Raw genomic sequence first — 133,080 nt, forward strand, 5'->3', positions numbered from 1 at the left:
CAGGTTCTCAAATGAATCTTCTCTGGCACAATTTGCAGATTTCTGGGACTTTTTGGTAGCTACGGTTAACACTTGTCCCTCAGCGGTAACCCTTCCCCGTTTAAAGGGGCCTCTTTTGATGGTCTGACTCCCTGGATTTTACATCCAGCTTGAGAATGTTCTCCACTCCCACATCGGAAGCAGTGTGTGCAGTGTGCATCTGTTCTGGCCTGCTGGCAGACAAAACACCTCCTTGGAGCTTGAGCAGAGCGGTTGGTATACAGGTTAGGTGCATATTGATACTGCGCAGGGTCAGGTGCTTGGGGCTGACTGTAGTTGCTGTAATACTGCTGCTGGGAAACAGGTGGCTGGGGGTCCCTATCTGGCCTCCTAACTGGAGGTGGGGCATGGGCATAAGGCGATGACTGAAACATAGGCTGCTGTAATGTCTCCTTAATCTGAGCAATCTCTGCACTGAGACCTTTTAGGGAAGCTACACCCGTCTTTAAGTTCAGCTAACTCTGTTAACAGTTCTGCGGGTATCTTAGCTTTGGCTTCCTTCACAGGACACTTTGCAGATGGCGTATCTTCTAACTGGACTACACTTACGGTTGTAGCAGGCTGTGGGGCATTAAAACGCTTTTTGTTTCGTCTTTCTATCTCATTAGCACAAGCAATGTTAAGCTTCTCTAGCAAAACCTCATCTGATGTTTCGCTATCAAGCAGGAGAGGCTGCATGTCTATCCTGATACTGTCACTCTGGAGACCTGTAAGGACTGTGTGTAAACACATGCGCTGGACTAGAGCAGGGTCATACTTAAGCCCTGATTCTGACTCCTGGGACGCAAATAGTACTTTCTGCCTCAAATCTAAGACGCGCATCAGGAAGCTTTGAGGGGTCTCCTTGCTATGCTGTGCTTCTGAAGCTAGCTGTTTGTAAAGCTCTGTTGCACTCTTCTCTTGGAAGTGGGAACGCAGGATGCATCTAAGTGTGGGAAGAGTTAGCTGGGGTTTACCTTCCAAGTAGCTGCGTAGCTGTGAGCCTGGAGAAATAGCCCTGATTACTGCGTCTACTATTTCTACCTCAGGATAGCCTCTGTTAAGTCCATTCTCAATCTGATGGGCAAGGCTGGAAAAAGTCAGTTTATCTTTCTGGCCCGGTTCACCTATCTGACCAGAAATTGTTTACTCTTTGCACCAGTATGAGCCGGGCTGTGCACTGGGTGAGAGCTGCATGCTCCTCTGAAGATGGGCAGGGGGTTGGGGCTGGCGCAGAGAATCACTGGCTTTGTCTGCAGTACTCTGCTCAGTTCCCACCCCTTGTTGTGGGGTTACAGTTCTCAGTCCCTCTATTCTGTGATGTGTTCTGGCTGTTTCAATATCATGGTCAGTTTGCCCTGTCTTGCTATCTATGCCACTGATCATCTCTGTCATTTTGTCTTTAAGTAACAATAATTCCGACATGCCGCCATCTTCTAACTCTGCAACTTCCTCTCTTTCAAGGAACATCATAATGTGAGTCATCAGTGATATGCGGGATTTGTCTTGAACATCTCTTCTCTGTTCGCCTGATATGTCAAGGAAATCACATACGTCTAGTAACTTGTCTTTAGTCAGGGTGTGCAATTCTCCTACTACCTCTTCCTGTAGTTCTTCCAAGGCGGTTGTCATGTTGACAGGACAGGAGGAACCTTTACTGTGCAGGAGTTGACTCTGAATTAGATGGTCCTTACTGTCTCTGATGGTCTCTCAACGGCCTCAGTTGACACGTACTTAACCCCCAACTTCCAGCTCCCCTCGAACAGCAACACTTTCCTCACTGCAGCCTGCCTGGGTTGTTATGTAGGGATTTAGCTGGCTCGGAATTCAGCGACCAGGATGTGGAAGCCGGACATCTGAGCAGCAATCTCAGCGGAGCCTCCAAAATGTTACGCCCCTGAAAAAGGGGAGAAATAATCACGAGAGTGACGCAGTTATGTTTCCTCACTGAAAACTTTAGTATAATGAGAAAAAAGACCGCGATTTCCCCAGAAAGTTGGGTGGAGACCAGAGCAATCGATCTCAGGCTCATAGATTAAGAGCATTTAGTAGATCACAGATTAACACTTTTACCCTTAAATTAGGCACCACAAAATAAAGTAGTCAATATAACGCTTACACATTCCTCTTACAATATTTACCCTTTTACACTTGACTGATTTTAACACATTTATGAATTTTATCAATCTCTATGAACTAGTACTGGATGCATGATCTTTTTAACCTTAGATATTTTAAGATCCTTACATACCATGAACTTACTAATACTTTTTAGTATATAACAGACTATGAATATGTCCTTTAACCTGTCACACACGCTCAAGTTTTGTTTCACAAGAAAAAATATTTTGCATCTTCAAAGTGGTAGGCATGTTGTGTACATCAAATGATACAACCCCCCCCAAAAATCCATTTTAATTCCAGGTTGTAAGGCAACAAAATAGAAAAAATGCCAAGGGGGGCGAATACTTTCGCAAGCCACTGTATGTTCCCAAAACACCAAAACTGTCCAGTTGTGCAGATGATTCTCTAAGTTTTTTTAGGGTGCAAAAAACTATTTTTTTTATGGGGGGGTGGGGGGGGGGGGGGTAGAAGGATTACATTTATACTATTCCAGGTATTCCTTAAAGAGGTAGGTGTAGTTTCAAGTGTCTCCGGAAGGTGGTCAGTGACTCCGCTGTCCTGGCGTCGTGGGGGAGCTTTGGGGTGCCAGAGCAGCGAATAGCTTTGACTGGGCTGAGCTGGGACTGTGCTTCCATAGAGGTAGGGGGGCTAGCAGGCCAGAGGTGGATGAATGTAGTGCCCTCGTTTGGGTGTAGGGTCTGATCAGAGCCTGAAGGTAAGAAGGTGACGTTCCCCTCACAGCTCCGTAGGCAAGCACCATGGTCTTGTAGTAGATGCGAGCCTCAACTGGAAGCCAGTGGAGTGTGCGGAGGAGCGGGGTGACATGAGAGAACTTGTGAAGGTTGAACACCAGACGGGCTGCAGTGTTCTGGATAGGTTGTAGGGGTTTAATGGCACAGGCAGGGAGCCCAGCCAACAGCGAGTTGCAGTAATCCAGACGGGAGATGACAAGTGCCTGGATTAGGACCTGTGCCGCTTTCTGTGTAAGGTAGGGTCGGACTCTGCGAATGTTGTAGAGCATGAACCTGCAGGATCGGGTCACCGCTTTGATGTTAGCGGAGAACGACAGGGTGTTGTCCAGGGTCACGCCAAGGTTCTTTGCACTCTGGGAGGACACAATGGAGTTGTCAACCGTGATGGCGAGATCATGGAGCGGCCAGTCCTTCCCCGGGAGGAAGAGCAGCTCCGTCTTGCCGAGGTTCAGCTTGAGGTGGTGATCCGACATCCACACTGATATGTCTGCCAGACATGCAGAGATGTGATTCACCACCTAGTTATCATAAACGGGAAAGGAGAAAATTAATTGTGTGTCGTCTGCGTAGCAATGATAGGAGAGACCATGTGAGGATATGACAGAGCCAAGTGACTTGGTGTATAGAGAGAATAGGAGAGGGCCTAGAACTGAGCCCTGTGGGACACCAGTGGTGAGAGCATGTGGTGCGGAGACAGATTCTCGCCACGCCACCTGGTAGGAGCGACCTGTCAGGTAGGACGCAATCCAAGAGTGAGCAGCGATATGACAAGAGATTCCCAAAACACAAACTTTCCAGTTGTGCTGACATTCAGATAATGTTTGTATCAGCTCATACAGGATAACTTATACATCCTAGCATCACTTTGTCGGGCAAAGACGCAACATCAAAACTCAAAAGAACAGACAACGACTCTTCTGTTTCACCACTCACGCCACCCTGTCTGCGTCGCACCAAACGATGAGCATCACAAACACCGGCAAACTTCCCTTCAGTTGGTCAGCTTTCGCATTTACAGCTACCCTAGTAATCACTCCTTTCAATGACGCCCTTTTCTTGAGAGCAAAACAATTCACATCTATTTCCCCCATTCGTTTAACACGGAGCGCCTGCTCCCTCTGACTAGCAGAAACACCAAAAGTTATCACCAGACCACTTCTGGTTACCCTCACCGATTCCACAGCACCCAACTCTGTTTTCACCCACCCTGAAACCACAAGTGGATCAGCCAAAAGGCTAGGGTCCTCTTTTTCCAAAAACTTCACTCCAACTGTCACAGAATCATCTTTATCCTGACCCTCTGTGCTAGCCTCTGGCTCCGAGTACTTCACCACACCTTCCACCCCCGATACTTCACCCTCATTCACTTCCATTTCTCCTCCTGTCTTCAACTCATTCTGCTTACACTTTCTACTAAATCTTCTTGAACAAACCATCTCCCTTTTCCCGCCATTTTTAACCAACTCAAGCTCACCCTCTTCCTCCCTCTCTCTCTTCTTTTCCCCTCCATTCCTCCTCCGTATTCCAAGTATACGTCTCCTTGTGATAATCCTGACATACATCTTGTCAAGCGCATGCCAAGTAATTCGAATCTTCTATGTTGGGGGGTATTTTTCTCGTGTCTATATTCGTTGAATGTGCATGTGGCATTATGTCCTGATTTGTTGAAGTAATGGCCATTAATATTGAAACTAGTGAAATGTAGGCTATTGATTATTGAGTGAGATATTATTGTTAGTCTAATTGATGAAATACCTGTTTAGCATTTTGATGTTCCGGGCTCACTGCATTGTCTCACAATGCATGAATAGGTATTTTATCATCAGCAAACCACATCATATGATATAGCAATCTGATTGGATCCAGCTGTCATTCACCTGATCGGTCACACAAGCTTCACCTTACTCATAGTGAAGACAAGCGTGTCAACTGTAGCCCCTGGATTTAATCAAAGAAAAGAGCTGTTTTTCCCGTCCTGTTAGTTCACTGCTTATACAACACTGCCCCCTGCGGGTGGTTTTATATAATGCGCCTCTCTGTGGAGGCCCCAGCAGGACCTCAGAGGACAATGGTGCAACACAAAAGAGTGCAGTAATTTACCACCACCTGCCCGGGGAAAAAGAGACAGACCATGCCATGTGGCTTCTCAGTCATGTTGAGACTGGTCTACTACTTTAATGTATTGTTATTCTCATTAATATTGTTGTTGTAGTTGCTGTTACAGTTTTTGCCCATTGCTTACACACTAAAACCGAATGCTTAGACCAAAGCCTCAATACCTAAACGTCTTGTAGCATACCTTAAACACAGTGTAACCATAGCTTAAACACAATGTCAACTTTGCACTTTGTTTGCAATTCTGTAACACACTTATTGCGAAACACTACACACGTTTTCTTACATTAGACACTTTGTTCAAAAACGAAATCACCTGTTATCATTGGGAAAACACTCTGTTCAAAATGCATAACTCATCTGGCAATTGTATGCACTTACATACACACCTGAAAACACTTGCACAGAAAACAGAACACCAGCCAGTCTGAGCCTTAGCATTACAAATAGGCCTCAGGTAAGCCATTTTTAGAACTTTGCAAGCATGGAGGCAATGAGAGTCAGAGTAAGAGGAGGACGAAGAGAGAGAGGAGTCGGATGAGGAAGAGTACGTGGAAGAGGACGAGGACCAGTGCGGAGACGTATATCAGATGACATCAGGGCTACTCTGGTGGACCATGTGATAAATCATGGCCTGTCCATGAGGGAGGCTGGGCAAAGAGTCCACCCTAACCTCAGTCGCTACACAGTAGCATCGATAATAAGGACATTCCGACTGGAGAACAGGTATATCTTCAAGTTTCTACTCCAGACTGTACCTACTGTATGTGTCACATGATTCTGTATCATATTACAGTATTACTGTACTAACTATACTATACAAAAATGGGTAGTGCTGTGAAGTACTGTATATGTAAAGGAATACCATTGTGATGTTGCAGTACTGTGTACAGTTTGAAAGTACAGTATGTGAAAAATAACCTAACCAATGACATCTTGTGGTGGCATTTTCTACAGAATGGTTGGACGACCTCCTCAAGGTGGAAGGGAAACGGCTCTTCACTCAACAACAAGAGCTTGCCATCATTGAAATGGTGTGAGAAAATAATGCAATCCAACTTTGACAGTGTCAGGGTCAAGGATCTGCGCCATGATTATGTGCAGGTATGTGTCACTTTACTTTACAAACTATATATTGTGATGTGGGTTTATGCTGCCACCTGCCCTGCCTGTAGCTTGTAGTTTTTGTCTATACTCACCCAACCCAGCCCCTACTTGTGTGAAAATATAGACATTGTAGTTACTGTATGTGTTTTCAGTAACACTATTCAATATTTTCTGTTACAGACAGTTCTGGAGTTTGATGCCGCCGAACTGCCGCATGAGTTCATCTACGTGGATGAGGCAGGCTTCAATCTGGCCAAAACCAGGCGTCGGGCCGTAACGTATTTGGACAAAGGGCTGTTGTAAATGTCCCTGGGCAGCGTGGGGGAAATATCACCTTGTGTGCTGCAATTAGTGTCCAAGGAGTCCTGCATCATCATGCCACTCTAGGTCCCTACAATACAGGACAGATCATTGCATTTTTCCCCCAATAGCAATTTAACCAGTAATTGTTTAGTTTTTTTACTTGTTTTGTTGCTAAATTTGATGTTAAGAATTTCTGTAAGAACGTTTGTTTTTTTGTAAAAACTTTTTTGTAAATACTGTTTGATTACTGCAGAAATTCTACTTTTGAGTTTTACAGAAGACAATGACAATAAAATGACAATAAAAATAGAAACACAAATACTGCAGTGTTTTATATAAAGCCCATCAGTGTGTTGCTGCTGATATGAAAGAGTCATTCAAATGTTGCTTGTGTGTATGGTTTTGTTGCAAGAATTTCATTTTTAGAAAGGAGTGTTAAGTTTTGATTGCAGTATTTCATTTTGGCATATATCTGAGTTGTTAATCTCCAAGTGCTATGTCTGATTGGCTTGTGTGTTGAGTTTTGACATAATGAGCCAAATTCTGCAAAAAGTGTGTAAGCAATAGGCAAAAACTGTAATGGTAATCCCATTTCCACTACTACTATTATTATTGATGCCTTATTGATGTTGGTCCCACCATTTTTTGTTATATGTATACTTTGACAATGTAAGTCATTTAACTTACCATGTCAATAAAGTCTACTGAATTGAATTGAAATTGCGAGAGAGAGAGAGAGAGAGAGACTAACTATTGCACATCATTACAACACTGTATATAGCCATAATATGCCATTTGAAATATCTCTATTCCTTTGGAACTTTTGTGAGTGTAATGTTTACTGTTGATTTTGTATTGTTTATTTCACTCTTGTTTATTATCTATTTCACTTGCTTTGGCAATTTACATTTACATTTTTTTTTTTACATTTACGTCATTTAGCAGACGCTCTTATCCAGAGCGACTTACAGTTAGTGAGTGCATACATAATATATATATTTTTTTTCATACTGGACCCCCGTGGGAATCGAACCCACAACCCTGGCGTTGCAAACGCCATGCTCTACCAACTGAGCTACATTCCTGCCAGCCATTCCCTCCCCTACCCTGGACCAATTGTGCGCCGCCCCATGGGTCTCCCGGTCACGGCCGGCTACGACAGAGCCTGGATTCAAACCAGGATCTCTAGTGGCACAGCTAGCACTGCGATGCAGTGCCTTAGACCACTGCACCACTCAGGAGGTTGTAAACATATGTTTCCCATGCCAATAAAGCTCTTTGAATTGAATTGAGAGAGAGAGAGGTGGATGTTGAATTATATTTGTGAATTTTTTTCATAATTAAATATTCATGAAAACAGTGTGTGGACATCTTTATCAAATTATTTCAGAAGAACATTCCACTGATATCATTTCTGACAAATGTATTGCGCAATCATTTCATTAGTGTCGTATTTGCGCCCCCTAGCGTCCATGGGAAACTGTGGTATTACATTTGTCATCTCTCGCCTTCCGTATTTCTCCGACGACATATTGTTTGTGAGGAGCAAATTCTGAAAAGCAAACCGAGAAAGAGGATTACAATTGATTTATCTCTAAGCACAAGAAGTATCTGTCATTTAAGACAAAATGGGTGAGTTATGATGCTGTGTTTCTAGGCCGTATGGTTCATACACGGGACGAGAGAATACTGACCGTTCGAATACATGCTTGTCAAATCCCCCAATAGCTAACTTTAGCTCCCTAACTAGCTAGCAAGCTAATATTGTTATTGTGTACATCTACAAATGGCAACCTTTCCTGGTACAGTATTAGCTAGGTTGTTTAGACGACGTTTCCTTCAAGAAAGTATAGAAATGACAAAGTGGCAAATACATGCGTCGCCTGTTAACGTTAGGTACTTAGCTTTTTGCTCTCTTACGTGGTACGTTAACGTTAGCATGGAAGCCAGTGGTACGCAGGTTGTTAGATAACATGTTTTGCTAGTTAACGCCGGTCAAATGTAACTTGTTAGTTACTGAGGTGAGCAACCAGTCATATCCCTGTTACTTTAATATTGACACTTAAGGCCAGACAAAATTGATTCACTGTTTAACGGATTTCCCCCCCCCCAGAAAAGTGAGGCGAGCGAGCGAGCAAAATAATAAAACATTAAGTGGATAAGGAACAACTGTACTTTACCACATTGTCCTAGGCACTTCTGTAGGCTCTAGGCCTAATGTGAGCTTCAATAGTTTTATTATTCCATGCGGAAACCTACGCTATTTTTCTTTAAAAGACTGCAGATGTTGCAATGTTGTTATAACCATGAGAAATGAAACACAATGGGAAGTATAACTTCACCGTTTATTTATTCATGATATTTAAAAAAAAATATCTGATAAAAATCAAGAACAGCTTCACAAGACACCATAAACTAAAGTTCGCCTTCTGGGTGTCAACAAACAATGGCGATTCAACATGTAGAATCGTCTGGAAATGAAAATGACAGCCAATGTTCTGTGGTCGGAGGCAATAGCACAATCACCTGCTGCTTTTTACTGTTAACAGCACGGTCTGTTTTGTCCATTATTTGTTGTTTATTCTGGTCTCTAGGGTGTTGATTTAATTTTTAAGATTTATAGGAGCTTTTGTAATGAACTGCTTTCCTCCTTGCTTACACACTGGGCACATTGGCCTGACATGTTGGAATTGTTGTTTGAGCCGCACCACCTCTTCCCCCTCAAGAACATCTGGACATCCACAATGGACACACACATCTGGGAATGACACTGTAATTGCTGAGTAATGCTGCGTCTCCACTTGCATTCCACAGGTTGGCCCCTTGAAAGCAACTATCTGCTCATGATACGGATTGTCTTCTTGGAAAAGCTCTGGACCACATGCAAACAGTTTCTCATCCTGAATGCGTAGGACTGCTTTCTGTTCTTCTTTAGACAGCTTGCTTTTGGCATACAAGCACCTTGGTTTCTCACATTCAACACAGTTGATGGTCGCTCTCACCTTTGCACTGACCATTGCAGCACTCTTTACATTTTCTATATTTGGTGTCAGAGAAGGCCTATCCTTGTCATCAAATTTCTGGTACTCACATCTGTCTGCTGTCAATATTGGATCAGGCACAAACCTTAATTTCTTAAAATTGTTCTTCTGGCAAGCGTGGAGGATTCATTAAGCAGTACCAGCATGGATCTTCTCGCATTTCTTGATCTGCACCATGTATTGTGACATCTTGAAATGTCTGTCCTGGAATTGCTTGTACTGTTCCTTGTCAAGGCATTTTCTGCTGAGGTCATACATCATGTCAACTTCTGTATGTACTTCTACGTGTGTTCCTTTCCACTTCAGGCGCTCAAACGGGCCACTCAGCTGCCACAGGATGCATTCTCTTTCAAAAGCCTCTTTCAGGTCTGGTTGTTTGGTGGCTGTTTCCCGTAGGCTTGTCATTGTGCTACACGTCTTCACACGCTTCTCATTTGATTCTTCCATCTTCTCCCTAGCCAGGGCTGTTCCCTGAAGCCCCGAGTTTAGAAGGGAATTAACTCTCTCGGTCAGGGTTGGCCCAGCTGTCACCTGGTGCTGTTCTACAGGCGATAAGCATGTCAAGATCCAGTTGAACAAACAGGAGTGTGGTTCTGTGGTCTGGCCCACCATCAGATTGAATGATCAAGATTGACTTGTTGAGAGAGACATCGTCTTCACTGTAGTTCTTTCCTCTGAGGATGCTGAGATTTTCAACTGTGTGTCGAAGGGGGCCGGATGGCTCGAAAACCTTGTCCTTGTCCTTGACAGTGACATGAACTTTCCCCATCATAGAATGAACTAGATGGCGATGCTGGGATGCCTGGGATCAACATGACAGATGGTACAGGTCCACGGATGTGGTAATCATGGCAGGCAGCTGCTAGAACTGGCCCAATCACAGGGAGCAATGCTTGGATGTCTGCCTCTGTTACAGGCCCCCTGTAGGCTGGCCAGGTTCTCCCGACAGGGATGATTGCCTTATCATCCATACATAACGTTTCACAGTCCTTCTGCCACATGCAGGCAAACCGTTTAATATAGTTCCACTGTACTGCAACAAACTTTTGAGTCTTGATGTCCCTTATCAGCGGAGACATGGACCATGAACTTGAGGTCAAACCTTCCTGTGTACTGGAGAGCAGACATGGACCGTGGATTCTTGGGTGTAAACTGCAGTCTTAGCCACTGTATTGATGGGATTTTAGTTTCTGGTGGAAGCTGCTTTTCCACTGTGTCGCGCAAGTCCTCAACTGATATAGCAAAAGGTAAATACAAGTACTCCTCATGTCTGTGATCGTTGACCTGATCTGTGTATTCGTTAAAATACTTCTGTACTTCATCCCAAAAGGGGCTGGAATGAGGATTGTGGTTTGCCATTCAGCTTCCTTAAATCCATGATCAGGTCTGGGTCGTCACCATCAAGGATACTCTCTCATCAAGTAGGCCCCGTTCATCATCGTTTGATGAACTCTTGTCATCTGTCAGAAACCGATAACAACATTTCTCTCAGGAAGTAGCTGTTCACTTTGGCAGCGTGTGCATATTTGTTCAGTAATGCTTTTTGCATTGCTCTAGTGTGATATGTTGGTATTTCTATTCTCAGTGTGGAGATGACAGAAGCTTGCCTGGTCTTCATGAACGCCACTGCTGTGTGAGGATACCTTCCATATGAATGTCAGAGTGCCTAGGTAGTTACCACAGGCATATTTGTACAAAATGAAAGTCAATGGAAGTTTTCAAGTTGTCAATCCATTTCCTTCTCTGGAATCTATCTTCAGGAGCAAAGCCCAGTAGAAAGAGGGGGTAGTATTGGGACACTTTCTCCATAGCTTGTAACAGAGTGCTGTACTGGGGGGTTGACTGGTCCGCATGATGCTCTCACAGTGTAGCATAAAACATCAGACTATGGTGTACGTACGGGGAGTGGGCTGTTGGTGACGTCTGGTCTTTTCTTGATTCACCTTCTCCAAGTGGGATGCATAAGCTGCTCTGTTAGATGGCAAAACATTATTCTCTGAGATCGAATGTGAACAAGGAATACCGGGCAGTTTTAGTTGAGAGATTTAAAACATAAAGCTTACACTTACTTTTTGAAAATAAACGTTTTATATTTCCTGAATAAATGGTGACATTTTTACGATATCAGACACAGTATGTTTGACATGAATCTACAAGGACTAGCAGTGAGCCACAAACTTTATTGATATAGAAACACGACACAATACATTCATTTAAAAATACCTGTGAAGTGATTCCGGCGTGCCCAGGGCTGGGATATTGAGATAGAGAGCTGACTGCAAGGATCCCGGAGCTGATCTTGACATAGTTTTGGTGCCTTGTGTCGTGTTTCCTGGTATCTGTTGTGGGATCAGAGGCCTGTCTGATATGGCTAAGCGTCTCTCTTTTAACTTCTCTAGATGGGGGTCCGTACATCAGAGTGCTTTTGATAATCGGGGTAATGAATGCCCAGGCTATATGGACGTGAGAAATAGGAGAAATATTACATTTCAGCCTGATTATCAGATTATTATTATTATTAATACACTAACATTAATGAACATTATTCACATAGGATGTATAATAGAATGCGATATTCTATCACATTCAAAAATTATTGGTGGGAAAAAAAAGTAATGTATGAATGTATTATCAGTTAATTAATCTACTTAATTATATAGCCTAACAAGGGTTTAACAAATTAAGACAACACAAATATAAAGGCCTATCATAGACTACCCTTTCTAGGAAAAATCTGCTATTGTTATTAAAGGGCAGTCATTCGAATTAGGTCAAATGAATGTAACATTGGAAAAAGTGCAATCCAATCTCGTAATTTAATAGAGTAGACTAAAAAAAAATTCAAATTCAAGAATGATTGACAATAAATAATTGTAATTAAAATGTTGATGTATAATAATGAGTTCATTACCCGAAATGCATCTCTATAGGCGTTAACAAAATATTCATACAAATATGATTAGGCCTCTTTATAGATGGGCCTTGTAGAAAGAGGGTCAATCAAGTTAGGTCTGCCAAATGAATGTAGCATTGGAAGAAAAAAAATACATAAATCCAGCCATGGAGTATAGCCTATCATAAACATTTTAAAAAAAGTATTTATAACATGAAGTAGTCCCGTGTAGCTCAGTTGGTAGAGCATGGTGTTTGCAACGCCAGGGTTGTGGGTTAGTTTCCCACGGGGGGCCAGTATGAAAAAAAGAAAAAGAAATGTATGCTCTGGATAAGAGCGTCTGCTAAATGACTCAAATGTAAGATGTATCAATCTATACAGAGCAAGTTTTACTAAATTCGAGCCCAGTAACTTTGCTCACCTCCTTCAATTGTCTCGTCTGGCTGCCACGAAAATCCTCCACCTTGGAGACAGTCGATCACAGCATTGTGGATTCGCTGATCTGCACGAAGTGTGTGCGTGCCACTGGCGATGTACTTTGCTGGACATGCTAGCTATTTTCGGCGGCGCGTCATCACTTCAAACACATTCCGTCTTGGTGTTATCGGTTGGCCTTCTACTTCTGGTAGTACTGGTAAAATGTAAGTAATTAATCACAAATCACCATACAGCTGACACTTCGATTTCGTCAATCATTTTGAGTTCAATTTGGTTGTCCAAAATGTTCAATTTGGATGTTGATGAATGCCCTGATCTCTGGCCAGTCAATTGCTTCAATGACATTGTTGTTTCGTCTATTAATCGCTTCTAATAGATCTGAAAATGATGCATTAACCATATATTTAACCGACTGTTTGTTTATAATGAGGGACATCCCACGTTTAACCTGGACACATAAATAGTAGGGATTTGCGCTTGCTTTAGCCATGACAGCATGAGAGAGAAATGAAACATCTGCACATCGCCTGCAGGTGCGAGCGTGTGTGTTTCACTGTCCAATCCGAGGCTCGGACATGATCTGAGGTTGTTTGGTATCTTGCGGACAGTGCATGTGGAGAAAGGTAAGGCGGGGCATCCGTTAAACAGTAATTCAACTTTGTCCGGCCTTACTGAGAGTTAACTAGAGCGGGTCACACAAACAGTATTTTGTTGACAAGTTAGCTAGCTAGCGTAACGCTAACCAGTTGGCTAGTTAGCTATCTAAGCCTTGCTACAACTTGAGGTTCATAACTGAACTAACTTAGCTAGTTAGCGAAAGCTATTGTACTCTGTTGCATTTCCGAGTGTATTACCGCCTACCAGCAATGCACATCAAGCATTGGAGGCTCCTCAGAGGAGGAAGGGGAGGACCATACTCAGTGATTTTCATAAAAATAGTGAAACATTAAAGTTAAACATTTTAGATAAAACTATACTAAATATATTCACATCACCAAATAATTCATTAAAACACACTGTTATGCAATTAAAGGCTACAGTAGCCTCAACAGCACTCTGTAGGGTAGCACCATGGTGTAGCCGGAGGACAGCTAGTTTCCGTCCTCCTCTTGGTACATTGACTTCAATACAAAACCTAGGAAGCTCATGGTTCTCACCCCCTTCCACACAGTAATTATGACAACTTCCGGAGGATGTCCTCCAACCTATCAGAGCTCTTACAGCATCCACTGACATGTTGTCCACCCAATCAAAGGATCAGATAATGTATCTAGTACTGAAAGCATAAGCTACAGCTAACTAGCACTGCAGTGCATAACATTTGGTGAGTAGTTGACTCAAAGAGAGAGAAAGACAATGGTTGAACAATTTTGAACAAATTAATTTCTTCAAAAATGAAGGGGAAGCAAGAGAGAGCTAGCTAATGCAGCAAGTTAGTTTAGCCTACTCAGAGAGGGATGCTATGTTAGCTAGCTGGTTATGGCTATCTAACACTGGAACTCTTCCAAGTCAAAGTAAGCTTTTGGTTTTATTAATTTATTGCCACCGGGGCCCGCCGGTGTAACTGCTAAACTGCTTGCTGACTGTACACTGTACTACATGATTGTAGCGGGTTTACTAACGTGTTATTTCTATTAGCTGATTATGACGTTAGCTAATATGTTGACAACGATGTAGGCTGTGTGTAGCGGTTAGCGGTCATGATATGAAGGTTTGGCTTGGAAAGGTTTTCTTCGCCAGGTCACAGACAGCTGATGTGTTGAGCACTGAAGTCCACAAGCGAAGGGAAAAGGTGAGAGGAGGAGAGCGGGTAGATCTGAAAAGGAATTCTACAACGAGCAACATGATCATGCTCTTTGTATGTGGCTGCTATGAAAGTGAACTGTGTTTGTGTGTGATCAGGGGTGTATTCATTCTGATGATTCTGTTGAAAAACGTCTCTTAAAAGGAAGCAAACGGAATGAAACGGGGATAAGCATACCTGAATTTGTCCAATAGAAACTCTAGTTTGCAACTGTTGGACTAATGATTACACCCTAGGTCAGCTATATGCAGGCAAGAGTGCAAGGCGGTATTGAACGTGTCACTGTCTATCACCTTGATGACTCAAATGTTTCTCTCGACCTGTGCACCTAAGTTGTAAACTTTCACTCATAGGCTAGGTTGTAGCAACCTCATGATGGGTATAGGGAACATATGAGTATCATCCAATATGCTGTAATAGAAATAAGGCCATGCTCATTTAAACACATAATATTGTCCTCCCTCATCTTAAATGGCACCGACCGCCACTGACATCAAGCCTAGACGATAGTGCATGGGCACATCACTGTTTCAGGCTTTCTTTGTCCTCAACATATCTGACTCCCACTGACCCCTCCCCTTTGGCAGTGATTACAGCATCGAGTCTTCTTGGGTATGACGCTACAAGCTTGGCACACCTGTATTTGGGGAGTTTCTCCCATTCTTCTCTGCAGATCCTCTCAAGCTCTGTCAGGTTGGATGGGGAGCGTTGCTGCACTGCCATTTTCAGGTCTCTCCAGAGATGTTAGATAGGGCTTGAGTCCGGACTCTGGCTGGGCCACTCAAGGCCATTCAGCGACTTGTCCCGAAGCCACTCCTGCATTGTCTTGGCTGTGTGCTTAGGGGTCGTTGTCCTGTTGGAAGGTGAACCTTTGCCCCAGTCTGAGGTCCTGAGCGCTCTGGAGCAGGTTTTCATCAAGGATCTCTCTGTAATTTGCTCTGTTCATCTTTACCTCGATCCTGACTAGTCTCCCAGTCCCTGCCGCTGAAAAACATCCCCACAGCATGATGCTGTCTCCACCATGCTTCACCGTAGGGATGGTGCCAGGTTTCCTCCAGACGTGACGCTTGGCATTCAGGCCAAAGAGTTCAGTCTTGGTTTCATCAGACCAGAGAATCTTGTTTCTCATGGTCGGAGTCCTTTAGGTGCCTTTTGGCAAACTCCAAGCGGGCTGTCATGTGCCTTTTACTGAGGAGTGGCTTCCATCTGGCCACTCTACCATACAGGCCTGATTGGTGGAGTGCTGCAGAGATGGTTGTCCTTCTGGAAGGTTCTCCCTTCTCCACAGAGGAACTCTAGAGCTCTGTCAGAGTGACCATCAGGTTCTTGGTCACCTCCCTGACCAAGGCCCTTCTCCCCCGATTGCTCAGTTTGGCCAGGCGACCAGCTCTAGAAAGAGTCTTGGTGGTTCCAAACGTCTTCCGTTTAAGAATTATGGAGGCCACTGTGTTGTTGGGGACCTTCAATGCTTCAGAAATATTTTTGGTACCCTTCCACAGATCTGTGCCTCAACACAATCCTGTCTAGGAGCTCTACGGACTATTCCTTCGACCTTACGGCTTGGTTTTTGCTCTGACATGCACTGTCAACTGTGGGACCTTATATAGACAGATGTGTGCCTTTCCAAATCATGTCCAATCAATTGAATTTACCACAGGTGGACTCCAATCAAGTTGTAGAAACATCTCAAGGATGATCAATGGAAACAGGATGCACCTGAGCTCAATTTCGAGTCTCATGGCAAAGGGTTTGAATACTTATGTAAATACGTTTTTTTATTTATAATACTTTTCTAAAAACCTGTTTTCGCTATGTCATTATGGGGTATTGTGTGTAGATTTTTTTATTTTTAAATCGATTTTAGAATAAGGCTATAACGTAAAAAAAAATGTGGAAAAAGTTAAGTGGTCTGAATACTTTCCGAATGTACTGTATATGCAAAGTATGTGGACACCTCTTCAATTTAGTGGATTAATCTATTTCAGCCACATCCAATGCTGACAGGTGTATAAAATCGAGCACACAGCCATGCAATCTCCATAGACAAACATTATCAGTAGAATGGCCTAACTTTAGAGCTGTGACTTTCAACGTGGCACCGTCACAGGACGCCACCTTTCCAACAAGTCAGTTTCGTCAAATTTCTGCCCTGCTAGAGCTGCCCCCGGTCAACTGTAAGTGCTGTTATTGTGAAGTGGAAACATCTAGGAGCAACAACGGCTCAGCTGTGACGTGGTAGGCCACACAAGCCACCGAACCGAACCGCCGAGTGCTGAAGCGCGCAGCGCATAGAAATTGTCTGTCCTCAGTTGCAACACTCACTACCGAGTACCAAACTGCCTCTGGAAGCAACGTCAGCGCAATAACTGTTTGTTTCCATGGCCGAGCAGCCGCACACAAGCCTAACATCACCATGTGTGGTGTGTGGGGTAAAGCTCGCCACCATTGGACTCTGGAGCAGTGGAAACAAGTTGTATCGAGTGATGAATCACGCTTCACCATCTGGCAGTCCGACGGACAAATATGGGTTTGGCGGATGCCAGGAGAACGCTACCTGCCCCAATGCATAGTGCCAACTGTAACGTTTGGTGGAGGAGGAATAATGGTCTGTGGCTGTTTTTCATGGTTTGGGCTAGGCCCCTTAGTTCCAGTGAAGGGAAATCTTAAAGCTACAGCATACAATGACATTCTAGACCATTCTGTGCTTCCAACTTTGGCAACAGTTTGGGGAAAGCCCTTTCCTGTTTCAGCACGAGAATGCCCCCGTGCACAAAGCGAGGTCCATACAGAAATGGTTTGTCGAGATCAGTGTGGAAGAACTTCACTGGCCTGCACAGAGCACTGACCTCAACCCCATCGAACACCTTTGGGATCAATTGGAACGCCGACTGCGAGCCAGGCCTAATCGCCCAACATCAGTGCCCGACCTCACTAATGCTCTTGTGGCTAAATGGAAAGCAAGTCCCCACAGCAATGTTCCAACATCTAGTGGAAAGCCTTCCCAGAAGAGTGGAGGCTGTTATAGCAGCAAAGGGGGGGACCAACTTCATATTAATGCCCATTATTTTGGAATGAGATGTTCAGCAGGTGTCCACATACTTTTGGTCATGTAGTGTACCGAACTCTCACTCGCTCCTTTCTCTCACGCTCTCTCCACTTGTAAGAGTGATTTTGATTCGCCCATGCGTGAGATATCATGTCATTATCAGACCGTTGCCCTTGTGTTGAGTGGCTCACCTCTGGCCAAACTAGTTTGTGCTCGCTAAGCAACATTAACATGCTTATTCACCTTCTGTGTGTGTGTTTCATGTTCTGTTAGTCGTATGTACAGGGTACACATGGTATACACTGTCCAGTGAAATGCTTACTTGCAGGTTCCTTCTCCACAATGCAACAACAATAAGAAATTATAAAATATAAGAATACGAACATAAAGTAAATGGCTCAGTGGAATTGAATAAACATTTTAGCATCAGTATAATACAGGAAGGCACAATTTACAGTCCAATATGTATCAGGGAAGAGGGGATTTGCGTGGCAAGTGTTTAAATTGTGCAGTATTAGCAAAAGTAAATAAGTCTGGTTGCAGCAGTTGTGATGTGGGCGTGTGTGCTAAGGTGTGGAGAGTTAATGCAGGTGGTCAGTCCAGTTCAAGTGTTCAGCAGTCTGATGGCTTGTAGATATAAACAGGCTCAGAGACAGTTTCTATCAGACCTCATGCTCCGACCACAGTCTGCCTGACGATAAGGGAGAGAACAGCTCATTGGCTGGGGTGTGTGGTTCTTGATGCTGCGGTACTTACTCAGGCACCGTTTCGAGTAGATGTACTGGATGGGTGGGAGCACGGTCCCAGTGGTGTACTGGGCTGTCTAAACCACCCGCTGGAGGGCCCTGTGGTCGTGGACCAGGCCGTGATGCAACCGGTCAGGATGTTCTCGAAGGTGCAGCAGTAATATTTGAAGAGAACCCGGGGTGGAATGCCGAATTTCTTCAGCCGCCTTAGGAAGTAGAGACGCTGTTGCGCCCTCCTGACGCGTGGTGGTGTTGGTGGTCCATGAGAAGTCCTCAGTGATGTGGACGCTGAGGAACTTAACTGCTAACTCTCTCTACTGCAGTCCTGTTTTTATATGGATCGGAGCGTGTTCCCGCCTGCATCCTGAAGTCAACGATCAACTCCTTTGTTTTGCTGACGTTGAGGCAGAGGTTGTTGTCCTGGCACCACCAATGCCAGTTCACTGACCTCCCTATAGGCTGACTCATTGTTGTTGGTTATCAGGTCTACAATGTGGCGTCATCAGTAAACTTGATGATGGAGTTGGTGTCGTGCAAAGCCACACAGTCGTGGGTGAACAGGGACTACAGCAGAGGACTGAGGACACACCCCTGGGGGGCCCCTGAGTTAAGAGTCAGTGTGGAGGAGGTGTTGTTTCCCCATCCTCACAGCAAATGGTCTGCCCGTCAGGAAGTCCAGGATCCAGTTGCAGAGGGTGGTGTCCAGACCCAGGGCTCTGAGCTTGGTGTCGAGCTTGAAGGGAACAATAGTGTTGGAACGCTGAACTGTAGTCAATGAAGAGCATTCTCACATAGGTGTTCCTCTTGTCCAGATGTGTTGGGGACGTGTGAATGGAGATGGAAATGGCATCATCTGTGGATCTGTTTGTGAGGAAGGCACATTGGAGCGGGTCCAGTGAGCCTGTCATGATGGCCTTGATGTGGGCCTTGATCCTCTCCAAGCACTTCATGGTGTGTGTGTGTGTGTATGTATGTTCTGGGTAAGTCAGACTGCATTACTGACAGTTCTTCAAATTCGCAGCCCTCTCACTCCTCAGTCTTTCTGAATCTGCTAGCTCCAGGTAGAAATTCCCCCATAGGCACAGATCTAGGATCAGCTTAATTCCCTCCAACTAACCTTAACCATTTGGAGTGAACGCTGATTTAAGCGCCGAAATGACCATAGATCAGTGTCTAGGGGCATCATCATCCTACTTTGTTCCATAGGAGGGTTGCCCATTCTGTCTGTCTGTGAGGGCCATTGCCAAAACAGGAGCATTCACATCAGGACTCGCCCAACATAACTGTGGTTAGGTTGCCTAAATGCTTACAATGCCCCTGGCCCAAACCAAATTGGTGTCCCGAAGTTTCTAGGCTAGTGTGGACTCGGCTACAATCCTCTGCTGTTTTATTGGGAGAAAGTGTTTCCTTATTTGGTTTATAATGATCTCTAAAGCCTCACTGCTGTATCAGATAGAGGGCCCAGGAAAATCAGGGCTTCCATCCACAACCTGTGGCGTTACAGTCTGGACACCTCACGATCACACACACACACCATGTCTGGCTGGTTCTGGTGACTCGGGTCTGCTGCCCAGCCTGGCTGGTTCTGGTGACTCTGGTCTGCTGTCCAGTTTGGCTGGTTCTGGTGACTCGGGTCTGCTGCCCAGTCTGGCTGGTTCTGGTGACTCGGGTCTGCTGCCCAGTCTGGCTGGTTCTGGTGACTCGGGTCTGCTGCCCAGCCTGGCTGGTTCTGGTGACTCGGGTCTGCTGCCCAGTCTGGCTGGTTCTGGTGACTCGGGTCTGCTGCCCAGCCTGGCTGGTTCTGGTGACTCGGGTCTGCTGCCCAGTCTGGCTGGTTCTGGTGACTCGGGTCTGCTGCCCAGTCTGGCTGGTTCTGGTGACTCGGGTCTGCTGCCCAGCCTGGCTGGTTCTGGTGACTCGGGTCTGCTGCCCAGTCTGGCTGGTTCTGGTGACTCGGGTCTGCTGCCCAGCCTGGCTGGTTCTGGTGACTCGGGTCTGCTGCCCAGTCTGGCTGGTTCTGGTGACTCGGGTCTGCTGCCCAGTCTGGCTGGTTCTGGTGACTCGGGTCTGCTGCCCAGCCTGGCTGGTTCTGGTGACTCGGGTCTGCTGCCCAGTCTGGCTGGTTCTGGTGACTCGGGTCTGCTGCCCAGTCTGGCTGGTTCTGGTGACTCGGGTCTGCTGCCCAGCCTGGCTGGTTCTGGTGACTCGGGTCTGCTGCCCAGTCTGGCTGGTTCTGGTGACTCGGGTCTGCTGTCCAGTCTGGCTGGTTCTGGTGACTCGGGTCAGGTGGCCAGTCTGGCTGGTTCTGGTGACTCGGGTCTGGTGCCCAGTTTGGCTGGTTCTGGTGACTCGGGTCAGGTGCCCAGCCTGGCTGGTTCTGGTGCCATGACTGTACAGATGCTGAGTTGGGGCAGTTTGGCCGGCGGTCAGGCGGCTGGCAGTTCAGGCGCTTCCTGCTAACTCTGCAATTAACTCCCCTGAATAAATATGTTTGTTCTGTCTGACAGCTGACTGCTGGAGAATAGAGCTTTGTCTGTGATCTGCGTGCGTGTGTGTGTGTGTGTGTGCGTGTATTTGTCTGTGTGCGTGTGTTTTTGCTGTGTGTTTGCATATCTCGTGTGTGTGTGTGTGTGTGTGTGTGTGTGTGCGTTTGTCTGTGTGCGTGTGTTTTTGCTGTGTGTTTGTTAGGTTTGTGAGTGGATAGTCAGAGAGACAGTAACTCGGGCTACATGTAAGCCTGTGTGTTTGCATATCTCGTGTGTGTGTGTGTGTGTGTGTGTGTACGTGTGTGTGTGTGTGTGTACAGCACAGCATATGCTCCAGTGTATTTTTAACCATGTGTCCGGGAGCTTGTTTATACTGGGCTCATGTACCCCTGTGTCATCACCAAGCTCTATTGCTCCCTGGGATCTGACACACACACACACACACACACACACGCATTGACTTCCCTGGAAGAGTCTGGTTCCTTGGAAAATGTGTTCCTTCTCTTGGCAGTGATTTTCCTGGCGGCTGTTGCTAGACTTCATTTTGTTAAAAGGAAGAACCGTTCTATGACAAACTTAGTAAAAAAAGTACTGTGTGAGGTTGGATTAGTAGAAATGGTTGCAATAAAGATGGTCTAACGTGTCTTGTTTCAGAGCCGTCAGCCAGTCCAGCGAAGGATAACCACAGGATGAACAGCTACAAGAACAAAGCCCTGAATGTGGAGGAGATGAGGCGCAGGAGAGAGGAGGAAGGAATCCAGCTTAGGAAGCAGAAACGAGAGCAACAGGTACAGAGCATAACCCACCTGTATAGCACCTAGCACGGCTAGCCCCACTGCTGGTATCTAAACAGGAGAGAGGAGGTACGGAACATAACCCACCTGTATAGCACCTAGCACGGCTAGCCTCACTGCTGGTATCTAAACAGGAGAGAGGAGATACAGAGCATAACCCACCTGTATAGCACCTAGCACGGCTAGCCCCACTGCTGGTGTCTAAACAGGAGAGAGGAGGTACAGAGCATAACCCACCTGTATAGCACCTAGCACGGCTAGCCCCACTGCTGGTGTCTAAACAGGAGGTAGAAGGGCACCTAGCTCAGGAAGCCGAAACTAGAGCAACATTAATGTAGCACCTATAAAACACACACACACACACACACACACACACACACACACACACACACACTGCTGTGCTGTTTCTCTCCTGTACTTGGCAGCTCTTCAAGAGGAGAAACGTTGACATGTTGAACGAGGAGGGAGTCATGTTTGAGAGTCCACTGGTCGACTCGTACGTCACCTCCACAGCCACAGAGGAAGGAGTCCTAACTAAAGACCTTGTGGAGATGCTCTTCTCAGAGGACCCAGAGCTCCAACTCACCACAACACAGACGTTCAGGAAACTACTGTCCAAAGGTACCAGGCTGTTCAGTGAATATCATCAGGTTATTCTGTAGCCTGTCTGTGTATAGCCGTGCTCTTCACTCACTGTTGTCCCGCCTGGTCCTGGGGACCCTCAGGGTGTTGCTGGTCCTGGGGACCCTCAGGGTGTTGCTGGTCCTGGGGACCCTCAGGGTGTTGCTGGTCCTGGGGACCCTCAGGGTGTTGCTGGTCCTGGGGGTGTTGCTGGTCCTGGGGACCCTCAGGGTGTTGTCACGCCTGGTCCTGGGAACCCTCAGGGTGTTGTCCCTCCTGGTCCTGGGGACCCTCAGGGTGTTGTCATGCCTGGTCCTGGGGACCCTCAGGGTGTTGTCACGCCTGGTCCTGGGGACCCTCAGGGTGTTGCTGGTCCTGGGGACCCTCAGGGTGTTGTCTCTCCTGTTCCTGGGAACCCTCAGGGTGTTGTCCCTCCTGGTCCTGGGGACCCTCAGGGTGTTGCTGGTCCTGGGGACCCTCAGGGTGTTGTCTCTCCTGGTCCTGGGGACCCTCAGGGTGTTGTCCCTCCTGGTCCTGGGGACCCTCAGGGTGTTGCTGGTCCTGGGGACCCTCAGGGTGTTGTCCCTCCTGGTCCTGGGGACCCTCAGGGTGTTGTCCCTCCTGGTCCTGGGGACCCTCAGGGTGTTGTCCCTCCTGGTCCTGGGGACCCTCAGGGTGTTTCTGGTCCTGGGGACCCTCAGGGTGTTTCTGGTCCTGGGGACCCTCAGGGTGTTTCTGGTCCTGGGGACCCTCAGGGTGTTTCTGGTCCTGGGGACCCTCAGGGTGTTTCTGGTCCTGGGGACCCTCAGGGTGTTGCTGGTCCTGGGGACCCTCAGGGTGTTGTCCCTCCTGGTCCTGGGGACCCTCAGGGTGTTGCTAGGTCCTGGGGACCCTCAGGGTGTTGCTGGTCCTGGGGACCCTCAGGGTGTTGTCTCTCCTGGTCCTGGGGACCCTCAGGGTGTTGTCCCTCCTGGTCCTGGGGACCCTCAGGGTGTTGCTGGTCCTGGGGACCCTCAGGGTGTTGTCTCTCCTGGTCCTGGGGACCCTCAGGGTGTTGTCCCTCCTGGTCCTGGGGACCCTCAGGGTGTTGCTGGTCCTGGGGACCCTCAGGGTGTTGTCTCTCCTGGTCCTGGGGACCCTCAGGGTGTTGCTGGTCCTGGGGACCCTCAGGGTGTTGCTGGTCCTGGGGACCCTCAGGGTGTTGTCTCTCCTGGTCCTGGGGACCCTCAGGGTGTTGTCTCTCCTGGTCCTGGGGACCCTCAGGGTGTTGTCCCTCCTGGTCCTGGGGACCCTCAGGGTGTTGTCCCTCCTGGTCCTGGGGACCCTCAGGGTGTTGTCCCTCCTGGTCCTGGGGACCCTCAGGGTGTTGTCCCTCCTGGTCCTGGGGACCCTCAGGGTGTTGCTGGTCCTGGGGACCCTCAGGGTGTTGCTGGTCCTGGGGACCCTCAGGGTGTTGTCCCTCCTGGTCCTGGGGACCCTCAGGGTGTTGTCCCTCCTGGTCCTGGGGACCCTCAGGGTGTACAGGCTGTTGCTCCAAGCCCAGCCCGGCACTAACACAGCTGATTCAGCTACCCCCCTCTAGGGTGGTGAAGGTTGTGAGTCCATGGTGCTAATTGTTAGACACTTTCTCATATATTCTGTGTCTGATCTTGTTCCAGAACCCAATCCACCTATTGACGAGGTCATCAACACCCCAGGCATTGTAGAGAGGTTGGTAGAGTTCCTGAAGAGGAGCGTCAACTGCACATTACAGGTGAGACCTTAATATAAAAGTTAACCCAGACTGGAAAACTGGATGATGTTCAGTCTTGAATAGCTAGTAATTCATTGTGGATATCTTTGGCAATTATTGCAGTCACAATAACATTTCTGTCATTGTATGTTTTTGTATAATCGAGTTTTATTATCAATATCAGTGTGTCATTAATAAAGTCTCTGTCTGTGTAGTTTGAGGCGGCGTGGGCGCTGACCAACATAGCGTCAGGTACGTCCATGCAGACTAACATAGTAATCGAGGCGGGAGCAGTACCCATCTTCATAGAACTACTCAACTCTGACTTTGAAGATGTTCAGGAACAGGTAAGGCCAACACTACATCTAAACAGGCATGGAAAAATTGATTACAAGACTGTCTTTCATTTCTACCTAGTTTTGCGCTCTCTCTCTCCCCTCTCTTCTCTCTCTCTCTCTCTCTCTCTCTCTCCTCTCTCACCCCTGTCCCTCTCTCTCTCTCTCTCTCTCTCTCTCTCTCTCTCTCTCTCTCTCTCTCTCTCTCTCTCTCCTCTCTCCTTTCTTTCTCTCCCTCTCTCTTCTCTCCTTTCTTTTTCCCTCTCCTTTCTCTCTCTCTCTCTCTCCTCCTCTCTCAGGCGGTGTGGGCTTTGGGTAACATAGCAGGGGACAGTCCAGTGTGCAGAGACTACGTACTCAACTGTAATATCCTACCACCACTATTAATGTGAGTACACAATCACAAACTACTGTTTTTGTTGGAAGTATCAGTGAAAGCAGAGTTGAAAGTCTTGTGTCCTCTGATATCTACTACTCCACATAAGACGTTCACTCATGGCTCCTCTCCCCTGTTCCTCTCTCCAGGCTTCTGACCAAATCCACCAGACTGACCATGACTAGGAATGCAGTGTGGGCTCTGTCCAACCTGTGCAGGGGGAAGAGCCCCCCACCTGTATTTGAGAAGGTAAGACCCAACCCCATATTCATTTAGCATGTGCTGATCTAAGATCAGTGTTGCCATTTAGATCGTAATGAATCAGATTACACGGACAGGGGAGACCTGATCCCACATCAGCTCTCCTACTATGAGACGCTGTATGAATATGGCTCCAGATCTCTTGAGACGCTGTATGAATATGGCCCCAGATCTCTGAGACGCTGTATGAATATGGCTCCAGATCTCTGAGACGCTGTATGAATATGGCTCCAGATCTCTGAGACGCTGTATGAATATGGCTCCAGAATATGGCTCCAGATCTGTGAGACTCTGTATGAATATGGCTCCAGATCTCTGAGACGCTGTATGAATATGGCTCCAGATCTCTGAGCCGCTGTATGAATATGGCTCCAGATCTCTGAGACGCTGTATGAATATGGCTCCAGAATATGGCTCCAGATCTGTGAGACTCTGTATGAATATGGCTCCAGATCTCTGAGACGCTGTATGAATATGGCCCCAGATCTCTGAGACGCTGTATGAATATGGCTCCAGATCTCTGAGACGCTGTATGAATATGGCTCCAGAATATGGCTCCAGATCTGTGAGACTCTGTATGAATATGGCTCCAGATCTCTGAGATGCTGTATGAATATGGCTCCAGATCTCTGAGACGCTGTATGAATATGGCTCCAGAATATGGCTCCAGATCTCTGAGATGCTGTATGAATATGGCTCCAGAATATGGCTCCAGATCTCTGAGATGCTGTATGAATATGGCTCCAGATCTCTGAGACACTGTATGAATATGGCTCCAGATCTCTGAGACGCTGTATGAATATGGCTCCAGATCTCTGAGATGCTGTATGAATATGGCTCCAGATCTATGAGACGCTGTATGAATATGGCTCCAGATCTCTGAGACGCTGTATGAATATGGCTCCAGAATATGGCTCCAGATCTCTGAGATGCTGTATGAATATGGCTCCAGAATATGGCTCCAGATCTCTGAGACGCTGTATGAATATGGCTCCAGAATATGGCTCCAGATCTCTGAGACGCTGTATGAATATGGCTCCAGAATATGGCTCCAGATCTCTGAGATGCTGTATGAATATGGCTCCAGAATATGGCTCCAGATCTCTGAGACGCTGTATGAATATGGCTCCAGATCTCTGAGACGCTGTATGAATATGGCCCCAGATCTCTGAGACGCTGTATGAATATGGCTCCAGAATATGGCTCCAGATCTCTGAGCCGCTGTATGAATATGGCTCCAGATCTCTGAGATGCTGTATGAATATGGCTCCAGATCTCTGAGATGCTGTATGAATATGGCTCCAGATCTCTGAGATGCTGTATGAATATGGCTCCAGATCTCTGAGCCGCTGTATGAATATGGCTCCAGAATATGGCTCCAGATCTCTGAGATGCTGTATGAATATGGCTCCAGATCTCTGAGATGCTGTATGAATATGGCTCCAGATCTCTGAGATGCTGTATGAATATGGCTCCAGATCTATGAGACGCTGTATGAATATGGCCCCAGATCTCTGAGACGCTGTATGAATATGGCTCCAGATCTCTGAGACGCTGTATGAATATGGCTCCAGATCTCTGAGACTCTGTATGAATATGGCTCCAGAATATGGCTCCAGAATATGGCTCCAGATCTCTGAGACTCTGTATGAATATGGCTCCAGAATATGGCTCCAGATCTCTGAGATGCTGTCCGAATCGCTACAAACGAATGTAGAAAGATGAGACTCTCACGAACACAATTGTGTTTTCCGTTCTGCTCTACGACCCCCACAAGTGTAACGGGACTCGTCTGAAGGTAACCGGTACGGTTAAAAAAATGAATGGAATTATGGAGTAGTTTTGTGCCTCTACCCAAAAAAAAGGGGTTAAATATGTGTAAAAAAAATTGAATATTTCCTGATCCTTCTTATGTCTCCTAGATAAAGGACAGAGACTTCAAAACCTTATTCCTTATTATTTAATTTTGGCCGTTTTTTTTTTTTTGGGCCGTTTTTTTTTTACATCTAAAGGGGTCCTAAAATTCTATATAAAATAGCTAAATGATCCATGGTATGACCATCTTAAAACAATTCCATATGTCAGCTTAGTAATATGAATACCTCTGTTTGGTGTGTGCTCCCATAACCACAACCACTCTCCTTTCTCCTGTTTAGTGTGTATGCTGCTACATTCACAGCTCCTTGAATGTAAACCGTAACCGCTAGCTCAAATAAATAAGGAGGTTCACAACTTCGGAGTTGAAAGCAGTCGCTCATTGAGTTCTGAATCTAAACCATAACCGCTAGCTAGATGAAGTCAGGATTTTGGCATCCAGACGCCTATGGGGCCCTGATCACAGCTAGTGCACTATGTAGGGAATGAGGTGCCATTTGACTCAATTTGGGTGCCGTGTTATGCCCGGCTGTTAGCTAGCTAGCCGATGGTTTAATCTGCTAGTGACTCTGGCCAGCCAGAACATAAAAAGCCCCAGTGACTCAGAGACTGAGCATGTGACCAGGGGATGGTATGTGACGAGGCAGGAGTTTCTCTCACCCTGTAAATCTCTCAATAGTCTAAAGTGTTATCCCTCTCTTCAGCTCTGTTTCTCTACTGTCATTAATGTTACAGGGACAGGAAGGCATTTTTTTTACTATTTCAGATTCACTCAGGGTGAGAATACACTTAGATGGTTCCCTTGCCTGTCACCTTTCCCTTACGGTAACAGTAATGGGACGTTATAGGGTCAGAGAGGGCATGGCATTCGGCCCTATCAGTAGTGCTAAAGGAGAGATGTTCGAGTGTCGCTTTCCTCGTATCGAAATCATTGACTTAGCACAGAATGCATTCTACAAAGAGAACATCAAACAAGAGTTCACAGCGTGATGTCAGAAACGTCATATGAGAATGTCAGAGTTCACAGCGTGATGTCAGAAACGTCATATCAGAATGAGAATGTCAGAGTTCACAGCGTGATGTCAGAAACGTCATATCAGAATGAGAATGTCAGAGTTCAGAGCGTGATGTCAGATACGTCATATCAGAATGAGAATGTCAGAGTTCAGAGCGTGAGGGGAGGTCACATTTCTGTTTGTACACTTGTTTAAATGGATATGCTTCTTAATAAAGCCCATTTGAAACATGCCATTTACACTTTGTTATTATCATGGCATTTCATTATTATTCAGGGTTATTACTTGGAAGTATTAATCAACAAATGAAGAAATGCAAAGTTGGAAAGGATCTGTCGCATTTACACAACATTAATGGAGTCAGAATAAAGATATGTCTACCTTGTCCTTGGTTGGCTTTTCTGCATATATATATTTTTTATACAGATCCTATTTAGATACACAAAATAATTTAAATGAAGTATGATGGGTTTTCTCCCACTTTTCCCAAAATATTCACATAACGTCACAAACCCTGCTGCTGCGGTCATTCGATTGCAGTGGCATTGACCTATGATCTTCAAAGAGAGGACACTGTAATTTAGAGAGATAATGTAGCCTAAGCTACTGAAAATAGGCCTTTTTACAAGATTCAATCATGACAGGAGCGTTTGATTTTATTAAAGAGAGAGAATCCAGAGAGAGGCTACAGGGAACCTTCTGAACGGACATATAGGCCTATAGAGGGAATCAGCGAACTCACGCACACCCCTGTAAAAGCACCCGTCAATCAAAGCCACCAGCGTATATGTCAGACGCAAGCAAATATTTATCCTTTCCTTAAAAACATTTTTTTTAAACCTTTTGTCTTTTGAAAGTAGGCTAGAAGATGATGAATTGACAAGGAAAGTTATGAAGTGGACAGCTACGCCGTAGTATGACGATGAAATGTGACAATTATTATTAAATGGAAACAAATACAAATGGCAACATGTCCATAGCCTATTTATCAGCCACGCTGATTATCGAGGAGGAGGATGTTGGAAAGATTTTTAAAATACTGTGAGGAACTACTATAATTTCAATGGATGTAAAAAAATAAAATAAAATAAAAATAAATGTTTTGTGTGTAGCCCAAAATGTTCAGATCCTACAGACAGAAGTTGGCAGATCGGCTGTACCGACTCACTCACTCACTCACGTCATTTAGCTCTTATCCAGAGTGACTTACAGGAGCAATTAAGGTTAAGTGCCTTGCTCAAGGGCACATCGACAGATTTTTCACCTAGTCGGCTCGGGGATTAGAACCAGCGACCTTTCGGTTACTGGCACAACGCTCTTACCCACTAAGCTACCTGCCGCCCCCTGCCGACTTCAGACGAGTCCCAAGACGCTCGTGGGGGTCGTAGAGCAACATGGAGAACACCATCATAATACACTGAATAAAAACATAAACGCAACATGTCAAGTTTTGGTCCCATGTTGAAATGAGCTGAAATAAAAAAAAAATGCACATTTTCCATATGCACAAAAAGCTTATTTCGCTCATTTTGTGCACACATTTGTTTACATCTTTGTTAGTGAGCATTTCTCCTTTGCCAAGATAATCCATCCACCTGACAGGTGTGGCATATCAAGAAGCTGATTAAACAGCATGATCATTACACAGGTGCACCCTTGTGCTAGGGACAATAAAAGGCCAATCTTAAAATGTGCAGTTTTGTCACACAACACAATGCTACAGATGTCTCAAGTTTTTGAGGGAGCGTGCAATTGGCATGCTGACTGCAGGAATGTCCACCAGAGTTTTTGCCCGAGAATTGAATGTTCATTTCTCTACCATAAGCCGCCTCCAATGTTGTTTTAGAGAGTTTGGCAGTGCTTCCAACCGGCCTCACAACCTTTGGCCACGTGTAACCACGCCAGCCCAGGACCTCCACATCCGGCTTCTTCACCTGCGGTATCGTCTGAGACTAGCCACCCGGACAGCTGATGAAACAGGAGTGTTTCTGTCTGTAATAAAGCCCTTTTGTGGGGAAAAACTCATTCAGATTGGCTGGGCTTGACTCCCCAGTGGCTGAACCCCTGCCCAGTTATGTGAAATCCATACATTAGGGCCTAATTCATTTATTTCAATTGATTTATTTACTTATATGAACTGTAACTCAGTAAAAACTTTCATTGTTGCATTTATATTTTTGTTCAGTATAGTTTCTAGGCCAAACCGTTCGGACGCTACAGACGATTTTGTGAGAAGACCGATTTTATTTATTTACTAGCAAGCAATGAAAACGTGCATTGTATAAAAGAAAGTCAACAACTTTTAAAAAACCTTTTTTTTTACTGAAGTGCCATAGCATTTTACACCCCCAGCGCAACTAGCAGGTTCCTCGAGCTTCAAAGGACAGTTGGAAAGAGGAGATGTAGAAAGTTTAATATACAGACAAAGTTAGCAAAACAATTCCTTATAATCATTAGTAAACACTCCTGCTGTTACAGTGCATTTGGAAATATTTTTGTTCAGTATAGTTTCTAGGCCAAACCGTTCGGACGCTACAGACGATTTTGTGAGTAGACCGATTTTCTGGATGTCTCATGGTCTGACAAACACCGCTCTAGCTCTGTCACGTTTCACCGCAGATGCGAAAGTGCAACATCAGCGGATGCGGTGGATTGAGACGCATCCATTGCAAAAAAAAAACATATCTCTAGCTTAAACTGACAGATCTTTATGGATATTTATGCTAATTCGATTTCTGCGGGGGCGCTGACATCGATTCTAGGGGGGTTAACAGAAATTAATGTAACCAAATGACAGGGATTAACGGTAAATTGCCTGTTTTGCGAACGGTAGGCTACCACATGGGCATTCATTAAAAGTGCATTGTGGGTCGACACTGTATGGCTACCATTCTCCTTTACAGGGATAGGAGGGTGGCCATTTTTTTTGGGGGGGGGGGTCTCTCCAAGGGCGGCATATCGGCCAGGACCGGGGCTGATCAGCGTTGATTAGTCTATAAATTAACAAAATATTCCGTATAAAATTATACCATGCCAGGTTGAAGAGGATTGGCCCATTGTCCATCTGACACAACATTATCCCATTATAGTCCTCAGAGCCAGAACAACCTTGTCCACTGCTGTTGAAGAGTCAGACACATCCAACCTTTTTTTAAAAGAAGACCGATTTTATTTATTTACTAGCAAGCAATGAAAAACGTGCATTTTATAAAAGAAAGTCCACAACTTTTAAAAAACATTTTTTTTTTTTTTACTGAAGTGCCATTAGCGTTTTACACCCCCAGCGCATCTAGCAGGTTAGCTCCTCAAGCTTCAAAGGACAGTTGGAAAGAGGAGATGTAGAAAGTTTAATGTACAGACAAAGTTAGCAAAACAATTCCTTATAATCATTAGTAAACACTCCTGCTGTTACAGTGCATTTGGGAAGTATTCAGACCCCTTCCCTTTTTCCGCATTTTGTTATGTTACAGCCTTCTTCTAAAATTGATATCATATATTATGGGGTATTGTGTGTAGATTTGAGATTTTTTTCAATCATAAATCTACACACAATACCCCATAATGACAAAGCAAAAACAGGTTTTTAGAAATGTTAGCAAATTTATTACAAATAAAAAAACAAATACCTTATTTACATAAGTATTCAGACCCTTTGCTATGAGACTCGAAATTGAGCTCAGGTGCATCCTGTTTCCATTGATCATCCTTGATGTTTCTAGAACTTGATTGGAGTCCACCTGTGCTAAATTCTATTGATCGGACTTGATTTGGAAAGGCACACACCTGTCTATATAAGGTCCCACAGTTGACAGTGCATGTCAGAGCAAAAACCAAGCAATGAGGTCGAAGGAATTGTCCGTAGAGCTCCGAGACAGGATTGTGTCGAGGCACAGATCTGGGGAAGGGTACAAAAAAAATCTGCAGCATTGAAGGTCCCCAAGAACACAGTGGCCTCCATCATTCTTGAATGGAAGAAGTTTGGAACCACCAAGACTTTCTAGAGCTGGCCGCCCGGCCAATCTGAGCAATCGGGGGAGAAGGGCCTTGGTCAGAGAGGTGACCAAGAACCCGATGGTCACTCTGACAGTGCTCCAGAGTTCCTCTGTGGTGATGGGAGAACCTTCCAGAAGGACAACCATCTCTGCAGCACTCCACCAATCAGGCCTGTATGGTAGAGTGGCCAGACGGAAGCCACTCCTCAGTAAAAGGCACATGACAGCCCGCTTGGAGTTTGCCAAAAGGCACCTAAAGGACTCAGACCATGAGAAACAAGATTCTCGGGTCTGATGAAACCAAGATTGAACTCTTTGGCCTGAATGCCAAGCGTCATGTCTGGAGGAAACCTAGCACCATCCCTACGGTGAAGCATGGTGGTGGCAACATTATGCTGTGGGGATGTTTTTCGACGGCAGGGACTGGGAGACTAGTCAGGATCGAGGGAAAGTTGAACGGAGCAAAGTACAGAGAGATCCTTGATGAAAAACTGCTCCAGAGCGATCAGGACCTCAGACTTGGGCAAAGGTTCACCTTCCAACAGGACAACGACACTTAGCACACAGCCAAGACAACGCAGGAGTGGCTTTGGGACAAGTCTCTGAATGTCCTGGAGTGGCCCAGCCAGAGCCCGGACTTGAACCCGATCTCTGGAGAGACCTGAAAATAGCTGTGCAGCAACGCTCCCCATCCAACCTGACAGAGCATGAGAGGATCTGCAGAGAAGAATGGGAGAAACTCCCCAAATACAGGTGTGTCAAGCTTTTAGCGTCATACCGAAGAAGACTCAAGGCTGTAATCGCTGCCAAAGGTGCTTCAACAAAGTACTGAGTAAAGGGTCTGAAATACTTATGTAAATGTGTTATTTCAGTTTATTTTTTTACGGCCAAGACTTGTCTAAACTGTTTTTGCTTCGTCATTATGGGGTGTTTGTGTGTAGATTGAGGATGTTTTCTTTTTTAAATCCATTTTACAATAAGGCTGTAACGTAACAATGTGGAAATATTCAAGGGGTCTGAATACTTTCCGAAGGCACTGTCGGTAAAGTGAATGTATTTAAACGGTTTAGACCGTAATTTGATTTTTCATCACGGTCTTCATCCAATAACCGTTAGTTACACGGTTATTCAATCACCGTCACCGTCTCTAGCCCACACCGTGGCCCATATTACTGAAGCAACCCTTTCCCCATTCTACCGTCCATTCACCCGCATATTAAATGGTGTCATAAACCACTTTTTTTTAAACTACTAGCAGGACGCTTGTTTTTGGTTTGATAACAAATGACCTTGTTTAGTCTTAACTGTCCCCCTGTCTGTCCTCTGTCCCCCCAGGTGTCTCCCTGTCTGCAGGTCCTCTCTAGACTGTTGTTCAGCAGTGATCCAGACCTGTTAGCGGACGCCTGCTGGGCCCTGTCCTACCTCTCCGATGGACCCAACGAGAAGATCCAGGCTGTCATCGACTCCGGCGTCTGCAGGCGCCTCGTAGAACTGCTCATGTCAGTGTGTGTGTGTGTGACTGCAGCCACCTCCACTTCAGGGGGCTCAGCGGTAGTAACTTTGAATGTTTTTTTCCTCTGTCAGGCACACAGACTACAAGGTGGCGTCTCCCGCTCTGAGAGCAGTGGGGAACATCGTTACTGGTGACGACATCCAGACACAGGTGGTGTTGAACTGTTCAGCCCTTCCCTGTCTGCTCCACCTCCTGAGTAGTGCTAAAGAGTCCATCCGTAAAGAAGCCTGCTGGACCGTCTCCAACATCACAGCTGGCAACAGGGCTCAGATACAGGTGAGGTCCAGACATTACTCAGGCATACAGACACTACAGGTACCATACAGATACACAGAGATGTTCATGATATGTGGACACCCCTTCAAATTAGTGGATTCGTCTATTTCAGACACACCCGTTGCTGACAGGTGTATAAAATCGAGCACACAGCCATGCAATCTCCAAAGACAAACATTGACAGTAGAATGGCCTTGCTGAAGAGCTCAGTGACTTTCAAAGTGGCACCGTCATAGGATGCCACCTTTCCAACAAGTCATTTCGTAACATTTCTCCTCTCCTAGAGCTGCCCCGATCAACTGTAAGTGCTGTTATTGTGAAGTGGAAATGTCTAGGAGCAACAATGGCTCAGCCGCGAAGTGGTGGGCCACACAAGCTCACAGAACGTGACCGCCAAGTGCTGAAGCGCGTAGCGCGTAAAAATCGTCTGTCCTCGGTTGCAACACTCACTATCGAGTGCCAAACTGCCTCTGGAAGCAGCATCAGCACAAGAACTGTTCGTTGGGAGCTTCATGAAATGGGTTTCCATGGCTGAGCAGCCGCACACAAGCCTAAGATCACCATGCGCAATGCCAAGTGTCGGCTGGAGTGGTGTAAAGCTCGCCGCCATTGGACTCCATTGAGCAGTGAAAACGCGTTCTCTGGAGTGATGAATCACGCTTCACCATCTGGCAGTCCGACGGACGAATCTGGGTTTGGCAGATGCCAGGAGAACGCTACCTGCCCCAATGCATAGTGCCAACTGTAAGGTTTGGTGGAGGAGGAATAATGGTCTGGGGCTGTTTTTCATGGTTCTGGCCCCTTAGATCCAGTGAAGGGGAAATCTTAACGCTACAGCATACAAGGACATTCTAGATGATTCTGTGCTTCCAACTTTGACAACAATTTTAAGAAGGCCCTTTCCTGTTTCAGCATGACAATGCCCCCGTGCACAAAGCGAGGTCCATACAGAAATGGTTTGTCGATCGGTGTGGAAGAACTTGACTGGCCTGCACAGAGCCCTGACCTCAACCCCATCACACCTTTTGGGATGAATTGGAACGCCGGCTGCAAGCCAGGCCTAATCGCCCAACGTCAGTGCCCCGACCTCACTAATGCTCTTGTGGCTGAATGGAAGCAAGTCCCCGCAGCAATGTTCCAACATCTAGTGGAAAGCCTTCCCAGAAGAGTGGAGGCAGTTATAGCAACAAAGGCGGGACCAACTCCATATTAATGCCCATGATTTTAGAATGAGATGTTCGATGAGCAGGTGTCCACATACCTTTGGCCATGTAGCGTATCTTTTACTTGTATGTAATTGAGTACTGTTTCCACCACTGCTTATGTGGGGGATAAATTGCCACAACACACACAGGCAAGGGGATTCGGTGTCCTCTGCCTAGCTTCTCCCAATGTAGAACAAACTCCAAAAATAATTTTTTACGCCACCAAGAGGTACTTTTGTAAGAGAATGACGTAAACGCTATTAGACATTCATGGTAAATCACTGTGTACTGTCTGTATTCCTACTGTAGCAGCATGGTTGTAGAATATTACACTCTCAGAGACGCACGTTAGCTAGCTAGCTACGACACGTTGTACAGATGTCCAACGAGCAGGTGTCCACATACAGCCACCGTACTCCACAGTTACAGATGCATAACACAGACTGGTACAGTTCAGACACTATACAGATCCAAAGAAATCTTCCAAGACCTAGGTATTAGGTATTCTCTTAGTCTTTAGTTTGAATAAAGGAAATCAGGTTTGTGCCGCTCTCTAGTTTAGTTTAGTTAGTTAGCTGTCATCTTTCTATCTAACTACTCATACTTTTCTATGTTCTTCCTCTCCTCCTCTCTCATTCCTCCTCTCCTCTACTAGACGGTGATCGATGCCAACATCTTCCCTGTGCTGATCGACATCCTGCAGAAGGCAGAGTTTAGAACCAGGAAGGAAGCAGCCTGGGCCATCACTAACGCCACCTCCGGAGGAATGCCTGAACAGATCAGGTATAAAGAAACACCCACCTCACCAGGACAGATTAGATATGACCCACCTCACCAGGACAGATTAGATATGACCCACCTCACCAGGACAGATTAGATATGACCCACCTCACCAGGACAGATTAGATATGACCCACCTCTCCAGGACAGATTAGATATGACCCACCTCACCAGGACAGATTAGATATGACCCACCTCTCCAGGACAGATTAGATATGACCCACCTCACCAGGACAGATTAGATATGACCCACCTCACCAGGACAGATTAGATATGACCCACCTCACCAGGACAGACTAGATATGACCCACCTCACCAGGACAGATTAGATATGACCCACCTCACCAGGACAGATTAGATATGACCCACCTCACCAGGACAGACTAGATATGACCCACCTCACCAGGACAGATTAGATATGACCCACCTCTCCAGGACAGATTAGATATGACCCACCTCACCAGGACAGATTAGATATGACCCACCTCACCAGGACAGATTAGATATGACCCACCTCACCAGGACAGATTAGATATGACCCACCTCCACCAGGACAGATTAGATATGACCCACCTCTCCAGGACAGATTAGATATGATCCACCTCACCAGGACAGATTAGATATGACCCACCTCTCCAGGACAGATTAGATATGATCCACCTCACCAGGACAGATTAGATATGACCCCACCTCTCCAGGACAGATTAGATATGACCCACCTCACCAGGACAGATTAGATATGACCCACCTCACCAGGACAGACTAGATATGACCCACCTCACCAGGACAGATTAGATATGACCCACCTCTCCAGGACAGATTAGATATGACCCACCTCACCAGGACAGATTAGATATGACCCACCTCACCAGGACAGATTAGATATGACCCACCTCACCAGGACAGATTAGATATGACCCACCTCCACCAGGACAGATTAGATATGACCCACCTCTCCAGGACAGATTAGATATTATCCACCTCACCAGGACAGATTAGATATGACCCACCTCTCCAGGACAGATTAGATATGATCCACCTCACCAGGACAGATTAGATATGACCCACCTCTCCAGGACAGATTAGATATGATCCACCTCACCAGGACAGATTAGATATGACCCACCTCTCCAGGACAGATTAGATATGACCCACCTCACCAAGACAGATTAGATATGACCCACCTCACCAGGACAGATTAGATATGATCCACCTCACCAGGACAGATTAGATATGATCCACCTCACCAGGACAGATTAGATATGACCCACCTCACCAGGACAGATTAGATATGATCCACCTCACCAGGACAGATTAGATATGACCCACCTCACCAGGACAGATTAGATATGATCCACCTCACCAGGACAGATTAGATATGACCCACCTCTCCAGGACAGATTAGATATGATCCACCTCACCAGGACAGATTAGATATGACCCACCTCTCCAGGACAGATTAGATATGACCCACCTCACCAGGACAGATTAGATATGACCCACCTCACCAGGACAGATTAGATATGATCCACCTCACCAGGACAGATTAGATATGACCCACCTCACCAGGACAGATTAGATATGACCCACCTCACCAGGACAGATTAGATATGACCCACCTCACCAGGACAGATTAGATATGACCCACCTCACCAGGACAGATTAGATATGACCCACCTCACCAGGACAGATTAGATATGACCCACCTCTCCAGGACAGATTAGATATGACCCACCTCACCAGGACAGATTAGATATGACCCACCTCTCCAGGACAGATTAGATATGACCCACCTCACCAGGACAGATTAGATATGACCCACCTCACCAGGACAGATTAGATATGACCCACCTCACCAGGACAGACTAGATATGACCCACCTCACCAGGACAGATTAGATATGACCCACCTCACCAGGACAGATTAGATATGACCCACCTCACCAGGACAGACTAGATATGACCCACCTCACCAGGACAGATTAGATATGACCCACCTCTCCAGGACAGATTAGATATGACCCACCTCACCAGGACAGATTAGATATGACCCACCTCACCAGGACAGATTAGATATGACCCACCTCACCAGGACAGATTAGATATGACCCACCTCACCAGGACAGATTAGATATGACCCACCTCTCCAGGACAGATTAGATATGATCCACCTCACCAGGACAGATTAGATATGACCCACCTCTCCAGGACAGATTAGATATGATCCACCTCACCAGGACAGATTAGATATGACCCACCTCTCCAGGACAGATTAGATATGACCCACCTCACCAGGACAGATTAGATATGACCCACCTCACCAGGACAGATTAGATATGACCCACCTCACCAGGACAGATTAGATATGACCCACCTCACCCAGGACAGATTAGATATGACCCACCTCACCAGGACAGATTAGATATGACCCACCTCACCAGGACAGATTAGATATGACCCACCTCCACCAGGACAGATTAGATATGACCCACCTCTCCAGGACAGATTAGATATGATCCACCTCACCAGGACAGATTAGATATGACCCACCTCTCCAGGACAGATTAGATATGATCCACCTCACCAGGACAGATTAGATATGACCCACCTCTCCAGGACAGATTAGATATGATCCACCTCACCAGGACAGATTAGATATGACCCACCTCTCCAGGACAGATTAGATATGACCCACCTCACCAGGACAGATTAGATATGACCCACCTCACCAGGACAGATTAGATATGATCCACCTCACCAGGACAGATTAGATATGATCCACCTCACCAGGACAGATTAGATATGACCCACCTCACCAGGACAGATTAGATATGATCCACCTCACCAGGACAGATTAGATATGACCCACCTCACCAGGACAGATTAGATATGATCCACCTCACCAGGACAGATTAGATATGACCCACCTCACCAGGACAGATTAGATATGACCCACCTCACCAGGACAGATTAGATATGACCCACCTCACCAGGACAGATTAGATATGATCCACCTCACCAGGACAGATTAGATATGACCCACCTCACCAGGACAGATTAGATATGACCCACCTCACCAGGACAGACTAGATATGACCCACCTCACCAGGACAGATTAGATATGATCCACCTCACCAGGACAGATTAGATATGACCCACCTCTCCAGGACAGATTAGATATGACCCACCTCACCAGGACAGATTAGATATGACCCACCTCACCAGGACAGATTAGATATGATCCACCTCACCAGGACAGATTAGATATGACCCACCTCACCAGGACAGATTAGATATGACCCACCTCACCAGGACAGATTAGATATGACCCACCTCACCAGGACAGATTAGATATGACCCACCTCACCAGGACAGATTAGATATGACCCACCTCACCAGGACAGATTAGATATGACCCACCTCTCCAGGACAGATTAGATATGACCCACCTCACCAGGACAGATTAGATATGACCCACCTCTCCAGGACAGATTAGATATGACCCACCTCACCAGGACAGATTAGATATGACCCACCTCACCAGGACAGATTAGATATGACCCACCTCACCAGGACAGACTAGATATGACCCACCTCACCAGGACAGATTAGATATGACCCACCTCACCAGGACAGATTAGATATGACCCACCTCACCAGGACAGACTAGATATGACCCACCTCACCAGGACAGATTAGATATGACCCACCTCTCCAGGACAGATTAGATATGACCCACCTCACCAGGACAGATTAGATATGACCCACCTCACCAGGACAGATTAGATATGACCCACCTCACCAGGACAGATTAGATATGACCCACCTCCACCAGGACAGATTAGATATGACCCACCTCTCCAGGACAGATTAGATATGATCCACCTCACCAGGACAGATTAGATATGACCCACCTCTCCAGGACAGATTAGATATGATCCACCTCACCAGGACAGATTAGATATGACCCACCTCTCCAGGACAGATTAGATATGACCCACCTCACCAGGACAGATTAGATATGACCCACCTCACCAGGACAGACTAGATATGACCCACCTCACCAGGACAGATTAGATATGACCCACCTCTCCAGGACAGATTAGATATGACCCACCTCACCAGGACAGATTAGATATGACCCACCTCACCAGGACAGATTAGATATGACCCACCTCACCAGGACAGATTAGATATGACCCACCTCCACCAGGACAGATTAGATATGACCCACCTCTCCAGGACAGATTAGATATGATCCACCTCACCAGGACAGATTAGATATGACCCACCTCTCCAGGACAGATTAGATATGATCCACCTCACCAGGACAGATTAGATATGACCCACCTCTCCAGGACAGATTAGATATGATCCACCTCACCAGGACAGATTAGATATGACCCACCTCTCCAGGACAGATTAGATATGACCCACCTCACCAGGACAGATTAGATATGACCCACCTCACCAGGACAGATTAGATATGATCCACCTCACCAGGACAGATTAGATATGATCCACCTCACCAGGACAGATTAGATATGACCCACCTCACCAGGACAGATTAGATATGATCCACCTCACCAGGACAGATTAGATATGACCCACCTCACCAGGACAGATTAGATATGATCCACCTCACCAGGACAGATTAGATATGACCCACCTCACCAGGACAGATTAGATATGACCCACCTCACCAGGACAGATTAGATATGACCCACCTCACCAGGACAGATTAGATATGATCCACCTCACCAGGACAGATTAGATATGACCCACCTCACCAGGACAGATTAGATATGACCCACCTCACCAGGACAGACTAGATATGACCCACCTCACCAGGACAGATTAGATATGACCCACCTCACCAGGACAGATTAGATATGACCCACCTCACCAGGACAGATTAGATATGACCCACATCACCAGGACAGATTAGATATGACCCACCTCACCAGGACAGATTAGATATGACCCACCTCACCAGGACAGATTAGATATGACCCACCTCACCAGGACAGATTAGATATGACCCACCTCACCAGGACAGATTAGATATGACCCACCTCACCAGGACAGATTAGATATGACCCACCTCACCAGGACAGACTAGATATGACCCACCTCACCAGGACAGATTAGATATGACCCACCTCACCAGGACAGATTAGATATGACCCACCTCACCAGGACAGATTAGATATGACCCACCTCACCAGGACAGATTAGATATGACCCACCTCACCAGGACAGATTAGATATGACCCACCTCCACCAGGACAGATTAGATATGACCCACCTCCACCAGGACAGATTAGATATGACCCACCTCACCAGGACAGATTAGATATGACCCACCTCACCAGGACAGATTAGATATGACCCACCTCACCAGGACAGATTAGATATGACCCACCTCACCAGGACAGATTAGATATGACCCACCTCACCAGGACAGACTAGATATGACCCACCTCCACCAGGACAGATTAGATATGACCCACCTCACCAGGACAGATTAGATATGACCCACCTCTCCAGGACAGATTAGATATGACCCACCTCACCAGGACAGATTAGATATGACCCACCTCACCAGGACAGACTAGATATGACCCACCTCCACCAGGACAGATTAGATATGACCCACCTCACCAGGACAGCTGGTATAGTTAGATTATTGATAGTGTAGGCCTAGCTCTGTTGCCCTTTAGTACTGCAGGGTAGAACCAGGAAAGAGGTGTCTGGGGTTGTTGTATTGGTATTGATCTGTTATTGCTTTCACCTATAGTCCTTTCAGATCAGAGATTGACCATGGGAAGTGTAAAGATCCTTGGTCCATGTCAGTATAGGAAAGAGTGGGAAGTGTAAAGATCCTTGGTCCATGTCAGAAATAGGAAAGAGGGAGGGGTCAAGAACCCTAGTCCATAGCTGTGTTCGAATACCCATACTAACATATACTGTATACGACATACTTAATGAGTATATACTATATACTATTAGTTTATTTTACTATACTGTAAACTAACGGTATCCTTTCAGTTGAGCGTACTAGCGCTTCGCCTGTCTACCGGAAGTTGATGCTGTTGCTATGCAACCTCTTGCTAGCTTGTTAGCATAACAAATGACTAGCTAGACGTTTTACGATTTCGGGTGTGTTCGTAAATTCAATCTGGAGTGCCAGAGTGCGTAAATTCAGAGCGTTGTCAGATTGTCTGTTCGCTGAGGAGTAGGGTTGATACGAGCGTTCTGACCTCACAACGGCGGTCAAGCGCCCAAGCTAACTGGCTAACGTTGGCTAGCTTGCTAGCTACTTCCAGCCACAAATGAGAGAACACCTCACTGACCATTTTACTCACCCTAGCAGAGCTGATTAGGCTCTTTTCATGTTATCCAGAGCGTTGTTGACTGTAACTGTGCTGCTGGCAACAATTTAATTACGCTTGTTTTTGCCAACGTTTACTGACACCGGACATATTCAACGGGTGTTGAGCGTTCGTAAATTCATCAGTTATTCTGTGCTCTGGCACACTCAGACGAGTGCTCTGAAATCGAAGTAGATACCCATAATTAACCATGTCCATTGAGAACTCACAACGACTATACGACTTAGCTAAGAATGACGTGAATAATCAAATCAATAAATGTTGGGTAGTTAGTTCGATAGCATATAGTTAATATACTTCCTGGCAAGTTCGATGTATTAGTAGCCAACTAACGTTAGGACGGTAACTAGCTAACATACCGGTACATACTGTAATGCTATGCGGTTCGTAAGGATAGCGTAGCTAACAAATTGTCAGCCAACATAACGTGTAACTTAACTTATTTGAAAAGTCATTACTTTATTACATTGCTCAACATTTTCTTAACATTTGTCATAATTAGTTAAAGCAATGAATTTGTATCTGCTCTTGTCGGACCTCGGCGGCATATTTTCCACCATTTTCTTCAAATCTGAAAATGTTGTGAAGCCACGCCCATTTACTGAAGAATTGCATTATGGGCCCTAAAAGCACAGAAATAGTGTCCACTGCTTGTACACTTCGTATTTTGGCGAATTTAGTACAACATCTGGGAACTTTTGGCATACTAACTATATCCATACTATGACCAATAAGCATACTACATATTACATTTATGTCACAAATAGTACGGTTAGTGCAGTTAGTATGAGTATTCGAACACAGCTCAGTATAGGAAAGATGGAGGGGTCAAGGAGAGGTGGATTGGTGTAAGTTTTCCTCACTTCCTCCTCGTGTGGTCTGAGATTCCAGGCTTAGCTGTTTTTCCACGGTTTGCATCCGTAAATACCCGCGTTGTCACGGTGATATCAGACAGGAGCTATACTTGGTGAACGTGTGTGTCTGAGGCCTATATTTAAATTTCTTTGCAGTTCTTTTTCCCTCCGTCAGTGGAATGTCACGAGACACTAACACTCCTGTCTCAGGGCCGCTGCATTTGGCAAGCGTCTGGATTGTACCAAACACATTCTGAATTTATCATCTAGGATATTTCTCTCTCTCTCTCTCTCTCTCTCTCTCTCTCTCTCTCTCTCTCTCTCTCTCTCCCTTGCCTCCTCCTTCTCTCTCTGTCTCTGTCTCTGTCTCTGTCTCTGTCTCTGTCTCTGTCTCTGTCTCTGTCTCTGTCTCTCTCTCTCTCTGTCTGTTCTCTCTATGTTCTCTCTAGGTACCTGGTGAACCTGGGCTGTATCAAGCCTCTGTGTGACCTGTTGACAGTGATGGACAGTAAGATAGTGCAGGTGGCCCTGAACGGTCTGGAGAACATTCTGAGACTGGGAGACCAAGAGGCCAAGCAGGATGCAGGACCCAACGGTACCGGCATCAATCCCTACTGCTCTCTCATAGAGGAGGCCTATGGTACGTATATAGAAACATCAATCCCTACTGCTCTCTCATAGAGGAGGCCTCAGTTCATTCAGGAAGTATTCAGACCCCTTGACTTTTTCCACATTTTGTTACGTTACAGCCTTATTCTAAAATTGTTTAAATTGTTTTTTTTCTCCCCCTTATCAATCTACACACAATACCCCATAATGACAAAGCAACAACAGTTTTTTAGACATTTTTGCCAATGTGTAAAAAAAGAATTACTGAAATATTACATTTACATAAGTGTTCTCAGACCCTTTACTCAGTACTTTGATGAAGCACCTTTGGCAGTAAATACAGCCCCTAGTCTTCTTGGGTATGACGCTACAAGCTTGGCACACCTGTATTTGGGGAGTTTCTACCATTCTTCTCTGCAGATCCTCTGAAACTCTGTCAGGTTGGATGGGGAGCGTCGCTCCACAGTTATTTTCAGGTCTTTCCAGAGATGTTCGATCGTGTTCAAGTCCGGGCTCTGGCTGGGCCACTCAAGGACATTCAGAGAATTGTCCCGAAGCCACTCCTGCGTTGTCTTGGCTGTGTGCTTAGGGTTGTTGTCCTGTTGGAAGGTGAACCTTCGCCCCAGTCTGAGGTCCTGAGTGCTCTGGAGCAGGTTTGCTCCGTTCATCTTTCCCTCGATCCTGACTAGTCTCCCAGTCCCTGACGCTGAAAACATCCCCACAGCATGATGCTGCCACCACCATGCTTCACCGTAGGGATGGTGCCAGGTTTCCTCCAGACGTGTGACGCTTGGCATTCAGGCCGAATAGTTAAATATTGGTTTCATCAGACCAGAGAATCTTGTTTCTCATGGTTTGAGAGTCATTTTGGTGCCTTTTGGCAAACTCCAAGCTGGCTGTCATGTGCCTTTTTACTGAGGAGTGGATTCCGTATGGCAGCTCTATCATAAAGGCCTGATTGGTGTAGTGCTGCAGAGATGGTTGTCCTTCTAGAAGGTTCTCCCATCTCCACAGAGGAACTCTGGAGCTCTGTCAGAGTGACCAAGGCCCTTCTCCCCCGATTGCTCAGTTTGGCCGGGCGGCCTGCTCTAGGAAGAGTCTTGGTGGTTCCAAACTTCTTCCATTTAAGAATAATGGAGGCCACTGTGTTCTTGAGGACCTTCAATGCTGCAGAAATGTTTTGGTACCCTTCCCCAGATCTGTGCCTCGACACAATCCTGTCTCGGCGCTCTACGGACAATTCCTTCGACCTCATGGCTTGGTTTTTTCTCTGACATGCACTGTCAACTGTGGGACCTTATATAGATAGGTGTGTCCTTCCAAATCATGTCCAAACAATTGAATTTACCACAGGTGGACTCCAATCAAGTTGTAGAAACATCTCAAGGACGATCAATGGAAACAGGATGTACCTGAGCTCAATTTCGAGTCTCATAGCAAAGGGTCTGAATACTTACGTGCAAAAATGTCTACACCTGTTTTTAGCCTTGTCATTATTGTGTGAAGATGGTTGAGAATAAAAAAAATAATTATCAATTTTAGAATAAGGCTGTAACTTAACAAAATGTTGAAAAGGTCAAGGGGTCTGAATACTTTCTGAATGCACTGTATATGCAAACACGTTCATTTAGAATAGACACATGCGCGCAGACACACACATTCATACAGTACAGACACACACACTTCCGTATACATACACTTACATAAATCTGCCATGTGTATGAATAAATCATGTTGACCTTTCCCCTTCTCCTCCTCCCCATCTCCAGGTCTGGACAAGATAGAGTTCCTTCAGAGCCATGAGAACCAAGAGATCTACCAGAAGGCCTTTGACCTGATAGAGCACTACTTTGGAGTGGAGGATGAGGACCAGAGCCTGGCTCCTCAGGTGGACCAGGCCAACCAGCAGTTCCTCTTCCCCCAGCAGGAGGCACCCATGGAGGGCTTTCAGCTATAACGCCCTCCCTGCCCTCTGGTTCTCATCTGGTTAATCTTAACCAACCGTCACTCAGACCCATGGAGGACCTTCAGATAGATAGAACATCTACCCCCATATCCTCTACCCACGGAGGACCTTCAGATAGATATAACATCTACCCCCATATCCTCTACCCATGGAGGACTTTCAGATAGAACATCTAACCCCATATCCTCTACCCATGGAGGACCTTCAGATAGATAGAACATCTACTCCCATATCCTCTACCCATGGAGGACTTTCAGATAGAACATCTACCCCCATATCCTCTACCCATGGAGGACCTTCAGATAGATAGAACATCTACCCCCATATCCTCTACCCATGGAGGACTTTCAGATAGAACATCTACCCCCATATCCTCTACCCATGGAGGACCTTCAGATAGATAGAACATCTACCCCCATATCCTCTACCCATGGAGGACTTTCAGATAGAACATCTACCCCCATATCCTCTACCCATGGAGGACTTTCAGGTAGAACATCTACCCCCATATCCTCTACCCATGGAGGACTTTCAGATAGAACATCTACCCCCATATCCTCTACCCATGGAGGACTTTCAGATAGATAGAACATCTACCCCCATATCCTCTACCCATGGAGGACTTTCAGATAGAACATCTACCCCCATATCCTCTACCAATGGAGGACTTTCAGGTAGAACATCTACCCCCATATCCTCTACCCATGGAGGACTTTCAGATAGAACATCTACCCCCATATCCTCTACCCATGGAGGACTTTGGGGTATAATAGGTTCCCTCTACCCTCCATGTCCAACCATCACTCCATCCTCAATACCCAGCCTGAGGCCGAGGGCTAGTTTTAGCCCCCACAGATGAAGGGTTTCCAGCTACACACTGTGCTCCCCCCTCTCTCCCTGTGACCTTCCATGATCAACAATCATCCAACCCATATCCCACCACTATTCCCCAAACCCCATGGAAGCCTTCCCAGCGATAACCTTATCCACCTCCTATCCCCCAACCCCCATGGAAGGTGTAACGTTGTCCTCCACCTCCTATCCCCCAACCCCCATGGAAGGTGTAACGTTGTCCTCTACCTCCTATCCCCCAACCCCCATGGAAGGTGTAACGTTGTCCTCCACCTCCTATCCCCCAACCCCCATGGAAGGTGTAACGTTGTCCTCCACCTCCTATCCCCCAACCCCCATGGAAGGTGGAACGTTGTCCTCTACCTCCTATCCCATGGAAGGCTTACAGCTGTAACTCTTTATCCAACCTATATACCCAATCTTTGAGCTGGCTTTACCTACGCTAACAGATCAGACACTTCTAACGGAACGCCACGTCTCGGCTGAGGAGCCAAAAGGAGAGCTGAACTCAACCCACCTGACCTGATGATAAAAATAAACCTCTTCCTGATCAGTGATCTCACACCAGGTCCAGGTTTGAAAAACACAAATTCAATGAGAGCTACACCACCAGTACTGTTGATACTCTGATTCTTCTGACCGTAGCGGTGGTTTGATTTGGTTTGTTTTTTTGTGCTTCCTGTCTGCCCATAGGGATGTCCTCTTTCGGGATGTGGGGGTTTAATAGGTCAAACATGACCAGTGGGAGGAGTGTTATTTAATTTTTACCCTTTTCTTTTACGACAATTGTCTTCCTCGTCCTTATTTATCAGTTTCCCCTCGTTTTAGCTTTCGTCAGCCCTGCTTTTCCCTCTGGCCTGTTCTAAAACGTACCTGTATCTCAGTGTACCACCTAAAGACTAAAGTGTCCCAAGACAGAAGAATGGTCTCTTTACTGTTAACGATAAATCAATCCGGCTGTATTCTCAACTCAGAGGCCAAACCCTCATTCACATTGGTTTCTGTCTTTATCGGACATACAGGGTTCCACTAAGCAATTCTGGGGATTCTTAGGAATTCTAGAACTATGGTTTGGAGTGTAAAGCCAAGGTTCTCCCCTTCTAGAGTCCTTTCTCTACAATGTATTTATCTTTTGTTTAACTTTTAGCTATTTTTAATTTTGTGCTTGTGGAGGAGCATGTTGGGGTCTGAATCGTAAAATCAGGTAAACGTCTGGGCTAAGGGAGGGTGGCGAGGGGAAGGGAGTTTAGGTGTGGGCCTTGGTTGGGGGGGGGTAGATATTGAACCCTATTGAAATATATAATGTTACCTAGGTTACTAGCTTGATATAGCTAGCGATATAATGTTTGTTGTGTGCCGTGTTCTTAATAACGATACATTTGAATTATGAAGTGATTCTAACTATTAAAAACAGCACACCGCTGGGGGGGCGGCAAGGGGCAGGGGCCTACGCTAGCTACAGCACGAGAATATGTCATTATCCAAACCAAGCTTATTTTTATATATAAATACAGACAGACAAACACTGTCAGATCTTGATTTGGCTTTCAAGGGATTGTTGCTCTTCATACAGGGATTAGGGATGAATCCTTACTTGAGAAAAACACGCGTGACTCAGTCAAACCTAAATCAGATGTCGACATCAGATTTATGAAAAAAAAACATTCAAGTTACTCACTTGAATGTCCGGTTAGGATTTGGTCTTTTTAGTTTTTCCTTTTGGATTTCTCTGTTCCATTGAAGCCCGGAATGCGTCCCAAATGGCACCCTATTCCCTATATGGTGCAGTATCTTTGACCAAAGCCCTACGGGCCCTGTTCAAAAGTTGTGTAATGTGTAGGGGATAGGGTGCCATTTGGGACTTGGCCCCCGGTGTAAATAGATATATTGGTGCTGGCTGAGTTGTAGTAGGCCCTGGGATGTGATGTGGTGTTGCTGCCCCCCAATGTGTCTGTGGTAGGGTTTGCATGGTGTTTCTATTGCCTTACCTACTGTCACAAAGTATCCCTTTGCCAAACACCTGGTAGTACACCTGGTAATACACCTGGTAATATGGTTGAAAGAGGGATGGATGAAGAGAAAGAGGAGGGGGGAGAGAGAGAGAGAGAGAGAGAGAGGGGGGAGAGGAGGGGAGGGAGGGGGAGAGAGAAAGTGCCATAATTTAGGTCTTAGAAAATCTAACAATATATTTGAATATATGTCAGTTTTCCTTAATGTCCCATTGAGAAGAGTAAGTGCAGGGGGCAGAGTTGTTTATCACATATTAGATGGTATTCTCTAGTTAGTGGTGGGGTAATAGTGTGGTGGGGTAATAGTGTGGTGGTTGTGTGGAGGTTAGGTTAGGTTGTGTGTAGGTTAGATCTGATATCAGTTGTTGTTGCATTCTACATCACCGTGTTGTAGGGTCGCAAAGATCCGGTACCTTTCCCAAAATTCCCAGGTTTTCCACAAATCCTGGCTAAAAAAATCCCAGGAATCAGGTGGAAATGAACAGGACATCCATAATCCTCCAACCAGGATTTCTTTAAATTTGGGGAAATGTACCGTCATTTGGTGATAAGTACTAGGTATTACTGTGATGGTGATAAGTCCTAGGTATCATTGTGATGGTGATATGTACTGGGTATCATTGTGATGGTGATATGTACTGGGTATCATTGTGATGGTGATATGTACTGGGTATCATTGTGATGGTGATATGTACTGGGTATCATTGTGATGGTGATATGTACTGGGTATCATTGTGATGGTGATATGTACTGGGTATCATTGTGATGGTGATATGTACTGGGTATCATTGTGATGGTGATATGTACTGGGTATCATTGTGATGGTGATATGTACTGGGTATCATTGTGATGGTGATATCTACTGGGTATCATTGTGATGGTGATATGTACTGGGTATCATTGTGATGGTGATATGTACTAGGTATCATTGTGATGGTGATATGCACTGGGTATCATTGTGATGGTGATATGTACTGGGTATCATTGTGATGGTGATATGCACTGGGTATTACTGTGATGGTGATATGTACTGGGTATCATTGTGATGGTGATATGTACTGGGTATCATTGTGATGGTGATATGTACTGGGTATCATTGTGATGGTGATATGTACTAGGTATTACTGTGATGGTGATATGCACTGGGTATCATTGTGATGGTGATATGTACTGGGTATCATTGTGATGGTGTTATGCACTTGGTATTACTGTGATGGTGATATGTACTGGGTATCATTGTGATGGTGATATGTACTGGGTATCATTGTGATGGTGATATGTACTGGGTATCATTGTGATGGTGATATGTACTGGGTATCATTGTGATGGTGATATGTACTGGGTATCATTGTGATGGTGATATGTACTGGGTATCATTGTGATGGTGATATGTACTGGGTATCATTGTGATGGTGATATGTACTGGGTATCATTGTGATGGTGATATGTACTGGGTATCATTGTGATGGTGATATGTACTGGGTATTGATATGTATTATTCTCTCCCCTATATTCTTCTCATAGGATGCATTTTAAATTGCACTGTATTCCCCTTAGTGCAGTGGTTTTGACAGGAGCCACCTAGGGAGCCTCTGGACAGAAGGAAAGGCCCTAGATCAGACATAGATCTAACGACAACCAGGGTTTGGCAAGGGATACGTCTTTTAATTTAGACCGTGACGAACCTAACCGCAGAACTTCCAGTAAAATGTATTTGCACACATACTTCATGCACACACACACACATACAACACCAGCAGACAGTACACACCGATGAGTGCTACACAACAAGGAGCAACAACTTCCATAATCCACCTTTTTCTTTCTGTGCTATAATTGCTACAGGTTGGGTTTTGAATGCAGTATGTTCATTCAAGGTTTTCTTGCATCGTTTATGCCACTTCCTTTTCGGCACTTTTGAGGTTATGCAATTAGATAATTTTTTTAATGAAAGAATGCACCCACCCACAATGCAATGCTCTTTGATAAGATTTAATACGGAAGAAGGAAGGTATGACACAAAGGATTATTCATGTTTTTTTCCTTTTCTATTAAGTGAAACATCACATTCACAGCATCCTTTCATATCTCTTAAAGAATATTAGAGATACGGTGACATTAGTTATTTTCTTGAGGAAGTGCGTGGTGTACTTCCTGATATTATGGAAGTCTAATTTCTCATCTACGCTACATGACTGAAGATGGTTTGATGTTATGCCCTTAGACACAGATCTAGAATCAGCTGACCCTCCCTTAATCGTAACCTTAAATATGAATGTGTGTGTGGGGGGGGGATTAAAGCTGAACTCAGATCAGTGTCTATAGGTTGAGTGGAGCCTATGGCTCAAAAGTCTGGTAGTGTGACCGCTTGACTGACCGCCGCTGTGTGAGGAAGTGACGTATGTACAATGTATTATGGTCCCATCGGAGGCTGGTAGCAGCTTGTTCTGTGGATCCACCATTTCCCCTGGTGGGTCGAGCTAAACAACATCAGAATAGTTGGATTTTTGAGATTGTTTGGTAGCAAAAATCTGAATTGGAAGTGGATGTGGAAGATGGGTTAAAATATGTTTTATTTTAAACTTTATCAAAGTCTGAAGCATCTGTACCGCAGCAGGATTTCCTCTTTTTTTTGGGGGGGGGGGGTACTTGATATGCTAGCTATGAGAGGACCCTTGTCATTGCACATGTTTATATAAGCAAGTCATCCCCTATGGTTGTATTGTCCAACCTGACGTGATGTCTCGGTAGGTTGATCCTGTTGAGGTTGAGAGCCATGACTTGATGCAATGTCTTACCTTTATTATATGTTCACATCTCTGCAATGATGATTCATGGGCTGCGATGGATTTGGACACGTTGTGCTTTGGTTGACATGCAAAATGTATTCAAATTAGTAAGAGACTAAGCTTGTCATTGATCTGACATTGAGCAGCTAGTAATGGTCACAGACTATAGGCTATTTTAGGAGTATATGCACCTTGGTTCTCTAAAGGGAAATGGTTGTCCACAGAACAAGTGAGCTTCAAACAGACATTTGAGACTAAATAAATCTAGGAAAGTATGAAAAATGAGCTAAATAACTTTCTCTATATAACTAACATGTGAAGAGGCATTTATATAAAGTAGTCTTCTTTGGTTCTTGGTTTTTCAGTCTACTTTTGTGTGCAGTCTATCAACAGAGACTACCAGAATAGTAAGATATAAATAAAAAAAATCATTGGATCAAACACAAAAATAAAATATATATTTATAATTGTGAAAAATGAAAATGCACTCCTATTCACTAAAGTGCCAATCCTGACCAACTAAAGACTTGAGGTTGATTATATATGTCTTTTGACCTATTGATTGATATGACATTTTTCTTCCTCCTTTTGTCCTTGAATGTGCACGTATGTAGTGCAAAAAAATACTGCTGCTGTATTTTCCTTATCTTATCTCTCGCCGTGATTTCTCTAAACAACTGGCAGGCTTTACTGCTTTTGCACCAAAACTGTTGGTATCGGGTCAGAACAGAGGAATCATTTTAATTGGCAAAAAAAATGACTTAATTTATTCTATCGTACTGATCTAACTAAATAATGATGGTATTTTCTTACAGTTTAATGCATTGTTTTCCCTGTGCAGACCCTCACGTTGATGCAACTGTAGGACCGCCAGCCCAAATATGGGTTTCATTTCGAAAAGGTGTAATTTTAGGCTGAGACAGACTGCACTGCACATTAGGGCCCGGAGTTTTCCCCCTAGTCAGGTCACATGGTCTGGAAAAGCTCCCAGCCCAGGTTGAGGTCAGTTATATCAGGCCAATACAGGGCCAACGTTCAGTAGCCAAATGTTGAAGATAGAAATGCCACAAATAGAGCCGACGTGATTCATTATTCTACATGTTAGAGGCATGTTTGTTCTATATAGAAATATGCCATCTTAACGTTCCAAACCCTGCCGAACGGTCTTCTCAACCTAAACTTCCATGTTTGCACAGAGTCTAACCCATCTTCTCACGGACAACTAACCGCTAATTCAAAATGGAGACGACTCATTTTTTTGTTTTTGTTTTTACATTATTTTTTCTTGACTTTTTGAGGTGCTTTGCTGTTACATTGACTTGGATATGGAGGGTAAATCATTATCATTGGCTGTCCAGACCCAGTCAATCAACCAAACAACCAATCACTTGTTCAGAGACTTCTTTCAGCTATCTCTTGATTTAGCACAACGAATCAGAAGCGGTTTTCTTGAGATCGGAAGCTACATCATTGGCTGAGGATGAACAACCTACCAACCAGACCTGCAATAAATATTCTCTAAAAGTCAGCCATCCCCAGGGATTAAGACTGCGTCCCAAAGTGCACCCTATTCCCTATTTAGTGCACTACTTTAGAACGGGTCCATGGGGCTCTGGTCAAAAGTAGTACACTATATAGGGAATAGTGGCATTTGGGACAGAGCATTTCATATTCAGGCTTCTTATTCAGGTTCCCCCCCACCCCCCCTCTTTGAGAGTGCAATTAACAGAGCTGAAGGAATCATCCACATGTGTAATGACTTCTGCAAAGTGCCGAAATGCTTCATATGGCATAGTAAAGGGCCAGGAGGTTTTTCCTGACCAAATCACCAGGAGAGGTATTTTCTGTTCTACTTGATAATTAATTGCACCCACCTGGTGTCCCAGGACTAAATCGGTCCCTGGTTAGAGGGGAATCACCCATCTTGGTGTCCCAGGTCTAAATCAGTCCCTGATTAGAGGGGAACAATGAAATAATGCAGTGAAACTGGCTTCGGGTCCAGAGTTGAGTTTGAGGGCCCTATTTATAATGCTCTACTTTTGACCAGTGACCTATGGGCCGTGGTCAAAAATTGTGCACTATATGGTGCCATTTGGGAGGGCATACTAGGCTCTAATTATTTGCTATAGTGTTTCCCTGTCAGGCCCTATGGTCAGGAAAAACCCCTACCCCTAGGCATAGATTTGAAAAAGAATAAAAAATAACATTTCAATTGGACTTTCCTTGTCTTCCGTCCTAGATCCTGTAAATGTGTATATCTGAGACGACTAATGGTCTCCGAAGCCACGCCTTAGTGCTCGGGTTTTGTCAAATAAGTAATGCTATCTAGGCTACAATTGTTTACAATGCTACAATGTCTGTAAAGTATTTTTCATATGACATAACTGACCAGTCCTGATGTATACTCTGATCCTCATTTCTCTTTCGCAATGTATTTATTTCCAAAACAAATATTTTATTATTAACCCATCTTATACTGTGACTTGACTTGACCGACGGTATGAATGAGTGACGGAGATACTGATACGCTTCAACTGAATATGCCACACAAACAGGATTACAGAAACAAAACAAATGCATTAACAAATATTGGAAATGTGTACAAATGGAAAAAGTTGTTCAGTGGACACTGTATATATAAAATATATATATAAAAATGTTGCAACCCTTTGTCTGCTGTTGGTTTTCCATTGCTTGATCATGTTTTTTGAATTACAAAAAGAAACCAATACATTTTGCTGCCGCATGTGTAAGAATAAACTATACTGTACAAAAATATAAACGCAACATGTAAAGTGTTGGTCCCATGTTTCATGAACTGAAATAAAAGATCCCAGAAATGTTCCATACGCACAAAAAGCTTATTTCTCTCAAATTATGTGCACACATTTGTTTACATCCCTGTTAGTGAGCATTTCTCCTTTGCCAAGAAAATCCATCCACCTGACAGGTGTGGCATATCAAGAAGCTGATTAAACAGCATGATCATTACACAGGTGCCCCTTGTACTGGGGACAATAAAAGGACACTAAAATGTGCAGTTTTGTGACAACACAATGCCACAGATGTCTCAAGTTTTGAGGGAGCATGCAATTGGCATGCTGACTGCACGAATGTCCACCAGAGCTGTTGCCAGAGAATTGAATGTTCATTTCTCTACCATAAGCCGCCTCCAATGTTGTTTTAGAGAGTTTGGCAGTACTTCCAACCGGCCTCACAACCTTTGGCCACGTGTAACCACGCCAGCCCAGGACCTCCACATCCGGCTTCTTCACCTGGGGTATCGTCTGAGACTAGCCACCCGGACAGCTGATGAAACAGGAGTGTTTCTGTCTGTAATAAAGCCCTTTTGTGGGGAAAAACTCATTCAGATTGGCTGGGCTGGCTCCTCAGTGGGTGGGCCTATGCCCTCTCAAGCCCACCCATGGCTGCACCCCTGCCCAGTCAAGTGAAATCCATAGATTAGGGCCTAATGAACTTATTGAAATTGACTGATTTCCTTATGTGAACTGTAACTCGGTAAACATTTTGAAATTGTTGCGTTTATATTTTTGTTCAGTATAGAAGCTGCGAATGAACGTTTTTGTAGTTCTGAGTCGTGCGTTTGAACGACATATTCCACTTTCCCGCAATTGTTATCCACGCACTTCCGTTGTACATTATGTATTTCCTGTGTCGGTTGGCAGGAGGAAAAGCAGCAGGCAACAGAGAAGTGTATTTATTGAGTTGGATCAAGAAGGTAAACTGTCATCTTTATTTTCGAATAAAGTACCTAAAGCTTATTCCAAGTATGAATAATGATTATGCGATATGAGGTGTCGTGTTTCTTTGGTTTGTTGCCTAGCGTAGCGCCAAGCTAGAAAGCAAAATGCTAACTAGCTAAATTAGATAGCTTGCTAATTCCTCTAAACAGCACTGTCATTTATGTTAAACTAGTTTCACTTTCTAGTAGCTATGTAGTTGTTTGCTAATAGAAGGGGTCTTGTTTCACTTGCAAGACAAAGCTAGTGAGTTGATGACTTAAACAAAATTGTCAACTATTCTATAGTATATAGCTAGCTAGACTTTGGCCGTGTTGAAAATGTAACTTCGTTGCTGTAGCAAACCACATTTTTTCGTTGCTATGCTGGATAACTAGCTAACGTTAGCTGTCGTTCGCCATTTCAGATACATTTCACATTAGTATAAACGTGATTACCGGTGACTGACGTTTGGCAGTTCCGTTTCTTGTTTTTCTCAAGCGCGGGTGCAACGTGTTATAATGGCTTGCGAACATTTGAATATTCGGATCTGTAACAGACGCCACTGTTTGACATTTTCTTATACAAACATAATATGATCGATGAACATTTGAATAATATGTTGCAGGCATTTCATCATGAAGAAAGAGGACACTGAAGAGTCGGCCACGCAGGGCAGGGACACGGCACCACCACCACCTGGCACAGCGGTAAAAGATGTTTCAGAGACCAGTAGCCAAAAAGACGTTTTAGACACCGGCAACCGTCCAGAACCAGAGCCAGACAGACCTTCACAGGCTGATGGGGCTGAAAGTTCAGGTAAAGTTAGCGCTGTCATTGGTTGTCAATTACATTTAAATTTTTTAGTCATTTAGCAGACGCTCTTATCCAGAGCGACTTACAGGAACAATTAGGGTTGAGTGCCTTGCTCAAGGGCACATCGACAGATATTTAACCTTGTCGGCTCGGGGATTAGAACCAGCGACTTTTCGGTTACTGGCACAACGCTCTTAACCACTAAGCTACCTGCCGCCCCATGATGTGATGGAACTAATAACACTAGCATTATAAAGCCTATAAATAGGCCTGTGTCTGGATTTGATTAGAGCTTTGATCGAAAATTCAAGTCTGATGCTACCTGAGGCTGATGAGCCATAAACTAAATACATTTAATGAGCCATACATTAGACGTTTAATGAGCCCGAGCCCAAAAAAGCCCAAATGATTGTGCCGTTATCCAATACAGAAAAACATAAAAGCCCATAGATGTAGCTAGCTATATGCTCTCTTGGGTAAATAAATGAAACTAGCTCCAGTAGGCTAATCTTTTTGAGTGTGAACTGTATTACTGTACTGTGTTGTATTATATGGACTGGAATTATGCACATCCTTCAAACCATGATAAAGTAGGGAGGGAACATGCGGCCTACAAAGTTATAAGTATAGGCTAGTGAATTAGATTTTCATTTAGAAATATAAATAGGGCCTATTGGTGTAATTAGTAGGCTGACGCTTTTATACCTTTCATAATAGTTCCCCTAATGTTACCACGTCCCCTCTCTATTGTTACTTCATTCCTTCCTCGCTTTCAACCGTTAAATGAAATACGGTTTGTTGTCCTTATCATCATTCTAATGACATCCTTGAATAATATAGGATAAGAATTAGATGCAGGAGGCTTTCACTTCTCTTCATGAAGATTGAATGGTTGTGGGTCTGAATAAATAACTGCTATAGCCTACCGCCATCGCGCGTTCGCTCTTCTTTCAAACTACCCGTGAGTTCTATTGGCTGCTGTATTTAACATTCAGCAAACTAGAGCTTGCGTCCCTCTTCGAATAGTCTATTGGTAGAAGAAACTCCCAGCAAGCTATTCTAGTCTAGCTTTTCCTGCGTGGGACTCCCAAGAGCTAAGGAAGTTTAAGGAGAAAGGCCAGCGGAGCACATTGCGCAAGAGACTGAGGCTATAGGCTAAGTTATACGCTTATTTTGCATAACCCATCATTAACTAAATAAGGCTAATAGTGCATTAAATGTATTACCTGAAAGAGGTTGGCTAGGACATCTATAGATGGATCAGGGTTATTTATTTTGGATGCAATTTTTATGGAGTTTATGGAGAGAGACTGCGAGAGTGCTCGCACGTGCGCTGATTCAAAGCAACGATATTCGAGTGATAGGCTGTAACTGCAGCAGCAATAAAAAATAAAACAAATCTTCACAATAAAAATAAATAATAATAATGTGACCCCCGAAAGCCAGATGGATATGGGTGAATTAGACACGCATTCGGTCCTTATATTACTGTAGTATAGACTGTGCTGCAGGAAATGCAGGCCTACCTGTCACAAGAAATATAAGTTACCATGATCGGTCTACATGCATTGTGAACTCGCTCCATACTGAGATGGGCTGTCTGTCCCCACCCTGAGCGTTGATGATTCCTCATGCAGAGGCCGTAGAGAAGCCAGATTTAGACATCACATATAATTACAGTTCCATTTCACATCATGCTGTTCATAGAAATAATTTTATTATAATCTCGCAGTTATTTAACCGGGAAAGGGGAGTGGTTTTGGGCTGTAAATCTCAGTAACCGGGTTCCCGACCTTCAACCCTAGTACACATAGGCAGGACTGTTCCGACCGCAAAGTACCACAACTATGGCAGCAGCGTAGCTATACATTGTGACGGTGATATGTGAATGCTCCCATACAGCCGGTACACCTTAGCTAGTGTAAAGCACCGGCAGCAATTTTTCAACTGACCTTTACATGGCGATTTACTACAAAGGTGAAAGTAAACCGGTCCGGCTTAAATAGTGGGGATATGTCATACTGGTAAAACGTGAGCCTTCACAATAATTTAAAACATCATTACCGCATGTCAACTCCTGGACAGTCTGTGGTGCAATGTGGCGTTGGTGGATGGAGCGAGACATGATGTTCCAGATGTGCTCAATTGGATTCAGGTCTGGGGAACGGGCGGGCCAGTCCATAGCATCAATGCCTTCCTCTTGCAGGAACTGCTGTCACACTCCAGCCACATGAGGTCTAGCATTGTCTTGCATTAGGAGGAACCCAGGGCCAACCGCACCAGCATATGGTCTCACAAGGGGTCTGAGGATCTCATCTCGGTACCTAATGGCAGTCAGGCTACCTCTGGTGAGCACATGGAGGGCTGTGCGGCCCCCCAAAGAAATGCCACCCCACACCATGACTGACCCACCGCCAAACCGGTCATGCTGGAGGATGTTGCAGGCAGCAGAACGTTCTCCACGGCCTCTCCAGACTCTGTCATGTCTGTCACATGTGCTCAGTGTGAACCTGCTTTCATCTGTGAAGAGCACAGGGCGCCAGTGGCGAATTTGCCAATCTTGGTGTTCTCTGGCAAATGCCAAACGTCCTGCACGGTGTTGGGCTGTAAGCACAACCCCCACCTGTGGACGTCGGGCCCTCATACCACCCTCATGGAGTCTGTTTCTGACCGTTTGAGCAGACACATGCACATTTGTGGCCTGCTGGAGGTCATTTTGCAGGGCTCTGGCAGTGCTCCTCCTGCTCCTCCTTGCACAAAGGCGGAGGTAGCAGTCCTGCTGCTGGGTTGTTGCCCTCCTACGGCCTCCTCCACGTCTCCTGATGTACTGGCCTGTCTCCTGGTAGCGCCTCCATGCTCTGGACACTACGCTGACAGACACAGCAAACCTTCTTGCCACAGCTCGCATTGATGTGCCATCCTGGATGAGCTGCACTACCTGAGCCACTTGTGTGGGTTGTAGACTCCGTCTCATGCTACCACTAGAGTGAAAGCACCGCCAGCATTCAAAAGTGACCAAAACATCAGCCAGGAAGCATAGGAACTGAGAAGTGGTCTGTGGTCACCACCTGCAGAACCACTTCTTTATTGGGGGTGTCTTGCTAATTGCCAATAATTTCCACCTGTTGTCTATTCCATTTGCACAACAGCATGTGAAATTTATTGTCAATCAGTGTTGCTTCCTATGTGGACAGTTTGATTTCACAGAAGTGTGATTGACTTGGAGTTACATTGTGTTGTTTAAGTGTTCCCTTTATTTTTTTGAGCAGTGTGTGTATATATACAGTGTGTGCGAATGTAGTAAGTTATGGAGGTAAGGCAATAAATAGGCCATAGTGCAAAATAGTTACAATTAGTATTAACACTGGAATGATAGATGTGCAAATAGATACTTGGGTGCAAATTAGCAATATAAATAACAAAATAGGGATGAGGTAGTTGGGTGGGCTAATTACAGATGGGCTGTGTACAGGTGCAGTGATCGGTAAGCTGCTCTGACAATTGACACTTAAAGTTAGTGATGGTGATAAGAGTCTCCAGCTTCAGAGATTTTTGAGGTTCGTTCCAGTCATTGGCAGCAGAGAAGTGGAAGGAATGGCGGCCAAAGGAGGTGTTGGCTTTGGGGATGACCAGTGAGATATACCTGCTGGAGCGCAGACTACGTGTTGGTGTTGCTATAGTGAGCTAAGATAAGACAGGGATTTGCCTAGCAGTGATTTATAGATGACCTGGAGCCAGTGGGTTTGGCGACGAATATGTAGTGAGGGCCAGCCAACGAGCGTACAGGTCAAAATGGTGGGTAGTATATGGGGCTTTGGTGACAAAACGGATGGCACTGTGATAGACTACATCCAATTTGCTGAGTAGAGTGTTGGAGGCTATTTTGGAAATGACATTGCCGAAGTCAAGGATCGGTAGGATAGTCAGTTTTACGAGGGCATGTTTGGCAGCATGAGTGAAGGAGGCTTTGTTGTGAAATAGAAAGCCAATTCTAGATCTAACTTTGGATTGGAGATTCTTAATGTGAGTCTGGAAGGAGAGTTTACAGTCTAACCAGACACCTAGGTATTTGTAGTTGTCCACATACTCTAGGTCAGACCCGTCGAGAGTAGTGATTCTAGTCGGGTGGGCGGGTGCAAGCAGCGTTCGGTTGAAGAGCATGCATTTAGTTTTACTAGTGTTTTTAAGAGCAGTTGGAGGCTATGGAAGGAGTGTTGTATGGCATTGAAGCTCGTTTGGAGGTTTGTTAACAGTGTCCAATTAAGGTCCAGATGTATACCAAATGATGTCGTCCGCATAGAGGTGGATCCGAGCGTCACCAGCAGCAAGAGCAACATCATTGATATACACAGAGAATAGAGTCGGCCCGAGAATTGAACCCTGTGGCACCCCCATAGAGACTGCCAGAGGTCCAGACAACAGGCCCTCCGATTTGACACATTGAACTCTATCTGAGAAGTAGTTGGTGAATCAGGCGGGGCATTCATTTGAGAAACCAAGGCTATTTAGTCTGCCAATAAGAATGCAGTGGTTGACAGTCGAAAGCCTTGGCCAGGTCGACGAAGACGGCTGCGCAGTACTGTCTTTTATCAATCGCGGTTATAATATCGTTTAGGACCTTGAGCATGGCTGAGGTGCACCCATGACCAGCTCGGAAACCAGAATACATAGCGGAGAAGGTACGGTGTGATTCGAAATGGTCGGTGATCTGTTTTGTTAACTTGCCTTTCAAAAACCTTTGAAAGGCAGGGCAGTCCTGACGACTGAGCACATTTTCTGTGCCAGGCGAAATCACGCCTCATTAGCTCATTTGTAATGGATGTATCCAAATAAATTTAACTAGAAAACAATTTATGCAAATGCAGCTACTTTGCTGTTATTCTGGCTGCACTTTTTGAAGTGAATGTAAGTTAGCCATAGTTGGCTAGCTAGCAAGCAAGGGATACGAACGTTGCCAGCAAGTATGGCAATGGAACACTTAGAACGAACGACCATAGATACAGAACAAAAAGACTGAACGACTGGGTCGCATCTCTAGCAACTGAACCAATAGAACAAACGACCAGCCAGCTTGGGTAGCAACCCTAGATTTGTGTCGGGACTACATCTTGAGGAAGGTTGAAGTAGTCTGAATAAATTCATAAAAATAATGTTTTTTATGAAACTATGTCAATCATTATTTGAATATGTTGGTAACCCGTTGTATGAAAGTGATAATGCCCGAGAAGCCGGTGTTTTGGAGGATATATTGGCACAACACCCGTGCCAATATATATCTTCCAAACACCGGCTTCTCCGGCATTATCAGTTAAATGGAGAACTGTTCTGTTCAGAACGGACCCGAGGACAACTAGACCCGTTTCCTATAAACCTGGTTGGATCCAAGTGAGGGGCAACAGCAGAAAAGTCAAGCTACTTTATTAACCAGAGCTGATAGACCGTGAGAGGTGATGCTCTAGCAGGAGCCGTAGGCCACTGTGACACGGGAACAGGGAGGCGGGAGGGAGAGACTAGAGACAGCAGTCAACCAAGCCGACACGCGCTATAGTAGACTAATAGCTTCTCGTTCTTCCACCTCTGGCCTGCTAGCCCCCCTACCTCTACGGAAGCACAGTTCCCGCTCAGCCCAGTCAAAACTGTTCGCTGCTCTGGCACCCCAATGGTGGAACAAGCTCCCTCACGACTCCAGGACAGCGGAGTCACTGACCACCTTACGGAGACACTTGAAACCCTACCTCTTTAAGGAATACCTGGGATAGTATAAAAGTAATCCTTCTACCTACCCTACCCCCACAAAATAAAAACGAATAAATAAAAACATATATATATTTATAAAACAAATGAAAATTAAAAATATGCTCTAAAAATAAAACCTAAAAAAATTAGAAAAATATGAAATAAATAAATTGTAAAGTGGTTATCCCACTGGCTATCATAAGGTGAATGCACCAATTTGTAAGTCGCTCTGGATAACAGCGTCTGCTAAATGATGTAAATGTAAATAGCTGCCATAGCTAAGTTATGTATCATCCAATACGATTACGTAGTACCTGTCTTGACTGCATCAAACCGGGAGAAGCTAGTTAAGCTAGCTAGCTAGGCTAACTGAGGCTGCATGCACTTTCTCATCCTACACAGTTACAAACAACTCCATTCAGAATATTAAGTAGCAGCCTACCTGTTGGCTCTTAGTCGTTGTAGCCTGTCCTTCCCCTTTAACTTTTAATTCCATCTTCCATGGTTTCGTTCTATTGGTTCAGTTGCTAGAGACGCGACCCAGTCGTTCAGTCTTTTTGTTCTGTATCTTTGGTCGTTCGTTCTAAATGTTTCATTGCCATACTGGCTGGCAACGTTCGTATCCCTTGCTTGCTAGCTAGCCAACTATGGCTAACTTGCAGGTAACCATGGTTAACGGAGGAAGAACAATGATTTCAAGCACCACCCTCCTTTTATAGCTACCAGTCTGTTATTCTAACTCAATCAGCATGACAGAGTGATCTCCAGGCTTGTCCTCGTCAACACTCTCACCTCTGTTAACGAGAGAATCACTGACATGATGGCAGCTGGTCCTTTTGTGGCAGGGCTGAAATGCAGTGGAAATGTTTTTTGGGGGGATTAAGTTAATTTTCATGGCAAAGAGGGACTTTGCAATTCATTGCAGTTCATCTGATCACTCTTCATGACATTCTGGAGTATATGCAAATTGCCTTCATCAAAACTGAGGCAGCAGACTTTGTGAAAATTAGTATTTGTGTCATTCTCTCAACTTTTGACCACGACATGCTGCTCAAGATCCAGTACTATTAATTTGCACAATGTCTCATTCACATTCGCTTGGAAATGTCCAAACTCACCAAAAAGGACATTCAGTAGTTCCTAACAATATATGTAGAACTAGATTGCTGTCTTTTGCTAATTATTTATTTTTGGCTCATTAGCATATTTAGCTAGCAGCCTCAATAGAAATGCGCTATTACTTGTGGTAATTTTGTTAGCATTCTGGTAATAGACGCCCAATGGGCTTCTTGTGTACTAAGCCGGTGATGCTGTAAATCCCGGGGTGAGAGAAGGGCCGTATGACAATATGAAAATCTGTATCCTACCCTGAGACCCGTGACAATCATATCAGATCCGACCCAGACCGTGACAGAATTCTGGAAACGTACCCTCACGGGTATTCGGGTACAAGTGGATCCGTGAAGACCTCTAGCTCACATCTCACCGTATCTTTTGTGTTTCTTTGTTGTTCTTTCAGTATTTGTTTGTTTTTGTTATTATAACCGTCTTGTTGTTAAACTAAGTGCTGCAATAACAGCTCTTTCCTTCCCTCCTGTGGGTAGTGGCTAAGGTGGCTGCCTTTCCCAACACAGCAGAGTCTGCAGCCCTCCCTGCGGTCCCACCTGTAGAAGAGCCTGCTTCCATCCCAGTCTCCACCATAGCAGAACCTGTCCCCCTCCCCGTCCCAGTCTCCACCATGGCAGACCCTGTCCCAGTCTCCATCATAGCAGACCCTGTCCCCCTCCCCGTCCCAACCATAGCAGACACTGTCCCCCTCCCCGTCCCAGTCTCCACCATAGCCGACCCAGCCCCCCTCCCAGTCCCAGTCTCCACCATAGCAGACCCTGTCCCAGTCCCAGTCTCCACCATAGCCGACCCTGCCCCCCTCCCAGTCCCAGTCTCCACCATAGCAGACCCTGCCCCCCTCCCCGTCCCAGTCTCCACCATAGCAGAACCTGTCCCAGTCCCAGTCTCCACCATAGCCGACCTTGCCCCCCTCCCAGTCCCAGTCTCCACCATAGCGGAGGGGGTGTCATCTCAGTGTGACATGGTTGAGGTGCTGAGCCGCCAGCTGGAGGACATCCTCAACACCTACTGCCTGGAGGACAACGGGGAGGACGGGGTTAACCTGCCCAACGGCCAATCACACGGCCCCGTGCTCAACGGCCTGGCCAATGAGAAGGAGCTGGACGTCAAGCCGGAGGAGGTCAAAGTGAATGCCGGCGGAGCGGAGAAGGAGAAGGTGAAGCTTCAGGAGAAGAAGAAGGTGAAGGGGCTGGGTAAGGACTGGTTCTGTTGCTCTGTCTGAAATCAACCCCTAGGGCCAATTCCTAGATGCTTGTCGTTGATCTGGGTGTAGGTCAGTGGCCTGAAGAAGAAGGTGAAGGGGCTGGGTAAGGACTGGTTCTGGGTGGAGGTCAGTGGCCTGAAGAAGAAGGTGAAGGGGCTGGGTAAGGACTGGTTCTGGGTGGAGGTCAGTGGCCTGAAGAAGAAGGTGAAGGGGCTGGGTAAGGACTGGTTCTGGGTGGAGGTCAGTGGCCTGAAGAAGGTGAAGGGGCTGGGTAAGGACTGGTTCTGGGTGTAGGTCAGTGGCCTGAAGAAGAAGGTGAAGGGGCTGGGTAAGGACTGGTTCTGGGTGGAGGTCAGTGGCCTGAAGAAGAAGGTGAAGGGGGCTGGGTAAGGACTGGTTCTGGGTGTAGGTCAGTGGCCTGAAGAAGAAGGTGAAGGGGCTGGGTAAGGGACTGGTTCTGGGTGTAGGTCAGTGGCCTGAAGAAGAAGAAGGTGAAGGGGCTGGGTAAGGACTGGTTCTGGGTGGAGGTCAGTGGCCTGAAGAAGAAGGTGAAGGGGCTGGGTAAGGACTGGTTCTGGGTGGAGGTCAGTGGCCTGAAGAAGAAGGTGAAGGGGCTGGGTAAGGACTGGTTCTGGGTGGAGGTCAGTGGCCTGAAGAAGAAGGTGAAGGGGCTGGGTAAGGACTGGTTCTGGGTGGAGGTCAGTGGCCTGAAGAAGAAGGTGAAGGGGCTGGGTAAGGACTGGTTCTGGGTGTAGGTCAGTGGCCTGAAGAAGAAGGTGAAGGGGGCTGGGTAAGGACTGGTTCTGGGTGGAGGTCAGTGGCCTGAAGAAGAAGGTGAAGGGGCTGGGTAAGGACTGGTTCTGGGTGGAGGTCAGTGGCCTGAAGAAGAAGGTGAAGGGGCTGGGTAAGGACTGGTTCTGGGTGGAGGTCAGTGGCCTGAAGAAGAAGGTGAAGGGGCTGGGTAAGGACTGGTTCTGGGTGTAGGTCAGTGGCCTGAAGAAGAAGAAGGTGAAGGGGCTGGGTAAGGACTGGTTCTGGGTGGAGGTCAGTGGCCTGAAGAAGAAGGTGAAGGGGCTGGGTAAGGACTGGTTCTGGGTGGAGGTCAGTGGCCTGAAGAAGAAGGTGAAGGGGCTGGGTAAGGACTGGTTCTGGGTGGAGGCCAGTGGCCTGAAAGAAGAAGGTGAAGGGGGCTGGGTAAGGACTGGTTCTGGGTGGAGGTCAGTGGCCTGAAGAAGAAGGTGAAGGGGCTGGGTAAGGACTGGTTCTGGGTGGAGGTCAGTGGCCTGAAGAAGAAGGTGAAGGGGCTGGGTAAGGACTGGTTCTGGGTGGAGGTCAGTGGCCTGAAGAAGAAGGTGAAGGGGCTGGGTAAGGACTGGTTCTGGGTGGAGGTCAGTGGCCTGAAGAAGAAGGTGAAGGGGCTGGGTAAGGACTGGTTCTGGGTGGAGGTCAGTGGCCTGAAGAACGATGTGGAGCTGCTACCCATCTACATAGGTCACTAATATCTAGCCGTCATCCATCCGATTATTTTAGTCATATGAGTGGTGGCTAGGGATTGGTTTAGGTCTGGACAGCTTCCCCTTGTGTGTTGCTGGGTCCCTGTTGTGATGAGGTGGTGTTGCACTGAATGTCTTCCCCCTCCTGTGTGTTGCAGGTAAAGAGATCACCCTGCTGATGCAGACCCTGAATACTCTGAGTACACCAGAGGAGAAACTGTCAGGCCTCTGTAAGAAGTATGCTGAGCTGGTGAGTAGTAACTCTCATAAACGCTTTGACTCCGGTCTGGTGTGTGTGTGTGTGTGTGTGTGGCTCTAAGGCTGTTGGTTTAGTAAATCACTTTTATTTATTTCATTTTAGCATGCTAGCAGCCCTCTTATTTCTAGCCTCCATCTGTGTATCAGCCAGTAGTTTGTCTCCTGTGTCTGTCTCTGTCTGTCTGGTCATCATGCAGGGGAATGGACAGGGCGGCTCAACACAGGGTGACCTACAGGGGAATGGACAGGGTGACCTACAGGGGAATGGACAGGGCGGCTCAACGCAGGGTGACCTACAGGGGAATGGACAGGGTGACCTACAGGGGAATGGACAGGGTGACCTACAGGGGAATGGACAGGGCGGCTCAACGCAGGGTGACCTACAGGGGAATGGACAGGGCAGCTCAACGCAGGGTGACCTACAGGGGAATGGACAGGGTGACCTACAGGGGAATGGACAGGGCGGCTCAACGCAGGGTGACCTACAGGGGAATGGACAGGGCGGCTCAACGCAGGGGTGACCTACGGGGAATGGACAGGGCTAAGGGAATGGACAGGGCGGCTCAACACAGGGTGACCTACAGACCTACAGGGGAATGGACAGGGTGACCTACAGGGGAATGGACAGGGCGGCTCAACGCAGGGTGACCTACAGGGATAGGCAGCTCAACGCAGGGTGACCTACAGGGGAATGGACAGGGTGACCTACAGGGGAATGGACAGGGCGGCTCAACGCAGGGTGACCTACAGGGGAATGGACAGGGTGACCTACAGGGGAATGGACAGGGCGGCTCAACGCAGGGTGACCTACAGGGGAATGGACAGGGTGACCTACAGGGGAATGGACAGGGTGACCTACAGGGGAATGGACAGGGCGGCTCAACGCAGGGTGACCTACAGGGGAATGGACAGGGTGACCTACAGGGGAATGGACAGGGCGGCTCAACGCAGGGTGACCTACAGGGGAATGGACAGGGTGACCTACAGGGGAATGGACAGGGCGGCTCAACGCAGGGCGACCTACACGGGAATGGACAGGGTGACCTACAGGGGAATGGACAGGGCGGCTCAACGCAGGGTGACCTACAGGGAATGGACAAACAGGGTGACCTACAGGGGAATGGACAGGGCGGCTCAACGCAGGGTGACCTACAGGGGAATGGACAGGGTGACCTACAGGGGAATGGACAGGGCGGCTCAACGCAGGGTGACCACGGGGAATGGACAGGGCAGCTCAACGAGGGTGACCTACAGGGGAATGGACAGGGTGACCTACAGGGGAATGGACAGGAACGAGGGTGACCTACAGGGGAATGGACAGGGCAGCTCAACGCAGGGTGACCTACAGGGGAATGGACAGGGTGACCTACAGGGGAATGGACAGGGCGGCTCAACGCAGGGTGACCTACAGGGGAATGGACAGGGCGGCTCAACGCAGGGTGACCTACAGGGGAATGGACAGGGCGGCTCAACGCAGGGCGACCTACCCTATGGAAATTAGTCATGGATTTATCGCTGATTCAAGAATCTGTGATGCAGTGCCGGTCTCTCCTCTCCGCCCTGTGTGTCCATAACATGTGCGGTGTGAATAAGTGACAGATCATACCAGTGTGTATAACTGATCAAGAGGATGTGTTTGTGTCCATTTCTGGATGTGTTTGACGTTAGCATCTTTCTCAGTTTGCACCTTCAAGCATGACCTAGTGTGTGTCCCCCCCACTGCTCTCTCTCTGTGTGTGTGTGTGTGTGTGTGTGTGTGTGTGTGTGTGTGTGTGTGTGCGCAGCTGGAGGAGCAGCGGAACAGTCAAAAGCAAATGCGTGGCCTGCAGAAGAAACAGTCTCAGCTGGTGCAGGAGACGGACAACCTGAAGAAGGAACACAGCAAGGCCATCCTGGCGCGCAGCAAACTGGAGTCACTCTGTAGGGAGCTGCAAAGGCACAACAGAACACTCAAGGTTAGCAGGATTCCCCAGGGTTCCCCAACTGGTGGCCCGCAGGGGATTTTATTCCCCAACTGGTGGCCCGCAGGGGATTTTATTCCCCAACTGGTGGCCCGCAGGGGATTTTATTCCCCAACTGGTGGCCCGCAGGGGATTTTATTCCCCAACTGGTGGCCCGGATTTTATTCCCCAACTGGTGGCCCGCAGGGGATTTTATTCCCCAACTGGTGGCCCGCAGGGGATTTTATTCCCCAACTGGTGGCCCGCAGGGGATTTTATTCCCCAACTGGTGGCCCGCAGGGGATTTTATTTGGACCCCGAAGTTTTCTGAGCAAAACATTTATTTTTATTTTTTATTGTTGAACATAAGATGGTAAATCTGTTACTAAGTATTCCCCACGCATAATAGAGAGATATACAGTTGAAGTCTGAAGTTTAGATACACTTAGGTTGGAGTCATTAAAACTTGTTTTTCAACCACTCCACAAATTTCTTGTTAACAAACTATAGTTTTGGCAAGTCGGTTAGGACATCTACTTTGTGCATGACACAAGTCATTTTTCCAACAATTGTTTACAGACAGATTATTTCACTTAGAATTCACTGTATCACAATTCCAGCGGGTCAGAAGTTTACATTCAATAAGTTGACTGGGCCTTTAAACAGCTTGGAAAATTCCAGAAAATGATGTCATGGCTTTAGAAGCTTCTGATCGGCTAATTGACATCATTTGAGTCAATTGGAGGTGTACCTGTGGATGTATTTCAAAGCCTACCTTCAAACTCAGTGCCTCTTTGCTTGACATCATGGGAAAATGAAAAGAAATCAGCCAAGACCTCAGGAAAGAAATTGTAGACCTCCACAAGTCTGGTTCATCCTTGGGAGCAATTTCCAAACGCCTGAATGTACCACGTTCATCTGTACAAACAATAGTACGCAAGTATAAACACCATGGGACCACGCAGCCGTCATACCGCTCAGGAAGGAGACGCGTTCTGTCTCCTAGAGATAAACGTACTTTGGTACGAAAAGTGCAAATCAATCCCAGAACAACAGCAAAGGACCTTGTGAAGATGCTGGAGGAAACAGGTACAGAAGTATCTATATCCACAGTAAAGCGAGTCCTATATCGACATAACCTGAAAGGCCGCTCAGCAAGGAAGAAGCCACTGCTCCAAAACCGCCATAAAAAAGCCACACTACGGTTTGCAACTGCACATGGGGACAAAGATTGTACTTTTTGGAGAAATGTCCTCTGGTCTGATGAAACAAAAATAGAACTGTTTGGCCATAATGACCATCATTATGTTTGGAGGAAAAAGGGGAAGGCTTGCAAGCTGAAGAACACCATCCCAACCGTGAAGCACGGGGGTGGCAGCATCATGCTGTGGGGGTGCTTTGCTGCAGGAGGGACTGGTGCACTTCACAAAATAGATGGCATCATGAGGAAGGAAAATTATGAGGATATATTGAAGCAACATCTCAAGACATCAGTCAGGAAGTTAAAGCTTGGTCGCAAATGGGTCTTCCAAATGGACATTGACCCCAAGCATACTTCCAAAGTTGTGGCAAAATGGCTTAAGGACAACAAAGTCAAGGTATTGGAGTGGCCATCACAGAGCCCTGACCTCAATCCTATAGAACATGTGTGGAAGTATGTGCAGAACTGAAAAGGCGTGTGCGAGCAAGGAGGCCTACAAACCTGACTCAGTTACACCAGCTCTGTCAGGAGGAATGGGCCAAAATTCACCCAACTTATTGTGGGAAGCTTGTGGAAGGCTACCCGAAACGTTTGACCCAAGTTAAACAATTTTAAAGGCAATGCTACCAAATACTAATTGAGTGTATGTAAACTTCTGACCCACTGGGAATGTGATGAAAGAAATAAAAGCTGAAATAAATCATTCTCTCTACTATTATTCTGACATTTCACATTCTTAGAATAAAGTGGTGATCCTAACTGACCTAAAACAGGTCATTTTTACTAGGATTAAATGTCAGGAATTGTGAAAAACTGAGTTTAAATGTATTTGGCTAAGGTGTATGTAAACTTCTGACTTCAACTGTATGTGATCGTATACAAATATAAGCAAGTTATGACAATTTTTTTTTTTTAGTTATATCTGTTTGGTCTTCTTACGGTCAATTTGCAGTCTACAAATTATTTGCAATTGTGTTCCGGCCCCCTGACCATCTGCTCAAGAGAAAATGTACCCTTGGCTGAATCTAGGTAATGATCCCTGAGGTATAGGATGGTGAAGCAGTGGTTTAAGTCAGTATTCAGGCCATCACAGTGCGGTTTAAGTCGGTATTCAGGCCAGCACAGTGCGGTGTAAGTCGGTATTCAGGCCAGCACAGTGCGGTTTAAGTCGGTATTCAGGCCAGCACAGTGCGGTTTAAGTCGGTATTCAGGCCAGCACAGTGTGGTTTAAGTCGGTATTCAGGCCAGCACAGTGTGGTTTAAGTCGGTATTCAGGCCAGCACAGTGTGGTTTAAGTCAGTATTCAGGCCAGCACAGTGTGGTTTAAGTCGGTATTCAGGCCAGCACAGTGCGGTGTAAGTCGGTATTCAGGCCAGCACAGTGCGGTTTAAGTCAGTATTCAGGCCAGCACAGTGCGGTGTAAGTCGGTATTCAGGCCAGCACAGTGTGGTTTAAGTCGGTATTCAGGCCAGCACAGTGCGGTGTAAGTCGGTATTCAGGCCAGCACAGTGCGGTTTAAGTCGGTATTCAGGCCAGCACAGTGCGGTTTAAGTCGGTATTCAGGCCAGCACAGTGCGGTGTAAGTCGGTATTCAGGCCAGCACAGTGTGGTTTAAGTCGGTATTCAGGCCAGCACAGTGTGGTTTAAGTCGGTATTCAGGCCAGCACAGTGTGGTTTAAGTCGGTATTCAGGCCAGCACAGTGCGGTGTAAGTCGGTATTCAGGCCAGCACAGTGCGGTTTAAGTCGGTATTCAGGCCAGCACAGTGTGGTTTAAGTCGGTATTCAGGCCAGCACAGTGTGGTTTAAGTCGGTATTCAGGCCAGCACAGTGTGGTTTAAGTCGGGCCTATAATGTGAATCAGCCATAGTTGAGTCTGAGATAGGGGAGAGCTCACATATGGCTCCTGGTATGTAGAGGCAGAGGGGAGAGCTCACATAGGGCTCCTGATATGCAGAGGGGAGAGCTCACATCAGGCTCCTGGTATGTAGAGGGGAGAGCTCACATAGGGCTCCTGATATGCAGAGGGGAGAGCTCACATATGGCTCCTGGTATGTAGAGGCAGAGGGGAGAGCTCACATAGGGCTCCTGATATGCAGAGGGGAGAGCTCACATAGGCCTCCTGATATGCAGAGGGGAGAGCTCACATAGGGCTCCTGATATGCAGAGGGGAGAGCTCACATAGGGCTCCTGGTATGTGAGAAAGGCAGAGGGGAGAGCTCACATAGGGCTCTTGGTATGTAGAGGCAGAGGGGAGAGCTCACATAGGCCTCCTGGTATGCAGAAAGGGAGAGCTCACATGGCTCGTGGTATGTGAGAAAGGCAGAGGGGAGAGCTCACATAGGCCTCCTGGTATGTAGAGGGGAGAGCTCACATAGGGCTCCTGGTATGTAGAGGGGAGAGCTAACAGGGCTCCTGGTATGTAGAGGCAGAAGGGAGAGCTCACATAGGGCTCCTGGTATGTAGAGGCAGAGGGGAGAGCTCACATGGCTCGTGGTATGCAGAGGGGAGAGCTCACATAGGGCTCCTGATATGCAGAGGGGAGAGCTCACATAGGGCTCCTGGTATGTAGGGGCAGAGGGGAGAGCTCACATAGGGCTCCTTTGAGTGGTATGGCTAAAGCAACCGACTGCAGATGTGGTTTTCCAACAAAAAAGGCTCAGATCAACATGGCAGTGTTGCCATTGCTTATAACATGTTTTCTTTATAATGTCGAAATAAAGATGTCTCCAACCCCCATAGCACAGACTCACAAACTGGAATCATGTGTGTAAATTGTATAATCAATTAGTGATAAAGAGCCTTAAATATCACATTCATTTATATCCAGTCCACTGGATGAATCATGGCAAAGTTGGTTCCTGTTCGTCTGGGTCAAACTGGAACCCTCTGAAGGGTGGTTGGCAATAGAGCCTCCCACAATGCCGGGGATAGCTGCAGGATGAAGATGGTGAAGAGCAACTGTCGACTGCAGTCAATGTAATGACCTTTTTGATCACATGATAGTTGTCAAGTTCATGCATTCGACATGTAGGCGCAAGTCTGACAATTTTTATCCCCATAATGCAACACCCCTTGAAAGGCTGTAACCAACGACCTGACTAAAGTGATCTGCTCGAGCGCACCCACACATTCCAAGTTTGCGTTCCAAAAACTATTAAGATGAGTCTTATTGTTCTCTGATTGCTATGACCATCTTCTTGTTAACCAAAAGTTTAAAATTTTTCTGATTCAAGAAGTGAACAACTTTCTGGAGTCAAATGGAGCTGTGCATTTTAAACGAACTTTGACCTGCTCTTGCAGGAGGACGGGGTGCAGCGTGCACGCGTGGAGGAGGAGAAGAGGAAGGAGGTGACATCACACTTCCAGGTGAGCCACTAGCATCGTTTTAAAGAAAGGATGAATATCAAGTCTTTCCTTGATTCATTGCCACGATGATCTTCTCCTATGAGTGTTGAGAAGTAGGCGAGGAATCAAGGAAATACTAATGACATTCACACAAGGATTAAACTGTTTCGGCTACTTCCCAGGTGACTCTGAATGACATCCAGGCCCAGATGGAACAACATAATGAGAGGAATACCAGTCTGAGGCAGGAGAACTCTGAGCTGGCAGAGAAGCTCAAGAAACTCATCCAACAGTACGAACTACGAGAGGAGGTGTGTGTTTGGAGTGGGGAGAACGGTGTGGGGAGAACGGTGTGTGGAGTGGGGAGAACGGTGTGGGGAGAACGGTGTCTGGAGTGGGGAGAACGGTGTGGGGAGAACGGTGTCTGGAGTGGGGAGAACGGTGTGGGGAGAACGGTGTGTGGAGTGGGGAGAACGGTGTGGGGAGAACGGTGTCTGGAGTGGGGAGAACGGTGTGGGGAGAACGGTGTGTGGAGTGGGGAGAACGGTGTGTGGAGTGGGGAGAACGGTGTCTGGAGTGGGGAGAACGGGGGAGCGGTGTGTGGAGTGGGGAGAACGGTGTGGGGAGTGGGGAGAACGGTGTGGGGAGAACGGTGTGTGGAGTGGGGAGAACGGTGTGTGGTGGGGAGAACGGTGTCTGGAGTGGGGAGAACGGTGTGGTGTGGAGGGGGAGAAGGTGTGTGTGTGGAGTGGGGAGAACGGTGTGTGTGTGTGTTTGGAGTGGGGAGAACGGTGTGTGGAGTGGGGAGAACGGTGTGTGGAGTGGGGGAGAACGGTGTGTGTGTTTGGAGTGGGGAGAACGGTGTGTGTGTGTGTGTTTGGAGTGGGGAGAACGGTGTGTGTGTGTGTGTGTTTGGAGTGGGGAGAACGGTGTCTGGAGTGGGGAGAACGGTGTCTGGAGTGGGGAGAACGGTGTGGGGAGTGGGGAGAACGGTGTGTGGGGGAGTGGGGAGAACGGTGTGTGTGGGGAGTGGGGAGAACGGTGTGTGGGGAGTGGGGAGAACGGTGTGTGGAGTGGGGAGAACGGTGTGTGGAGTGGGGAGAACGGTGTGGGGAGAACGGTGTGGTGGAGTGGGGAGAACGGTGTAGAGTGGGGAGAACGGTGTGTGTGTGTGTTTGGAGTGGGGAGAACGGTGTGGGGAGTGGGGAGAACGGGTGTGTGTGTGTGTTTGGAGTGGGGAGAACGGGTGTGGGGGAGTGGGGAGGGGAGAACGGTGTGTGTGTGTGTTTGGAGTGGGGAGAACGGTGTGGGGTGGGGAAGTTGTGGGGGAGAACGGTGTGTGGAGTGGGGAGAACGGGTGTGTGTGTGTGTTTGGAGTGGGGAGAACGGTGTGTGTGGGGAGTGGGGAGAACGGTGTGTGTGTGTGTTTGGAGTGGGGAGAACGGTGTGTGGGGAGTGGGGAGAACGGTGTGTGGAGTGGGGAGAACGGTGTGTGTGTGTGTTTGGAGTGGGGAGAACGGTGTGGGGAGTGGGGAGAACGGTGTGTGTGTGTGTGTTTGGAGTGGGGAGAACGGTGTGTGTGGGGAGTGGGGAGAACGGTGTGTGGAGTGGGGAGAACGGTGTGTGTGTGTGTGTTTGGAGTGGGGAGAACGGTGTGTGTTTGGAGTGGGGAGAACGGTGTGTGTGTGGAGTGGGGAGAACGGTGTGTGTGGAGTGGGGAGAACGGTGTGTGGAGTGGGGAGAACGGTGTCTGGAGTGGGGAGAACGGTGTGTGTGTGTGTTTGGAGTGGGGAGAACGGTGTGTGGAGTGGGGAGAACGGTGTCTGGAGTGGGGAGAACGGTGTCTGGAGTGGGGAGAACGGTGTCTGGAGTGGGGAGAATGGTGTGTGTGTGTGTGTGTTTGGAGTGGGGAGAACGGTGTGTGTGGGGAGTGGGGAGAACGGTGTGTGTGTGGAGTGGGGAGAACGGTGTCTGGAGTGGGGAGAACGGTGTGTGTGTGTTTGGAGTGGGGAGAACGGTGTGTGTGTGTGTTTGGAGTGGGGAGAACGGTGTGTGTGTGTGTTTGGAGTGGGGAGAACGGTGTGTGTGTGTGTTTGGAGTGGGGAGAACGGTGTGTGTGGGGAGTGGGGAGAACGGTGTGTGTGTGTGTTTGGAGTGGGGAGAACGGTGTGTGTGTGTGTGTTTGGAGTGGGGAGAACGGTGTGTGTTTCCGGGGGGAGCAGACAGGAGTGCTGCAGCTCTGTGCCAGGACATGAACATTTACTTAAATAACTAAAGCAAACCAGGTGCAACTGCAGTAAAGGTCTGACAATGTTCTGCACATGTGAGCGTTAACCCCCTGTCGTCTCTCACAGCACATTGACAAGGTGTTCAAGCACAAGGACCTGCAGCAACAGTTGGTGGACGCTAAGCTACACCAGGCTCAGGAACTGCTCATAGAGGCAGAGGACCGCCATCACAGAGAGAAGGACTTTGTGAGTAACAGTAAAACATGGTCGTTTGGTGAACACTAGTCAACGTATTCAACTCAGTGAGTATATCATGTGAGTTATATGGGAATCAAACCCACAACACTTTATTTTGGTCTCCTGTTGTCTCTCCAGCTGTTGAAGGAAGCGGTGGAGTCTGAGGAGGGGTTTGGGTTAGTCTCATGTTAGTCTCCTCTTCTCTCCAGCTGTTGAAGGAAGCGGTGGAGTCTCAGAGAAGGGGTTTGGGTTAGTCTCATGTTAGTCTCCTCTTCTCTCCAGCTGTTGAAGGAAGCGGTGGAGTCTCAGAGGAGGGGTTTGAGTTAGTCTCATGTTAGTCTCCTCTTCTCTCCAGCTGTTGAAGGAAGCGGTGGAGTCTCAGAGAAGGGGTTTGGGTTAGTCTCATGTTAGTCTCCTCTTCTCTCCAGCTGCTGTAGGAAGCGGTGGAGTCTCAGAGAAGGGGTTTGGGTTAGTCTCATGTTAGTCTCCTGTTGTCTCCAGCTGTTGAAGGAAGCGGTGGAGTCTCAGAGAAGGGGTTTGGGTTAGTCTCATGTTAGTCTCCTCTTCTCTCCAGCTGCTGAAGGAAGCGGTGGAGTCTGAGGAGGGGTTTGGGTTAGTCTCATGTTAGTCTCCTCTTCTCTCCAGCTGTTGAAGGAAGCGGTGGAGTCTCAGAGAAGGGGTTTGGGTTAGTCTCATGTTAGTCTCCTGTTGTCTCTCCAGCTGTTGAAGGAAGCGGTGGAGTCTCAGAGAAGGGGTTTGGGTTAGTCTCATGTTAGTCTCCTGTTGTCTCTCCAGCTGTTGAAGGAAGCGGTGGAGTCTCAGAGAAGGGGTTTGGGTTAGTCTCATGTTAGTCTCCTGTTGTCTCTCCAGCTGTTGAAGGAAGCGGTGGAGTCTCAGAGAAGGGGTTTGGGTTAGTCTCATGTTAGTCTCCTGTTGTCTCTCCAGCTGTTGAAGGAAGCGGTGGAGTCTCAGAGAAGGGGTTTGGGTTAGTCTCATGTTAGTCTCCTGTTGTCTCTCCAGCTGTTGAAGGAAGCGGTGGAGTCTCAGAGAAGGGGGTTTGGGTTAGTCTCATGTTAGTCTCCTGTTCTCTCCAGCTGTTGAAGGAAGCGGTGGAGTCTCAGAGAAGGGGGTTTGGGTTAGTCTCATGTTAGTCTCCTGTTGTCTCTCCAGCTGTTGAAGGAAGCGGTGGAGTCTCAGAGAAGGGGTTTGGGTTAGTCTCATGTTAGTCTCCTGTTGTCTCTCCAGCTGTTGAAGGAAGCGGTGGAGTCTCAGAGAAGGGGTTTGGGTTAGTCTCATGTTAGTCTCCTGTTGTCTCTCCAGCTGTTGAAGGAAGCGGTGGAGTCTCAGAGAAGGGGTTTGGGTTAGTCTCATGTTAGTCTCCTGTTGTCTCTCCAGCTGTTGAAGGAAGCGGTGGAGTCTCAAAGGGGTTTGGGTTAGTCTCATGTTAGTCTCCTGTTGTCTCTCCAGCTGTTGAAGGAAGCGGTGGAGTCTCAGAGAAGGGGTTTGGGTTAGTCTCATGTTAGTCTCCTGTTGTCTCTCCAGCTGTTGAAGGAAGCGGTGGAGTCTCAGAGAAGGGGTTTGGGTTAGTCTCATGTTAGTCTCCTCTTCTCTCCAGCTGTTGAAGGAAGCGGTGGAGTCTCAGAGAAGGGGTTTGGGTTAGTCTCATGTTAGTCTCCTGTTGTCTCTCCAGCTGTTGAAGGAAGCGGTGGAGTCTCAGAGAAGGGGGTTTGGGTTAGTCTCATGTTAGTCTCCTGTTGTCTCTCCAGCTGTTGAAGGAAGCGGTGGAGTCTCAGAGAAGGGGTTTGGGTTAGTCTCATGTTAGTCTCCTGTTGTCTCTCCAGCTGTTGAAGGAAGCGGTGGAGTCTCAGAGGATGTGTGAGTTGATGAAGCAGCAGGAGGTCCATCTCAAACAACAGGTAACTTAGAACTCTCTAGGACAGAGTGGATGCATCTAGCTCTATGGTAAACAACCTCACTGTGTCTGTTGAGCTGTAAAGTTAATGTGGTGGACTATATTTCCATAGTGAATGACCTAACTCTCTTTCCTGTTTCCCTCCCGCCTGTCTCCCCACCCAGCTGTCCTTATACACAGAGAAGTTTGAGGAGTTCCAGACCACTCTGTCCAAGAGCAATGAGGTGTTCACCACCTTCAAACAGGAGATGGAGAAGGTGAGTGAGTTGGCTGTCTGTCTGTCACACATCAGCAGAGATCCCAGAAGAGCGTGTGACCTGCGTGTCGTCCGTGGTCATGTGATGTGACCTGTGTGTGTGTGTGTCCTTAGATGACGAAGAAGATCAAGAAGCTGGAGAAGGAGACGAGCATGTATCGCTCCAGGTGGGAGAGTAGCAACAAAGCCCTGCTGGTCATGGCTGAGGAGGTAATTCAGATTTAAATCACTGATTTTGAGCTTTTGTAATGGTGTTTGTATTTTGTGTTTTGTTGGGGAAAAGTGCAAGATTATACACTGAGTGTACAAAACATTATTGATACACATGAAACTGTTGAGCGTTCAAAAACCCAGGAGCAGTTGTAGTTCTTGACACAAACCGGTGCGCCTGGCACCTACTGCCATGCAGGTGTTCCTGTAATTAGCCCACCCAACTACCTCATCCCTATATTGTTATTTATTTTGCTCTTTTGCACCCCAGTATCTCTATTTGCACATAATCTCTTGCACATCTAGCATTCCAGTGTTAATACTATTGTAATTATTTTGCACTATAGCCTATTTATTGCCTTACCTCCATAACTTGCTACATTTGCACACACTGTATATATATTTTCTGTTGTATTTTTGACTGTTTTTTACCCCATATGTAACTCTGTGTTGTTTTTATCGCACTGCTTTGCTTTATCTTGGCCAGGTCGCAGTTGTAAATGAGAACTTGTTCTCAACTGGCTTACCTGGTTAAATAAAGGTGAAAAAAAAAAAAATGCATAAAAAATTACCCAGCACTTAAATATTTTGTCTTGTCAATTCACCCTGTGAATGGCACACATACACAATCCATGTCTCAATTGTCTCGGCTTAAAAATCCTTCTGTAACCCGTCTCCTGCCCTTATCTACACTGATTTTGAAGTGGATTAAACAAGTGACATCAGTAAGGGAATCATAGCTTTCACCTGGACAGTCTGTCATGGAGAGAGCAGGTGTTCCTAATATTTTGTACACTCAGTGTAAGTTTGTGTGTATCTGTATTAATCTGCGTGTCTCCTGTAGAAAACTCTGCAGGACCGTGAGTTTGACGGCCTCCAGGGGAAGGTAGGAAGGTTGGAGAAGCTTTGCCGGGCACTGCAGAACGAACGCAACGAGCTCAGCAAGAAGGTCCAAGGCCTGAGCGCCGGCCCCGAGGACAACAGCCCAGGGGCCGAATCCCCTTCCCTACCCTCCACAGACTCCCAGGAGCCCAGCCCAGACCCCAACACCACCACCCCTAGCTCCCCCAGACCCTGCTCCCACGGCTGCCACTGCGGCCCAGAGTTGGACACTGAGAATCAGGCCTGTGCAGCCCCCCTGACTGCCCAGGAATGAGACCTCTTGCCTGGGCAACACCGCTTAGTCTCTCCCCTTCACCAACCAACTACCAGCCTGCAAGCCAAGCCACTACTAATGTGGGAGTTAAGAGTGTGGGTCTGTATGATTCCCCCACAGTTGGATAAAGTTGTCCCCTAACCACAGATCTAGGATCAGATTCCCTTACGTCCATCCTAAAACCAATAGGGCGGTGCAAGAAAATCTGACCCTGGATCTGCAGTCAGGTAACAGCTTCCTCCTGGAGAGGTGAAGGTGATGCTGATCAAATTAAATGTTATTTGTGACATTACAGGTTTTTAGCAGATGTTATTGCAGGGTGTAGCGAAATGCTTGTAGGTGGTGTCAGTCAGGGAAGATTCTTCTTCATCCTGCGTGTTTTATTTTGCTCTTTTTTTCCTTTCCTTTGAGAACTCAAGTACACAACGCTCATGAAAATCACAGCGTTTAATGCCAAGCAAAGCAAGCTAAAGAAAGGTTTCATCCCAAATGGCACCCTATTCCCTATATAGTGCACTACTTTTGACCAGAGCCCTATGGATCCTGGTCAACGGTAGTGCACTATACCTGTATGTAGGGACTAGGGTGCCATTTGGGATGGAGAAAAGTGTTGCTGCTGGCTGCTTTAGTAATGTAGGATCTACAGTAAAGATGATGTTGGGACAGAAGAGTATTTTGTATGTGTGTCTTGTCTCCATCTGTCCCTCTTTTTCCTATAGTGTGTGTGTGTGTGTGTGTGTGTGTATCAGTCATATAGAGGTTAAGATACAGTGAGTCTGCAGATGTAGGGCCACAGTTGTACTTGAATTTTCGTGTCATTCTAATTTTGAGGCAGATCTGAATTTAGGATTTGTTCCCTTAGAAGTTGAGCACACTGAAAGCATGGCTACCGCATCAGAGCACGCATGGATCACCTGACCTTTCCTTCGGTACGGAGAGCAGAGTGTATATATCTAGGTTGGGGGATAGCTTGCAAAAGGTCACTTTTCTTTCATTCCATTTTAGATATCCTTGTTTAGAACCAGAGGTCCAGAGCATCAAAACACTTAACGGATGATGTAGATATTCTTTATGAATCTTGCAGAATCGTCGGATCCACACAAAATGCTCTTTGACCAGGGGTTTATTCACTAGGAACCAACCGGAAGGAAATGGGGGCAAAACAAGGAGGGACCTCGCTGAACTTGTCCAATAAGATAACTCCCGAGTGGAGATCCTGGTTCGAATCCAGGCTCTGTCGCAGCCGGCCGCGACCGGGAGACCCATGGGGCGGCGCACAATTGGCCCAGCGTCGTCCAGGGTAAGGGGAGGGAATGGCCGGCAGGGATGTAGCTCAGTTGATAGAGCATGGCGTTTACAACGCCAGGGTTGTGGGTTCGATTCCCACGGGGGGCCAGTATAAAAAAATATGTATTCAATAACTGTAAGTCGCTCTGGATAAGAGCGTCTGTTAAAATGACTAAAATGTCAATAAGAAACTTGTTTTCATTGCAAAATGTTCTGCTAAGGCTTGTACTAATGAATTACACCCCTAGAGTATAAAAAATAGCCTTGTTCTTCAGTTTGGTTTTGGGTTGCTTCTTTATATCAGGGTTGGGGTCAATTCCATTTCAATTATCCTCAATGCTTTTCAGGAAAATGTGGAATTGAAATTGACCCCAACCCTGCTTTATGTCATACTGTACCTTGGACCTCTTATGTTGCACACTAGAGTTCTATGTTGCAAAGACAGCGCAGAGTTTGTAGACTGTATTTGTTTGATATATTATCTGAGTTATTTTAACAGTTGTGTATCTAACGAGTCAAACACCACTATATATATATATATAGTTTATTTTTTCTTAATTTAGATATTTTTTTGTTGTATTTTTTTTAAAGCTACTGGCTGCATTCGTTGACCAATTTGATGTCCCTCCTCATTCCCACAGTATGCAAGTATCCATTCCACATTCATATTATGTGCTTTTTCAATTTCATTCTACAACATTGGATCCAATGGAAATGTTTTAACAATGTTCATGCTAGCTGGCCTTGCGATCATGATAATTTATGGTTAAGATTCCACTGAAACTGTCCTGACAAAGGTGACTACCAATGATTCATTCTCTATTCTGTGTGTTTGAGAATACGTATAATAATATGCCATTTTAGCAGACGCTTTTATCCAAAGCGACGTGTGGGTGGTCCCGGGGATCGAACCCACTACCCTGGCGTTACAAGCGCCATGCTCTACCAATTGAGCTACAGAGGACCACGTATCTTAACAAGATTGTTGTATCCCAACTTGGATAGTTAGTTTGGTTTAATCATTTCTAATACAGTGTTTAAACAGATATTTATATGCAACCCTAGCCTTGCTATCTAGTTCTGTGGCAGTTTGATTTGAGAAGCACTTAACTGAGAATGTATTATCCGCTCCCTTCCCGGACACACTGTCCTGGCGGGTATTCACTAGGAACCAAACGTTAGCAAACAGGATATAACAATAGAAACTCACATTTTTGTTGTGAAATGGTTTGCTACATTTTGAACCTGAACCTCCAGTGGGTAATTGCAAATTCTTCCTTCTATATAAACACTGTCACAAACCAACTGTTTATTTTCTCTGTACCATGAAGTGTTATGGTTGACAGGTATATGCTGTGGTGCTGTCAGTGTTCGCCATACACTTTGAAAAAAGGAAGACATTCCGTTTTCTTTTCTGAGTACTGGGAGGCAGTTTATTTTCCCCACCAGACTAATAATGTTGGAAGGAGGATAGATTATTGCAATGAAAGTAAATTCATATTTCTGTAGTGTATCTATGTTAGCATCACTTAATGTGTCTTCCATGTTTTAGTTTGTAGCATTGGTCTGGCTCCAGGGGCTGCAGTTTGAGGAATGCAATGCATTTCTTTATTTCATAATAAAGACTGACTCACTTTCTTGATCCTAACTGGTTTTAGAGATTAATCCATGTTGATCAAGAACCCAAGATAGTTTCTCTTTTATTTCGGGTTTTTCCCCATTTTATTTTCCTGTACTTTTCTTACCCTGTATACTTCCTGTCTTGCTAATTAAAAGATGTACTTGTGATTTGGTGATTGATATTTTATTTGTGTCCCCCTGCAATTGCAAGTACTAGGAGACCATTAACTTTACAACAATCGACAATTCACTGTAGACTACCACTGTACAACTTTTTCAATGACCTGTAAATATTTCAAACGCTTTTCTTTACATTCTCATAAATAAATCCTAGTGAATATCTAAACTTTTAGCCTGAGAAAAATGCGCGGGTTAGAACGTTCAGGGGTCACTGCTTGACACGGAACTACTAACGCTCCTTTTCCGCCTTCGCCTCGGCGCCGCGCAACACGAGTCCTCATCCTGTCTCGCTTATTTTTTTTGTTGTTGTTAAAATATCGATTACAACGGATAAAGCGACCAGTGTACAGCTTCGGCGATGGTGAATATGTCATATTCGAACTGCTTAAATTTGATTAGCCACCTATCAAAGTGTGTTGAACTTAAGTAAAATGGTCTAGGATGTCCTCGGTTTATGCTAACCAGATAGCTACCATCAATCTAGCTCGCTAGCATAAAAAGGATGATGCGTTGGTGTCAGTTTAGCTAGCTAATGTTAGTATAATAAAAGCTGGCAAGTACGAAAATGTGGCACCTTTTGGTTGATCAATCGTTACTAGCAATTGATGATGTTAGTCATCCCCAACATTGTCGATGTTATGCACAATGCTAAAGTTATTTGGTTGTCCAATATGTTTGCCATCCCATACGGTCATTGAGGTAAGCGTTAGCACATAGCTAGGTAGCAAATGATTCAGCCAGTGACTCCCATTCTCAGAATAGTTTAGAAGATTTCGATTTTGGCACCGTCAATTAGCTATCTAGCTATAAACCTCATCGTCAAGTCTTCTTGTAGGTCTCTAACTCATAAATACTGGTTTAGTTAACTACCTGTTAGTGCTAGTAAAACAGTTGCCAATATTGAACTGGCTGTGCAGTTCACTAACTTGCCTTGTTCTTGTGCCCTGCAGAAACCCATCCTGCTACAGGGCCATGAAAGGTCTATCACACAGATCAAATACAACCGAGAGGGAGACCTGATCTTCTCTGTGGCCAAAGACACGGTAAGTAAGAAATTATACACAGAAGAATGCCATGTGTATATAGAAATATATCACTCATCCACCACCAGTAAGTTGTAACAATTCACATTGTGTGTGCTTTATTCACAGGTAGCGAATGTGTGGTACTCTGTGAACGGGGAGAGGCTTGGAACTTACAATGGACACACTGGAGCTTTGTGGTGTGTTGACTGTGACTGTATCTTTTACTCAAGACATTCAACAGCCATGCGCACCATGGTGCAATTTACCATTATTATGGCCCAGTGTTCTGGGTTAGCATGTCAAATGACCTACATTTTAACCTTTTATTTGAATGAGAATTACACCAAAAATGAAAGCAATTGTCTGAGGATGGCGCTGGACCATCAAAGAAAAGGGACAGTTTGATGAAAAAGTTTTAAATAAAGGTCCAGGTCATGTTACCTGTTTACATGTTATGATGTTTCTAGAAGGGTCAGTGCGTGTTGTGGTTTTGTTTGGGGGTGTATATATAACAAATTAAAATTAAAAATATACTTTAGAAAAAAAAAAAGTAGATTTAAAAAATAATAATAATAATAATAATTGTAAAGTGGTTGTCCCACTGGCTATCATAAGGTGAATGCACCAATTTGTAAGTCGCTCTGGATAACAGCGTCTGCTAAATGACGTAAATGTAATGTAAATGATGTTCCTAGAAGGGTCATTGAGTGTTGGGGTTTTGTTTAGGTTCCTTGTTATGGGCAACATGAATGTACAGGGGGTAGGTAATATGATTGTTGCTGGTTGTCCTTAACTATGCTCTCAGGGGACACCAAGAATGTGTTGACAGGATCGGCAGACAACAGCTGTAGACTATGGGACTGTGAGACAGGTACGTAGGTGTGTGTGTGTGTGTGTTTGAGAGAAAACAAAAGATGACTACTCCTTTAGTGGATCAGATACCTGTATGTGTGTTAGTGCATGAATGTATGAGACTGAGGTTTGTTGAATAACTTCCTGGTATGTTTGTGAGCATGCAACTCTGTGTGTGTGATATGACCTCTCCTTTCCCTCCCAGGTAAACAGCTAGCCATGTTGAACACCAGCTCGGCTGTGAGGACCTGTGGCTTTGACTTCAGTGGCAACATCATCATGTTCTCCACAGACAAGCAGATGGGCTACCAGTGTTTCCTCAACTACTTCGACCTCCGCGACCCCCAGCAGATCGGTAAGTAGTGTACACTTCTGATGATTAGTCTTAAAACAACCCCTAGACCCTTACCCTGTTGGTTACACAACTGAAGGGACGGGATATAAACTGCTGTTTGCAGGTGAAGGTGAACGCAACGTTGTGATAACGTTCCCTTGCCTTCTAATGGGCTTTCTGGAGCGTCAGCTACATTGTTTATGCAGTTCCTTTGACCAGAATGTATCTATCTGGTGTCACAGCCATTACAGTTGTCTGAGGATGTTTCTCCCTATCTTTCCCCCTCTCTCTGTCCCTCCCTGTAGAGGACAACCAGCCGTACCTGACGGTGCCCTGCGCTGAGTCTAAGATCACCAGTGCTGTGTGGGGGCCTCTGGGAGAGTTTGTTATCGCTGGTCACGAGAACGGGGAGATCAACCAGTTCAGCGCCAAGGTGCCCTGACACAGACCCTGACACACACATTAACACACCCTGACACACACACACATTAACACACACACATAAACACATTTATTGAAGACAGAAGGCAGATAAATTGATAACCTAATACGTGTATCACATCATTATACTGACAGTATTTTCTCTGACGTGTGTGTTGCAGTCTGGAGAGGTGCTGAAGAAGGTGAAGGAACACACCAAACAGATCAATGACATCCAGACCTCTGTTGATCTGACCATGGTCATCACCGCATCTAAAGACTGCTCCTCTAAGGTACCCAGGCATGACTGCCCAGTGGAGAGATGGAGAGAGGATGATGGGTGAAAAGAAGTGGAGGGGTAGAGATGGAGAGGTTGATGGGTGAAAGGAGAGGTTGATGGGTGAAAGGAGAGGTGGAAGGGTGAAAGGAGTAGTAGAGAGATGAAAGGAGTGGTAGAGAGATGGATGTTGATGGGTGAAAGGAGAGATGGAGAGGACTGGGGCTTCTTAACTAGTTGAGTTCAACAGCTGACTGCCTGTAAGCACTGACTGATTGACTGTCTGTCTGTGCCTGACTCTGTCTGACTTGTCTGTCTACCCCACAGCTGTTTGACTCTACAACTCTAGATCACATCAAGTCCTTCAAGACAGAGAGACCCGTCAACTCTGCTGCCATCTCCCCCATCATGGACCACGTAAGACACACAGCACAACCACACCAACGCACACCAGACAACCACTGACACACACCACAGACAGACAAACACTCACTTATCCCAGAGAACATTTCTCCAGCACCTCCTTATCCCAGAGCTGACCTTTAACCCCTGTGTGTGTTGTAGGTGGTGATGGGAGGAGGTCAGGAGGCCATGGAGGTCACCACCACCTCCACCAGGATCGGCAAGTTCGAGGCCAGGTTCTTCCACGCAGCTTACGAAGAGGAGTTTGGCAGGGTCAAGGGTCATTTTGGACCCATCAACTGTGTGGCGTTCCACCCGGACGGCAAGAGGTAAGGTCCAAAAGGCATTAAAGAATAGAACTTGATTATCCATCCAAGTGTAGCACATGGGATGTGTATCTCTGTCCTCAACCTAAGTGTCCCCAATAGCGCTGCTGAATAGCTAGCTTTTCGGTGGCGCGACTGGGAAAATGCCTCGGGAGGACAGTCACGTGTGTTTCCAAGGCGGAGGTTCTGGGTTGGAGCCTTGGTATGAGCTGAAATGGGGGAAGTGTTACTCGCTAAGCAACCATTGTGATGGAAATGAGTTGCCGAATGATAACCAAGTAAATATAGATTTCTTGTCTGTCTTTACCTAAATGGTGATCATTCTCAGCTCTCAATTAATACAAGTAACAGTTTTGGGGTCAATTTCAGTTGATTTTGGAACTGAATCATGTAATGTCCAACTAAACCAGCACGTCTGGAAAACTGAACCTCTTTCTACCTCTCTCTCTCGTCTTCAGCTACTCCAGTGGAGGAGAGGACGGTTACACTAGGATTCATCACTTTGACCCCCAATACTTTGACTTCGAGCTGGAGGCGTAAACTGAAGACCAGCAGCGATACTCTTATCTTTTCACCTGTTGACAGGCTGTGGGACGGACATCAGGGGTGCATCTCAATAGTCTGAAGGAGCCTTTCCTTGTGTTCTGTCCTATATCTATACTGATCTGAGAACTCAGGATAGGTGACAGCAATAATAATGGTGGTGGATGACTACCAGGAATTGTTTGTCACTTGTTCAGTGGTTTTAAATCTGTGTCGATGGAGGAGAGGAAGCCACTGAAGACTATTGAGATGCACCCTAGTGATGGGGGTGGGGAGACTTTAGGCCTGGGAATTATTTTGTCTGGTCATCCATAGTCCTGACATCACTAATAAATAGCCCAACTGGAATGTTTGGATTGCCTTGGTTGACCGAATAGGAAGATAAAAAATGTTCCGTACCCTTGGTTTTGCTCTCTTTTCATCACTATTCCAGAGTGTATTTAAACTGATTCTCCAAATAAATTGAATTTGAGCTACATTGTGGTTAAATAGTTTATTGCATGGTTTGTTTATGTACAGTAATGTGATAACATTATCAAAATGATTTGTTCTGATTTAGTTCATTTTTGTGTAAAAGGGTACTTCCCAAATCAGGGTTCCATTTAGTACATGTTGGATAAATGTCGATAAAGTATGCTAGACAATGTGGGATCCGTTTTAAAAACTTATGCGAGAAGTGGCGGTGGAAACGCTTTTATGGTCTAATATTGATATGTTGTGGTCCTCCCACTACAAGCCGGGAAAGCGTGCAGTTATATGTAGCCTATGAACTTCATGCGCCTTTCCGATGAATATCGAGGGTCACGTTCTGATTACATGATCGATGCTTGCCGTTTGACAAAAGAATCAAGTGCTGTCCATAATTGGAATCACACGTAGGTAGACTGTTGGTTAGAGAGCATGCGACCAAACCCATTTTTATATGGTACATGTGAATTTTAACCGCAGAAGTTTGTGCGCTGTCATCACGCACCGACTGATCGGAAATGCGCGTATTGGAGGGAAACCAAGCTAGTGCGTGAAAGAGACGAGTTTACTACAGCGCTTGTATTATTTACTAACCAGTGAAGTCGAATAACCATAATCTGAAGGAAGCCTGGAAATCAAATTTCTCTACAGACAACCAAATAATTGCCTTAACGTGCTCTTCAAAAAAAGTAATATAAAACAAAGCACGAAATCAATTAGATTTATTTTTTTTATATATAAAACAAAGTTATGCACATTTCACAATTGAACTCTGCCCCAAACACCATCTTTTCACCTGCTATTACAGTAGAAAATACCAGGGGCTTAAAACATGAGCCGGTTCCCAGCGGCGTAGGGTGAAATTGCCCCTTCACGCTGATCTCGGGTCAGTTTTGTATTGTCCTTACTAAATGACTACAGTTAGGCTCGGGGGAGGGGAAGCTGATCTCGGATCTGTACTTAAGGAAACTTCATCCTGGAACGTTCAAATTAATTACCTATTAAAAAGACATTGTAATAATACAATAAAAAACATTTACTTTTAGAAATATAAAACGAGGTAAGGAAGAAGCGAGCGTGGTGTGTACAGTCATCTGAGAGAAACCAACCCGGGGGGAAAGATTACAGCACAATGTCCAGTATAGAAAACATTTACACCTGCTCTCCATGACAGACTGACCAGGTGAATCCAGCTGAAAGATATGTCACATGTTAAATCAGTGTAGATGAAGGGGAGGAGACGGGTTAAAGAAGGATTTTTAAGCAGAGACAATTGAGACATGGATTGTGCATGTGTGCCATTCAGAAGGTGAATGGGCAAGACAAAGTATTTAAGTGCCTTTGAACAGGGTATGGTAGTAGGTGCCAGGCGCACCCGGTTTGAGTGCGTCAAGAACTACAACGCTGCTGGGTTTTTCACGCTCAACAGTTTCCCGTGTGTATCAAGAATTGTCAGCAAAGTACATCCAGCCAACTTGACAACTGTGGGAAGCATTTGAGTCAAAATGGGCCAGCATCCCAATGGAATGCTTTCGACACCCTGTATAGTCCATGCCCCGACGGATTGAGGCTGTTCTGTACACAGTGTATGTTGATCCATTATTTAAAATAACTTACAGAGCAGAATAGGGCTGGTGACGTGTGAGTGACTATGCTTGAAAAGGGCAATGTCTGCAGTGGAAAGTGGATTCCTTTTCCAACTCTCCATCTAGACTGATCCAATAACTCAGGATAGGTAAAATTGATGACAGGAGTCTTATCAGGGGATTGGCTTTCACTTATGTTACCTCGGGTCAGTGAAGAGGGAGGGAAATAAGGTCGGGATTCAATCCAAGGCGCGTTACAGAGCAGTGCACTAGACAGCCGTCAACACACCTTTTGTAAAGGCGTTTACAATGATAATAAAACAGCCCAAAACATTTTACCGCGTCTGAAGAAATACTAAAACAGCATTAGAGAATAATTTACAGTCCTTTTCGGTTGCTGTGTGTATTGGTGCACAACTGGAAAGCCATGCATTTCTGATGCTTCAACTTCAAGACGTCTTGGTTTCTTCTTTTGGCCTGGTGGTGAAATGAAGAAACAGTTGGTGAAATTAAGAAACAGTTGACTAGGCTAAGACTGGATACATACGACTGGATACATACGACTGGGCTAAGACTGGACACATAAGCCACTCTATTCCTAGATGAGTTATATTCCATTTAAAGTGAAGTATGCGGTGTTGTGGTCACTACTCACCCTGCTGTGTCCATCTTCTCCTCTGGATCTTTCTCCTCCACTTTCACTTCTGGGGAAAACAAAAAAAAAATGTTCACCGGATGTTATGTCACGTGTCCTGGGCCAGTCACGGTGCGTCAGGTCGAGCGTCCTGGGCCAGTCACGGGGTGTGTCCTGGGCCAGTCACGGGGTGTGTCCTGGGCCAGTCACGGGGTGTGTCCTGGGCCAGTCACGGGGTGTGTCCTGGGCCAGTCACGGGGTGTGTCCTGGGCCAGTCACGGTGTGTGTCCTGGGCCAGTCACGGTGTGTGTCCTGGGTCAGTCACGGTGTGTGTCCTGGGCCAGTCACGGGGTGTGTCCTGGGCCAGTCACGGGGGTGTGTCCTGGGCCAGTCACGGGTGTGTCCTGGGCCAGTCACGGGTGTGTCCTGGGCCAGTCACGGGGTGTGTCCTGGGCCAGTCACGGGTGTGTCCTGGGCCAGTCACGGTGTGTGTCCTGGGCCAGTCACGGGGTGTGTCCTGGGCCAGTCACGGGGTGTGTCCTGGGCCAGTCACGGGGTGTGTCCTGGGCCAGTCACGGGGTGTGTCCTGAGCCAGTCACGGTGTGTGTGAGGAGTTTACTTCACCTTTCTTCTCCTCTGCCTCCTCCTTCTCCTCCTCAGTCTTGACTCGTTTGGTTTTCTTGTGGTTGGCAGCGTTCCTCCTTCCTCCTCCTCCCTGTCCCTCATCCTCAGAGTCAGAGAACTCCTCTTCACAGGCTATCCTCTTATCATGGGCCCTGACTGAAACACAATACCATCATCATCATCACTATCCTCTTATCATGGGCCCTGACTGAAACACAATACCATCATCATCACTATCCTCTTATCATGGGCCCTGGCTGAAACAATACCATCATCACTATCCTCTTATGGGCCCTGGCTGAAACAATACCATCATCACTATCCTCTTATGGGCCCTGACAGAAACAATAGCATCATCATCACTATCCTCTTATGGGCCCTGACTACACAGGAAAACACAATTCAGTAAGAGACAAGATTCAGAACAAGTACAAAACAGTGGTGAGATGTGACAGAACTCTCGAGCTAGAGCAGAGTTCTCCAACTGGCAGCCCGCAGGGTGATTTTATTTGATCCAAAGTATTCCCACGCACATTGGCGAGATATAAGTGATCGTATACAAACGTAAGCAAGGTTTGAAATTATTGTTTTAGTCAAATATATCTGTTAGGGCTTCTTGCGATCAATTTGCAGTCTACAAATGATTTGTAATTATGTTCCGGCCCCCTGACCATCCTCTCAAAAAACATAAAAGAAACATATCTGCCCTTATTTAGTTCATTATCCCTGAGCTAGTGTGTGTGTGCGTGCGCTTACTGGAGATGCGTTTGTCAGGGTCCTCGTCCTCCTCCTCTCCAGAGTCCGGGTGTGGAGCATCTTCTGGGATGGGCTGCATCTGGACCCCAGGGGCGTGGGGCAGCATGCGCAGGTTCTCAAACAACCTCTGTCTGGGGAGGGAGAGAGACGTTTAGTGTGTACCTGAGTGTCTGTGTCTGTGTGTCTCCGTCTGTCTGTGTGTCTCCGTCTGTCTGTGTGTCTCCGTCTGTCTGTGTGTCTCCGTCTGTCTCCGTCTGTCTGTGTGTCTCCGTCTGTCTGTGTGTCTCCGTCTGTCTGTGTGTCTCCGTCTGTCTGTGTGTCTCCGTCTGTCTGTGTGTCTCCGTCTGTCTGTGTGTCTCCGTCTGTCTCCGTCTGTCTGTGTGTCTCCGTCTGTCGTGTGTCTCCGTCTGTCTGTCTGTCTGTCTCGTCTGTCTCCGTCTGTCTGTGTGTCTCCGTCTGTCTGTGTGTCTCCGTCTGTCCGTCTGTCTCCGTCTGTCTGTGTGTCTCCGTCTGTCTGTGTGTCTCCGTCTGTCTCCGTCTGTCTGTGTGTCTCCGTCTGTCTCCGTCTGTCTGTGTGTCTCCGTCTGTCTGTGTGTCTCCGTCTGTGTAACTTACTTGATCTTCTCCAGGTAATCATTGGTGTTCTGGTTGGTCATGTTAGACGGGCTGATGTGGAGCTTGAAGTCAGGGCCAAAGTACTCAAAGTAGTCGTTGTATGGCAGCTCTAAAAACAGGACAAGAGAGATCGTCAGGTTGTTATCGTAAAAGAGAACGCGTTCTCAACAACCTACCAGGTTAAAGGTCATCCATGAACAGAGCATCTTTACACTGCTAGAAGTCAAAACGAAGAAGTGTAACATCTTACTAAACAAAGTCTGATGTACTGTTTCAAGTACAGGTAGGACAGGTAGGACTTTGTAAATTAACAACACGGTAACAATCTCTTCAGGTCAGAGTACATAGATTAGTATTTCCTGTGTGTGCGTACCGTTCGGTATGGTGCTGTCCAGAGCCACGGCGGTCTCGTAGGTCCAGCAGCGGGCCACGTTACGGATGGTGTAACCTCCTCCTCCCAACATCAGCAGAGGCAGGTTGAAACTCTTCATGTACTCCACACACTTGGCATGGCCTGAAACACAGTGTCTTCAGAAATTATTCAAACCCCTTGACTTATTCTACATTGTTGTGTTTCTCACCCATCCACACACACACACACACACACTACCCCATAATAACAAAGTGAAAACATGTTTGACAATTTTTAAAATTAAATACAGAAATATCTAATTTACACAAGTATTCACACACCCGAGTCAATACATGTTAGAGTCACCTTTGGCAGCGATTACAGCTGTGAGTCTTTCTGGGTAAGTCTAAGAGCTTTGCACACCTGGATTATACAATATTTGCACTTTTTTTTTTAACATTCTTCAAGTTGGTTGTTGATCATTGCTAGACAGCCATTAAAGTCTTGCTGTAACTAGGCCACTCAAGAACATTCAACGTCGTCTTGGTAAGCAACTCCTGTGTATATTTGGCCTTCTGTTTTAGGTTATTGTCCTGCTGAAAGGTACAGTGCATTTGGAAAGTATTCAGACTCCTTGACTTTTTCCACATTGTTTCGTTACAGCCTTATTCTAAAATTCATTCAAAAAAATTTTTTATCCATCTACACACAATATCCCATAATGACAAAGCAAAAACTGGTTTTTAGAAATTGTTGCAAATTTATAAAAAAAAATTAACTGAAATATGACATTTACATAAGTATTCAGACGCTTTACTCAGTACTTTGTTGAAGCACCTTTGGCAGAGATTACAGCCTCAAGTCTTCTTGGGTATGACGCTACAAGCTTGGCACACCTGTATTTGGGGAGTTTCTCCCATTCTTCTCTGCAGATCCTCTCATGCTCTGTCAGGTTGGATGGGGAGCGTCGCTGCACAGCTATTTTCAGGTCTCTCCAGAGATGTTAGATCGGGTTCAAGTCCGGGCTCTGGCTGGGCCACTCAAGGACATTCAGAGAATTGTCCCGAAGCCATTCCTGCGTTGTCTTGGCTGTGCGCTTAGGGTCGTTGTCCTGTTAGAAGGTGAACCGTCGCCCCAGTCTGAGGTCCTGAGCGCTCTGGAGCAGGTTTTCATCAAGGATCTCTCTGTATTTTGCACCGTTCATCTTTCCCTCGATCCTGACTAGTCTCCCAGTCCCTGACGCTGAAAAACATCCCCACAGCATGATGCTGTCTCCACCATGCTTCACCGTAGGGATGGTATTGGCCAGGTGATGAGCGGTGCCTGGTTTCCTCCAGACGTGACGCTTGGCATTCAGGCCAAAGAGTTCAATCTTTGTTTCAACAGACCTGAGAATCTTGTTTCTCATGGTCAGAGTCCTTTAGGTGCCTTTTGGCAAACTCCAAGCAGGCTGTCATGTGCCTTCTACCTGAGCTCAATTATGAGTCTCGTAAGCTGTCATCAAGGCAAAGGGTTGCTATTTGAAGAATCTCAAATATATTTGGATTTGTTTAACACTTTTGGTTACTACATGATTCCATATGTGTTATTTCATAGTTTTGATGTCTTCACTATTATTCTACAATGTAGAAAATAGTAAAAATAAAGACAAACCCTTGAATGAGTAGGTGTGTCCAAACTTTTGACTGGTACTCTATATAATCACTATAATGAAATATGTTTACCAATAGTAAATAGGGCACTCGAAAACCACAGGCACAGCATGTACAACATAGAATACACATTGGCTAGAGCTCACCCCCTGCTAAAATAAAGGTTCAATAAAATAAGTAAGTATCAACTTGAGTTCTTACTGAATTTTTGTAATCTTCTATAGAGACTCAGTCAACATAAAATACACAATGGCTGTGCTAATACATTTTAGGTCTGTACCAAAATAAATTATATTATAAAAAAAAGTATTATATTATAATAGTAAATAGGGCACAGACCTACAATGTATTTATAAACATATTTCATTATAGTGATTGTGTTCCCCAAACTCTACATAATATATGTTTATAGATAAGTGTTGTTTATTTGATGTATTGATGCAGGGCTCATCTGTAAAAGTATTGATGCAGGGCTCACCCCCTGCTAAAATAAAGGTTCAATAAAATAAGTAATAGTCAACTTGAGTTCTTACTGATTTTAAAAAATATATATTCTATAGTGCTAGAGACTGACTCAGATGGCCTCTGGGAGCCAACACCAAAGAGACCACATTCAAGTCCTCCAGTAGAAACTACTTCATTCAGTCGGACCCCTGCTGCTGTTCTCTGGCTCCCACCCCATCCGGCCATCTAGATGTGTGAAGGTTAGTCTCTTATGTAGGGAAGTCTTTTTGGCATTTTTGAACGTTCTCTATAGTTATGTACTTGAAAATGTATCAAATTTACCAATTTGGCCACTTGGGTACATTTGGGCAAACTCGTGAGGGACACCTGGGTGACTTCATACTAAATGTTATTTAGCTCGCTCATTCTTGAAGGTATCCGTCCGAAACTTTGCACATACACTGTTGACCTCTTGTGGACAACATCTAAATTACCTCCAGCTTCCTATCTGAATCTATGGCTTTTATTTTTCATGTCAAAGATGATGCAACAAAACTAAAAATAGAAAACATGTGTTTTTTTGTTTGTTTTATCTTTTACCAGATCTATTATGTTATGTTCTCCTACATTAATTTCACATTTCCACAAACTTCAAAAGTGTTTCCTTTCAAATAGTATCAAGAATATGTATATCCTTGCTTCAGGTCCTGAGCGACAGGAAGTTAGATTTGGGGATGTCATTTTAGGAGGAAATTGAAAAGAAGGGTGTAATCCTTAAGAGGTTAAACTCTCACCATTGGCCTCATGGTGAAATCCCTGAGTGGTTTCCTTCCTCTCCGGCAACTGAGTTAGGAAGGACGCCTGTATCTTTGTAGTGACTGGGTGTATTGATACACCATCCAAAGTGTATTTAATAACTTCACCACGCTCAAAGGGTTATTCAATGTCTGATTTTCTACCAATAGGAACCCTTCTTTGCGAGGCATTGGAAAACCTCCCTGGTCTTTGCGGTTTAATCCGTGTTTGAAATTCACTGCTCGACTGAGGGACCTTACAATTATCTGTATGTGTGGGGTACAGAGATGAGGTAGTCATTCCAAAATCATGTTAAACACTATTATTGCACACAGAGTCCATGCAACCTATTATTTGACCCAACTTTTTTTTTACTCCTGAACTTATTTAGGCTTGCCATAACAAAGGGGTTGAATACTTCAGACATTTCTGGTCCCGTGTAGCTCAGTTGGTAGTTGGTTCGATTCCCACGGGGGGCCAGTATGAATTTTTTTTATGCACTCACTAACTGTAAGTCGCTCTGGATAAGAGCGTCTGCTAAATGACTAAAATGTAAATTTCAGCTTTTCATTTTTTATTAATTTGTAAAATTGTCTAAAAACATAATTCCACTTTGACATGGGGTATTGTATCTCAATTTAATTTTAAATGCAGGCTATAACACAAAATGTGGAAAGAGAAGGGGTGTGAATACTTCAAATCACCTTCAAACTGTTAGAAAAACACTAGAATAAATGGTTCGTGAGTACAGATGCGACCCTACGCTAACATCCGAACCAGACCAAAAGAGTCATGCAGGCGCTGACCAGTTCACAGGTAAGACAGCTAGGGCTTGCACAATTAACATATAACCAACGATTATGGATGAAGACCGTCATGAAAATAAAAATAAGTTATTTTGGTGGCACAGACAGCTGACTGAAGACGGAACGGCCCGGGGCATTCGCGCGGTCGATTCCATTTCCACAGTAACAAGGTGTTGTAGCAAACAAGTCTTTGGTTGCCTAGGCAACGCCCCCTTGCTGCATTTATTTAAACGATTATAACGGCGGTCATTTGGCTGACCAATAACAGCTATCCAAAATTCCATGACCGTCACAGCCCATAAAGACAGCCCTCCTTCAGTGTGTGTGTTTTACCTTTGATGGTGAGGTTGAAGCAGCCCAGTCGGTCTCCTGAGAGAGAGTCCGCTCCACACTGCAACACCACTGCACTGGGCTGGAACATCTCCATCACTTTAGCCATCACCTAGTACACAGTAAAGATAAAATGTATAAAAGTGATATACACACAAAAAAAGGTAGAATCCATTTGACCCCAAAAGGAACCAAAACATTGAATGACTTGCAGCAGCAGACTTACAGGTTTGAAGATGGCTTCATAAGACTCATCATCGATGCCGTCTCTGAGAGGGTAGTTTACAGCATAGTATTTCCCCTTTCCTGCTCCAATGTCCTAAAAAAACACACACGTTATTGTACATACTGGAATACAAAATGACTCAATCCGACACACACACTGAAGGGGGAGTGTAATCACACACAGGAATCCTCTGAAATGTACTTTGCTTATTTCTGATCCCCCCCCCCCCCGATTTGTCTTTTTCCCACACAGACTCACCCTCAGGTCTCCGGTGCCAGGGAAGTATTCTCCATACTTGTGGAAGGAGACAGTCATGACCCGGTCTGTGGTGAAGAACGCCTCTTCCACTCCGTCTCCATGGTGAATGTCGATGTCTATGTACAACACCCTCTGGTGGTACCTGATTGGACGGACAAGACAACTCATTACATATTCATATCACCTGATAGGAAAGACAATGCAATTCAGTGAATACACTCATATCTAGGTTTCTCATCAGAGCATGGGGACTATTCCTTTTTTTTTTATTTTATTTCACCTTTATTTAACCAGGTAAGCCAGTTGAGAACAGGTTCTCATTTACATTTCAAGAGACACTACACCATTCTTTTCAGTATTTCCCCAAAAGTGAAAAGACGCAGACAAGACGACGGCGTGGGCGAGCGACACACACGCTGGGCCTCTTACTTCAGCAGCTCCAGGATGGCGAGGACTATGTCGTTGACGTAGCAGAACCCAGAGGCCTCGGACTTCTTGGCATGATGGAGTCCTCCGGCCCAGTTGATGGCGATGTCCGTCTGCTGCTTGTTCAGCTTCACTGCCCCTGCTACGGGGGGGGAGGTAGACAGACAACAGAAGTCAGTAAGTCAGACAGAGAAAGAGGCTAAACATGGAGAAAATAGATAACGAACGAGAGACTTACCGACAGAGCCTCCCGTTGAGAGCTGACAAAACTCAAACAAGCCGTCAAACACTGGGCAGTCCTCTCCTACATTGACTGTTAGAGAACAACAAGGATAGAAGACATTCATTTGAGATGTGTGATTGAGGCCTGCAGATTCGTTCCAATGCATAAAGCAGTACCTACACAACAGATGTGAGTGTGGAGCATAGCCTAGACTCAGCTCAACATTAGGCCATATGAAAACATGTGACAAACAAGGCATTACAACGTATGATCAACGATGGTTTTCGGGGTGAACCATCTAACTTTAAAAATGCACCCCCACACCTGAGCAATGCTAGGGGAAAACACTGTCTGCTACTCACATCTCTGCATCTGCTTGCTGTGTTCTGACATGTTGTCTGGCCGGATGGAACGCAGGAACTTGATGTAGTCGTCACTGTGGTACTTGGTCATCTCCTCTCCGTTGGCCTTGTGAGGTCTCTGGACAAGGGTCAGACAGAGGGGGAAAAAAACACTCCACCATTACCTGGTTGCTAAAAACGTTTCCCCTATTTCAGGTTTCCATAATATTTTCAGTAACGAAAAATATATTGGCGGTCAGAAAACTCGTCGTCCACAACTATCCCGTTTACACTTGTATAAGTCTATTAGGACTTCAGGACAGCTGAACTATACAGAACGTTACTTCAGACGTGTGCAGAACATTTAGCGTGTTAAAGGAGAATGAGAAGTCCAGGCCTATCAGCTTCAGTTCAGTTTGCCGTCGGAAAGTATTCAGACATTACATTACATTTTAGTCATTTAGCAGACGCTCTTATCCAGAGCAACTTACAGGAGCAATTAGGGTTAAGTGCCTTGCTCAAGGGCACATCGACATATTTTTCACCTAGTCGGCTTGGGGATTAGAACCAGCGACCTTTCGGTTACTGGCACTACGCTCTTAACCACTAAGCTACCAGACCCCTTGACTTTTTCCCAAATTTGTGTTACGTTACAGCCTTATTCTGAAATTGATTAAATAAAATAAATTCCTCAGCAATCTACACACAATACCAAATAACGACAAAGCAAGAACAGGTGTGTACATTTTTGCTGACTTATGTACATAAGTATTCAGACCCTTTGCTATGAGACTCGAAATTGAGCTCAGGTGCATCCTGTTTCCATTGATCATCCTTGAGGTTTCTCAAATCAAATCAAATGTATTGGTCACATACACATGGTTAGCAGATGTTATTGGGAGTGTAGCGAAATGCTTGTGCTTCTAGTTCCGACAGTGCAGTCTACAACTTGATTGGAGTTCACCTGTTGGAAATGCAATTGATTGGACATTATTTGGAAAGGCACACACCTTTCTATATAAGGTCCCACAGTTGACAGTGCATGCCAGAGAAAAAAACCAAGCCATGAGGTCGAAGGAATTGTCCGGCACAGATCCATGGAAGGGTACCAAAAACATTTCTGCAGCATATTTTTTAATTTTTTATTTAACCTTTATTTAGGTCCCCAAGAACACAGTGGCCTCCATCATTCTTAAATGGAAGAAGTTTGGAACCACCAAGACTCTTCCTAGTGCTGGCCGCCCGGCCAAACTGAGCAATCGGGGGAGAAGGGCCTTGGTCACTGACAGAGCTCCAGAGTTCCTCTGTGGAGATGGGGGAACCTTCTAGAAGGACAACCATCTCTGCAGCACTCCACCAATCAGGACTTTATAGTAGAGTGGCCAGACGGGAAGCCACTCCTCAGTAAAAGGCATATGACAGCCCGCTTGGAGTTTGCCAAAAGGCACCTAAAGACTCTCAGACCATGAGAAACAAGATTCTCTGGTCTGATGAAACAAATATTGAACTCTTTGGCTTGATTGCCAAGCATCACGTCTGGAGGAAACCTGGTACCATCCCTATGGTGAAGCATGGTGGTGGCAGCATCATGCTGTGGGGATCTTTTTCAACGGCAGGGACTGGGAGACTAGTCAGGATCGAGGGAAAGATGAACGGAGCAAAGTAAAGCGAGATCCTTGATGAAAACCTGGTCCAGAGCGCTCAGGACCTCAGACTGGGACGAAGGTTCACCTTCCAACAGGACAACAACCCTAAGCACAGAGCCAAGACAATGCAGGAGTGGCTTCAGGACAAGTCTCTGAATGTCCTTGAGTGGCCCGGACTTGAACCCGATCTAACATCTCTGGAGAGACCTGAAAATAGCTGTGCAGCAACGCTCCCCATCCAACCTGACAGAGCTTGAGAGGATCTGCAGAGAAGAATGGGAGAAACTCCCCAAATACAGGTGTGCCAAGCTTGTAGCGTCATACCCAAGAAGACTCGATGCTGTAATCGCTGCCAATGGTGCTTCTACAAAGTACTGAGTAAAGCGTTTTTATTTTATTTATTATAAATTAGCAAACATTTCTAAAAACCTGTTTTTGCTTTGTCATTATGGGGTGTTGTGTGTAGATTGCGTTGTAGAGGCAGTTGCATATATTGGATTTATCCAACGTATGCCTCAAACTGTATGCATAGACGGCTTGACAGAAACGGTAGCAGAAGGTGAACGTTGAACTGTTGTTGCACACATATCCAGATGATGCAGCGTACCATTTTGCGCAATAACGCTGTCGGTGTGATCAAGGCATAACACAGTCACGACCTCTGCAGTCAGAATAACAGCAAAGTAGCTGTTTTCTATTTACATTACATTTGTATACATCCATAACAATGAGCTGATTAATAGCCGATTTTGCCTGGCATAGCTAGAAAAGTTTGCCTTCCCTTCAGGACATTCATCAACACTGACTGTTAATTACGAGGAGATCGCATTGCATATCAAACACTATGCTAGAAGCTAGCTAAATAGTTTGTTGATAGCAAACCTGCCAATATGACAACCAAATAAAAAAAAATATCAGTTGCTGAAAACAACTGGTCAAATTAGAAACTTGGGACGATTTGACAGCATAGCGCCAGTGCATCATGACTTCAACAGTAGGGACCAGAGAAATTAATGTTCATCACTCAACACCTCGTTGGTTCTGCGTTTACTATGTATCCAATTTCAGTTTGTGTAGTTGTTGGTTTAGTTTTCTGTAACTTTGTAGCAAGTGCGGTCTGCATTTGTAGACGCATACTGCCTCATGATTGCAAGGTGTCCCGATATCTTTTTGCTGTATACATTTATTTATAAACTGGTTCGTTCGAGCCCTGAATGCTGATTGGCTGACAGCCGTGGTATACCACAGGTATGACAAAACATTTATTTTTACTGCTCTAATTACGTTGGTAACCAGTTTATAATAGCAATAAGGCACCTCGGGGGTTTGTGGTATATGGCCAATATACCATGGCTAAGGGCTGTATCCAGGCACTGCCTAAGAACAGCCCTTAGCCGTGGTATATTGGCCATATACCACACCCCCTCAGGCCTTATTGCTTAATTATATAATAAATATGTAACTAATCTAAGGAGGGGGAAAAATATATATATATATAGTCCCCTGTGGCTGTTGTACTCACATATATCTCCATCTTCCTGTACAGTCCATAGTTGAGCAGCAGGTTGTGGGTCATACGGATCCTGTGGGGTTTCATGGGATGACCCTGACCATAGTAATAATTACCCACGTCGCCTGGGGAGAAGAAAGAAACAGGTTTAGACAAACAACAAACCATATTTCCTTCCCCTAGCCCAGAGGTACGGTAGCTCTGGGCTTTACATTTTAGTCATTTTGCAGACCCTCTTAACAGAACGACTTACAGGAGCAAATATGATTAAGTGCCTTGCTCAAGGGCACATAGACAGATTTTTCCCCCCATCTGGTCGGTTCTAGGATTCGAACCAGCAACCATCCGGTTACTGGCCCAACGCTCTTAACCTCTTGGCTTCCTGCCGCTTTGAGCACAGGTTTTTATTTTATTTTGCCCAGCCCTATTAAGCATGCAGCCTGGTAACTGCACAGTACGAAACAACTCATCTATAATAGTTTTAATAACGAATCAAATGATCAACCTCTGCAAAGAGGTCTGAATCTTCATGGCACAGACACAGCGAATTACTGTCTCAACACCACCTCCTGCACAATTCGCTACTACCCACAAAGTTCACTATCAAACACCGCAGACTTCGTTTAACTGATAACCCCACTTTACAAAACAAATGGTGTAGCTAAATGTCAAGAGGAAGTTCGTGATTCAAGGACACTCATTAGTATTACTAACCATTATCTAACGTTAGCTAGTTTTGCTAGTCAATTGGTTATACGACTACAAGTTAACTTAGCTAGCGAGCTAACAATAGCTAGCCAGCCAAGTTGCCACAAATGAGTATACTCAACTTCCTAGTTACCGAGATATCGGCAATTCAGCTGATTGTGCAACATTACAAAATAATTAAACGACTCTCAAGTTGCTTTGGCTAGCTAACTAAAGTATTCTTCCTAACCAGGTAACTAGCAACCAACTTAGCAAGCTAGCTAATGATAGCAGGCTAACCACTTGGTAGCTAGCTGCTAACTCGACTACGGCACTTCTCTCGACCACCGAATCCTCGCCGAATCAACCAATAATACTCCGGAAACCACTGAGATACATAACGTCAAATCTTACCATCATAATAATAGCAAACTTTCTTCTTTGTTCCTCCTGCAGACGACAGCGCCATTTTCCTCTAATTAGTACCGCACAGTTCTTTGTGCCCACGCTGGGTAATTTGCGCTATCGTCACGTCCAATCACCAAGTCTGCTCGCCTCGAAGGCGTTGTTGCGAAGGATGCACTCTTTCTGTCTGCACGGGTCTGTTATTCCAGTTATGTGCTGCTAACAATGTCCCCCCCAAGGGTACATTGAATAAATAAACCCTCATATAAATTCCTCATTTTGCTGTATGATGAACGCCAACTTTGCCACCTACACTGCAACTGTCGTAGTAAATATATAATGTTATAGCTTGGTCTGACTAAAATCTTGTGCATGACCCATCTTGTGTTGGGCCTTTGTATTTAATACAATGCACAAGAGACTTCTATCTTGTCGGCCTTATCAGCAGGTGGCTATGGACAACACCCACGCCATAGGTCTCTCAGTTCTTCCAACTCACGAGTTCTTGCGCTGAGGACACACACACACACACCCCCACACACACACACACATACAACACACACACACACACACACACACACACATCATCATTGTTAAACATACACACACATACACACACACACACACACACACACACATACACACACGCACACACACACACATCATCATTGTTAAGCACACACACACACAAAAACCCCCTTCTCTTAGGCTGAACATCTGAAGACAGAGAACCCGACTCAGAGCCAATGCAACAGTGACACTAGCCTGGAGGTGACCTCGCCCAACTCATCAGGACCAATCAGAAGATCAGAACTACTAGAATCAACCTACTTCATTTTATTGTATAAAATGTCAGCACACAATGTTTAGGGGCTCGCTCTCTCAGATATCTCCCTACGAGATTGACGAACGGGTCCGTGCACGCTATTTACAGATATCTTTACCTCTGAATAAACTGCCTTATATTATACAATTATCCACCTTGTCCGAAAGTCTCTACTTGGTCTCCGTTCTCCAGTAAACTTGTGCTCATCAACACAACCGGTGGCGGTCGGTGACGTTTAAGATGAGGGAGGTCGATTTATTTTTCTCATGAGCATGGCCTTATTTATATTACAGCATATTGAATGACTCTCATTCATATTCCATTCACCAAGTTCAATGTAACAGCGATAGGTTTAGGCTACTACATGATACTCGAATTTTCCCTATACCCATCATGAGGTTGCTACAATCGACACAGGTCGAGAGACAAATTTGAGGTGACAGACAGTGACACATGGTAGACAGTGACATTCAATACCCCCTTGCACACTCTTGCCTGCATCTAGCTGATTTTGGGTGTAATCAATAGTCCAACAGTTGCAAACAAGAGTTTCTATTGGACAAATTCAGGTATGTTTACCCCGTTTTGTTCCATTTGCTTCCGTTTAAAACATTTTTTTCAACTGAATCAGCAGAATGAATACACCCCTGATCATGCATAAACACAGTTCACTTTCATAGCAGCCACGTTGTATTCCTTCTCACATCTATGCGCGCTCCTCCTCTCACCTCTTCCCTTCGCTTGTGGACTTCAATGTACAACACATCAGCTGTATGTGACCAGGCGAAAAAACCTTTCCAAGCCAAACCGCTAAACACAGCCTACATCGTTGTCACCATAATAAATCAAATCAAATCAAATTTTATTTGTCACATACACGTGTTTAGCAGATGTTATAGCGGGTGTAGCGAAATGCTTGTGCTTCTAGCTCCGACAGTGCAGTAATATCTAACAATTTCACAACATATACAAAATACACACAATAGAGTAAGGAATGGGATTTAAAAATATATACATATATGGACAAGCAATGACAGAGCGGCATGGACTAAGATACTGAAGAATATTATAGAATAGTATGCAGTATATACATATGAGATGAGTAGTGCAAGATATGTTAACATTATTAAAGTGACTAGTGTTCCATTTCTTAAAGTGGTCAGTGATTTCAATAGGCAGCAGCAGCCTCTAATGTGCTAGTGATGGCTATTTAACAGTCTGATGGCCTTGAGAAAAATGATCACTTTAAATGTTTTACAATTTACATTTTTATGAAATTCACTGAGAGGGATGGTCCTCCCCTTCCTCCTCTGAGGAGCCTCCACTGACTGCAACACTAATGACCTTGCACACTGATCTCGCACATTTTATTTTATTTTTTCTTTATTTAACTAGGGCAAGTCAGTTAAGAACAAATTCTTATTTACAATGACGGCCTACACCGGCCAAACCCGGACGACGCTGGGCCAATTGTGCGCCGCCCTATGGGACTCCCAATCACGGCCGGTTGTGATACAGCCTGGAATCGAACCAGGGTCTGTAGTGACGCCTCAAGCACTTGGAGATGCAGTGCCTTAGACCGCTGCGCCATAATCGGTACATTCCTGTATATTGATCTTGCACAATTATTATTTTTTCATCATTGAGCTGGATATGGAAGTACACAGGCAAAAATATGATGAAGATGAAGATGATGATGATGGCCTACTACAGTAAGTAGCTTTCATTCATAATTTTCAATAGTTCAGCTTTTAGCCACCAGATGGTTCCATTGTACTACAATAAGCAATCTGTTCAGTTTTGCATGTGTGTGTTACTCACAAAAATCTGCTCACAGAGTTTTGGGCTATAGGCTTACCATCTCTGGCACTATAACTGTCTGAACAAAAGCATACCTGTTGGCTGCCCTACCCTTCTTAAAGGAGAAGTTCAGTATCAGTGCTGAAATCATCTTTACTGTAACATCCAGGACCGGTTCCTAGCGATATAAGTGGTCGCTAGGGGTCCCCGCCCCCAAAAATATATAATTAGCTATGTCAGCTAACAATTTTTTGATTTGTAAACTTGTATACCGACCTTGCACGCGGAGCAGGTGGCCCCCACTGACTTTTGTTAGTCATTCTCACTCAGATATCATGAACAGTACCAGTCAAAAGTTTGGACACACCTACTCATTCAAGGGTTTGTCTTTATTTTTACTATTTTCTACATTGTATAATAATAGTGAAGACATCAAAACTATGAAATAACACATATGGATTCATGTAGTAACCAAAAAAGTGTAAAACAAATCAAAATATATTTTTTTATTTTAGATTCTTCAAAGTAGCCACCCTTTGCCTTGATGACAGCTTTGCACACTCTTGGCAATCTCTCAACCAGCTTCATGAGGTAGTCATGAGGTATTTGAAACCCCACCTCTTTAAGGAATACCTGGGAGAGGATAATGTAATCCTTCTACCCCCCCACCCCCTTACCCCACCTCATTAAAAAAATAATAATAAAAAAAAACATTAAAAAACATTAAAATAAAATAAAATATGATTATAAAAAAAAAATAACATTGTAAAGTGGTTAACCACTGGCTATAAGGTGAATGCACCAATTTGTAAGTCGCTCTGGATAAGAGCGTCTGCTAAATGAAGTAAATGTAAATGTAAAATGTAGTCACCTGGAATGCATTTCAATTAACAGGTGTGCCTTCTTAAAAGTATTTGGCATTTGAGCCAATCAGTTGTGTTGTGACAAGGTAGGGGTGGTATACAGAAGATAGCCCTATTTGGTAAAAGACCAAGTCCATATTATGGCAAGAACTGCTCAAATAAGCAAAGAGAAATGACAGTCCATCATTACTTTAAGACATCAAGGTCAGTCAATCCGGAACATTTCAAGAACTTTGAAAGTTTCTTGAAGTGCAGTCGCAAAAACCATCAAGCGCTATAATGAAACTGGCTCTCATGAGGACTGCCACAGGAAAGGAAGACCCAGAGTTACCTCTGCTGCAGAGGATAAGTTCATTAGAGTTAACTGCACCTCAGATTGCAGCCCAAATAAATGCTTCACAGAGTTCAAGTAACAGACACATCTCAACATCACCTGTTCAGAGGAGACTGCATGAATCAGGCCTTCATGGTCGAATTGCTGCAAAGAAACCACTACTGAAGGACTTGCTTGGGCCAAGAAACACGAGCAATGGACATTAGACTGGTGGAAATCTGTCCTTTGGTATGATGAGTCCAAATTTGAGATTTTTGGTTCCAACCGCCGTGTCTTTGTGAGATGCAGAGTAGGTGAACGGATGATCTCCACGTGTGTTGTTCCCACTGTGAAGCATGGAGGAGGAGGTATGATGGTGTGGGTGTGCATTGCTGGTGCAGTGATTTATTTAGAATTCAAGGCACACTTAACCAGCATGGCTACCAGAGCAATCTACATAAAACTGAAAGTTAAATAACCTAAAGTTTGTGAACACAAGTTTAGTAAGTAAGGTAATGCAAAGTAAGGTAAAATAGACTGAGAGAGAGAGAGAGAGAGAGAGAGAGAGAGAGAGAGAGAGAGAGAGAGAGAGAGAGAGAGAGAGAGAGAGAGAGAGAAAGAGTGTTTGGGTGAAAGAAAGGTGGAAGGCAGTGGTGGAGATTTGACTATCGAGCCTGAGGAAGACCCTGAAATCATGAACTTGAGGTGAGTAAGAAGTCAGAGAGAAAATCTGTCCAACTAAAAGTATTCAAATTACATCACAATGGTGATGCTATAACATCTGAGAGTCCCAAACAGGACTGAGGAGAGGGAGGAGAGGGAGGAGAGGGAGGAGGAGAGGGAGGAGAGGGAGGAGAGAGAGGAGGAGGAGAGGGAGAGATGGAGGAGGAGGGGGAGAGATGGAGGAGAGGGAGGAGAAGGAGGAAGAGGGCGAGAGGGAGGAGGAGAGGGAGGAGAGGGAAGAGATGGAGGAGGAGGAGGAGGAGAGGGAGGAGAGGGAGGAGGGAGGAGGAGGAGAGAGGGAGGAGAGAGAGAGGAGGAGGAGGAGGAGAGGGAGGAGGAGAGGGAGGAGGGAGGAGGGAGGAGGAGGGAGGAGGAGAGGAGGAGAGAGGAGGGAGAGGAGGAGGAGAGGAGGGAGGAGGAGAGGGAGGAGAGGGAGGAGAGAGGAGGGAGGAGAGAGAGGGAGGAGGAGGGAGGAGAGGGAGGAGGAGGGAGGAGAGAGAGGGAGGAGAGAGAGGGAAGAGAGAGAGGGAGGAGAGGGAGGAGAGGGAGGAGAGAGAGGGAGGAGAGAGAGGAGAGGGAGGAGAGAGGGAGGAGAGGGAGGAGAGAGAGGAGAGAGAGGGAGGAGAGGGAGGAGAGAGGGAGGAGAGGGGGAAAATGGAGGGAGGAGGGAGAGAGAGGGAGGAGAGAGAGGGAGGAGAGGGAGGAGAGAGAGGGAGGAGAGGGATGAGAGGGAGGAGAGAGAGGGAGGAAAGAGAGGAGAGGGAGGAGAGAGAGGAGAGAGAGGGAGGAGAGGGAGGAGAGGGAGGAGAGGGAGCCTGTACCTAAAAATATGAAAATGACAGAAGTTAAAGACGAAGAAGAATATTCTGATGAACTGAAGAAGATCCTCTGTGAGCTGGAGCAGGAGATCTCTGAACTGAAGAACATATCTCAGCTAAAAACAGACTTGGACGAGGAGATCTCTGAACTGAAGAACATATCTCAGCTAAAAACAGACTTGGACGAGGAGATCTCTGAACTGAAGAACATATCTCAGCTAAAAACAGACTTGGACGAGGAGATCTCTGAACTGAAGAACATATCTCAGCTAAAAACAGACTTGGACGAGGAGATCTCTGAACTGAAGAACATATCTCAGCTAAAAACAGACTTGGACGAGGAGATCTCTGAACTGAAGAACATATCTCAGCTAAAAACAGACTTGGACGAGGAGATCGCACTCCTGAGTGGCGCAGTGGTCTAAGGCACTGCATCGCAGTGCTATCTGTGCCACTAGAGATCCTGGTTCGAATCTAGGCTCTGTCGCAGCCGCGCACCGGAGACTCATGGCGCGCACAATTGGCCCACCGTCGTCCAGGTAGGGAGGGAATGGCCGGCAGTGGATGTAGCTCAGTTGATAGAGCATGGCGTTTGCAACGCCGGGTTGTGGGTTCGAATCCACAGAGGCCAGTATAAAAAATATATATATGTATTCACTAACTGTAAGTCGCTCTGGATAAGAGCGTCTGCTAAATGACTAAAATGTAAATCTCTGAAGTCAAAGATGACGTACAGTGCCTTCGGAAAGTAATCAGACCCCTTGACTTTTCCCACATTGTGTTACGTTACAGATTTATTCTAAAATTGATTCAATTAATTTTTTCCTCATCAATCTACACACAATACCCCATAATGACTAAGCGAAAACAGGTTTGTATATATATTAAAAAGAAAAAACAGAAATACCTTATTTACATAAGTATTCAGACCCTTTGCTTTGAGACTCGAAATTGAGCTCAGATGCATCCTGTTTCCATTGATCATCCTTGAGATCGTTCTACAACTTGATTGGATTCCACCTGTGGAATTGATTGGACATGATTTGGAAGGACACACCTATCTATATAAGGTCCCACAGTTGACAGGGCATGTCAGAGCAAAAACCAGCCATGAGGTCGAAGGAATTGTCCGTAGAGCTCCGAGACAGGATTGTGTCGAGGCACGGATCTGGGGAAGGGTACCAAAAAATGTCTGCAGCATTGAAGGTCCCCAAGAAGAAAGTGGCCTCCATCATTCTTAAATGGAAGAAGTTTGGAACCACCAAGACTCTTCCTAGAGCTGGCCGCCCGGCCAAACTGAGAAATCGGGGGAGAAGGGCCTTGGTCAGGGAGGTGACCAAGAACCCGATGGTCACTCTGACAGAGCTCCAGAGTTCCTCTGTGGAAATGGGAGAACCTTCCAGAAGGACAACCATCTCTGCAGCACTACACCAATCAGGCATTTATGGTAGAAGCCACTCCTCAGTAAAAGGCACATGACAGCCCGCTTGGAGTTTGCCAAAAGGCAGCCAAGACAACGCAGGAGTGGCTTCGGGACAAGTCTCTGAATGCCCTTGAGTGGCCCAGCCAGAGCCCGGACTTGAACCCGATCGAACATCTCTGGAGAGACCTGAAAATAGCTGTGCAGCAACGCTCCCCATCCAACCTTACAGAGCTATAGAGAATGCAGAGAAAAATGGGAGAAACTCTCCAAATACAGGTGTGCCAAGCTTGTAGCGTCATACCCAAGAAGACTCACGGCTGTAATCGCTGCCAAAGGTGCTTCAACAAAGTACTGAGTAAAGGGTCTGAATACTTATGTAAATGCGATATTTACGTTTTTTTATTTTGTTATACATTTGCAAACATTTCTAAAAACCTGTTTTTGCTTTGTCATTTTGGGGTATTGTGTGTAGATTGATAAGGGGGGGAAAAAACGATTTAATCCATTTTAGAATAAGGCTGTAATGTAACAAAATGTGGAAAAAGTGAAGGGGTCTGAATACTTTCCGAATGCACTGTACGTATTATGTTGAAATGTTTTCACATGTGTTATCTGGCAGCAGCACAGAACAATACATGTCTCAGATCCTAAATCGATTTAGGAACAAAGGGCAGTTTTTGAATTTCGATTTAATTTCATGACGACACACAACGAGTTGTAACACCGTAGTAACAATATATGTTTTAAACTCTCCAAAGCCTGATACTGTAATTGTGTTATTTGAATTTTATAGTATCAAACCACCTCAAGCATTCATTCATATAAAGTGCAGGATGACAAACACAAGTCCAGTTGTCATTTGAAAAACCCATACACCACATGACCAAAAGTATGTGGACACCTGCTCGTCGAACATCTCATTCCAAAATCATGGGTATTAACATGGAGTTGGTCCCCCCCCCCCTTTGCTGCTATAACAGCCTCCACTCTTCTGGGAAGGCTTTCCACTAGATGTTGGAACATCGCTGCGGGGACTTGCTTTCCATTCAGCCGCAAGAGCATTAGTGAGGTCGGGCACTGATGTTGGGCGATTAGGCCTGGCTCGCAGTCGGCGTTCCAATTCATCCCATAGGTGTTCGATGGGGTTGAGGTCATGGCTCTGTGCAGGTCAGTCAAGTTCTTCCACACCGATCTCGATAAACCATTTCTGTATGGTCCTCGCTTTGTGCACTGGGGTAGCATTCTCCTGACATCTGCCAAACCCAGATTCGTCCGTCGGACTGCCAGATGTGAAGCGTGATTCATCACTCCAGAGGACGTGTTTCCACTGCTCCAGAGTCCAATGGCGGCGAGCTTTACACCACTCCAGCCGACACTTGGTATTGCGCATGGTGATCTTAGGCTTGTGTGCGGCTGCTCAGCCATGGAAACCCATTTCATGAAGCTCCCAACAAACAGTTATTGTGCTGATGTTGCTTCCAGAGGCAGTTTGGGACTCGGTAGTGAGTGTTGCAACCGAGGACAGACTTCAGCACTCGTTGGTCCCGTTCTGTGAGCTTGTGTTGCTTACCACTTTGCGACGAACTGACTTGTTGGAAGGTGGCATCCTATGACGGTGCCACATTGAAAGTCACTGAGCTATTCAGTAAGGCCATTCTACTACCAATGTTTGTCTATGGAGATTGCATGGCTGTGTGCTTGATTTTTGTACACTGGTCAGCAACGGGTGTGGCTGAAATAACCAAATCAACTAATTTGAAGGGGTGTCCACATACTTTTGTATATATAGTGTAGCCAACGACCTCATTGACAGTAGTAAGCTTTATAACGACCTCATTCACGTATTCACATATTGTCTGTTCAGTGATTAGATGAATATGCTTTGTGAGTTCAACAAATGCCTCTGCAATCCGTGACAAATGCCTGAAGCAACACACATGTGGAGCGACATCCGTGTTTTGAATAATGAATCGTTGTTTGAAGGCTGTGAGGACTAATATTAACTCTGATCTGAACTCATCACGTCACCATGTGAACTAGGTCAGTGGGCATATCCCAAATGGCAGCCTATTCTCCATAGGGAATAGCCTCCAACTGCTCTTAAACACTAGTAAAACTAAATAAAAAGGGCTCTGGTCTAAATTAGTGCCCTAAATAGGGAATACGGTGTCATTTGGGATGCACTCCCTCACACTACAACCAACCCTGATCAGGATTACTGATTTGAATTGAATTCAACTTTATTGAGGAAAAATAAACAATGTTGAGAAGTTATTTCTTAGACGGGCTAAATGTTACAAATATTTGAGGAAGTATATAATCCCTGAGTAATGACCTCTTGAGAGGCGCTGTCACTAAAGAGGGCTACAGAGGTCACACAGATAATGTGGGTGCAAGCAAGGGTCATTGGCTGCCTTCCAATTCTCTACCCGTCTCCAGGCGTGTGCACTTGGTTCTGTTCACTACTTCTGACAAATCTAAATACATTGGATTGGTGGAGGGCTAGTGGGAGTGTCCCACCCTGTTTCTTATACCAATCATTTCCCTTCAACTCAGTGAAGGGAACAAGTGCACACTTTGGGAGGAAGGAGAGATCATGGTACATAGGGAGAATTTCAATTGTGCCCTTGACTCCTCGCGTCCTCTCCTCCTCAAAACCCCATTGGAGGAGAAGATCAGAGGGGAGGAACCGATCTCATCCAATGTGTTTTGAGGAGGCGATGAGTCAAGGAAACGCAATTGAGATTCTCCCACAGTCCTAGAACGTAGAGCATCGTGGGGTGGTGCATCTCGGTCTGCAGTTGAGTCTCTCCACTCCATCACGTCTTCTCTGTGCAACCTAGTAGCCATTGTCCAAAATGATGACACATTAGGTATTGTCCACTCGTTGTAACAGTTGCGAATATCTATGTACCGTGATATGGTTGTGAGGGACACACACACCAGTGGTTTTCTGCCATGTGTGATTGATTATTACACATGTAATTGGTCAGGCGTTTCAAGAATGTGAGGCTTTCTCTCAGCTGGACAGTAGTCTTGGGATTGTGGACTATGAAAAGTGTAAAAACACACCAACGTGCTCTTATTAGAATCACAATCCTGTCAGAAAACGTCAGGTAACTTTATTCATTCTTAGAAAGCACCTTGTAGTTACGAGCAGTGTGTCTGACCACTATAAACAGTCGAGTCTCATGTTGTTTTGCACTGTACTACTAATCACCCTTGCCACCTTAAAAATAACCATCTCCATACAACAGGTATTGGTAACCAACATTTATTTACCATTATCAACTTTACAATAAAACCATAACATCTGTCAACATTAGCAAAATAAAAAGAACAGTATCAGTCCAATGTATTTACAGAGACCATAAAGCAGATTCAGGCTTACACACCACAGACAGAACAACAACTCTGCTTCGTTTTAAAACTGCAACAGTGAACATAGTTAAACTCAATAGTTTATTTTTTTTTTCTATAGCCAAGATACAAATCTAAAATTGCTTCTTATTTTTCTTCTTTAAAAACAAACAAAACACAGCTTCTCTGAATCTTTAAAATGGTTCTCTATTGTACACCACAAAATAATTCAAATCTGGGTTAAAATATAGGAATGAAGAAAGTTGGCAAGTCTCTTATTTTCAAATTCTGATTTCTTCTTGTTTAAAAAAAAATTAATAGTCATTTCATGTGGTGGTTGGTTGGTGTTCTGTCCTGTCTAGTTCGTTCTTACGCGTTGATGCATCTTTTTGAGTTGGGTGTTTTGGGAAAAGACGCGTCAACTCGACTCCCATCCATAACTGTGTCTTCCACTCTGTCGTCCAATAAATCCCATTGTCCCATAGCAACCAGCAAATAATACTACCGGGTTCAGATGTCTCGCCGTAACCAGGGATGTGAAATAGTGATTCTAGTCTGTCATCTTGTTACCATGACTAAAGTGACACAATGGAGTCTCTCACATAAATGTGTATATATTTACATATACATATATCCATACATATGTATACATATACACATATATATAGAAATATATATATTTATAACTATTTTCTCTCTCTCTCTCTCTTGAAAAACAGTTCACACAGTCCTTTGTTGTGGGTAAAGATACAATCACTCTGCATTCTGTTGGGAGGGGGCTACTGCCGCGGGGGTCGAGCTGGTCTCCTCTGTTGGTTTGGTGGGCTCTGGGGCAGGAGCAGCCGCCTCCTTCACCTCCTCCTTAGGCGCCTCCTCTGCTTTAGCCTGCACCTCCTCGGCCTTAGGGGCTGCAGCAGCCGCCACGACCTCCTCCTTCACCTCCCCTTCTTTCTTCTCCTCCGTGGCCACAGCGGCTCCGTTCTCCGCGGGTTTCTCCTCAGCGGGAGCGGCCGCCTCCTCCTTCACCTCCTCCTTCTTGGTCTTCTTCAGTTTCAGGCCCATGAAGTTGAAAGATTTCTTCAGGAAGAACTTCTTCTTCTTCTTGGAGATATCCTTGGCGGCGGTCTCACCTTCTGGTTTGGCGGCCTCCCCATCAGCGGCGGGTGCTGGCTCGATGGCGTCCCCTCCAGCACCCGCTTCAGACTCCTTGGCGTCCGCAGAACCGTTGGGAGTGGCCGTGTCTGTGGCGTCACCATTGGACTTGACATGGCCGTTCTCCTAGAGGAGTGAAAGATGAAGGAACCAAATTAGATATATGGTTCTAAAAAATACAATTCAATCAATAAAGAAAATATAATTTACATGAGAACTTTACAATGTAACAAAAACAACCATCATAACATTTAGATACATAACGATGTTTCATCAAAACGTCGTGCTCATCAATAAACCACAGTGTTGCTCAAAAGGCGACGCCTTGTAGTACCACCAGAAAACGACAGGCGGCGACAGCGACACGCAGACCGAGCATGTGGTCCATCGCTCTCCCGCTAGACACCACACAGACGGGGGCATCTCTTTCAACAAAGACTTGAACCAATCGATGAAAAAATATATATATATATTAATTGACACAATACTGATTGTACAGTAATTTTGCGAGGTGAAAATGTGATTTTATGTCGATTGTGTATGTTTATCTATAAAATAACGTTTACAGTCACTGATCGAGACATGTCTAGACTCGCCGGTTCCGAGGGGGCTGCATAAATTAAAATGACATCCACTGTTAAAACCCTCCTTTTCAATCCGTAATTCACCAATTGGCTCTCATATTTTATGCATGAGGGGTAGGTTGCCTTTCCAAACCCCCCTCATGGCATTTGATATGGAACTGTATTCGAGCTAATTAGTCCGGCTAGCTAGAACCTCGATTAGCTAGCTACCTGTGGTCCATGTTCTCGGTCCAAAACCTGAATAGCTAACTGACTGGTTTTTTTATTTCACCCCCAAAAAAAGTCAAACAGCAGATCGTGGCATTAGCAGCAAACCCGTTCGGATTTGATCCTCCCGCGTCTGAATCAAGTGTCCGTAGCTATCCATCACTGGAGACCATGTTAGCTTAGCCAACCAACTATGCACTTACCACTCTGACTGAAGCAAGATGCACATTTATCCCCCCCAAAAAAATCTAAACACACAAACCTCAGCTTCAAATTAATTGCAACTTAATAATAAAAACAGAACATCCTTTCTAAGCTACTTTTAGTTAGTTGGGTAAAGGGTGTGTCGTGTGGTCCAGGGATGAGAGAGAGTGACATACCTGTCCGTTAGTTTTGACCGTAGCGGTATCGGCAGCATTCGCCTCCACAGCTACCCCTCCCTTGGACGCTTGGGAACCCATCGTTATTCGTTGTTTTTTCAAAGATATTTCAAATGGAAGAAAAAGAAATCCAGCTCCCGGGCAGTGGTATGGATCCAATGGCAAAATGTGAGTTTTTCCTTGGCTTTTTCTTCGTAATTGAACGTGTCGCTCCAGCAGAAATAGACCCACTAGATTCGGCACTGGTTGAACGCGTCGCTTGAAGATAGACCAAGAGACCGCCCATGGGCGTGGTCACACGAGTCTATCCAATCAAGAGCAGTTTAGGAGTTTTCTCCGCCCTCTTCAGAATAACCCCCCCCCCAACATGCTGGTCGTCACTAGTTACCACATCCACAAAGTCATAATTATGGCTGAACCTAGACTATTTCTTTCATTTCTCTTCATTTCTCTTCATAAAATCTGATTTTAAACCTAACCCTAATATTAACCCTAACCGTAGCCACACTGATAACCTTATACCTAACCTTAAATTAAGACCAAAAGCTATTTTTGGTTTTCATTAATTCTTTATGAAATAGCCAATTTTAACTTTGTGTCTGTGGTAAATAGTGACAACCCAACAACATTCTCTCTCCCCATCATATTCCACAATTGGGCAAGATTGAGCGACTGAATGGCGATAATTGTTGATGTTTGAAAGTTTGACTCGATAATACTAACCATTTTAACCATGATACCAGTTGAAAGTGTTGTGTAGAATAGTGGCAATGTAAGCTTTAGTCGCGTACATTTCTTCTTTTTAACTAGTCGTTGATGTTTCTCCACTTTGCAGAACAGATCGAACGACTTGACTATCGTGACATCTCACGAGGTTTGTTTGTTATCCTCAGCTTGTCAACAACAACATACCACCACAACAAAATGTCAACGTGACCATCACGCACATTCCAACCGTTTGGCCACACAAATATACACTCTACTGCTGTTTAGACAACTTATATATTCAGCCTATATATTCATGCTTGCTCAAGACTTCCACTTCCAATCACCTTTATAGATCGCATGATTAATGCAACTTTTACTAATAGCACTGAATTCATTGTAGTGCTGATGTCACGGGGTAAACTATGGAAAGCACAAACATATCAATAACTATTACCTGATTAACATTGACCTGTGTAATCCGTTAGACACATATATGCCTGCCTGATGTGGTAGCCTATGGGGTACGTGATTCAAACCCTGCTCCTGGTTGCCTTGCCTATAGACAGTAGGCTAGGTTACATTATGCCACCATTTTCCATGCAAGACTCATTCTGAATGAATAAAAAGAACAGAGAGGTAGCTTAGAGTCCCCCTAATCACTCACCACTACCTACACACCCTCTCTCTCTCTCTCTCTCTCTCTCTCTCTCTCTCTCTCTCTCTCTCTCTCTCTCTCACCCTCCTCTCTCTCTCCCTCACCCCCCTCTCACTCTCCTTTCTCTCATGACATAAAGTCTCCACTGTCTGGCTGCAGAATCCTTACGGCAAATTAGTCATTTTTCACATCTATTTCTGAGAATGGACTGAGCCAGACAGAAACACCCTCAGTGGTTAAATAACGATAGCTGGAAGCGCTGCCTGTGTGTCAGGTGGGGTCGGATATGAGAGGAGAAGTCAACTGAACGCCATTAGTAACTAGTAATAACTACCTGTAATATTGGAAAGGAAACTGTAACTGCAGATCTGTCCTTGTATAGCTCGATCCTCTGCAGAGGTGGTTTGTGTGGTGATGATGATGGCATCATGGGACATAATCTTGGCTTCACTGTGTCAGGCCCTGTCTTTGTGTGTGTGTGTGTGTGTGTGTGTGTGTGTGTGTGTGTGTGTGTGTGTGTGTGTGTGTGTGTGTGTATGTGAAAGGGCAGCTTTGTCATGGGACCACAGTGTATGTCAGGGGGTGGAAGGCACAGAAATGCAATCCTCCACAGACAAGCATACATTACATTACATTACATTACACACACACACAGAGAGAGATTTGGAGAAAGACAGAAAGAGAAAGAGAGCGATCAGCTGCTTGTCTGTTTGTGTCAGGAACAGAGTGTGTTGGAATCCAGAGAGAGAGGGGAGGAGGGAGAGAGAGAGAGAGAGGGGGAGGGAGATGGAGAGAGAGAGAGGGGGGAGATGGGAGAGAGAGGGGGAGATGGAGAGAGAGAGAGGGGGGAGATGGAGAGAGAGAGGGGGAGATGGAGAGAGAGAGGGGGGAGAGAGAGAGAGAGGGGGAGGGAGATGGAGAGAGAGAGGGGGGGGGAGATGGAGAGAGAGAGGGGGGAGATGGAGAGAGAGAGAGGGGGGGAGATGGAGAGAGAGAGGGGGGAGATGGAGAGAGAGAGAGGGGGGAGATGGAGAGAGACTGGAAAAGTGTGGTAGAGGAGAAGAAGATAGAAAGATGGGGGGATGAGAGATATAAAGAAAGAGGGAAGTGAAGAGGGTGAGATGAGGGAAGAGAAGAGAGAGAGATGAGGGAAGAGAAGAGAGAGAGATGAAGATAGCTGTGCTCTTTAGATGATCTGGCATTCCACATGTGAAAGGAATGTAATGGATGTGGTGATAGCTGGAGGGGGGTTTAAGATCCATGGACATGGTGATGGTTGTGCGATAGCTGGGGAGGAGGGGGGTGGTGGTAAGATCCATGGACATGGTGATGGTTGTGCTATAGCTGGGGAGGAGGGGGGTGGTAAGATCCATGGACATGTTGATGGTTGTGCTATAGTCGCTGCTTATTAAAATGTTGACATGGGTTGGGGGAGGGGTGGGTGGAATGTTAGAACAGGACAGGACAGGAGTGAAGGGTTAGGTTAGAACAGGACAGGGATAAAGTTTAGAACAGGACAGGACAGGGGTCAAAGGTTAGGTTAGAACAGGACAGGGGTAAAGGTTAGAACAGGACTGGGGTGAAGGGTTAGAACAGGACAGGACTGGGGTAAAAGGTTAGGTTAGAACAGGACAACTGGGGTATAGGTTAGAACAGGACTGGTGTGAAGGGTTAGGTTAAAACAGGATAGGACTGGGGTGAAAGTTTAGAACAGGACAGGGGTGAAGGGTTAGGTTAGAACAGGACTGGGGTGAAGGGTTAGAACAGGACAGGACTGGGGTAAAAGGTTAGAACAGGACAACTGGGGTATAGGTTAGAACAGGACTGGTGTGAAAGGTTAAAACAGGATAGGACTGGGGTGAAAGGTTAGAACAGGACTGGGGTGAAGGGTTAGGTTAGAACAGGACTGGGGTGAAGGGTTAGAAAAGGAAAGGACTGGGGTGAAAGGTTAGAACAGGACTGGGGTGAAAGGTTTGAACAGGACAGGACTGGGGTAAAAGGTTAGAACAGGGCTGGGGTGAAGGGTTAGGTTAGAACAGGACAGGGGTAAAGGGTTAGGTTAAAACAGGACAGGGGTGAAGGGTTAGATTACAACAGGACATGGTTGAAGGGTTAGATTAGAACAGGACATTACTGGGGTAGAGGGTTAGGTTAGAACAGGACAGGGGTAAAGGGTTAGGTTAAAACAGGACAGGGGTGAAGGGTTAGATTACAACAGGACATGGTTGAAGGGTTAGATTAGAACAGGACATTACTGGGGTAGAGGGTTAGGTTAGAACAGGACTGGGGTGAAGAGTTAGGTTAGAACAGGACGGGGTGAAGGGTTAGATTAGAATAGGACTGGGGTGAAGAGTTAAGAGAGCAAGAGTTGCACCCCTTCTCAAAAAACCTACACTCGATCCCTCCGATGTCAACCACTACAGACCAGTATCCCTTCTTTCTTTTCTCTCCAAAACTCTTGAGCGTGCCGTCTTTAGCCAACTCTCTTGCTATCTCTCAGAATTACCTTCTTGATCCAAACCAGTCAGGTTTCAAGACTGGTCATTCAACTGAGACTGCTCTTCTCTGTGTCACGGAGGCTCTCCGCACTGCTAAAGCTAACTCTCTCTCCTCTGCTCTTGTCCTTCTAGACCTATCTGCTGCCTTTGATACTGTGAACCATCAGATCCTCCTCTCCACCCTCTCTGAGTTGGGCATCTTCGGCGCGGCTCACTCTTGGATTGTGTCCTACCTCAGTTCTAGGCCCTCTCCTATTCTCTCTATACACCAAGTCACTTGGCTCTGTCATATCCTCACATGGTCTCTCCTATCATTGCTACGCAGACTACACACAATTAATCTTCTCCTTTCCCCCTTCTGATAACCAGGTGGCGAATCACATCTCTGCATGTCTGGCAGACATATCAGTGTGGATGACGGATCACCACCTCAAGCTGAACCTCGGAGAGACGGAGCTGCTCTTCCTCCCGGGGAAGGACTGCCCACTCCATGATCTTGCCATCACGGTTGACAACTCCGTTGTGTCCTCCTCCCAGAGTGCAAAGAGCCTTGGCGTGACCCTGGACAACACCCTGTCGCTCTCCGCTAACATCAAGGCGGTGACCCGATCCTGTAGGTTCATGCTCTACAACATTCGGAGAGTACGACCCTGCCTTACACAGGAAGCGGCACAGGCCCTAATCCAGGCACTTGTCATCTCCCGTCTGGATTACTGCAACTCGCTGTTGGCTGGGCTCCCTGCCTGTGCCATTAAACCCCTACAACTCATCCAGAACGCTGCAGCCCGTCTGGTGTTCAACCTTCCCAAGTTCTCTCACGTCACCCCGCTCCTCCGCACACTCCACTGGCTTCCAGTTGAAGCCCGCATCTGCTACAAGACCATGGTGCTTGCCTACGGAGCTGTGAGGGGAACGGCACCTCCATACCTTCAGGCTCTGATTAGTCCCTACACCCAAACGAGGGCATTGCGTTCATCCACCTCTGGCCTGCTGGCCCCCCTACCTCTGCGGAAGCACAGTTCCCGCTCAGCCCAGTCAAAACTGTTCGCTGCTCTGGCACCCCAATGGTGGAACAAGCTCCCTCACGACGCCAGGACAGCGGAGTCACTCACCACCTTCCGGAGACACTTGAAACCCCACCTCTTTAAGGAATACCTGGGATAGGATAAAAGTAATCCTTCTACCCTCCCCCTACCCCACTCCCCCCCCCAAAAAGGTGAATGCACCAATTTGTAAGTCGCTCTGGATAAGAGCGTCTGCTAAATGACGAAAATGTAAATGTGAAAATGTAATGTAAATGGGTTAGGGTAGAACAAGAGAGGACTGGGGTGAAAGGTTAGAACAGGACTTAGTTGAAGGGTTAGTGTAGAACAGGGCTGGGCTGGGGTGGAAGCAGGGAAGGGAGAGCAGGGCTGACCTCTCACCTTTCACCTTTAGTCATGTGAGTAGAGTGTCTAAGACTCCATAGTACTGCTAGTTTATAGTGTCCGTTAGCTCTGTGATTGTGGTATCAGATCTACCTGGGTTTGAAACTACGTCATAGGGTTGTCTATACATCCTGTCTGACGACACATCCTGAATTTAATTCCGCTGCCCTATCTATCAATCGCTACATACATTCAGTTTCAAACGGCCATTTTAGAAATTGTTTGTGGATTCCAGCCAATGAGTATAACAGCCAATGACGGCTCTGGACCTGGCTCTGGCCCCGGCTCTGGCCCCGGCTCTGGACCCGGCTCTGGCCCCGGCTCTGGATCCGGCTCTGGACCCGGCTCTGGCCCCGGCTCTGGCCCCGGCTCTGGACCCGGCTCTGGCCCAACACATCAGTATCTGGCAGTGAAGGCTGCTGAGGGGTGGACGGCTCATAATAATGGCTGGAACGGAGTGAATGAAATGGCATCAAACACATGGAAACAATGTGTTTGATGTGTTTGATTCCATTCCACTCCTTCTGCTCCAGACATTACCACAAGCCCATCCTTCCCAATTAAGGTGCTACCAACCTCCTGTGGTATCTGGGACCAATCAGAACGGTCAGAATGTGTTCGCATTCTACAAGACGACAGGGAGGAAAGCAAATGCAGCCTCAGATGGAGAAGAAACGCTAGTGGGCGTGGCGTTTGGCCAGAGCCATGTGGTTGGGTGGTCAGGCTACTCCACCCTCCCCTCTCTTTCTAAATATCTCACCCGTTTCAACGTACCGTAGGGTTTATACCTCTCTCCTTCCAACCATGTATGACTCCAGAATGTGGGGTTTCTCTCTCTCTCTCTCTCTCTCTCTCTCTCTCTCTCTCTCTCTCTCTCTCTCTCTCTCTCTCTCTCTCTCTCTCTCTCTCTCTCTCTCTCTCTCTCTCTCTCTCTCTCTCTCTCTCTCTCTCTCTCACTCTCTCTCTCTCCTGGAGTCAATTACTCTGTGTGTGTGTGCGCGTGAATGTGTGTGTCATGCTTGAACACAGAGTGAGAGTTATCTGTAGTAATCCCTACGGATGGGGATCACAAGCTAGGAGGAGGGAGGGAGATGGGGAGGGAGGGAGGGAGGGAGGGGGGGAGGGTGAAGGAAGGATAGCAAGAGGGGTTGGAAGGAGAAAGAAGGGGTTAGTAAGGGGGAGAGGGGAGGGAAGAGGAAGGTAGATAAAGAGCGTTGGGAAGGTGGTGTGGAAAGGGAGAGAGAGAGAGACACACACAGAGGGGAGACATTTATTAGTATTTTTTGGCCTAGCTTCATGATCTCTGAGATAACAGACATATGGCCTAGCTTCATGGTCTCTCGATAACAGACATATGGCCTAGCGTCATGGTCTCTGAGATAACAGACATATGGCCTAGCGTCATGGTCTCTGAGATAACAGACATATGGCCTAGCGTCATGGTCTCTGAGATAACAGACATATGGCCTAGCGTCATGGTCACTGAGATAACAGACATATGGCCTAGCGTCATGGTCTCTGAGATAACAGACATATGGCCTAGCTTCATGATCTCTGAGATAACAGACATATGGCCTAGCGTCATGGTCTCTGAGATAACAGACATATGGCCTAGCGTCATGGTCTCTGAGATAACAGACATATGGCCTAGCGTCATGGTCTCTGAGATAACAGACATATGGCCTAGCTTCATGGTCTCTGAGATAACAGACATATGGCCTAGCTTCATGATCTCTGAGATAACAGACATATGGCCTAGCGTCATGGTCTCTGAGATAACAGACATATGGCCTAGCGTCATGGTCTCTGAGATAACAGACATATGGCCTAGCGTCATGGTCTCTGAGATAACAGACATATGGCCTAGCGTCATGGTCTCTGAGATAACAGACATATGGCCTAGCTTCATGATCTCTGAGATAACAGACATATGGCCTAGCGTCATGGTCTCTGAGATAACAGACATATGGCCTAGCGTCATGGTCTCTGAGATAACAGACATATGGCCTAGCGTCATGGTCTCTGAGATAACAGACATATGGCCTAGCGTCATGGTCTCTGAGATAACAGACATATGGCCTAGCGTCATGGTCTCTGAGATAACAGACATATGGCCTAGCGTCATGGTCTCTGAGATAACAGACATATGGCCTAGCGTCATGGTCTCTGAGATAACAGACATATGGCCTAGCGTCATGGTCACTGAGATAACAGACATATGGCCTAGCGTCATGGTCACTGAGATAACAGACATATGGCCTAGCGTCATGGTCTCTGAGATAACAGACATATGGCCTAGCGTCATGGTCTCTGAGATAACAGACATATGGCCTAGCGTCATGGTCTCTGAGATAACAGACATATGGCCTAGCGTCATGGTCTCTGAGATAACAGACATATGGCCTAGCGTCATGGTCTCTGAGATAACAGACATATGGCCTAGCGTCATGGTCACTGAGATAACAGACATATGGCCTAGCGTCATGGTCTCTGAGATAACAGACATATGGCCTAGCGTCATGGTCTCTGAGATAACAGACATATGGCCTAGCGTCATGGTCTCTGAGATAACAGACATATGGCCTAGCTTCATGATCTCTGAGATAACAGACATATGGCCTAGCGTCATGGTCTCTGAGATAACAGACATATGGCCTAAGCGTCATGGTCTCTGGAGATAACAGACATATGGCCTAGCTTCATGATCTCTGAGATAACAGACATATGGCCTAGCATCATGGTCTCTGAGATAACAGACATATGGCCTAGCGTCATGGTCTCTGAGATAACAGACATATGGCCTAGCTTCATGATCTCTAAGATAACAGACATATGGCCTAGCTTCATGGTCTCTCGATAACAGACATATGGCCTAGCGTCATGGTCTCTGAGATAACAGACATATGGCCTAGCGTCATGGTCTCTGAGATAACAGACATATGGCCTAGCGTCATGGTCTCTGAGATAACAGACATATGGCCTAGCGTCATGGTCTCTGAGATAACAGACATATGGCCTAGCGTCATGGTCTCTGAGATAACAGACATATGGCCTAGCGTCATGGTCTATGAGATAACAGACATATGGCCTAGCGTCATGGTCTCTGAGATAACAGACATATGGCCTAGCGTCATGGTCTCTGAGATAACAGACATATGGCCTAGCGTCATGGTCTCTGAGATAACAGATGTCACTCACCAGACAAATACACATCAGAAGCAAAATAATTATGACTTTAGCTCTGAGCGCTGGCGGGGTCAAGCTTGGGGTCAAGCCCAGTGTCAAGAGGTCAGAGCAAAGGCTCACATGTTGAACAGCACAGTGGGGTGTTGGGAATGAATGAAGTTGTCTCTTGACTGCCATATAGTGTCAGTTGTGTGTTTCTCCACTAAAAGTTAAGGTTAGGATTTGGTGAGGGTAATCTTGAAATCTATAAACTCATCATATACACTACATCACCAAAAGCATGAACATCTCATTCCAAAATCATGGGCATCAATATGGAGTTGGTCCCCTCTTTGCTGCGATAACAACCTCCACTCTTCTGGGAAGGCTTTCAACTAGATGTTGGAACATTGCTGCAGGGACTTGCTTCCGTTCAGCCACAAGAGCATTAGTGAAGTCGGGCACTGATGTTGGGCGATTAGGCCTGGCTCGCAGTCGGCGTTCCAATTCATCCCATAGGTGTTCAATGGGGTTGAGGTCAGGGCTCTGTGCAGGTCAGTCAAGTTCTTACACATCGACAAACCATTTCTGTATGGACCTCGCTTTGTGCACGGGAGCATTGTCATGCTGAATCAGGAAAGGGCCTTCCCCAAACTATTGCCACAAAGTTGGAAGCGTAGAATCGTCTAGAATGTCATTGTATGCTGTAGTGTTAAGATTTCCCTTCACTGGAACTAAGGGGCCTAGCCCAAACCATGAAAAACAGCAGTTAGCGTTCTCCTGGCATCCGCCAAACCCAGATTCGTCCGTCGGACTGCCAGATGGTGAAGCGTGATTCATCAATCCAGAGAACACATTTCCACTGTTCCAGAGTCCAATGGCGGCGAGCTTTGCACCACTCCAGCCGACGCTTGGCATTGAGCATGGTGATCTTAGGCTTGTGTGCGGCTGCTCAGCCATGGAAACCCATTTCATGAAGCTCCCAACAAACAGTTATTGTGCTGACGTTGCTTCCAGAGGCAGTTTCGGACTCGGTTGGGAGACAGACGATTTTTACACGCTTCAGCACTCGGCGGTCCCGTTCTGTGAGCTTGTGTGGCCTACCACGTCACAGCTGAGCCGTTGTTGCTCCTAGATGTTTCCACTTCACAATAGCAGCACTTACAGTTGACCGGGGGCAGCTCTAGCAGGGCAGGAATTTGACGAACTGACTTGTTAGAAAGGTGGCGTTGTCACGGATTCTGCCGAGACTGCCCTTCCTTCTGGTTCGGGGCAGGCTTCGGCGTTCGTCGTCACCGGAATTCTAGCTGCTGCCGATCTATGTTTTTATGTTTCTATGTTCTACCTGATTGTTGTCTAGTGTTGCGCACCTGTTCCCCATTATAGTATTAAGTCATTCCCTATTTAACCTGTTCGCCCCCACTGTGTGTTGTGCGTGTTTGTTACTTGTTCGAGTGTCGTTTGTGAGCGGGTTTGCTCCTCCCTGTGTTTTGAGGTTTTGCTTGTTTCTTTACTATACAGTAAAGTAGATTTTCATTTCATTCTGTGTCCTGCGCTTGACTCTGGCCTACCGCATTCCACAGACATTCATGACAGGCGTCCTGTGACGGTGCCACGCCGAAAGTCACTGAGCTCTCCAGGAAGGCCATTCTACTGCCAATGTTTGTCTATGGAGATTGCGTGGCTGTGTGCTCGATTTTATACACCTGTCAGCAACGGGTGTGGATGAAATAGCCTAATCCACTAATTTGAAGGGGTGTCCACATACTGCTGTATATATAGTGTAGCTATTCCTAAGAGGGACTTTGAGCCTGACAGTGGGTGGGGAGAGTGTGATCCACCTCCAATACTCCACCATTGAAGTAGTAAACATAATTCCATGCTTCCTTTTTTTCTGTAGTCATGTAATTGGAATTAACCTAAATGCCCAGAGAGTTCCCTGCTCATTATGTTCTATAGGGCAGCTCTGTTCCCTGTTGCTCTGTCTCTCTACCAGAACAGAGGGCTTGCTGGGGGGAAAGGGAGGTGCTTTCCATGGTGAATACAGACAGATTTACACACAGTAATGCATTATTATGGAGATCCCTTCCAGTAAGCAAGCCAACCTTTCTTTCTTTCTTTATTTTTTTCTTTCTTTCTTTCTCTTTCTCGTTCTCTCATTTGTCGAGTGGGGGATCGTCAGGAAAATCTCAGGAAAATTATTGGCGAGATGTCAGTGTGTGAGTGTGTATGTGTGAGTGTGTATGTGTGTGAGTGTGTGTCTGTGTGGGTGTGTGTGAGTGTGTATATGTATGTGTGTGAGCGTGTATGTGAGTGAGTGTGTATGTGTGAGTGTGTGTCTGTGTGGGTGGGTGTGTGTGAGCGTGTATGTGAGTGAGTGTGTATGTGTGTGAGTGTGTTTGTGAGTGTGTATGTGTGTGAGTGTGTATGTGTGTGAGTGTGTATGTGTGAGTGTGTACGTGTGTGAGTGTGTGTCTGTGTGGGTGTGTGTGAGTGTGTATGTGTGTGAGCGTGTATGTGTGTGAGTGTGTATGTGTGTGAGTGTGTTTGTGAGTGTGTATGTGTGTGAGTGTGTTTGTGAGTGTGTATGTGTGTGAGTGTGTTTGTGAGTGTGTATGTGTGTGAGTGTGAATGTGCACGGCATACAAGTGCATGTATTTTGTGTCTTTATATTAAGTTCAATCTAACTACATACAGTGCCTTGCAAAAGTATTCATCCCCCTTGGTGTTTTTCCTATTTTGTTGCATTACAACCTGTAATTTAAATTGATTTTTATTTGGATTTCATGTAATGGACATACACAAAATAGTCCAAATTGGTGAAGTGAAATGATAAAAAGAACTTGTTAAAAAAATTATCAAGAATAAATAAGTGGTGCGTGCATATGTATTCACCCCCTTTGCTATGAAGCCCCTAAATAAGATCTGGTGCAACCAACTACCTTCAGAAGTCACATAATTAGTTAAATAAAGTCCACCTGTGTGCAATCTAAGTGTAACATGATCTGTCACATGATCTCAGTATATATACACCTGTTCTGAAAGGCCCCAGAGTCTGCAACACCACTAAGCAAGGGGCACCACCAAGCAAGCAGCACCATGAAGACCAAGGAGCTCTCCAAACAGGTCAGGGACAAAGTTGTGGAGAAGTACAGATCAGGGTTGGGTTATAAAAAAATATCTGAAACTTTGAACATCCCACGGAGCACCATTAAATATAGTATTAAAAAATTTAAAGAATATGGCACCACAACAAAACTGCCAAGAGAGGGCCGCCCACTAAAACTCACGGACCAGGCAAGGAGGGCATTAATCAGAGAGGCAACAAAGAGACCAAAGATAACCCTGAAGGAGCTGCAAAGCTCCAGAGCAGAGATTGGAGTATCTGTCCATAGGACCACTTTAAGCCGTACACTCCACAGAGCTGGGCTTTACGGAAGAGTGGCCAGAAAAAAACCATTGCTTACAGAAAAAAGTAAGCAAACACGTTTGGTGTTCGCCAAAAGGCATGTGGGAGACTCCCCAAACATAAGGAAGGAGGTACTCTGGTCAGATGAGACTAAAATGTAGCTTTTTGGCCATCAAGGAAAACGCTATGTCTGGCGCAAACCCAACACCTCTCATCACCCTGAGAACACCATCCCCACAGTGAAGCATGGTGGTGGCAGCATCATGCTGTGGGGATGTTTTTAATCGGCAGGGACTGGGAAACTAGTCAAAATTGAGGGAATGATGGATGGCGCTAAATACAGGGAAATTCTTGAGGGAAACCTATTTCAGTCTTCCAGAGATTTGAGACTGAGACGGAGGTTCACCTTCCAGCAGGACAATGACCCTAAGCACACTGCTAAAGCAACATTCGAGTGGTTTAAGGGGAAACATTTAAATGTCTTGGAATGGCCTAGTCAAAGCCCAGACCTCAATCCAATTGAGAATCTGTGGTATGACTTAAAGATTGCTGTACACCAGCGGAACCCATCCAACTTGAAGGAGCTGGAGTAGTTTTGCCTTGAAAAATTGGCAAAATCCCAGTGGCTAAATGTGCCAAGCTTATAGAGACATACCTCAAGAGACTTGCAGCTGTAATTGCTGCAAAAGGTGACTTTGGGGGGGTGAATAGTTATGCACACTCAAGTTTTTTGTTTTTTTGTCTTATTTCTTGTTTGTTTCACAATAAAAAAATATTTTGCATCTTCAATGTGGTTGGCATGTTGTGAAAATCAAACGATACAAACCCCCCGCAAGCCACTGTATAACTTGATTGTGGTCGTGGATCAAGATCTAGTCAGATAACTGCAGTATCACGCACACGCACACGCACGCACACACACACACACACACACACCATTCTCTGTCTGGATAATGAGCCACACACTGTCCATTAAGTCTTATCACTGAGACCATGGCCCGTGTGTATCAGTAATGAGCTAATGAGACAAATTGTTTGTTTACCACAGGGGCTATGTCCCAAAAAAATGGCACCCTTGTCCATGTACATTGCACTACTTTTGACCAGGGCAAATAGGGCTCTATGTAGGGAATAGGGAGACATTTGGGATGCGGCCTGGGAGACAAGAACAGAGTGTCAGAGCAGCACAGAGGTAAGGTTATTCACTGTGGACTATGTTTCTCCGTGTCTCTTCAATGAACAAACATCACACTGTGTGTTTTCATGGATGCATGTTGGCGTCGCTCCTGACGGAGTTGCTGAGAGAAAGATATACAGTATATAGAGAGAGATTCAATAAGAGACAGAGAGAGTGAGAAAGAGATACTTTGACTTTTTGTCTTACTTTAATGAGACACCCTCCTTATACTAACCCCCCCCACCCCCCCACCACCACCACCACCACCACCACCACCACCTTCCATAAAAACACATTTCGTACAACCACAACCTCAACATAATCAAATCACATTTTAGTTTTCACATGCGCCGAATACAACAGGTGTAGACCGTGAAATGCTTACAAGCCCTTAACCAACAATACAGAGTATAAAATAAGAAATAAAGAAATTCAAGAAATAAAGTAAAGTAAAAAAAAAAAAAAAGTAAAGTAAAAAAAAAAAAAAATGTAAATAAGACAATATTTCCTAAATTTTTTAAAAATAAACTCAAGTAAAAAAATAAGTAACACAATAAAATAATAATGAGGCTATATACAGGGGGTACTGGTACTGAGTCAATGTGCAGGGGGTACAGGTTAGTCCAGGTAATGAAGGTAATATGTACAGTACAGTAGGTAAAGTGACTATGCGTAGATAATAAACAGCAAGTAGCAGCAGTGTAAATAGTAAATAGTCCGGGTGGCCATTTGATTAATTGTTCAGCAGTCTTATGGCTTGAGGGTAGAAGCTGTGAAGGAGCCTTTTGGACCTAGACTTGGCACTCCGGTACCGCCTGCCGTTAGGCAGCTGAGAGAACAGTCTATGACTTGGGTGGCTGGAGTCTTTGACAATTTTAAGGGCCTTCCTTTAACACCACCTGGTATAGAGGTCCTTGATGGCAGGAAGCTTGGCCCCTCTGTAGCGCCTTGCGGTCGGATGCCGAGCAGTTGCCATACCAGGCGGTGATGCAACCAGTCAGCATGATCAGGCCTACCACCTTTGTGTCGTCGGCAAACTTAATGATGGTGTTGGAGTCATGCGTGGCCACACAGTCGTGGGTGAACAGGTAGTACGTAGGGGACTGAGCACGCACCCCTGAGGTCCCCCTGTGATGAGGATCAACATGGCAGATGTGTTGTTGCCTATCCTTACCACCTGGGGGTGGCCCGTCAGGAAGTCCAGGATCCAGTTGCAGAGGGAGGTGTTTAGTCCCAGGATCCTTAGCTTAGTGATGAGCTTTGAGGGCACTATGGTGTTGAACGCTGAGCTGTAGTCAATGAACAGCATTCTCACGTAGGTGTTCCTTTTGTCAAGGTGGGAATGGGCAATGTGGAGTGCAATAGAGATTGCTTCATCTGTGGATCTGTTGGGGCGGTATGCGAATTGTAGTGGGTCTAGGGTTTCTGGGATGATGGTGTTGATGTGAGCCATGACCAGCCTTTCAAAGGACTTCATGGCTACAGAAGTGAGTGCTACGGGGCGGTAGTCATTTAGGCAGGTTGCCTTGGCGTTTTTGGGCACAGGGACTATGGTGGTCTGCTTGAAACATGTAGATAATACAGACTCGTTCAGGGGTTGAAAATGTCAGAGAAGACACTTGCCAGTTGGTCAGCGCATGCTCTGAGTACGCGTCCTGGTAATCCGTCTGGCCCTGCGGCCTTGTGAATGTTGACCTGTTCTAAGGTCTTACTCACATCGGCTACGGAAAGCGTGATCGCACAGTCGTCCAGAACAGCTGGTGCTCTCATGCATTGTTCAGTGTTGCTTGCCTTGAAGTGAGCACAGAAGGCATTTAGATCGTCTTGTATGCTCGCGTCACTGGGCAGCTCGCAGCTGGGTTTCTCTTTGTTATCCGTAATAGTTTTCAAGCCCTGCCACATCCGACGAGCATCAGAGCCGGTGTAGTAGGATTCAATCTTAGTCCTGTATTGACGCTTTGCCTGTTTGATGGTTCGTCGGAGGGCATAGCGGGATTTCTTCTAAGCGTCTGGGTTAGTGTCCCACTCCTTGAAAGCGGCAGCTCTAGCCTTTAGCTCAGTGTGGATGTTGCCTGTAATCCATGGCTTCTGGTTGGGGTATGTACGTACGGTCGCTGTGGGGACGTCGTCATCGATGCACTGATTGATGAAGCCGGTGACTGATGTGGTGTACTCCTAAATGCCATCGGAAGAATCCCGGAACATATTCCAGTCTGTGCTAGCAAAATAGTCCTGTAGCTTAGCATCTGCGTCATCTGGCCACTTCCATATTGAGCGAGTCACTGATACTTCCTGCTTTAGTTTTTGCTTGTAAGCAGGAATTATGGTTAGATTTGCCAAATGGAGGGCGAGGGAGAGCTTTGTACGCGTCTCTGTGTGTGGAGTAAAGGTGGTCTAGAGTTTTTTTTCCTCTGGTTGCACGTGTGACATGCTGGTAGAAATTAGGTAAAACAGATTTAAGTTTCACATCACATTACACAGTACAAAACGGTGTGTGTGAGAGAAAGAGTGAGAGAGAGAGAGAGAGAGAGAGAGAGCGAGGAGGGGGGGGGGGGTGGGGGGTGAGAGAGAGAGAGAGAGGAAGGGTGGGGGGGTGGGGGGGAGAGAGAGAGAGAGAGAGCGAGGAGGGGTGGGGGGGTCGGGGGGAGAGAGAGAGAGAGAGCGAGGAGGGGGCAGGGGTTGGGGCACACAGGGGGACAAACACCTACCTGGAGGTGACAGCATTCCCTCCCCCATATGCCCCCCTAGGCACAACTACGACAACATAACCAACAAAAATGGGTCACGACTCCTGCAGCTCTGTCGCACACTGGGTATGTACATAGTCAATGGTAGGCTTCGAGGGGACTCCTATGGTAGGTACACCTATAGCTCATCTCTTGGCAGTAGTACTGTAGACTACTTTATCACTGACCTCAACCCAGAGTCTCTCAGAGCGTTCACAGTCAGCCCACTGACACCCCTATCAGACCACAGCAAAATCACAGTCTACTTGAACAGAGCAATACTCAATCATGAGGCATCAAAGCCAAAAGAACTGAATAATATTAAGAAATGCTATAGATGGAAGGAAAGTAGTGTTGAAACCTACCAAAAAACAATTAGGAAACAACAAATTCAATCCATTCTAGACAACTTCCTGGACAAAACGTTCCACTGTAATAGTGAAGGTGTAAACTTGGCAGTAGAAAACCTAAACAGTATATTTGACCTCTCAGCTTCCCTATCAAATCTAAAAATCTCTAACAGAAAACCAAAGAAAAGTAATAACAGTGATAAATGGTTTGATGAAGAATGCAAAAACCTAAGAAAGAAATTGAGAAACCTATCCAACCAAAAAACATAGAGACCCAGAAAACCTGAGCCTACGCCTTCACTATGGTGAATCACTAAAACAATACAGAAAACACTACGGAAAAAGAAGGAACAGCATGTCAGAAATCAGCTCAATGTAATTGAAGAATCCATAGACTCTAACCACTTCTGGGAAAATTGGAAAACACTAAACAAACAACAACACGAAGAGCTATCTATCCAAAACGGAGATGTATGGGTAAACCACTTCTCCAATCTTTTTGGCCCTATAACAGAGAACAAACAGCAAAAAAATATACATGATCAAATGCAAATCTTAGAATCAACTATTAAAGACTACCAGAACCCACTGGATTCTCCAATTACATTGAATGAACTACAGGATAAAATACAAACCCTCCAACTCAAAAAGTCCTGTGGTGTTGATGGTATCCTCAATGAAATGATAAAATATACAGACCACAAATTTCAATTAGCTATACTTAAACTCTTTAACATCATCCTTAGCTCTGGCATCTTCCCCAACATCTGGAACCAAGGACTGATCACCCCAATCCACAAAAGTGGAGACAAATTTGACCCCAATAACTACCGTGGGATATGCGTCAACAGCAACCTTGGGAAAATCCTCTGCATTATCATTAACAGCAGACTAGTTCATTTCCTCAGTGAAAACAATGTACTGAGCAAATGTCAAATTGGCTTTTACCAAATTACCGTACGACAGACCACGTATTCACCCTGCACACCCTAATTGACAAACAAACAAACCAAAACAAAGGCAAAGTCTTCTCATGCTTTGTTGATTTCAAAAAAAGCTTTTGACTCAATTTGGCATGAGGGTCTGCTATACAAATTGATGGAAAGTGGGGTTGGGGGAAAAACATACGACATTATAAAATCCATGTACACAAACAACAAGTGTGCGGTTAAAATTGGCAAAAAACACACACATTTCTTTCCACAGGGCCGTGGGGTGAGACAGGGATGCAGTTTAAGCCCCACCCTCTTCAACATATATATCAACGAATTGGCGAGGGCACTAGAACAGTCTGCAGCACCCGGCCTCACCCTACTAGAATCTGAAGTCAAATGTCTTCTGTTTGCTGACGATCTGGTGCTTCTGTCACCAACCAAGGAGGGCCTACAGCAGCACCTAGATCTTCTGCACAGATTCTGTCAGACCTGGGCCCTGACAGTAAATCTCAGTAAGACAAAAATAATGGTGTTCCAAAAAAGGTCCAGTTGCCAGGACCACAAATACAAATTCCATCTAGACACCGTTGCCCTAGAGCACACAAAAAACTATACATACCTCGGCCTAAACATCAGCGCCACAGGTAACTTCCACAAAGCTGTGAACGATCTGAGAGACAAGGCAAGAAGGGCCTTCTATGCCATCAAAAGGAACATAAAATTTGACATACCAATTAGGATCTGGCTAAAAAATACTTGAATCAGTTATAGAACCCATTGCCCTTTATGGTTCTGAGGTCTGGGGTCCGCTCACCAACCAAGAATTCACAAAATGGGACAAACACCAAATTGAGACTCTGCATGCAGAATTCTGCAAAAACATCCTCCGTGTACAACGTAAAACACCAAATAATGCATGCAGAGCAGAATTAGGCCAATACCCGCTAATTATCAAAATCCAGAAAAGAGCCGTTAAATTCTATAACCACTTAAAAGGAAGCGATTCCCAAACCTTCCATAACAAAGCCATCACCTACAGAGAGATGAACTTGGAGAAGAGTCCCCCTAAGTAAGCTTGTCCTGGGGCTCTGTTCTACAAACACAAACAGACCCCACACAGCCCCAGGACAACAACAACAACAACACAACTAGACCCAACCAAATCATGAGAAAACAAAAAGAGAATTACTTGACACATTGGAAAGAACAAACAAAAAAACAGAGCAAACTAGAATGCTATTTGGCCCTAAACAGAGAGTACACAGTGGCAGAATACTTGACCACTGTGACTGACTCAAACTTAAGGAAAGCTTTGACTATGTACAGACTCAGTGAGCATAGCCTTGCTATTGAGAAAGGCCGCCGTAGGCAGACCTGGCTCTCAAGAGAAGACAGGCTATGTGCACACTGCCCACAAAATAAGGTGGAAACTGAGCTGCACTTCCTAACCTCCTGCCAAATGTATGACCATATTAGAGACACATATTTCCCTCAGATTACAGCGATCCACAAAGAATTCGAAAACAAACCCAATTTTGATAAACTCCCTTATCTACTGGGTGAAAAACCACAGTGTGCCATCACAGCTGCAAGATTTGTGACCTGTTGCCACAAGAAAAGGGCAACCAGTGAAGAACAAACACCATTGTAAATACAACCCATATTTATGTTTATTTATTTTCCCATTTGTACTTTAACTATTTGCACATTGTTACAACAGTGTATATATACATAATATGACATTTGAAATGTCTTTATTCTTTTGAAACTTCTGAGTGTAATGTTTACTGTTAATATTTATTGTTTATTTCACTTTTGCTTACTATCTACTTCACTTGCTTTGGCAAATGTTAACACGTTTCCCATGCCAATAAAGCCCTTAAATTGAAATTGAAATTGAAATTGAGAGAGCAAGGAGGGGGTGGGGGGTGGGGGGGAGAGAGAGAGAGAGAGCGAGAGGCGGGGGGGTGGGGGAGAGAGAGAGAGAGAGAGAGAGAGAGAGAGAGAGAGAGAGAGAGAGAGAGAGAGGAGGGGGCGGGGGGGGAGAGAGGCAGCATGACTTGGTAGAGTGACAGACAGGAGGAGAGATAAACTACAAACAACAATAAATAAACAAACAACGGAAGGCACAATGGGTCCTGAACCTCAATGGGTCCTGAGATTAAATGGGTATGTGTAAGAATGTGTGTGTGTGTATGTGTGTGTGTTTGTTCTGTGTGTGTGTGTGTGTGGTCTGTTGGTCACCACGTTACCATGCAAACACAGATTTATATTAAGGTACATCAGGCCTGGTGGTGGTGCCTGCTAGACTTACTAAGATGGTTCTCACTTCCCCCTCACAGTATCTGCTGTGTGTGTGTGTGTTTTGTCTTATGTGTGTGCGTGTGTGTGTGTCCAGAGTGTGTCCGCCCACGCGAGAACCCTAAAAGAAACACTTCTTCTTTCAATCATGTAGAGCTGAACACCCCCCTCCCTCCCTCCCTCCCTCCCTCCCCTCCTCCCTCCCTCCTCCTCCTCCCTCCCTCCCTCCCTCCTCCTCCCTCCCTCCTCCTGCCACCTTTTAAGGCAGAAAATAAACCCCTAATATTACTCAACATTGCATTGCAGGCAGCGATATTTCAAATTCTTACTCAATAGGGAAGGAGAGACAGAAACCGGAGGAAGTGGAGAGAGATTAGGGTCAATGAAAGAGGAAAATAGAGAGAGGGATTAATGGTGACTCAGAGAGGGACTGAGGGAAGGATGGTGAATCAGAGAGAGGGAGAGAGAGAGGGAGGGAGAAAGAGAGAGAGAGGGTGAAAGAGAGAGAGAGAGAGAGAGAGAGAGAGAGAGACGAGAGAGAGAGGGTGAAAGAGAGAGAGAGAGAGCAAGAAAGAGAGAGAGAGAGAGCAAGAAAGAGAAAGAGAGAGGGTGAAAGAGAGAGAGAGAGAGAGAGAGAGAGAGAGAGAGAGAGAGAGAGAGAGAGAGAGAGAGAGAGAGAGAGAGAGAGAGAGAGAGAGAGAGAGAGAGAGAGAGAGAGAGAGAGAGAGAGAGAGAGAGAGAGAGAGAGAGAGAGAGAGAGAGAGAGAGAGAAAAAAACTGAGCAAACTAGAATGCTATTTGTCCCTAAACAGAGAGTACACAGTGGCAGAATACCTGACCACCGTGACTGACCCAAACTTAAGGAAAGCTTTGACTATGTACAGTCTCAGTGAGCATAGCCTTGCTATTGAGAAAGGCCGCCGTAGGCAGACCTGGCTCTCAAGAGAAGACAGGCTATGTGCACACTGCCCACAAAATGTGGTGGAAACTGAGCTGCACTTCCTAACCTCCTGCCAAATGTATGACCATATTAGAGACACATATTTCCCTCAGATTACACAGACCCACAAAGAATTCGGAAAACAAACCCAATTTTGATAAACTCCCTTATCTACTGGGTGAAAAAACCACAGTGTGCCATCACAGCTGCAAGATTTTGTGACCTGTTGCCACAAGAAAAGGGGCAACCAGTGAAGAACAAACACCATTGTAAATACAACCCATATTTATGTTTATTTATTTTCCCA

At 45.7% G+C, this 133,080-nt stretch overlaps 5 protein-coding genes across 7 annotated transcripts; 3 read left to right on the forward strand and 2 right to left on the reverse strand.

Moving 5' to 3' along the window:
* Positions 1-7,903: 7,903 nt before the first annotated feature.
* On the forward strand, positions 7,904-48,440 carry LOC121586846 (importin subunit alpha-7). 2 transcript variants are annotated; one of them, XR_006003974.2, is made up of 13 exons: positions 7,904-8,051; positions 21,528-21,661; positions 22,093-22,288; positions 23,947-24,041; positions 24,236-24,367; positions 24,655-24,743; positions 24,881-24,980; positions 33,211-33,374; positions 33,460-33,664; positions 35,525-35,652; positions 43,347-43,537; positions 45,276-46,623; positions 46,669-48,440. XR_006003974.2 is itself a non-coding variant. In XM_041903853.2 (12 exons), exons 1-12 carry the CDS (start codon positions 8,048-8,050, stop codon positions 45,461-45,463), a joined length of 1,626 nt encoding a protein of 541 aa, XP_041759787.1. In that variant the 5' UTR covers positions 7,904-8,047; the 3' UTR covers positions 45,464-48,440. The 2 variants fall into 2 exon arrangements, 1 of the variants encoding a protein (XP_041759787.1); XM_041903853.2 differs by having other exon boundaries at positions 45,276-48,440.
* Positions 48,441-54,784: 6,344 nt separating this feature from the next.
* txlna (taxilin alpha) lies at positions 54,785-79,237 on the forward strand. Of its 2 annotated transcripts, XM_041903851.2 has the most exons (12): positions 54,785-54,861; positions 55,491-55,681; positions 63,019-63,735; positions 65,398-65,489; positions 67,282-67,452; positions 71,940-72,005; positions 72,167-72,295; positions 74,339-74,458; positions 76,291-76,365; positions 76,526-76,618; positions 76,732-76,827; positions 77,672-79,237. In XM_041903851.2, the coding sequence occupies exons 2-12, from the start codon at positions 55,501-55,503 to the stop codon at positions 77,981-77,983; spliced, it is 2,052 nt and encodes a 683-aa protein (XP_041759785.2). In that variant the 5' UTR covers positions 54,785-54,861; positions 55,491-55,500; the 3' UTR covers positions 77,984-79,237. The 2 variants fall into 2 exon arrangements, with proteins under 2 accessions (XP_041759785.2, XP_045082392.1); XM_045226457.1 differs by lacking the exons at positions 54,785-54,861; positions 55,491-55,681; positions 63,019-63,735 and adding an exon at positions 64,956-65,168.
* Positions 79,238-81,295: 2,058 nt separating this feature from the next.
* LOC121586844 (eukaryotic translation initiation factor 3 subunit I) lies at positions 81,296-85,725 on the forward strand. Its single transcript, XM_041903850.2, has 10 exons — positions 81,296-81,431; positions 82,021-82,113; positions 82,222-82,309; positions 82,901-82,966; positions 83,153-83,302; positions 83,587-83,714; positions 83,884-83,994; positions 84,306-84,395; positions 84,543-84,709; positions 85,165-85,725. Exons 1-10 carry the CDS (start codon positions 81,429-81,431, stop codon positions 85,244-85,246), a joined length of 978 nt encoding a protein of 325 aa, XP_041759784.1. The 5' UTR covers positions 81,296-81,428; the 3' UTR covers positions 85,247-85,725.
* Positions 85,726-87,489: 1,764 nt separating this feature from the next.
* On the reverse strand, positions 87,490-100,194 carry LOC121586843 (probable histone deacetylase 1-B). Its single transcript, XM_041903849.2, has 14 exons — positions 100,043-100,194; positions 98,954-99,066; positions 95,807-95,924; positions 95,460-95,534; positions 95,225-95,363; positions 94,796-94,937; positions 94,538-94,630; positions 94,315-94,423; positions 90,306-90,446; positions 89,933-90,041; positions 89,318-89,448; positions 88,562-88,717; positions 87,959-88,007; positions 87,490-87,780 (listed from the first exon to the last, which is right to left on the reverse strand). The coding sequence occupies exons 1-14, from the start codon at positions 100,095-100,097 to the stop codon at positions 87,753-87,755; spliced, it is 1,458 nt and encodes a 485-aa protein (XP_041759783.1). The 5' UTR covers positions 100,098-100,194; the 3' UTR covers positions 87,490-87,752.
* A 9,863-nt stretch (positions 100,195-110,057) lies between these two features.
* LOC121586842 (MARCKS-related protein 1-B) lies at positions 110,058-112,731 on the reverse strand. Its single transcript, XM_041903848.2, has 2 exons — positions 112,483-112,731; positions 110,058-111,437 (listed from the first exon to the last, which is right to left on the reverse strand). The coding sequence occupies exons 1-2, from the start codon at positions 112,561-112,563 to the stop codon at positions 110,913-110,915; spliced, it is 606 nt and encodes a 201-aa protein (XP_041759782.1). The 5' UTR covers positions 112,564-112,731; the 3' UTR covers positions 110,058-110,912.
* Between the last annotated feature and the right edge of the window lie 20,349 nt (positions 112,732-133,080).

This window comes from Coregonus clupeaformis, chromosome 17, assembly GCF_020615455.1.
Source record: "Coregonus clupeaformis isolate EN_2021a chromosome 17, ASM2061545v1, whole genome shotgun sequence".
NCBI classification, from domain to species: Eukaryota; Metazoa; Chordata; class Actinopteri; order Salmoniformes; family Salmonidae; genus Coregonus; species Coregonus clupeaformis.

Coding starts and splice junctions, on each gene's coding strand:
- LOC121586846 (XM_041903853.2), top strand. Junction 24,744..24,880: donor ATCCTACCACCACTATTAAT/GTGAGTACACAA, acceptor TCCTCTCTCCAG/GCTTCTGACCAAATCCACCA. Junction 33,665..35,524: donor GCAACAGGGCTCAGATACAG/GTGAGGTCCAGA, acceptor CTCCTCTACTAG/ACGGTGATCGATGCCAACAT.
- txlna (XM_041903851.2), top strand. CDS start 55,501: ATGAAGAAAGAGGACACTGAAGAGTCGGCCACGCAGGGCAGGGACACG. Junction 74,459..76,290: donor ATCACAGAGAGAAGGACTTT/GTGAGTAACAGT, acceptor TTGTCTCTCCAG/CTGTTGAAGGAAGCGGTGGA. Junction 76,619..76,731: donor TCAAACAGGAGATGGAGAAG/GTGAGTGAGTTG, acceptor GTGTGTCCTTAG/ATGACGAAGAAGATCAAGAA.
- LOC121586844 (XM_041903850.2), top strand. Junction 82,967..83,152: donor ACTATGGGACTGTGAGACAG/GTACGTAGGTGT, acceptor TTTCCCTCCCAG/GTAAACAGCTAGCCATGTTG. Junction 84,396..84,542: donor TCTCCCCCATCATGGACCAC/GTAAGACACACA, acceptor TGTGTGTTGTAG/GTGGTGATGGGAGGAGGTCA.
- LOC121586843 (XM_041903849.2), bottom strand. CDS start 100,097: ATGGCGCTGTCGTCTGCAGGAGGAACAAAGAAGAAAGTTTGCTATTAT. Junction 95,364..95,459: donor CTCAACGGGAGGCTCTGTCG/GTAAGTCTCTCG, acceptor CCCCCCCCGTAG/CAGGGGCAGTGAAGCTGAAC. Junction 87,781..87,958: donor GAGAAGATGGACACAGCAGG/GTGAGTAGTGAC, acceptor TTTCACCACCAG/GCCAAAAGAAGAAACCAAGA.
- LOC121586842 (XM_041903848.2), bottom strand. CDS start 112,563: ATGGGTTCCCAAGCGTCCAAGGGAGGGGTAGCTGTGGAGGCGAATGCT. Junction 111,438..112,482: donor CGGTCAAAACTAACGGACAG/GTATGTCACTCT, acceptor TCACTCCTCTAG/GAGAACGGCCATGTCAAGTC.